At 34.5% G+C, this 126,295-nt stretch overlaps 7 protein-coding genes and 1 long non-coding RNA gene across 14 annotated transcripts; 5 read left to right on the top strand and 3 right to left on the bottom strand.

The window, feature by feature from the left end:
- The first annotated feature begins 6,591 nt into the window (after window positions 1-6,591).
- On the top strand, window positions 6,592-7,678 carry LOC146940523 (uncharacterized). The gene is made up of 2 exons (XR_015032046.1): window positions 6,592-6,920; window positions 7,248-7,678. It is a non-coding gene; the product is annotated as an uncharacterized LOC146940523 (long non-coding RNA).
- Window positions 7,679-16,642: 8,964 nt separating this feature from the next.
- On the bottom strand, window positions 16,643-24,004 carry CERK1 (chitin elicitor receptor kinase 1). The gene is made up of 13 exons (XM_085754224.1): window positions 23,768-24,004; window positions 23,163-23,645; window positions 22,024-22,057; window positions 21,854-21,909; window positions 21,629-21,790; window positions 21,305-21,489; window positions 20,393-20,482; window positions 18,786-18,879; window positions 18,547-18,698; window positions 18,372-18,466; window positions 17,380-17,518; window positions 17,184-17,282; window positions 16,643-17,096 (listed from the first exon to the last, which is right to left on the bottom strand). Exons 1-13 carry the CDS (start codon window positions 23,928-23,930, stop codon window positions 16,932-16,934), a joined length of 1,917 nt encoding a protein of 638 aa, XP_085610350.1. The 5' UTR covers window positions 23,931-24,004; the 3' UTR covers window positions 16,643-16,931.
- Window positions 24,005-52,093: 28,089 nt separating this feature from the next.
- Window positions 52,094-57,982, top strand: LOC146940521 (P-loop containing nucleoside triphosphate hydrolases superfamily protein). 2 transcript variants are annotated; one of them, XM_085754220.1, is made up of 10 exons: window positions 52,094-52,204; window positions 52,347-52,540; window positions 53,469-53,577; window positions 53,670-53,751; window positions 53,870-53,955; window positions 54,264-54,367; window positions 54,509-54,639; window positions 54,732-54,825; window positions 55,619-55,674; window positions 57,586-57,982. In XM_085754220.1, exons 2-10 carry the CDS (start codon window positions 52,496-52,498, stop codon window positions 57,680-57,682), a joined length of 804 nt encoding a protein of 267 aa, XP_085610346.1. In that variant the 5' UTR covers window positions 52,094-52,204; window positions 52,347-52,495; the 3' UTR covers window positions 57,683-57,982. The 2 variants fall into 2 exon arrangements, with proteins under 2 accessions (XP_085610346.1, XP_085610347.1); XM_085754221.1 differs by lacking the exon at window positions 52,094-52,204 and having other exon boundaries at window positions 52,345-52,540.
- Window positions 57,983-78,466: 20,484 nt separating this feature from the next.
- Window positions 78,467-83,254, top strand: RTL1 (RNAse II-like 1). Its single transcript, XM_085754218.1, has 3 exons — window positions 78,467-79,003; window positions 80,812-80,958; window positions 82,844-83,254. The coding sequence occupies exons 1-3, from the start codon at window positions 78,533-78,535 to the stop codon at window positions 83,132-83,134; spliced, it is 909 nt and encodes a 302-aa protein (XP_085610344.1). The 5' UTR covers window positions 78,467-78,532; the 3' UTR covers window positions 83,135-83,254.
- Window positions 83,255-84,872: 1,618 nt separating this feature from the next.
- LOC146940519 (glucomannan 4-beta-mannosyltransferase 9-like) lies at window positions 84,873-89,672 on the bottom strand. Of its 4 annotated transcripts, none has more exons than XR_015032042.1 (8): window positions 88,773-89,672; window positions 88,585-88,670; window positions 87,340-88,506; window positions 87,124-87,238; window positions 86,379-86,868; window positions 86,176-86,274; window positions 85,416-85,890; window positions 84,873-85,219 (listed from the first exon to the last, which is right to left on the bottom strand). XR_015032042.1 is itself a non-coding variant. In XM_085754219.1 (6 exons), exons 3-6 carry the CDS (start codon window positions 86,415-86,417, stop codon window positions 85,185-85,187), a joined length of 261 nt encoding a protein of 86 aa, XP_085610345.1. In that variant the 5' UTR covers window positions 86,418-86,868; window positions 87,124-87,238; window positions 87,340-87,678; the 3' UTR covers window positions 84,873-85,184. The 4 variants fall into 4 exon arrangements, 1 of the variants encoding a protein (XP_085610345.1); XR_015032043.1 differs by lacking the exon at window positions 84,873-85,219 and having other exon boundaries at window positions 85,227-85,890; window positions 88,773-88,898; window positions 89,027-89,672; XR_015032041.1 differs by lacking the exon at window positions 84,873-85,219 and having other exon boundaries at window positions 85,228-85,890; window positions 86,379-86,491.
- A 2,925-nt stretch (window positions 89,673-92,597) lies between these two features.
- On the top strand, window positions 92,598-96,879 carry LOC146940518 (uncharacterized). The gene is made up of 3 exons (XM_085754214.1): window positions 92,598-93,748; window positions 94,871-95,017; window positions 96,122-96,879. Exons 1-3 carry the CDS (start codon window positions 92,921-92,923, stop codon window positions 96,683-96,685), a joined length of 1,539 nt encoding a protein of 512 aa, XP_085610340.1. The 5' UTR covers window positions 92,598-92,920; the 3' UTR covers window positions 96,686-96,879.
- Window positions 96,880-99,568: 2,689 nt separating this feature from the next.
- LOC146940516 (ribonuclease 3-like protein 3) lies at window positions 99,569-125,370 on the top strand. 3 transcript variants are annotated; one of them, XM_085754216.1, is made up of 4 exons: window positions 99,569-100,261; window positions 119,375-119,521; window positions 124,562-124,925; window positions 125,013-125,370. In XM_085754216.1, exons 1-4 carry the CDS (start codon window positions 99,842-99,844, stop codon window positions 125,129-125,131), a joined length of 1,050 nt encoding a protein of 349 aa, XP_085610342.1. In that variant the 5' UTR covers window positions 99,569-99,841; the 3' UTR covers window positions 125,132-125,370. The 3 variants fall into 3 exon arrangements, with proteins under 3 accessions (XP_085610342.1, XP_085610343.1, XP_085610341.1); XM_085754215.1 differs by having other exon boundaries at window positions 99,578-100,261; window positions 124,562-125,370; XM_085754217.1 differs by lacking the exon at window positions 119,375-119,521 and having other exon boundaries at window positions 99,574-100,261; window positions 124,562-125,370.
- LOC146940517 (uncharacterized) lies at window positions 107,442-114,670 on the bottom strand. Its single transcript, XM_085754213.1, has one exon. The coding sequence runs from the start codon at window positions 112,894-112,896 to the stop codon at window positions 107,449-107,451; it is 5,448 nt and encodes a 1,815-aa protein (XP_085610339.1). The 5' UTR covers window positions 112,897-114,670; the 3' UTR covers window positions 107,442-107,448.
- Window positions 125,371-126,295: the final 925 nt, after the last annotated feature.

Here is a 126,295-nt window from a genome sequence, read left to right as displayed (position 1 = left end):
ATATATATAAAATCACTTACATTCATCTCAAAGTTCAAAACATCCTTCAAAAGCAATTAAGTTTTGATCAATAGAACATAAGCCAAATACCCATAAAACACCTCAACTAAATCCCTAACACTTGAGTTTGAAGTTGGGAAACCAACCATAAGTTTTTGGACTAACTTGGGATTAGTTATGCTAAGTTTTCTTAAAGTTTTCTGAAGACCCACCTGTACTATTTTTATCATAACTCAAAATCTACAAATCTTTTCCACTCCAAACCAATGCCATTATAAAGCTAACTTAATTGTCTACAACTTTCATGTTTACGTCAAAAGCCAATTCAAAATAGAAATGGGTGGAAAAGCACAAAAAACGCAGAAACAGAAATTTTGTCAGCACGAAGGAACAGAACGTTGGCACGGCCCGTGCCATGCACGGCACGGCCGTGCTCGACTGACAGCACAGCTTTTTCTTCGTCTTTTTCGTTTTCACCATTTTGCGCATAAAATTCAAACCGTTAAGCGGATTTCGGTGCCGTTTTCGACTACACGCTCCTGACATTTCCCTCTATCATAATCTACCGAAATATTCAATTTTCCACCCCTTAAAAAAATCGATTTCCCAAACCTCACAGAATCACTTGTCTGTAGAACATTCTGACACCGACGTTTCAATCGAAAGTCCCAATTTTTCAATCCCTGATTACCCAAAATACGTTTCAACAGAAGTTTTCAGGTTCAATTTGGCAGTATAGAAATCAAATAACATAGAAACGTGCATCAACAACACAATTCATCATATTATAGCAATTTAACCTAAAACCTTCTAACCCTAACACCAAAACACCACAATCATCAAAAATCAGAATTATACATATTATTAGTGAAAGGAATCCCACCCTTACCTTAGATTAGTTTTCTGAATTCCAACAGCCGCGTTCTTCGTCCAATTAAGGTTCTCTCTGACTTCTCTGCTTTCTCTCCTCTTTTCTCAGTTGTACGCGTTATGTTTTTCTTTCCCACTTACTGATTTTATTCTTTCCCTAATTGCTCTTCTCACCACAATCCTACTTTTTCCCTTAATAATTAATTATTTCTACTAATAATAATATTTCTCCCCCACTTAGAAAAATACCTATTTAATAACTATTAACATATATTTCACCAATATAACATATATTAATAATATTTCACATAATATTCTAATAAATCAATACAAATAACAATTATTAAAAAGTGGGCGTTACATTCACAGTCAACAAATCAAGCATATAATTCATCAAAATGCATTTAACAACGTAAGACATCTCTAACATATTAAACATTTATCACTTAGCATCTTAACAAATCATAATTAATTATTATTATCATATATCATCATTAGTTCGTAAACAAATATCATTCTTAATTCATAAGCAAAATCACCTTTAAATCATAACCAAGTATCGTCATATATTTAACAACTCAAGACATCATAACATCAGAATTAATATTCATTTAGTATCATATTATTATCATCATCAATCATAAACAACATCATCATCAAACATCATCATCAAAACATAATCAAACATCATCATCAAACATCATCATCAAAACATAAACAACTATCATCATCAAAACATAATCAAAACATAAACAACTATCATCATCAAACATCATCATCAAAACATAAACAACTATCATCATCAAAACATAATCAAAGCATAAACAACCATCATCATCAAATCGTTAGATCCTCATTAAATATAAGTTACGACGACTCTGCAATGCAACAACAACTTCAACAACAACTTAGACAACTTCGACAACAACTTAGACAACTTCGCAACAACTTAGACAAATTCGCAACAACTTAGACAACTTCAACATCAACTTAGACAATTTCAACAACAACTTAGACAATTTCAACAACAACTTAGACAACTTCGCAACAACTTAGACAACTTCAACATGCATGTGGTACCACCAGGGCATTAAGCCCCCTTCGCTAAGGTCATAATTGGACCTGCCGGGCATTAAGCCCCCTTCGCTAAGGTCATAATTGGACCTGCCGGGCACTAAGCCCCCATCACTAAGGTCATAAAGGACCTGTCAGACATTAAGCCCCCATCGCTGACTATGCAACAACACAACTCTAAATGCAACTTGAACAACAACATGAACATCTTATACAATTCCATTAAAATGGACAACTTCTTAAAGACTCCAACAAATTGGACGACATCTCAAGTAGACTCATGCAACATAATCAATTAACAGCAACATGATAACTCAGGAATAGCATAATAATGAACATCAATCAATAGGCAACAACGTCATAAACATCGCACATAAGTCACATAATAATCATATAGCATTAGCACACTAATCGTCTCATTAATCATCATAATTCAATAGTAATAGTAACATAGCAGCACATAATTAGCATCATAAAATAGCAATATCATTCAATGAGAAACAACATTATAAACATCTTTATAAATCACATATTAATCATATATTATTATCATTCATCATCTTCTACTAACATAAAATCATCTTAGCTTAAGCTCTCTGAATACTTTATAATCTCATGAACAACTTTCATCCCTATCCCAAGGTCATTTCAAGACTACGTGTGCGAAAGGATCGCAAGGAAGCTAATCAATGCAACTAAACATCACTTACTCGCAAGGTGGGTTACACTATGGCAAGGAACTACTCCTATAACCCTTAATTAAATCCCTCTCATTAAGCTTATTGATTTGGGGCCTTACTGTACATCTTAGGAACCCTTTAGAGGCATAAAAATGGGTCAAATATAGTTTAAGTCAACACTGCATCGTGGCACGTTGAGGTACCATCGTGGCACGTTTGGACAACCTAAAAATGGTTTCGGTTCTGGAAAAATCGTGGCACGTTGGGCTTCCATCGTGGCACGTTCATAGTTCGACAGACAACATCAGATTTTCTACCTTTCACGTTTTCGTGCGTAAAACCTAAACCGTTAATCTGTTTTCGATGCCGTTTTCGCCTACGCGCTACTGACACTAAGTTCTATCATATTCTACAGAAAAATTTAAGTTTAAACCACTCAAAAAAATCGTTTTCCCAAACCTCACAACCCTAATTCTTAACTCACCGACATCTCATCTAATCACATAGTTTTAGCTTCAAAATTACTTCTGATAATCATTATGGGGATTATCTAAGGTCTAATTACAGTCTCTTCATCAATCTAACAACTTTTCATCAATTAATCCTCAAACTCCCTCAAACCCTAATTCATCAATTCTCACAAAACTCAACCTAATCATGCTAAATCATTCTACAGAATTATAACCTTATTAATATTGAAAATTAGTCTCACCCTTACCTGGTTATAGATGAAAATCGATGGCCTCCCTCTTGTTCTCCTCTTTTCTGACTTTTCTCCCTTTTTCTCCAAAAACGTACGTTCTGCCTAAAAACTTTTCTCAACCTAACTCCTTCTATTTATAACCTCACTCTAATTTCTCTTTACACCTCTAAAAATACTCTTTTCACACCACAGCCCAAATTCTAATATTTTTATTTTATTTTTCATATCTTATTTTATTTATTAAATAAAATAAGTCACCCAACGTAACAACTTCACAAAATCATATACTCCTCATAATCTTATTTATTTCTAAATTAAATATATCTCTCACAAATAACAAATATATTCACATAAATACATTACGTAAATATCACGGCACATAAACCATATAAAATCACATAAATGTTCTCACCACATAAAATCATACGAAATCATATAATATTCACATCTCATCACATAATTCATATAAATATATATAAATATATTTCTAGGCTCAATAAGTAAACCAATAAATCAAGTAACAAGGAATAAATCAAGTAATTAAAAAGTGGGCGTTACAACGAGCGGGATGTTACAGGAACCAACCGCGGCATCGATGTGGGCAAAGTTGGAATCTTTGTATATGACAAAGTCTTTGGCTCGTCGGCAATTCCTAAAGCAACAACTCTACTCATTCAGGATGGTAGAGTCAAAGGCCATCATGGAGCTACTTACGGAGTTAAACAAAATCATTGGTGATTTGGAGAACATTGAGGTGCGTCTTGAGGATGCGGGTGCTCTGATGGTGTGGTGTTGTTTGGAGGATGAAGAAGGTGATGTTTCTCACCTTGGGAGTGATGCCTAGTGGAGCAGTGGTCGTCTGGAGAGACGTTAAACACTTAACATCAGTCTGGAGAGGCGGTGGTAAGAATACTCATGATCAGTCTGGAGAGGCGGAGGCAACAATACTCATGATCTACCTGTTGAGGTGGAGTTTCAAGGTTGAAGACATAGTGGGATGTACGCATTTGCTAGTTGAGGTAGAGTACGCTCAGCTTGAGGTGGAGTTGAACACACCGATAATGGTACGACTATGGAGGACCTTGGGTGCTATGCTCTATGGTGAGCAAGGGATTTCTTCATGAAGACGGAAGGCATTCCGGAGGTTGAAGAATGTATAGCACGGCTTGCGGGATTACCCTAAAAAAAGGCCAAGGGTGATTGGATGCAAGGAGACATTCAAGGAAGCGGTAGATGTCCTGTGTTGAAGATGTCATGGTGAATGCTGGAACTACCTAAAATTCCTAGTGTTGTTGGACTGCAAGGACTCTTCGAGAAGGCGGAAGACGTTCCGATGGCTGAAGAGGTTAAGGTGAATGCTTGTGGAACTACCTAAAATTCCTAGTGTAGTTGGACTGCAAGGACCTTTGAGAAGGCGGAAGACATTCCGATGGCTGAAGGGGTTAAGCTGTAAACTTGTGGAGCTACTTGGTGTAGTGGGAAGCAAGGGAAAGAGCAGCATGGTGGTTGATGGTTTGGCATCATCACTAATTTAGAGTCAAGGTGGAGATTGTTGTGAAAGTGCCTCAAAATTGAAGAAATTGGAGTTTTGGTAGCAGAAAATCGGTGGCCGATTTTCAGAGCACGGTGGCCGATTTTGGACTCTGTTTTTTTGTCTGTTGGTTCGGCAAAAATCAGTGGCTGATTTGGTGAGCACGGTGGCCGATTTTGATAGCAGAAAATAAAACAGAAACATATTTTCGGGCCTAGATTTGTTCTAGTTTTATTGAGGATTCTTTTACTATAAATATAGACATTGTATCAGTGTAAACCTTGAGATAGAGGGGGCTGAAACAAGGGTTTAGAATGGCAACAACAAAACTAGGGTTTGTGTAGAGTTTGTCTCTTTGGAACAAACACTAGGGTTTGAGGATTGATTCACCTTGGGAAACACTATTAGGATTGAGTCTCTTGGTTACGGGAAGAGATTGGGGCTTTGGTTAGAATTAGGCGGGAGACTTATTCTTGTAACTCATTGACATCTCTTTTGTAACGTTACTCATCATATAGTGTAACTAAGGGCTGCTCTCTCCCCCAGACTAGGTCAATTTGGACCGAACTGGGTCAACAAATTCTTTTGTGTTCTCTCTTCTTTTCTCTCTCGTTGTTTTCTACTTTTGGCTTGAGTTTATAATTGTTTCATACACTTTGATTTTGGTTGCTTAATTATTCCTTGATCCACACATCAAGTTTGTTATTGGTGTGTTTTCTTATCGAATTCACAACAAAGAGTATAATACGTGGTATGATATCTGATCAGTGTGTATGAAATAATATTTATTGAGAGATTCGTCGTTAGCGTTGGATATACACTTGTGTGTATTTTGGTTGAGTGTGAAAGCTTATTGGCCCTTTGATTGAGATCAAAATGGTCATTGATTGGTATGATAACAAAATGTGTAGGTAGGGACTGGCAGGGGCCTCTAGAATGACGGTTGTGGGGATGTTGTATTCAATAGGAGATAGTGACTTAGAAAATTGAATATATAAGGCTTATGGGAAATATAACTCCGTATATGTGAAAGCTTGAAAACAAGGAGCCAAAAATATGCCTTGCAATAACTTTTGATTGCATGGGAGGACTAAAATAACCTCCATTGAAGCCTTTGGATAGCCCCAAATTTTGTTTTATCCCCTCGTACACAAATTGAATCTATGTTCATATGTTTAAGGAATTAGAATGACCTTTTTTTTTTTCTTTTGGTTCATCGGAATTAGTTCTATTCAAGATATTACCAAAACGAAATGTGAAGACATCTTAAAAAAAATTGAAATCTTATTTTCTTAATGTCGGGGACTTACTTTTTCTATCACTTACTCTTAAAGCTTATTAGGTCTTGCTTATCACTAAACCTAATTTTTCCCTCTAATTCCATGCAATTAATGCTTCCTAAGCAACCCTAATTTTTTCCTCCTTCTAATTGTGAAATTTGAAATTCAAATTGTTTTGAAAGTTTGTTGCAACACTTCCAATACATGTGCAGTAAATGAGAGCTATGCGGCTTTCCACTTTTTTAGGCTCTATATTATTTTTCCAATATTATTTTCAACTTCAATTTCTTCATGTGCGGTAAATGAGTTACGACGTTGTTGATGACTTTCCACTTTTTTAGGCTCTATATTATTTTTCCAATATTATTTTCAATTTCAATTTATTTCTGATAGTTAACGCCAAATACATGCCAATTTCAATTTCAATTTTTTTTTGTTTGGAAGCATAAGTTATTAATTCAAATACAATAACCAATCTGTGTGGTAAAACGTGATGCATTAGCCCTTTTTTAAACTTTCTGTGCTTAATATGTGAAGCTTTGGAAATCTACCCTACTTACTAGCCTAAGTCAAATTCAGTTGCAATCTGCCCTATTTTCTAGCCTAATGAGTTGCATAGTAAATGGAAAACAATTAATTCCATCTATTTCCAAGAATTGCTCAACCGTGCTAAGTAGGCAGCGTTGCATATACTCTTCACCACACCTAAACTCTTTCACCTCACCCTTAAACCCAACAACTCCAATTTCTAAACCATCATCACCTCCATTTCCACCCACCAGGTATTCGATTTGTTCTTTCTTAATTTTCTATCCTATTTGTTCTTTCTCAATTCAATTCAATTTAATTTGGTAATTCTTCTCTTACCTTTCTACTATGTTGAACTCTCTAAGGCATTTTATCATTCAGGAAAAACTAATGATATAGATGTTTTTTTAGAAAAGGAAAAACTAACGTAATAGATGTTAAGTACTACTTGCACTTTATAAACCATTGTCATTAGTGAATCAAATTAACTTTATGTTTGTGTCTGTATTTCTAACAATGATATAATAAACAAGACTTTTACTATATATATCATGGCACTAACAACCTTTTTATTGCTACAGTTAAGAAGTACCGATGACTATAAACTATAGTCGAAACAACTTTTGGATAAATAATTCATGATTTGGAGAAAATGGACTTGGATTTTTTTGCTATGACAGGGAAGGCACTCCTATCATTGCAAACACGTGGTTCTGTTTCTTTCCATTGCTTACATTTTCTCCAACAAAGTCTTTGGGAACTCTCTACAACGAATCCTCAGCATGATGAAGAAAACAACTAATAAGTGATTACAAATGTCACTACTCCTTCTACAACAAAGTCCATTATGTCACTACTTTTTCTTTTTCGTTTTTTGTAGATTAGTTTTGATTAGATCTCTCTCTGCAATATCAAATCAACAAAGATTTTTTCATTCTTTTGTTTCTTTATGAAATTTATTTTGGCAAAAAACTAAGCGAAAAAGAAACGTAAATGGTGGTTTTGTTTGGATCGTCGTTTTCATTGTATTATTTTATCAGCGCATGTTATATAGATACAATTAAGTGTATAACTGGATAAAAGAAATGGACTTTTTGCCATATACTGCAGTTGTAGGTAATTTCAGTTTAAGTGTTTGTTCTTGAATCCTTAAAAAAAAAAAAGGCTCCATAGATGCTGAAACACAACTTACAATATATCGTCAAATGTTGTCTTTAGAGAATTCTTACGTAATGTATAAAACCTTATGCTTATGTATGATTTCGCTAAAACCTTATGCTTATGTATGATTTCGCAAAAGAATGACTCATCGTATTAATATTCATATGGATCAATGTTTATGAAGAAAATAAACTAGCTCACCCAAATTGTCATCGAAGAGTATCAAACATGAGACCTTTGAGAAGGAGTATACTCTAAGATACCAAGTCAACACAACCATTCAACCCAAGTAGGATCAATGTCCGTCATGTGACTTAGTTTAGAACAATCTTTTACTATGGTATATCATATTGCACTTAATTAATTTTGATATGACCCGTGCGATGCACGGGTCGGCGATCTAGTTAAACTAAACTTCCATTGGTAAAACTGCCATTTTATTGGATTACAAGAGATTCATAGGGTTTTTGCCTTTCTGGGATATTGGAAATATATTCTTTGGGTTAGAATTAGTACCAACATTGTCATCACTAAAAAAAACAAATACCACTAAGTATAAGTAGTTGGTACACTTTTATACACATTTAAAAGCAACGAAAAGCGCTTGAATAAGGTGATTCGGTTCTCTTCCAGTTTAATAAGAGATTCTGGATTCAAATTTAGTTTAGGGAGAATTTTACCGTTTGTTATGGTCGTATCCGGTTTGAGCGATTAATATGTACATTTTGCACAGAAGGGTACCTCACAACATAAGAACACACATTTAATAATGCAATTTTGAATCCACTTTTGAGTAATCGAATTTGCAAAATTGTGCACCGAACAAAATACACTCTTAATTAAACAGTTAAACTTACAAAATTTAAGTGAAACAAGTTTAAACAACGCAAGGAAAAGGGATCCAAAACATGACCGAGGCATTTTGGTCACTACAAATAAATACAGTTTTTTTTTTGAGAGACAAATAAATACAGTTGAAATACTCAATTGACCTAGTAGAAACAAAAAAAAATAAAAATAAATAACAAGTCGATTTGATAGTACGTAATGTAATTAATCAAATGGAGTTTTTTTTTTTTTTGTATAAAAAAACGGAGTATAACTTTGAGGGGATTGAGTAATGGTATTATTATTATAGGGTTATGATGTGGACAATGGGTCTAAGCAACCGCGTGGATTTCGAATATTGGCTAAATTTCATACGGAATAATACTATAGTTCCCAATACAATGCAGCATCTAGAATACATCTTATATTGTCACACCAATGGAAACCATTATTACCCATGATTGTTGTGAATTCCGACTCAAAATCACACCAATACAAACTATGATGTGTGGAGCAAAGGAAAGTGGTAACCAATAACAAAGTAAACACAAGCAATAACAACACCTAGATTTAATCTAGGAATCAAAGTGAAAAGCTCAAAAAACCACAAGCATATGAAAGCAAGAAAGAAAACAACAAACACACCAAGAGATGATTACCCAGTTCGGTCCAACTTGACCTACTCTGGGGGGAGATTGATCTCTCCAATCCACTATCAATGAGTTCTTACAAAGGGATACAAATGGGTTACAAGAAATTAGCTTCAACAAGCTCACAAAGAAAAACCCTAATTTCTACCCATTTTCTCAATCTCACAAATGAACAAGACACTCAATGATTTTCACTCATCCAAGGTGTTTACAATGTTTCCCAACCCAAGAGAACTATAATCAAAGACCCTCAACCCTAAAGTTACCTCCTTTGATTTCCCAAGTTTCTCTCTCTTCAAGCTCACCTTCAAAATCTGCAAAGAAACACTTATATAGCAGTCTTCAGTTGTCAAAATCGTGTCACGTTTGTCCAAATCGTGACACGTTTGATACGTACGATCCAAGGTACGACCAACCTTATCCTGAAAACTTGCCCAGCAAGCCGAAAATCGTGTCACGTTTTCCCAAAATCATGTCACGATTGAACACTCAGAAAACATGCTCACGGCATACCAAAATCGTGACACGCTTGCCAAACCGTGTCACGATTTCTCTGTTCCTCACAATCACAAATTGAAGGCATACACAACCATGATAATAGGTTAGTGGGTCATTCGTGTCATCTGAATTTTCATGTTGTTAAATGGTTGCGTGATAGTGTGATAGTATCATACATTTTTTTTTTTTTTTACATGAGTATCATCATACACACAATTAGTACCATATATCTATATACTATATTGTAATGTAAATTAAACATGAGTCATTCTAATGTTGCTATCTATGTGACCCCTTTACAAAAACTTTATTTCTACTCGCTTATTCTATCTATATCTAATCTAATAATAATTTAATCTTATAGTAAAGTAATAATTATGTAATTGAGTTTAAGTTTCTTTTTTACTAATTAAGTTTAAGTTATGAAAATTTCTCACATTTATTTTTTCACTTTAACAATAATTCAACCATACATTTCCTTAAACTACAATGAGTTATGAACCCGACAAAAAAATGAATAAAGCCGTTACATTTATTAATCATGTTAAACCTTAATTATAATTCATTTAGAATACACATGTGTTTGGTTGTAATTAGTCGATAGTTTAAACCGATAATGTATCATTATTATCGCTAATAAACCATTATATTTTTTGTTAAAGAATTTTTTTTTAAATGAGCCTAAATCTAAATCTAAAAATAAGAGGATACCGATCAACAGATATTGGTTTTAGGTCAAAATTACACCATCCCAATTTAGAAACCCTAGTTGCATGCTCAAAGCCACACAATCATGGTTGATGCAAAGACAATGAATCAAAGATCGTCAAAGCCTACTCTTCTCATGTCAAGTGACTTGAAAAGGTTAATCAATCCATAAAATATATTATCATGTTGTTGGTTTGTTTTGATTTAGGTTGAAAGATTAGTTTCTATCCGATGTAGATTCAACCGATAGATTTGAATCATCAACGTTCGACATAAATATTCCATACACTTGAATATAGTCATATTTGTAGGCTTATATATACTTTTTATTTTATGCTATTGACTTGTAAGTTGCAAGCCTGTCAACATTTGTAGGCTTATATATACTTTTTGTTTTATGCTATTGACTTGTAAGTTGCAAGCCTGTCAACAAAAGCATAATTTTTGTTTTTATCAACTTTAAATTTGTGTTATGTTTATAGAGTATATCAATTAGAATGAATAATTTGCTTAGTTTTAGTTAAAAAAAAATGTTCCATAAGATGTGAATAAAAAATAAGATGCGATACTCGTTTTCTTATTAATTTTTGTAACATAATATTAAAATTTTATTTATATATTACTTTCATTGGTGGTGGCTCTGAACATACTTGTGAACCTCCCATGACTTAATACTCATTACAATAACTCTGTGTTACTAATAAATATAATATGTATAAACATTTTGGATCGTCTGATCTATATCATTTGATGATGCATGGTGTTTTTGGTTGCAAATGCAATTATTGATCTAAGAAATTGAAGAACGCACAAGGAAAAAAAATTGAAGAAAGATAAAAATGAAACATGTTTGGGACAAAATCGTTTGAGGAATTGAAGAGTGATGTTGGAGAGGATGAGATAGGCAGAGCAGTTGCAGATTGTGGGATTCCAAGGAGGTAATTTAAAGTTTTTCAAAAAAAAAGGAAGTAATTTAAAGAATAGAAGATATGCGTGTAATAACTTTGTGCAATCAAGATAGGATAATTCTAACCCACCAAAAACTAAGATAAAAATAACAAAGATGAGTATGATAGGATTACAAATGAGTTTAAGTTATCCTTTCCAATTGGTGCACCAAACAACAAATTGAAAGAAATAAGAGACTACATAATTAACTAATGTTAATGATATTTCTCGTCTAAGTTCAATATGGTAATTTAGAGAATTTATTATATTTTTTAATAGTGAAATGTTCAAAAAATTATGCAATTATTTTAAAAACAATATTGATTTGAAAGCTAATAGATAAATAATGCATAGATGTAATAATAGTTAGAAATTACAATCACATTGTATTTCTAAAATATATAATATTCTTCATCATATGACTTATATGTCTCTAACAGTCATATTTAATACATAAAAATAGGGGGAAATGAATTTTTACTAGATATATTGGAGGTGTCATGTATTTAGTTTTTAGTTCATGGTGATCAATATCCATGACTCTAAAAGTCATATTTGATACATGACAATGAGGGTGAACAAATTGTGTGTGATTATTTAATATTCAATTTTTTTAATTTATACTTAATGATATATTAATTGTGTTTTTATAATTTTAGTAATTGAAATTCGTAACTTTAATTTTTAAATTAAAAGTAAAATTCATGATTTTAGATTAAATTCTCGATTGGAAGAATGTAAGTTTGATCTTTTATTTGAACAATAGTTGATAAATTATATTTACCTCGTGACTGGATTTCAAATTATAATTTCCCCTAAGAATTATAATTGGTATATACTAAATAAATTTTACTTACCAAAACATCCATCCCATGAGAAATTGAGAGATAAGACGAAGCCTTTATTTTTTATTCGATTTTAAAAATTTTAAATATGAACACCATAATATCCAAAAGAAATTAAAGAATTTAAAATAAATTTTAAATATTGTTTAATTTAAGAAAAAGTGAATGCACACACGTGTGTGAGAGCGAAGAGATCAAATTACATCAAAGTAATTGTACATTGTTCAATATCGTTTTACTCGATTTTTATTTTTCAGCTTTAATTGTTAGATTGTAAGTTTATATCTTATAGATCATCCATGTAAAATTTTACATAAATATAATCATTTGATATGTTATTGAGATGCATCAAAATTAACGGTTTATAAGTTTTTATTGAACCCAGTTAATCTTGGTTGGTCTCAATAACATATCAAACGATTTTAGATTTGTATAAAAAATTCATATATGATCTTATATGATATAGACTTACAATCCAACAGTCAAATTTAAAAATATATATATATATATATATATATATATATATATATATATATATATATATATATATATATATATATATATATATCGAGTGAAATGATATTAAAAAGTACAACATGTTGTAAGATGTAATTTGAAAGAGTATTCAAGCTTGATCTCTAATTTAAACAATGCATCCTACATGAATTTTAGATTACCATGTCATCCCAATACACACATTTAATTTCTATCCAACTTTCAAACTTTAAAATATCCGCACCATAAAAATGGTGTTTAACAAAAAATTCAAAAAGGTAATTTACATATTTCTTGATAAAAATATAGTAACAAAAAAAATTTAAAAAAAAAAAAAAACTTATGGACATGGACTGTCATTGAAAAATAATTTTATAATAAGACCTGAGAAGAGATCACCATGTTTCTATATCCAACTGCTTATTTTCTAACTACCCTTACAAGAGTGGGGTGATATGACAAAATAATGGATTTTGATTAGATGTTTGTATGGAAATGTTTTACACTAACAATGCATATCTTTTGAATACAAAAAAGTATCAATCATATAGAAAAATTGAAGATAAAAATATTTGAACTAAATCCTACTCATATAGTTTCTTGATGTCTTTAATATCTCTTAATCTTTTTAGTTGTTTCTAATCTGGTTGTGCTCACTGTAATGAATCATCAACCCCCCCCAAAAAAAAAAAAAAGTGCAAGGCTTACCAATCATATAGTTTTTTTTATTCCTTTTTGTTACTCTGTCTATTGTAACAATCATAATTTTTTTATTTTAATTTATTTTGCATAAACATTGAATTTTTTTGTGAGTCTTTTAACAAAAGTTTACGAAAAAAAAATACATGTATATTGATTTAACTATAGAACTTTTTAAACAATTGGCTCACTTAAAATAAAAATTAGAATAGTATAACATAAGAGAATATTTTTAAATTTTTATTTAGTATTGAAAACTTGATCATTCTATGACAATCACCAAGAATTACGTTTCAAATGGGGGTTACATGTATCTCGCTACATTGTTTTTAAAATGATCTCTATATAATTTCTTGAAAGGCTTGTAATATGGAGGTGACCGAGCATCAGAATGGTTACATTGATCGAGCTGAAACAACAATTTGTCGAGTTGAAGTTTGGGTGTTTGCAAGCACTACAATGCTCAAGTTAATAAGAGAATAAGTGTGAGAAGTTTTTAGATAGAAAGATTGTGTTTGAAAATAGACGTAAAGTCTAGATAGGATTGAGCTTTAACCCACTTCGAAATATGTGGATACTGAATAGGACCAAAATGATCTTCTCTTACTTTTGAAAACACATTTTAATTAGTTGGTTTTTGGTATTACACATAATAAGATGAACCTTGTGTGAAGTATTATCATATTATAAGGGCTATCGGTGACTTGTATGTTAATATTTGAACTTTAAATGTTTTAGCCGACGACAAATTCAAGTTCAACTTTAGATTTGTTATTGGTAAATGACGGTAAAATTGGTGGAAAACACAACTTGGTGGAATGTATAAATTATAATAGTGGCCCCTTTACAAGATTCTAGATTTAGCGTATAAATCTATCAAAGTCTTATCAGTTAAAGCTATACGTTAAATAGTAACCATAATATGTTGAAAAAAGCATCAATAATTTTCAATAAGTTTCAGCGACTTAATGAATAAACGTGGTTAAAGTATTCAAACAAAGGATAATTAGAAAGTACGTGCGTTGGATACAGAAAGTTGATATTATTATTGTTATTATCAACCTAAACATAATGCATGTTTAATTATGCTCAACATCCATATACTCATAATGTTAAATTCATATTCTCTCGGCTTCAAATATTGACGTTTTCTCTTTTATTTTCCCACCACACCAAGTAGTTGTTTGATTCCTTCAATAAAAGTAGTTGTTTGATTATGCGTCCAATTGAACGATATTGCGTTTGGATGTCGATTTCACCATATTTTTTAAGAAGCTACATATTTGAGCTTCATCCTCAAGGCACGTCTACATCTCGTGCCACCGCCAAAACAAACACGTACTAACCAAGTTTCTTTCTTATAACAATAAATAATAAATATTATTCCAGGTATAGTAACGATGAGTTTGTCATAGTGGTAAGAGACTCAGACAACTTAAACAAGTGATTATAGGTTTGGTCACTATTTTTGTCCATGGAGAAAACCCAGCTGAGATTAGAGAACTTATCGTGTATTATATTATGATCATATGGTTGGACTTCCTGCTTATGCCATTATAACTTAGGTTGAATTCTAAAATTTTGCAATTAGTAGGTTATAAGTAAATTAATCATCATTCTTAAAAAAAAAAAAGTAAATTAATCATCAATGAGGGTTGATAATTATTTGAAAAAGAGCGCAAAAGAACATTTAGATGAAAATGAGACAATAAATTGTGCCCAAAAAAATGAGATAGTAAATTCAATCATGCAATTTAATTAGCCATTTCGAGTTTAGTTAATACTTTACGTTATGAGATATAAATGTGGAAATGAGCTATTGTGGGGGAGCCAAAGCCACGTACGGAAGTAATTTTTTTTAGGAAAAATCAAATCGTATTAGCGTTACAACGTTGGGTGTGGCATCAAGTCATACTTGACTTGAAAAGCATCCCTCACTTGTTTTGTCTCATAAGCCACTTGAGTGAAGTTTTGAACCATGTATCAAAGTGTCTAATTTATTACACCATAACATAAAAATTAGTCAAACCACTCAATATATGTTGCTGTTCAGTTTGTAGGTTTGGTCGCTTGGTAGGGCTATGTTTATGTGATGCTGAATTTCCATTGGTCAATTCCACAAATGTTGTATGCTTGTAGTAGTTGAACATTCCTAAAATGAATAGTTCATTAATCCTTTATTTGATAATAGAAAAACGATAGATGATGTTGAGATTTAGCTTCTCTATATTTTCTTTATAATGGGTAGCTCCTCTATATTTAGGTTCACATTACCTGCCGCCGACACAACTCGAACATCTACCAACAGTAACACCGATTAAACCTTTAAAATAATAAACAAAAATAATAAACAATTTTACAAAATTTGAGGTGTGACATAGTCATTGACCTTAAGATTTATGCATCTCATAAATGTAAATCCCACAAATATTGTAGACTCTTCCCGGGTATGAATTATACCCGAGGTAACATATCAACATAAAATTATCTCAGAAATGACATAAAGATGTTACAATGAGAAAACAAATGGAGAGGAAAAAGAAGATGACGGGGGCTTGCACATTAGGTTCTCATCCTTATGAGTCCAGAAATAAAGAGAGAAAGAAGAGCAGCAAGACGAAATAACATGTGAACAAAATGACCAAGACCAAGTCAAATTTTATGATAAATCGTAAATAAAATAAATAAATAACAATAATCTACTAAAATATTTTTCCATATTTCTCAACTAAAGTTACGAGACTTTTGAAATATTTACTCAAAATTTACAACATTAACATCTTTTTTTTTTTGGTAAAGGCCGGGGTTTGAACCCTGGACCTTGCATATATTATGCATTGTCCAAACCAACTGAGCTAAGCTCACGAGGACTTACAACATTAACATCTACTACCAGGAGTAGGAGTGGGACTTTTGACATTTTATATTAAAAATAAAAAATCAAAACCTCCATTGAAATCAATCCATATGAGGTTCAATGTGTGCAATCACAATGCATGACTACACAGTACAAATCCCAAGACTCAGGTGCTATGTTTAAATTCAACTGCTCTTCAAATTGGTTTGTCAAATTGGGTTCAGATTTCTATACAACTGCAATCAAATTATGAAATATGCATATCTAATTAGCTATAATTACAAATATAACCAAAGAGGCCTCAAATAAGATTTTTATTATACAAACTTACAGGGATTAATGCACCTAGGCAGAAACAGATGCATGTCTCAATGGACTAATACAATGTGTGCATTGATGGTAAATAATGATAAAATTGTTGATCAATCCACTCTTTCTAATGAATACATAGTAAAATGTACAAATTCCTATTGGCTAAATCCATTTTATAAACATCATTTGCTTCAACAGTTGCTGAGATTGCAGAAACTGACTCCAAACGTGGTAAATGTACAAAATATATGCTTTGGTATAATCCTATCTTCCTGACATAAGATTCACAAGATTTTGATTTTCGTAAAAGGAACCAACATCCCAATCGTCTGTAGTTGAAGAAAGTGTCATAAGAGCAACTACAATGGATCTCATACTCGGACGCAGTTGAGGATTTTCCTGTGTACACGCTTTGGCTAGTTGAGCCATCTGCAAGCAAAAACAGTGAGAATGACAATAGGTTTAACATTATTGAAATCATAAATACAAAAGGGGTTTATTAATAAATGTTCTCACCTTGCGAACTGAATCAACAGGGTAGTTATCCCCAAGCCTTGGATCCACAATTTTACGAAGATCTTCTGTAGGATCAGGCTGACTAAGAACTCCTTCAAACTGCATTGCATAGTACAAATGAAAAGAAATTAATACCAAAATTTAGGCTGATGAGGAAAGGTTTTATAGTAAATTTAGTTGTGAAATCAAGACCGACCAAACCAACAAGTCCCTTTGAGTCTGCAACAGATTCGCTTGACTTGACAATTGCTTCCTTTGCCGAAATAAGTTCATAAAGAACAACTCCGAAGGCATAAACATCTACTTTGGGAGAAACGTCTCCATATTGAGCATACCTTCACATATAACCATCGCAATCACTAAACAAATCCATATGCACAAAAATGTGAACTTCTCATTAACCAGAATGCAATGCAAGCAAATCTTAGACATACAATTTATTCAGAGGAAAATAAAAAAACAAAACTATGAGCACTTTCTAGAGCCTAAAGTTTTATACCCCAATCAATAGAACAGGCCAAAAGATTTGATCAGTCACTAAACAATATGCACCAAAAATCAATTTTATGATTTTAATTCAATATATTCTACTTGAAAAGAGGATCTTCTAGAAAGTGCTTGTTGGAGGCTTGACATGCATTCATCAACTTCATCAAGGAAGGGAAGCAAAAAACGTATTACTATAAAATTTTGATCACTGTATAGGTATACACTATCCGGTAAAAGTTTTCAGAACAACTACTGCATTTCTAAACAAGTGTAGCAAACTTAGGGTCTGTGTTGGATTGGCTTATTTGAGCTTATCTAGTAAACAAAAAAGCACTTGTGAGAATGTTGGAGAGAGCTTTTGGAAACAACTTAAGACATGTCCATAAGCTGTTTTTAGCTTATTTCCATGAAATCTACAAGATAGCTTATAAGAAAACAATTTGAGTTTATTTTATCTTTGTTGCATAAATAGCTTATACATAAGAACTTAAATGATAAGCTCGTATGCTATAAGCGCTTATTTAAACTATTTATCCAAACAGACCTTAGTCACAAGTATGTAATTTTCTTTTCTTGTATAATAACCTGCTAAGAACATATTTTTTAATTGTAATGGCCACGTTCACTCTTATTAATAAAAGAAAAAGATATCATATGAACTTGGGAAAAAAAAAAGAGTAAATGTTCAGTAAACCGTACTCCGGTGGCATGTATCCAAATGTACCAACAAGACGACCAGTGGGAAGCGACGAGCTTCCAACTTCCGTCAGTTTGGTCAATCCAAAATCAGCAACCTACAAATATGAACATTTTATGAGCTTTCATAGTAATCCAAATAATAAATATTCAGATAGAATCTCAAAATACAATCAACCTTTCCCCGGAAGTTTTTGTCTATCAATATATTTGCTGGCTTTATGTCACGATGAATATATACAGGCACTGTATGCTCATGGATATATTCAAGACCTCTGGCAGAATCCAAAGCAATTTGCACACGTGTAGCCCATGGCAGTGGATCTCTACCTGGAAAAATCATCACTATACTATTTACCGCAAGACAACCAAAATACATCATAGGAAAATAAAATCTAAAGTATAATCTGATCTAACCTGAACCACGCAAATGCTGACTCAAGTTTCCATTCTCAATGTATTCATAGACAAGGAAAAGAGAGCCCTCAATACTATATCCAATCAACCGCACCTGCATGGTTGTTAAGAGTATAAGACATTATACAAAATAAGGTGTAAGAATTTATGTATCCTTCCTTTCATTTTCTTTTGCTGTTTAAGGTAGAACCCTTATCATAGAGGCTCATAGATTAAGATATCATTGAGGGTATGTTTAGGAGGGCCTAAGTCTATCTATAGCTTGATATATATTTGGAATTTTTAAAAAGTTGAAGGAATGGCATGATAAATGATCATATGATAACTGTTAAATAAGAATAGGTCTTCCCCTCCATTTTTCTCCAAAACCCAACACCCAAGCATAGCCTAACTGTTAAATATTTAGATTAAAATACCCAAATTTAATTCAAGGACAATTGAGGTGCTAGCTTAGTGGTAAGAGCTTAGCCTTGTAACCTCAAGGATCCCCTCAGGGACGGTTGTAAAATGACCATTAGTTAATAAAAGTTTCCACCTTTCCCAATTTATTTATTTTTAAATTCATGGACAATTGTGTATCATTAGTAGACAGTTATTAATTCTCTTTATTTTAATATTGTTAAACCAAATAGGGTATGTTTGAAAAATACCATTAAATGAGTCTTCGATTTCTAAAACATCAAAAAGTTTTTAAACAGCTTTTAAAATACTATAACATCAATAGATATGGAATGATTGCAGTATATGTTAAATGTCAAGCGTGTTTATATGCATTGTATTATAAACACAACATACAGTAGTAAACTAGTAATCACCAAGCACGTGACAAAAGATCTCCCATCAATATAAGTCAGAAGCTGATAACTTAAAAAGTTACTCTATGAAAAAAGAAAAGGATTAGCTAAATTTTTTATCCCTATAATTTCTGGAAAGGATAATTCTCCTTTCATGACTATAAATCCCTTATAATTTCTGGAAAGGATTAGATAAACACTTGTACAATACTAATTTTTCCTTCCAGAAATTGATGAATATAAATCCCTATGACTTAGATTAGCAACGGTTTCCATGCTTTTTTTTATAAATCTTGATCGGTTTGTTTGATAGGAGGCTGCACCTTTCGTGAAATCAAATTCTTGCAAATAAGGTAAGGCTGCTTGCAATAAATCCACAATGACTACCAACAACCCCACCGTGTTAGGAGCTTTATAGCACCAGGTTGTCTTTCTTTTACTCTAAAGTCTTGAGATTACTGAGTCTATACCCAAGCTAATGCTCCCATCATTGCAGCAACTAAAGCCTTTTCCCATTAAGTAAAGTCAACTATATGGATCAAACGTCGCCATAATATTGTTAATCATTTCTAATGAGAAATCGTTTAAATATAAATCCCACATATAGTTGTCTACTGTAACTACCAGAGCTTCTACAAATCTTCCTCACAAGTATTCAAATCACACAAAGCGAGATTTTACTATATTTACCCCAGCTAGATCCAATCAATGAAATTACCCAAAGTTCTCTTGGAATAAATCTTACCTGTATGGCTTAAATTCAACAGTGGACAAAATTAATACTAATAAATACTTGTATAAAAGGATTAGTACCAAGTTAAGATGATGAACACGTGTCAAGACTTTCAATTCAGCGAGAAATTCCTTCGTTGCTTGCATATCCATCTTCTTGATTGCAGCTTTCTGCATCAGCAAAATTATTGGGTTATATAATGTGAGTATGAGTTTTAAAAAGAACAGAATTTGAGTGGCTTTTTAGAACAAATATAGTGAGACTCATCAGTGTAGAATTATGTAAAACAATATTGTGGTGTGTATGTGTGTTTAACAACCAAACTGCATTCTGCAGCAATTCAAACAGCAGAAAATCATGGTAAATATTATGCAACAGTCTCAATTTTCAAGAAATCAAGGATACACTTTCACCGTAAAACGTAAAATGAAAGGAAAGTTATCAATCGAACTGTTCAAATATTGCCATCATTTCCTCTTATCTAGTTTGGTTGTTGAAGAATCCTAATTCTTCATTGGGAAACCATTTTGAAGCAACTCGCAATCCCTTCTCACAAGTACTTTTTAACTTGGTTTCCACAATAGTGTGTCGCAAACAAGTTAAAAATGATGTTAACATATTGATGTTTGGAAGGATGATATCATTTTCGCACATCCACTCATACATATCATAGAGCATATATCTTCATCTTCAATCCCAATATGGCAAAATTTACTGACCCCAATTGTGACGTGAATTATCAGGGTTTTCTGTGTCTCCTTTTTTTCCAGTCATATTTCAGTCGTGTTACATGATAATAGCTTATTAACTATATCTGATACACATCATACCCATACACTCTTACTATAATCTTCTATTTCAACTTGTTTTCGTTCAACTAATGATCCACCAAATACTAAACCTTGATGATTAAAACATTGATAAACTCCTAAAACAAGTATCAGAATGACATTTTTCCGAATAAAATACTTCTAATAAATGTCATTACTCACCTCTCCCCTCAGCTCTGCATAGTAGACAGAGCCAAAACCTCCTTGACCAATTTTATTAGCCATACTAAAGTTATCTGAGGCAGCTGCTAGTTCATCATATGAGAATTCAACTGATTTGTCGACTGTTATGCCGGTCATCACACCAGGCCTTTGTGTTACGTTTGCAGCACCATGAGAATTTTCATCTGAAAAGCGACAAATCATGAGTTATAATTTAATTTTTCAGAAGATGTAAGAGCTAGAGGTACTGAATATTTACTGCCAACTCCAGTAAAGGCAGGAGAAGGAAGGTTTTGGAAGGAATACAAGTAGAAATAACCATACCTTTCCCATCTTGAGAAAAGAGTGCAGTGGAATCTCGCGAAAAAAGTTCCTCCTTTTGTAACTTCTTCTTCCGGAAGTATCCAAAATATATAGCAGCTGCCACTAACAGAAGAACAACCACTATTCCAACAGCTATTCCACCAATAGCCCCACCACCAAGACCTGTTTATGTAGAAGCAAAATATGAGTTCAAAGTAGCATTTTTCTTCTACCTTTAGTAGATGCTGACCACGTGCATTAAAACCAATTTTTTGGTAAGAGAGAAAGCCAAATCACCTGAACTGCATAAGAGAATAAAAAACACAGTCACGAGTTTCAGTAAACTTATTAACAAGTGAAAATTAACGCAACCATATGAGCACAGATTGCATATGAAGTAGAGGAACAAAATTTACCTGGAACTCAAAAACACAAAGCTACCATTCTGATCTGGAAGAAAAAACAAGTGAAAGAACAAAATAAGATGCTTATATTGAATTTTGTAATACATAAGAAAATACTTAATGATGTAGCTAAAGATACACGTGATCTTTGTCAGTAAGCCATTGTTACAATTTTTCTTAACAATTCCTGTGAACTACAATTAATTGCGGTTTTCAGTTTTCCAAAAACAGACAAATGTTATGATCCAATTAATTGTGGACTTTAGACGCCTGATTCTAATCTAGGTCGACAACAGTGTAGGCCATAACCTTAGGCCCATGATGGGAGATGCTTAGGGTTACATTACTATATATACCAGACTAGGTCCCCATTTCTGTTGCAAAATGTAATCGCTTGCTCAATGGTTTACCCTGTCAAGAACCAATCGAGTCCCCTGGCCCTGAGTGTGTGATAATGCAAAGAAAGGACGGACCTTGTTCATTTTAGGTGATTCTCGACAACTTTTATCATGTCTTCTACAAGTAGCTATTTCTATTAGTGGTGAAAATTCATTAATAGATCATAACACTGTTTCTATTAGAGGTCAAAATTCATTATCATATAAGTGCATAAAATTAAATCAAATTGTTTTCATATAAACTATAAACTTCTTTCATAAGCTATCCTAAGAGTTAATAGAAATAAGCTGAAAACAATTTATGCACATGTCATGAATCGATGGACATTTCATAAGTCGTATCATAAGCTAGTTCTCCTAATCACACTAAAAAAAGTTTATGCCAGTAGATAAGCTGAAAACAATTTATGCACATGTCATGAACCGATGGACATTTCATCAGTCGTATGATCGTATCATAAGTGTTTATGTATAAGTTATTCTATAACAAAAGATAAAATAAAGTCTAATTGTTTTCACGTAAGCTATGAGTTGCTTTCATAAAATACTCTGTAGAGCATATAGATATAAGTTGAAAACAACTTATGCACGTGTCATAAGCTGATGGCCATGTCATAAGTTGTTTTTATAGGTTCTTGCAAACAGTATAAGCAATGCTTATGCCATTAGATAAGCTCAAATAAATCGATTCAACAGTATGAGTTACTATTTTCAGCAGCAAGTAGACAAATATACTTGATTAAAATAACAAACCTTTTCCTGGAACAAAAACAATGCCACTCCCTTGATTAAAATTGACACCAGGATTATACCTCTGCAACAACAACGAATCAACTTTACTCGAATTCGCCACAGACCCCAAAGTCTCACCTGGCCTAAGCGGATAAGTAACAAACAACGCATAATTCCCAACATCACTATCCCCACAAGAACAATTAACAGTAACATTCAACGTTCCAGTATCAGGAATATCATTCGGTGGATAAGTATTAAACCTCCTCAACCATTCAACATTTGTTAAGTTAGCATAATTATTTGTAGCAACAGTTTCGTAGGTGTCACGCGATTGAACATCGTAGCTAAACTTGTGACCGAGAAACTCGCCGTCAATACAATCACATGGGAATGGAACGTTGAGTCTTTGACCAGCTTGAACACTGTCTTTACTAGGTATTATTTCGCGGCTGTATTCAACTATGTCCTCTGGTCTTGTCTGAATATTCGATCTCATAATACCTGAAGAATTTAGAAAAATAAAAATATTATTAGATTTTATCCTAAACGAATCGAAGCGATAAGGGCTGAATCTCGGGCAACGAGAGTATTATTGTAAGTTTATAAGTAATAAGGGAGCTTACTTGAGATATAAGTGAGGTTGGAGCCTTGGGATACATAAAAGTTGGCTAAAGCAAGTGGACAGCCTTTTGTGCATTTGGAATCTGTTAGGAATGGAATTGAAGCCAGTAAGGTGAAGAATAAAGGGAGAGGAATGAAGGAGGTGAATCTGGGTTGATGTTCCATTGAAAAAAGTTTGGGAGATGAGAATTGGGTTTGGGTTTGATTTGTCAAAGTGGGGAATTATTGGCTAAAGAGATGGGAAGTTTGAATTGAAAAGTTGTTATTGATATGGAGGTGAGTTGAGTTGACTTGGTGAATGAAAATGAAAATTTATTACAGATATGGAATAAAATTTGAAGATTGCTTCAAACGCTTTTTTGAACAAGTCTGCAACCTTATTATGGTTAGTCTCGCCCATAAATAAATAAAAAAAAACAGAGATTCAATTCTATAATTTTGCATTTTTTTTCCTTCATGTTTTACATTCATTTCGTTAAAAAATATTTGTGCGAAAGTCGAAAATAGTTTTTGTAGAAGGTTAAAATGTCCAAAACCAACTTCAATATTTATATTCGTTGTTTATTTTTGGTACAATATATTCGTTATTTTTAATTGTTTAAATTTTTTATTTAATATAAATATCTCAATAAAATAAATTTATTACTTTGATCTTACCCACCAAATATTTCATGAGGTAAGTTGGAAGAAAGGAGACTAAGATGTCGCGGTCCTGGATATGAACAAGAGTGTTCTAGCTGATCCATGAAAGTTTGTTGATAGATTGTTGCGTCTTATTATGACTCTTCCAGTTTTTACCGTTACAACCTATGAAGGCCGGATACTTCAAAACGGAGTCGTACCCGAAGTATCATAATTAATTATTTTGGATACTCGGATACTTTTGGATACGCACCCACGAAGTATCAGAATTAATTATTTAAATTTTAAAAAAAAAAAAATTTAACGGATACATATATGATACTTCGCAAATACACAAGGATACTTACAAGATACTTCACAGATACGTATCCTAGAAAAAGATGAAGAGTAAAAAAGTGAGACAATGTTGTAAACGTTCAATAGAGATGTATATGATTCAATTTTAGATATGCTTCACTAGAATTGTTTCTCGATGAATCACTTAAAATTATACTTATTGTGGACGAAGGTAACAAGAGAGGTGATTAGTTAATCAACATTAGATAAAATTTGTGTTGAGTTCTTTTAATCAATGTTTATTTTCTTCAAGTATTTTACATACATATAAGTTTTAATATAAAATTTTTGTTAACGTATCTTAGCCGTAGTATCCTAAATTTTAAAAAATTCGCGTATCCGCGTACCCGTATCGTATCATACTCGCACCCGTATCCGTATCCAGGCTTCATAGGTTACAACTGAAAGATCTTTTTCAGTAATGAAAATTATCAAGTCTAAGTTGAGAAACAAGATGGGACTTAGCTTTCTAGCAGATAGCATGTCAGTTTATATTGAAAGGAAAATTACTGCATATATTAGTTCTAAGTCAATTATTGATGATTTCAAGTGTAACGCCTGTCTTAATTATTTAATTAATTCGATGAAGTTTAGAATATAATTATAAATATATGCTCATATGATTTATGATTTAAGTGATTTATATGATTGATATGTGTGAATAATATGATTTATAAATAAATTATGTGGAGTATATGATGTTGTGAAGTTGTTATGTTGGTGTGACTTATTTTATTATTAAATAAAATAAGATATGAGAGATAAAATAAAAATATTAGAAGTTGGGCTGTGAGGTGGAAAGAGTAAGTTTATAGGTGAGATGAGTAATAGGGTAAATAAATAGGACAGACATAAGTTGGAAACGTTTTACGTGAAACGCTTTTGGGGGAAAAAGGAGAAAAAGTCAGAAGAGGAGAACCAGAGGGAGAGGCTATCGATTCTGCAATTACAAGGTAAGGGTGAGACTAATTTTCATTACTATTAAGGGTATGATTCTATAGGATGAATTTAGCATGATTAGGTTAAGTTTTGGTGAGAATTGGGAATTAGGTTTAAGACCGAATTTGATGATTGAATCATGAAAAGATGTTAGGTTGATGCTAAATTAGTGTACAGAACTTAGTTATGCCATAAGATGATAATTAGATGTTAAATTGAGGTTAGAATTAGGAGATTAAGTGAAAAGTTGGAATTTTTAGGTTTCTGGCCGTACTGACATTCATCGCTCGCACCTGCGAGCAAGAACACTCGCATCTGCGAGCTAGAACCCAGAACTCGCAACTGCGAGCAACACAACTCGCAACTGCGAGTGACCTGTGAGCTCGCAACTGCGAGCAGAATAACTCGCCACTGCGAGTAAATACGTAGGCACCCAGAATGCACACTTTGCTCGCCATTGCGAGTGAAGTTACTCGCCACTGCGAGTTAGGCTGTTAGTTGCCCAAAATTGTCCCGATGCGATCCTTTCGCACGTGTAGTCTTGAGATGACTTTAGAAGTAAGTTAGAGAGCTGTTTAGGATGCTTTCATATGCTCCAGAAGTCTGTTATGGTGACTGAAACTAGAAGTGTTGCTGCATGAATGCTATAATGATGTTTTATGATATTTATATTGATGTAATTAATTCTTTATGTGAACGTTAACACATTCAAGCGTTGTTAATTGTTGTATGTTGCTGCTGTTTTCTGTTGTCGACTGTTAGTGTCTTGAGGTTGCATGAGTCGGTCTATGTTGTTGGAATTTAAGAAGTCGTCCATGATTATGAGTCGTATGAGTTGTACACTGTTATACCCTAATTTTGGACCTAAAAATACTTGTTCAATTCTTCTTTTCTTGCATTATAAGTTATTTGATATGTCTATGATCAATTGCATCTTTCTCTGCATTTTATTTCAATGTTATTTGCAAAATCCACATAAAAGGGTATTTTAGTCATTTCCTGCATTCGATTCATTTTTATCTTTGAAAATTGTTTGAGTCTTTTAAATTGGTTTGTATAAGCCCTTGTTTCAATCTCATGTCAAAATTCATTTCAAAAATATCAGTTAGGTCATTTTTTAGTCAGTATAGCCCCTAGGGGCATTTTAGTCATTTCATGTGTTAAAACTTCTTTTGATCTTTTTAGAAATTTGTTTGAGTCTTTTCATTTGATTTGAATAAGTCTTCATTTCAATTTTATGTCAAAATCCATTTTAAAAATTGCATTTGGAGTCATTTTGGGTCAGTTTTGCCCCTAGGGGCATTTTAGTCTTTTCATGTGTTAAACCCCGTTTAAAATTCTAAAAATTGTCTTTGAGTCTTTTAATTCGCTTGTATAAACTCTTGCTTTAATCCCTTGTTAAAAATACACTTTAAAATTTCATCTGAGTCATTTTTAGTCGTTTTAAGCCTCCAGGGGCATTTTGGTCATTTCACGTAAAATCTCTGATTCATGTTAATCTGCTTTGTCGCTTTTAATCGTCTCGCTTTACGTTAATTTTCAATTTACTTTTTCAATTCAATTTTAGTTTTAATTTTCATTTTGGTCCTCGTACTTTTGTTATTTGCATTTTAATCCCTTTTTAAGTCAAAAGTCAAGGTTTGTTACAAGTCAAGTGCCACATGTCCCACTCCCATTGGTCCAAGCATTTCCACATCACCTATAAATAGGTCAAGGTTCATTCAACTAATCATTTTTTTTTTTTGCATTAATTATTTCCACAAATACACAAAAAATCACAAAAATCAATTTTCTTTTTTTCCTCTTTTTTCCTCCACCATAACAACTTTCCTCCACCACTTCCTCCACCCTAACAAACTCTAACCACTTTCTCTCTCACCTCTAACTAACTTCCTCCACCCTAAACCACCCTAACTAACCTTCAACCACCCCAAAAAACTTCACAACCTTGAATCCTCCATAACTAAACCTTCATCATCGTCTTCAACCTCAAGAAAATTCACATCACTACTCTTCACCATCACTACTCTTCACTTATGCATTCTCACAAACACCTTGGTTCGATCACAACACCGCCGTAATCACCACCGTCACAGCCCATAAACTCCGTCATCGCTAACCTTCATCAAAATTTTCGCAAAACCGTTCGCGCGTTCGAACAACAACAACGGCTGTACCTTGCAAGCGTAGCACAAAGCCAGAACAACAGCAAGAACAAAGAGGAGAAGCTCGAATCCAGAACTGAAGCAGAGTTGAGGATAGCTCCGTCACAAAGGAAACCGAACAGAATCCGATTCAAGTTTCGAATACGTGAAGCACAAGACGGCAATCGCACCGAAAGGAGAAGAGCGAGCAGAATCGTAAGAGAGGGAAAAAGATCGTGAATCAAGCAAACGCAACCGTTCTTTTGAACTCAAATCCGCACCGATCAGAACTGAAACAGGTATTCAGGAGGTAAATTTCATCTCATTCTTGCGGTTAATCTTAGATCCATAATGTTTGCGATATGCCTTGATGTTTTTGAGTCCAAATTTGAGTTTAAGAGAGGAAAAGAGGCTGAAATATGCACGAATTTTTTTGAAATCGGAGTAAATTTTAACTCACCGGATTTTCCAACACCTTCTTCTCCGTTCATCTGGTGTTTTGCTACCTGATAGAAGGAAAATTGCTCCTGTAAGCTATCTCACGTTTTTTTCTACTACCTAAATAATTCTATACAAAAGCTTGGACCCATAACCCATGTAATTCAAACCATAACCCATGGATCCTGGGCTGATCCAGCAGAGCCCAGTTCCTTGGTTTCTGGCTTGTTTTCTGGTTACTTTTCATCACCCCCTACAATGCATACCGCACCCCCTGTTTGCCTCAAAATTGGTAATAAAATCCCAAAAAATTCGTGCAACTATCTTCGTGTTTTCTTGACGAATCTTGATATATTTTGCATATTAATCTTGATAAAATTGTGTGAGAAATATTTTGTGTTTTGGTAATTCAATGTGGTTTAATTCTTGTGCAAATTTTGTTAAAACTTCTAAGTCTTTTGTGAACTTTTTCTTGACTAATTTTGGTACTTGGGGCTCAACTTTTGGAATGTATGTGCTTGTTAATTTCCTTTCAAAAGATATGTGTTGTTTCTCGCACTCGATTTCCATTTTTTTTTTTCCTCTCTTGTTTTTTAGTATTCTAATGGACTTTAGGTATATATGAAACTTTATGTGTTTAATGCTTCTTGATCTTTTGTGTGTTAATTTTCACCCTTCAAAAATACTCCAAATATGTGCTTGATGCAATTTTCCTTCTTCTATATTTCTATGTGAATTGGCCTCTTGTATGTTCTATGTTTCTATGCTTTTTACCATTTCAAGTGCTTATAAGAACTCTCCAAAAAAGCTCTATGTGATTGTATATATTTCTAGTGCATTTTGTTAGTTTTTTTCCTACCATTTCTTTTATGCAACATTTCCATCATTTCATGCATTTTTGTTCACTAACCCCTTCATTTCCATCTTGTGTTTTTTTAGCTTTATTTTCCTCACAATTTAATTTCATGCAAAGACTTAGAATGTAACATTTAGGAATTCTTGTACTTTACCTTTTATGCAATTTTAATTTCTTGCAAGACCATAGAATGTATCTAGGCCAATGATGTAAAGGACAATGGACTCTAATAATGTACACCGACACAAGCACCGACACATGCACACACACCACTTTAGGTATATAGTTAGAATATGCATGTCTAGATGTATGTTTAGGATTGTATGTTTAGATGAATGTTTAGGCTTCACACTTAGAAAAATCATTTTCCAAAAAAATATGAACAATATCACTCAAACCATTTTCTAATAAACCTTGGGATCCAAAATCCCATTGTAATTTTCCTTTTCATTTTCTTAATCAAATTTCAATGAAAAATAATCATACTTGACTTCTTTTGCAAATCACTAATCAAACCCCACTTTTTCTTAAACCTCATGCCCTTGAGGCCTCTCAATCCCCATTCTTCAAAATTCCAATTTTCAAACTTAAAATCAACCAACAAAAACAAAAACATTTTTGGAAGAGAACTACGGTGGATTTGATCCCTTAATCGGGTACGTAGGCAAGGAACAAAATTCCTTCAATTCAAATAAAATAAAAATCCAAAAACATTCTTCTCCCTCCAATTCTCCACTTAGAAACTCTTAGGCTTAATATTTTCTTTCAAAATAGCATTTAAAAATAAAGCGCGCGCGTAGAAATTAAAGACGGTTCCTATAGGATACTATAGTCGTTATGGGTGCCTAACACCTTCCCGTAGCGAAAACAACTCCCGGACCTCGATTCTCAAGGGTTTTGCTTACTTTTTCCCTTCCCAAGAAAAAATAAGATATCACCGGTTTAAAAGGTTCAAACGTAATCAATGTTTGACACCCGAAAACCAAGATAAAACAGCTGGCGACTTCACTGGGGAGATTCGAGAGTTACGCCTAGTCTTTATTTCCACGCTTGCGCTTGTATTTTTACTTATTTCTTTTACTTGCTTTCCTATGTGAATAAATGTTTAATTTCTTGCAAACGTGTGAGGTGAGAATATCAAAAGTCCTGCACCCGGGCTGAGTGAACTTAGGATTTAGGAGGGATATAATCGACAATTCATTCCGGGGGTTGCCTCGTGTTTTGGATTATGCGATCAATCCCACATAGCTGAGGCATTTTGGGGGTGATGTTGTCGGCGCGTGTTGTCGCGTTTAGGCACTTTACTTCTAATTGTTCTATGACGCTATGAACCGTAGATAACCAAACCCATCCATGGCCATTTTCTAGGATGTAGTGCGGAGGCTAAACCGAGTGTTGTCTCGAGTTTTAGTCGTCACGCGATACTACACTCAGGTTAGACCTTCCACGTATAATCATGGAGCGAGTGTTGTCTCATGACACCGTGAGATACGTCGGAGAGGTTGCAACTTGGGAACCTTTTAGAACCCGGTTACTATATCCTAAAGCCCTAGATTCACCGGACACCGTGTCCACCCATGACTCCTCGACTTTGAACTTTAACCCACCATGTTTTCTCCGAACTTGAACATAATCATGCATACATGCATACATGCATAAACTTTTTCCCATGCATTTATCAGAGGACTTAGACAAGTCATCTTTTGAACATCACGGATGTGAACACCAAGTGATACCATCTCAACTAAACTTCTAGTTTTGCTGAAGATCTTCAAATAAAACCGTGTTTCTCCGTGATGTTCACAACCACTTTGACAAGTCTTCTGACAAAAAAAGAGTCTTTTTGCATTTGCATATCATGCATCATATGCATCATTCATCGGTCACAAATGGCTTCCCGTGCTCATTGTCTCCTGGTTCTTCCGCCGCAGTCTGAAAGGTGGCTCGTGCTCGTAAGGTTTACCAACCAGATAGAATTCATCAGACAAGATTTCACAAGAGAAGGATGATGGCTAATTTTGAAGAGGAAAATGCTCAGCTCCGTGCCGAATTGGCTGCTATGAAAGAAGACTTGGCTAAGGCTCATGACGCTATGTCCGCTATGATGGCTTCACAAGAACAGCCAGCCACTTCTATTCCAGTCGCTGCTGAGGTGATTCCCTCTATCCCACTATCTACTGTGGCTACTGATGCTCGTTTTGTTATGCCCAACGGCCGTCCTTATGGACTCCCACCTTTCTATTCTCCTAATACTGCTGCTGGTGTCTCTGGTTTTGCTGGTCAAGGACAGATTCCTGTGTCTACTGCTATGCCTCAAGTAACCACCGTTGTTACTGACCCTATTGTACACACTGTGCAACAAGTGATTGATGTTGACACTCCGCGCGGACAAGATCCCGCAATGGAATCTATGAAAAGACAGTTGAAGGAGTTGGCCGGGGAACTCCGTGAAGTCAAGGCTAACCGGGGAAACAATGGTGCTCCTGCTAAAGCTCGTGATCTATGCTTGGTATCCCGATTTGAGGTTCCTAAGAAATTCAAAGAGCCAAAATTTGACAAGTATAATGGGACTTCTTGCCCACACAACCATGTTATCCGGTATGTCCGAAAGATGGCTAACTACGCCGACAATGATGCACTGATGATCCACTGCTTTCAGAGTAGCTTGACAGATGATGCAGCAGATTGGTACACTAGTCTGAGCAAAGATAACATCCATACTTTTGAGGAGCTCGCTGCTGCTTTCGAAGGTCAATATGAGTTCAACACCCGTCTGAGGCCAAACAGAGACTCTCTCAAAGCCCTATCTCAGAAACCAGATGAGACCTTCCGTGAATACGCTCAGAGGTGGAGAGGGGCAGCTGCCCGTGTTTCTCCCCGACTCGATGAGGAAGAATTGACACAGACATTCCTGAAGACTCTGAAGAAGGAATATAAGGAGAGAATGATAGTCTCTGCTCCAAACAACTTCTCTGATATGGTCACAATGGGAACTCGTCTAGAGGAGGCTGTCTGAGATGGTATTATTGTCCTTGAGAAAGGTGAATCTTCAAACAGTGCACCGAAGAAGTACGGTAACGGGCATCATAAGAGGAAATAATCTGATGTAGGGATGGTGTCTAGTAACCCGTCTGCAGCTGCTACACAACTACCTCTGCCCTATCAATACATGCAGTACTCTCAACATCCTTTCTTCCCACCATTCTACCAGCAATATCCTCTGCCACCGGGTCAACCACCAATGCCCGTCAATGCCATCCCTCAGCAAGTACAACAACAGCCTCCTGCTCAACAGCAACGGCAGCAACAACAGGGTCCCCGTCCCAAACCTTCCTTTCCAACAATACCAATGCGGTATGGTGAGCTGCTCCCAACCCTACTAGCTAAGGGACACTGTGTCACCAGGCCAGGCAAGCCTCCGCCTAATCCGTTGCCTCCCAGGTTCCGTCAGGATCTAACATGTGAATTCCATCAGGGTGCTCAAGGCCATGATGTTGAAGGCTGCTTTGCTCTGAAGTATATTGTGAAGGATCTGATAGAAAAGGGACGGTTGACTTTTGAGAATAGTGTTCCTCATGTCCTTGACAACCCGCTTCCAAACCATGCTGCTGTTAATATGATTGAGGCCTTTGAAGGGGTTCCCGTTCCTCAAGAGGATCCCATGTTGGATGTCCGCAATGTCGTTACTCCCTTGGTGCCATTACATGTCAAACTTTGCCAGGCTTCTCTGTTCAAACATGATCATGCTTCTTGTCCGGAATGTCTTCGGAATCCTATGGGCTGTTGTGTTGTGCAAGGTGATATCCAGAGCCTGATGGATGACAAGCACTTGATTACCAGTGATGTATGTGTGATTGGCTTGACTGCTGAGGGTACAGAACCCCGGAGGGCTGGTACTAGCATGGCTTCACTAAAGGATGCCCAGAAGGCTGTTCAAGAAGGGCAAGCTGCTGGCTGGGGCAAAGTAATTCAGATTCTGGAAAACAAACGTAAAGAGGGCCTTGGATTCTCCCCAACATCTGCTGTTTCAAAGGGAACCTTCTACAGTGCTGGGTTCATCAATGCTATTACCAAAGATGCTGCTGAAGGTGGTTACATGCCTGCATTTGTTATACCAGGAGGCACTGTGAGAAATTGGGAGGCCATTGATGTTCCTTTAGTCATGCATGCTTCCATGTAATGTGTCTTGTTGCTCATGTTTTTTTGTTTTCAAAATAACAATCCTTTCGCTCTGCCCAAGGCGAGAGTGATATCATTGTAAGGGCGTGTTTGTTTCGGCATTGCCGTTATCAATAAAAGTTGTCGTCTTTCTCACGACTCTTTGTTTTTTACTTTTTAGTGCCTTTTTTCTTGGAAATAATGGTAATACCAGAAAAAACCAAAACATCTGTATTTTCTTATTAATTTTAAAAATCTGCATGAAAAAACTCTTTCTAAAATCATCCCAATCATATTATGCAGATTGAACCATAATAAACCCGTTGAACACAGTGACCCTATGGTTCCTCCAAATTTTGAATTCCCTGTATATGAAGCTGAAGATGAGGATGATGATGAAGAGATACCGTATGAGATCACTCGACTGCTTGAGCAGGAAAGAAGAGCCATTCAGCCTCACCAGGAAGAGATTGAGCTTATCAACCTGGGTACCGAAGAAAACAAGCGAGAGATCAAGATTGGTGCTGCACTTGAGCCAGAAGTGAAAAGGAAGATTACTCAGCTTCTCCACGACTATCCAGATGTCTTTGCATGGTCTTATGAAGATATGCCGGGTCTAGATCCCCAGATTGTGGAACATCGGATACCGACAAGACCTGAATGTCCTCCTGTCAAACAGAAATTGAGAAGGTCTCGTCCAGACATGGCTCTTAAGATCAAGGCTGAAGTACAAAAGCAAATTGATGCAGGTTTCCTCATGACAGCTGAATACCCTGAGTGGATTGCCAACATCGTACCAGTACCAAAGAAAGATGGGAAAGTTCGAATGTGTGTTGATTACAGAGATCTGAACAAAGCCAGTCCAAAAGATAACTTCCCATTGCCTCATATTGATGTGCTTGTTGACAGTACTGCTCAATCCAAGGTGTTCTCCTTTATGGATGGTTTCTCTGGTTATAATCAAATACGAATGTCTCCTGAAGATAGAGAAAAGACGTCCTTCATCACTCCGTGGGGAACGTTCTGTTATAAAGTGATGCCGTTTGGCTTGATAAATGCTGGTGCTACCTATCAAAGAGGTATGACAACTCTGTTTCATGATATGATTCACAAAGAGATTGAGGTATATGTCGATGATATGATTGTGAAGTCAAGTGATGAAGAGCAGCATGTTGTGTATTTGAAAAAGATGTTTGAAAGATTGAGAAAGTACAAGTTGCGATTGAATCCTAATAAATGCACATTTGGTGTAAGATCTGGAAAGTTGCTAGGCTTCATTGTCAGCCAAAGAGGCATCGAAGTTGATCCTGACAAAGTCCGAGCCATCAGAGAGATGCCGGCCCCTCAAACTGAAAAGCAAGTCAGAGGTTTCCTCGGGCGTCTGAATTACATTTCAAGATTCATATCTCACATGACTACTACTTGTGGTCCCATCTTCAAATTGCTCAGAAAGAATCAGCCTGTTGTATGGAATGATGAATGCCAGGAAGCTTTTGATAGCATTAAAGAATACCTGTTAGAACCACCCATCCTTGTCCCGCCAGTGGAAGGAAGGCCTTTGATTATGTATCTGTCAGTGTTGGATGATTCAGTGGGCTGTGTTCTCGGTCAACAAGATGAGACTGGTAAGAAAGAGCATGCCATCTACTATCTGAGCAAGAAGTTCATCGACTGTGAGACTCGATACACAATGCTTGAAAAGACTTGTTGTGCTTTAGCTTGGGCTGCCAAACGCCTGCGTCATTATATGGTGAATCATACAACTTGGTTGATATCCCGAATGGATCCAATCAAGTACATCTTTGAGAAGCCTGCTGTTACTGGAAAGATCGCACGTTGGCAAATGTTATTGTCCGAATATGATATTGTGTACAAAGCTCAGAAAGCAATCAAAGGAAGTGTCCTTGCTGAGCACCTTGCTTGTCAGCCTCTTGATGATTACCAGCCGATTAAGTTTGATTTCCCTGATGAAGAAGTTATGTATCTGAAAGCAAAAGACTGTGAAGAGCCACTGATTAATGAAGGTCCAGATCCCAATAGCAAATGGGGATTGGTGTTTGATGGTGCTGTTAATGTTTATGGTAAAGGAATTGGGGCCATCATTGTAACTCCGCAGGGGCACCACATTCCTTTCACCGCTCGAATAACCTTTGACTGCGCAAACAACATAGCTGAATATGAAGCATGCATCTTGGGCATTGAAGAAGCCCTCGATCTGAGAATTAAGCACCTTGACATCTATGGAGATTCTGCACTTGTTATCAATCAGATAAAGGGTGAATGGGAGACTCATCATGAGAAGCTGATCCCTTACCGTGACTATGCAAGACGTCTATTGACATACTTTACAAAGGTTGAACTGCACCACATCCCTCGGGATGAAAACCAGATGGCTGATGCTCTCGCTACTTTGTCTTCCATGTTTCGTGTGAATCACTGGAATGATGTGCCCGTAATCAAAGTGCAGCGTCTTGATAGACCCGCTCATGTGTTCACTATTGAAAATATGCCAGATCAAGCTGATAGAGATGTGAATGATAAAAAGCCTTGGTATTATAACATCAAACAATTCTTGCAGAATCGTGAATATCCACCTGGTGCTTCCAACAGGGATAAAAAGACTTTGAGACGATGGGCTAGCAAATTCCTTCTGGACGGAGAAATCCTATACAAGAGGAACTATGATATGGTCTTGTTGAGATGTGTTGACAAACAAGAAGCTGAGAAGTTGATGCATGATGGTACCTTTGGGACCCATGCCTCGGGCCACACCATGTCAAGGAAACTGTTAAGAGCCGGCTATTACTGGATAACCATGGAACGTGACTGCCACAAACATGTCAAGAGATGCCACAAATGTCAAATTTATGCTGACAAGATTCATGTGCCTCCACGCGCTCTCAAGGTTATCTCTTCCCCATGGCCGTTCTCTATGTGGGGCATTGACATGATCGGAAGAATTGAACCGAAAGCTTCCAATGGACATCGTTTCATCCTAGTGGCAATTGACTATTTCACCAAGTGGGTTGAAGCTGCCTCCTATGCCAATGTGACCAAGCAAGTGGTTGTCAAGTTTATCAAGAATAACATCATCTGTCGATACGGTGTTCCCAACAAGATCATCACTGACAATGGTTCCAATCTGAACAATAGTATGATGCAAGCTTTATGTGAAGAATTCAAAATTGAACATCACAACTCTTCTCCTTATAGACCTCAGATGAATGGTGCAGTTGAGGCCGCTAACAAGAACATCAAGAAGATTGTTCAGAAGATGGTCACTACTTACAAAGACTGGCATGAAATGTTACCTTTTGCCTTGCATGGTTACCGTACTACGGTACGCAGCTCAACCGGGGCAACTCCTTTCTCTCTGGTATATGGTATGGAAGCAGTTCTCCCTCTGGAAGTGGAGATTCCATCTCTTCGAGTGATCATGGAAGCAAAGTTAACTGAGGCTGAATGGTGTCAAAGTCGGTATGATCAATTGAATCTGATTGAAGAGAAACGTATGAATGCTATGACTCATGGACAGTTGTATCAAGTACGAATGAAGAATGCTTTTGACAAGAAAGTCCGACCTCGGGAATTCAAGGAGGGCGAACTTGTATTGAAAAGAAGGATAAGTCAGCAACCCGACCCAAGGGGCAAGTGGACACCTAACTATGAAGGTCCTTATGTTGTCAAGAAGGCTTTCTCTGGTGGTGCTTTGATTCTCACACACATGGATGGTGTTGAACTCCCAAATCCTGTTAATGCCGATATAGTCAAGAAATACTTTGTCTAAAAAGAAAAGAACAGCGTGGTAGGTCGAAAACCCGAAAGGGCGGCCTAGGCAAAAATGCGCTTCCCGGTGGATCGAAAACCCGAAAGGGCGATCCAGGCAAAAGTTAGGGACAAAAAAAATGAATATGAAAGAGCTCGCTGAGATTGTACGCAACTCAGGCAAGAATGAGCGCCTCGATGAGCCGAAAACCCGAAAGGGCGGTTCATGCAAAAATGAGGTTGATAAAAGACAAGTAACTATATCTGGCAAATCACCATCACCCCTTGGGGCACCTGCAACTGTCAATGATCTTCTTCATCAGAGGCTTCTGTACTTGTGAATTCAAAGTTTCTATGAAATGTAGCGGTCATCGTGTTCAATGTATCACCAACCAATAAAATTACCATTTTCCAAGCTTTGTAAATCCGTGAAGTTGTGCCCTTGGCTGACTTTCACTCTTCTACATCAATTTGAGCCTTTCTGTTGTTTGAAATTCTATTTTCTTTCTACTTTCAATGCTTCATATACAAAATATTTTCTGTCTATTTGATAATGGCAATGTCTGAAACAAACATTTTTTGAAAATTAAAAAAAAACATTTTTTCTGTCTATTTTGAAAGCAAACCTGAGCAACAGGGTACATTTCAATGAAACATACATGAATGAATGAATATCAATGTCTATTTCAATACATGTTACAAGCAGGTTACTCCCCAGGATGATCTGTGGTCAATGGCAAGAATGAAAAAACAGAATGAAAATGAAAATGATGAAAAAATACAAATAAAAAGCTCGCTAAGTTGAAAACCCGCAAGGGCGGCTTAGGCAAAAATGAGCACCCCGCTGATTGACAACCTATGAAGGCAAATCAGGCAAAAATGGGGCAATGAAAAGAATTTATTCCCCGGTGAATCGAAAACCCGAAAGGGCGGTTCAGGCAAAAGTGGGATTGAAAAATGAAAAGAATGAAAAGAATTTAAAAGCATTGACCACAGATGCGAACATCCAATGTTTACCCAGCGCTGACACGCCTAGCAACGGCGACCTGTATCCAAGAACCTTCCAAGGGTCCCCTCTACAAGTTTACTGCCCTCAGCCATGGTTTTGATATGTCTCCCAAACGACGGTCTCTCCGAAGAGGTTTTCCCCTGTGAATATGTCGCAGCACGAGCCACTACGTGCCCAATCTTCCAATGTCTTGTCTGCCTTTGTGAAATTTCTCTGCCAAATTGCCAACCAATCATGCATTTCAAGCATTCATACATGCATAATCATGCATTTTATGTGCTCATACATCCAATAATCTTGCTATATCATACATACATGTTGCATATCCAACTGTCAGCTGTCGAAATTCAATGTCAATACCCAATGTCAATATCAATGTTAATGTCAATGTCAAATGTCAAATGTTAATATCAATGTCAAATGTCAAATGTTAATGTCAATGTCAGCTGTCAAATGTCAATGTCAAATGTCAATGTTAATGTCAAATGTCAATATCCAATGTCAATGTCAAATGCCAATGTCAATGTCAATGTTAATGTCAAATGCCAATGTCAATGTCAATGTCAATGTTAATGTCAAATGCCAATGCCAATGTCAATGTCAATGTTAATGTCAAATGCCAATGTCAATGTCAATGTCAATGTTAATGTCAAATGCCAATGCCAATGTCAATGTCAATGTCAATGTTAATGTCAAATGCCAATGTCAATGTCAATGTCAATGTCAATGTTAATGTCAAATGCCAATGTCAATGTCAATGTCAATGTTAATGTCAAATGCCAATGTCAATGTCAATGTCAATGTCAATGTCAATATCCAATGCCAATGTCAATGTCAATGTCAATGTTAATGTCAAATGCCAATATCAATGTCAATGTCAATGTCAATATCCAATGCCAATGTCAATGCCAATGTCAATGTCTATGTCAATGTCAATGTCAATGCCAATGCCAATGTCAATGTCAATGCTGATGTCAATTTCAACTGTCAATTCAGTTCAAATCAATGTCAATTTACTTTTGGGCCAACAAAAATGGTCATGTCTATTTGCAAATCGGGTCAATGACAACTTACCCTCAATTGGTATCTTGTTAAACCAGACTCTCAATTTGTATCTTGTTACTGGTCAAGTGCCAGGTTCAATTCAAAAAGAACCACTTGTACCTGCTTATATGTCTATGTTTCCGGTCAAACGGCAAGTTCGATAGAACAGTTTGTACCCAGCTTATGCTTTGTTATCAGTCAGACGGCAAGTTCAATCTGAAGAACAGTTTGTACCCAGCTTATGCTTTGTTATCGGTCAAACGACAAGTTCGATCTAAGAGAACAGTCTGCACTCTCCCGTATGACGTGGTGATAATCCAACAAGCAAGTTCGATCCAAAGAACAGCTTGTATCAACCCTTTTTGTCTATAGCTCCAGCCAAACGGCCAGTTCGATCCGAAGAACAGTTTGTGTCTGTCTATCTGTTTGTATTTTCAATCAAGTGTCAAGTTCGATCCAAAGAACAGCTTGTATCTGCCTATATGTCTATGTTTCCGATCAAGTGTCAAGTTCGATCCAAAGAACAGCTTGTATCTGCCTATATGTCTATGTTTCCGGTCAAGTGGCAAGTTCGATCCAAAGAACAGCTTGTACCCATCTCTTGTTTGTATCTCTCGGTCAAGTGGCAAGTTCGATCCGAAGAACAGCTTGTACCTGTCTATTTGTTGCCCGTTCTTTCTACCTTGATGTCTATAAATCCCTTGGTGGTGTGACACAGCCCGTAGATTCCGGTTCGATTGTCTTGCATTCATAAATAAAATGTTGCATGGCATTCATGTTTTTGAAAATCTGAAAGCGTATTTTTATGCCCAAAAGCAGTGCAAATGTTAATATTTAAGTATCTTCGTCCCGTCAATTCTAAGACTTCGTCTCTTGACCCTCCGGACAAAGAAACTTAAATAGGGGCAGCTGTTATACCCTAATTTTGGACCTAAAAATACTTGTTCAATTCTTCTTTTCTTGCATTATAAGTCATTTGATATGTCTATGATCAATTGCATCTTTCTCTGCATTTTATTTCAATGTTATTTGCAAAATCCACATAAAAGGGTATTTTAGTCATTTCCTGCATTCGATTCATTTTTATCTTTGAAAATTGTTTGAGTCTTTTAAATTGGTTTGTATAAGCCCTTGTTTCAATCTCATGTCAAAATTCATTTCAAAAATATCAGTTAGGTCATTTTTTAGTCAGTATAGCCCCTAGGGGCATTTTAGTCATTTCATGTGTTAAAACTTCTTTTGATCTTTTTAGAAATTTGTTTGAGTCTTTTCATTTGATTTGAATAAGTCTTCATTTCAATTTTATGTCAAAATCCATTTTAAAAATTGCATTTGGAGTCATTTTGGGTCAGTTTTGCCCCTAGGGGCATTTTAGTCTTTTCATGTGTTAAACCCCGTTTAAAATTCTAAAAATTGTCTTTGAGTCTTTTAATTCGCTTGTATAAACTCTTGCTTTAATCCCTTGTTAAAAATACACTTTAAAATTTCATCTGAGTCATTTTTAGTCGTTTTAAGCCTCCAGGGGCATTTTGGTCATTTCACGTAAAATCTCTGATTCATGTTAATCTGCTTTGTCGCTTTTAATCGTCTCGCTTTACGTTAATTTTCAATTTACTTTTTCAATTCAATTTTAGTTTTAATTTTCATTTTGGTCCTCGTACTTTTGTTATTTGCATTTTAATCCCTTTTTAAGTCAAAAGTCAAGGTTTGTTACAAGTCAAGTGCCACATGTCCCACTCCCATTGGTCCAAGCATTTCCACATCACCTATAAATAGGTCAAGGTTCATTCAACTAATCATTTTTTTTTTTTGCATTAATTATTTCCACAAATACACAAAAAATCACAAAAATCAATTTTCTTTTTTTCCTCTTTTTTCCTCCACCATAACAACTTTCCTCCACCACTTCCTCCACCCTAACAAACTCTAACCACTTTCTCTCTCACCTCTAACTAACTTCCTCCACCCTAAACCACCCTAACTAACCTTCAACCACCCCAAAAAACTTCACAACCTTGAATCCTCCATAACTAAACCTTCATCATCGTCTTCAACCTCAAGAAAATTCACATCACTACTCTTCACCATCACTACTCTTCACTTATGCATTCTCACAAACACCTTGGTTCGATCACAACACCGCCGTAATCACCACCGTCACAGCCCATAAACTCCGTCATCGCTAACCTTCATCAAAATTTTCGCAAAACCGTTCGCGCGTTCGAACAACAACAACGGCTGTACCTTGCAAGCGTAGCACAAAGCCAGAACAACAGCAAGAACAAAGAGGAGAAGCTCGAATCCAGAACTGAAGCAGAGTTGAGGATAGCTCCGTCACAAAGGAAACCGAACAGAATCCGATTCAAGTTTCGAATACGTGAAGCACAAGACGGCAATCGCACCGAAAGGAGAAGAGCGAGCAGAATCGTAAGAGAGGGAAAAAGATCGTGAATCAAGCAAACGCAACCGTTCTTTTGAACTCAAATCCGCACCGATCAGAACTGAAACAGGTATTCAGGAGGTAAATTTCATCTCATTCTTGCGGTTAATCTTAGATCCATAATGTTTGCGATATGCCTTGATGTTTTTGAGTCCAAATTTGAGTTTAAGAGAGGAAAAGAGGCTGAAATATGCACGAATTTTTTTGAAATCGGAGTAAATTTTAACTCACCGGATTTTCCAACACCTTCTTCTCCGTTCATCTGGTGTTTTGCTACCTGATAGAAGGAAAATTGCTCCTGTAAGCTATCTCACGTTTTTTTCTACTACCTAAATAATTCTATACAAAAGCTTGGACCCATAACCCATGTAATTCAAACCATAACCCATGGATCCTGGGCTGATCCAGCAGAGCCCAGTTCCTTGGTTTCTGGCTTGTTTTCTGGTTACTTTTCATCACCCCCTACAATGCATACCGCACCCCCTGTTTGCCTCAAAATTGGTAATAAAATCCCAAAAAATTCGTGCAACTATCTTCGTGTTTTCTTGACGAATCTTGATATATTTTGCATATTAATCTTGATAAAATTGTGTGAGAAATATTTTGTGTTTTGGTAATTCAATGTGGTTTAATTCTTGTGCAAATTTTGTTAAAACTTCTAAGTCTTTTGTGAACTTTTTCTTGACTAATTTTGGTACTTGGGGCTCAACTTTTGGAATGTATGTGCTTGTTAATTTCCTTTCAAAAGATATGTGTTGTTTCTCGCACTCGATTTCCATTTTTTTTTTTCCTCTCTTGTTTTTTAGTATTCTAATGGACTTTAGGTATATATGAAACTTTATGTGTTTAATGCTTCTTGATCTTTTGTGTGTTAATTTTCACCCTTCAAAAATACTCCAAATATGTGCTTGATGCAATTTTCCTTCTTCTATATTTCTATGTGAATTGGCCTCTTGTATGTTCTATGTTTCTATGCTTTTTACCATTTCAAGTGCTTATAAGAACTCTCCAAAAAAGCTCTATGTGATTGTATATATTTCTAGTGCATTTTGTTAGTTTTTTTCCTACCATTTCTTTTATGCAACATTTCCATCATTTCATGCATTTTTGTTCACTAACCCCTTCATTTCCATCTTGTGTTTTTTTAGCTTTATTTTCCTCACAATTTAATTTCATGCAAAGACTTAGAATGTAACATTTAGGAATTCTTGTACTTTACCTTTTATGCAATTTTAATTTCTTGCAAGACCATAGAATGTATCTAGGCCAATGATGTAAAGGACAATGGACTCTAATAATGTACACCGACACAAGCACCGACACATGCACACACACCACTTTAGGTATATAGTTAGAATATGCATGTCTAGATGTATGTTTAGGATTGTATGTTTAGATGAATGTTTAGGCTTCACACTTAGAAAAATCATTTTCCAAAAAAATATGAACAATATCACTCAAACCATTTTCTAATAAACCTTGGGATCCAAAATCCCATTGTAATTTTCCTTTTCATTTTCTTAATCAAATTTCAATGAAAAATAATCATACTTGACTTCTTTTGCAAATCACTAATCAAACCCCACTTTTTCTTAAACCTCATGCCCTTGAGGCCTCTCAATCCCCATTCTTCAAAATTCCAATTTTCAAACTTAAAATCAACCAACAAAAACAAAAACATTTTTGGAAGAGAACTACGGTGGATTTGATCCCTTAATCGGGTACGTAGGCAAGGAACAAAATTCCTTCAATTCAAATAAAATAAAAATCCAAAAACATTCTTCTCCCTCCAATTCTCCACTTAGAAACTCTTAGGCTTAATATTTTCTTTCAAAATAGCATTTAAAAATAAAGCGCGCGCGTAGAAATTAAAGACGGTTCCTATAGGATACTATAGTCGTTATGGGTGCCTAACACCTTCCCGTAGCGAAAACAACTCCCGGACCTCGATTCTCAAGGGTTTTGCTTACTTTTTCCCTTCCCAAGAAAAAATAAGATATCACCGGTTTAAAAGGTTCAAACGTAATCAATGTTTGACACCCGAAAACCAAGATAAAACATACACGTCGTTGTCTAAGTTGTTGGAAGTTGAGTTCATTGCATGCTCATTAAAGTTGGGGGCTTTAGGCCCGGCAGCCTTTGTGCTCATTAAAGTTGGGGGCTTTAGGCCCGGCAGCCTTTGTGCTCATTAAAGTTGGGGGCTTTAGGCCCGGCAGCCTTTGTGCTCATTAAAGTTGGGGGCTTAGGCCCGGCAGCCTTTGTGCTCACACGTTGAAGAGCCTATTATGCTCATTTTGTTGCTAATTGGTACCACATGCATTTGCATATCAAGAAGTTCATGATGTTTAAGTTGTCGAGTTGTTGTCGAGTTGATAGAGTTGCATGGTCAAAGATGAGTCGTGTTGTTAGGTTGTTGTTGAGTTGATAGAGTTGCATGGTCAAGGATGAGTTGTGTCGTCAAGTTGAGTGTTAAGTTGATTATGATTTGTGATGAAAATTAGTAATGGTATTTGATGATTGTATTTGTTATGTAATGAAAAATATGCTAATTGTTAATTGTTGATATGTTATTAATGTTTAAGTTGTTAAATGCATTTTATTGGATTATATGCTTAATGTATTGATTATGAAATCTCACCCCTTCTGCGTATATGTTGCCTCGACCGTGGGTAATGTGCAGGTAATAAAGATTAGAGGCGTTCATGAGTGGACTCTCAGTTGGTGTCTAGGTGCTCTGATACGTAACGGGATGGGGGCTTGCATTTACTTCTATTCCTTACGTGTCTCTTTTATGAACTAATTTATGAGATTTTTTTCAATAAGGCCTGCGTGCCAAGACTTTTAAATGTTGAACTAATTTCCGCTGCAATAGTTTAAGATTTTTCATGATGTTGAATTTGAAGGATTATTATTATTATCCATTTTATGATTTAAATGAAGTATGTGACATTCCGTTGTGATCAAAATACTCTGATTTTAAATGAAATTTTTATGTTGGGAAAACGGGGTGTTACAATTGGTATCAGAGCAGGTCGGTCCGTCCGGCCAAGTAGTGAGTCGAGTTGTGTCTTTAGGAGTTGGAATACCACTATTATGATATTCTAAATGTTGTGTGTTGTGCAGAGAAGAGACCTGGAGGCTGCGAATCTTATTTGCTATAAGAGGACTAGAATGGCTGGAAGAAATGATGCTGCGATTGCTGCTGCTTTGGAAGCTGTAGCCCAAGCTGTGGGACAACATCCTAATGCTGGTGCTGGTGCGAATGCTGATGTGAGAATGTTGGAGACCTTTCTGAGAAATCATCCTCCTACCTTCAAAGGAAGGTACGACCCTGATGGAGCACAGACGTGGCTCAAGGAGGTTGAGAGAATTTTCAGAGTTATGCAATGTACTGATGATCAGAAGGTGCGTTTTGGAACGCATATGCTGGCTGAGGAAGCTGATGACTGGTGGGTGAGCCTCCAACCTACCCTAGAGCAGGATGATGCAGTTATTACTTGGGCCGTGTTTAAGAGAGAATTCCTAAACAGATATTTTCCTGAGGATGTTCGCGGGAGAAAAGAGATCGAGTTCCTTGAGCTAAAGCAAGGAAACATGTCGGTGACAGAGTATGCAGCAAAGTTTGTGGAGCTGGCTCAGTTCTATCCACACTACACGGGAGACAATGCTGAGTTCTCCAAGTGTATTAAGTTTGAGAATGGTTTGCGTGCTGATATTAAGCGAGCCATTGGTTACCAACAGATCCGTGACTTTTCTGCTTTGGTGAGCAGATGCAGAATCTATGAAGATGACAGCAAAGCTCATTATAAGATTATGAGTGAGAAGCGGGGTAAGGGCCAACAAAGTCGCCCAAAGCCTTACAGTGCTCCTGCTGACAAAGGAAGAGGAAGAGCTAATGATGAGAGGAGGTCAAATAAGAAGGATACTGGTGCTGAGGTTGTTTGTTACACTTGTGGCGAGAAAGGCCATAAGAGTAATGCTTGTACTAAGGATATTAAACGGTGCTTTCGTTGTGGCAGTAAAGGGCATACACTTGCAGAGTGTAAGCATGCAGACATTGTGTGTTTTAACTGCAAAGAAGAGGGTCATATTGGGTCTCAGTGTACGAATCCGAAGAAGACTCAGAGTAGAGGGAAAGTGTTTGCGTTGACTGGTACTCAGACTGAAAATGAGGATCGTTTGATCAGAGGTACTTGTTATATTAACAATACTCCTTTAGTTGCTATTATTGATACTGGTGCTACACATTGTTTTGTTGCTTTTGATTGTGCTTCTAAGTTGGGTCTTGCTGTGTCTGATATGAGTGGAGAAATGGTCGTCGAAACTCCAGCTAAGGGTTCGGTGACTACTTCTCTTGTTTGTTTACGATGTCCTTTGTCTATGTTTGATCGTGACTTTGAGATTGATTTAGTTTGTCTGCCTCTGAGTGGAATGGATGTAATTCTTGGTATGAACTGGTTAGAGTACAACCATGTTCTCATTAATTGTTTTAGTAAGTCGGTGCGTTTCTCTTCTGCCGAAGAGGAAAGTGGAGCAGAATTTTTGTCTACTAAGCAGCTGAAGCAATTAGAACGTGATGGGATCTTGATGTTTTCCTTGATGACATCCTTATCTTTGGAGAATCAAGCAGTGATTGATAAGCTGCAGGTGGTGTGTGATTTTCCTGAAGTTTTCCCTGATGAAATCCCTGATGTACCACCGGAGAGAGAAGTTGAATTTTCTATTGACCTTGTTCCGGGAACGAAGCCTGTGTCTATGACACCTTATCGTATGTCAGCTTCTGAGTTGGCTGAGTTGAAGAAACAGTTGGAGGAATTGCTAGATAAGAAGTTCATTAGACCGAGTGTTTCACCTTGGGGAGCGCCGGTATTGTTGGTTAAGAAGAAAGATGGAAGTATGAGGTTGTGCATTGATTATCGACAACTGAATAAAGTAACTATAAAGAATAGATATCCACTTCCTAGAATTGATGATTTGATGGACCAGCTGGTGGGTGCACGTGTGTTCAGCAAGATTGATTTAAGGTCGGGTTATCATCAGATTAAAGTAAAAGATGAAGATATGCAGAAGACGGCCTTTAGGACGCGATATGGTCATTATGAATATAAGGTGATGCCTTTTGGTGTGAGTAATGCGCCTGGCGTGTTTATGGAGTATATGAATCGCATTTTCCATGCATTTTTGGATCGCTTTGTGGTTGTGTTCATCGATGATATTTTGATTTACTCTAAGACAGAAGAAGAACATGCAGAACATTTGAAAGTCGTTTTGCAAGTGCTGAAAGAGAAGAAGTTGTATGCTAAATTGTCTAAGTGTGAATTATGGTTGAACGAGGTAAGTTTTCTGGGCCATGTTATTTCTGGTAGTGGTATTGCAGTCGATCCATCTAAAGTTGAAGCAGTATCACAATGGGAGACTCCTAAGTCAGTTACAGAGATTAGAAGCTTTTTGGGTTTGGCAGGATACTATCGAAGATTTATAGAAGGATTTTCTAAGTTGGCACTTCCGTTAACACAGTTGACGTGTAAAGGTAAAACCTTTGTGTGGGATGTTCATTGTGAGAATAGTTTTAATGAATTGAAGAAGCGTTTGACGACGGCTCCAGATTTGATTTTGCCAAAACCTGATGAACCTTTTGCGGTGTATTATGATGCGTCCAAATTGGGCTTAGGCGGAGTGCTTATGCAAGATGGTAAAGTTGTTGCTTATGCATCAAGACAGTTGAGAACTCATGAACGAAACTATCCTACTCATGACCTTGAATTAGCTGCAGTCGTATTTGTCCTTAAGATTTGGAGACACTACTTGTATGGTTCGAGATTCGAGGTGTTTAGTGATCACAAGAGCTTGAAGTATTTGTTTGATCAGAAAGAATTGAATATGCGACAGCGACGGTGGCTCGAATTGTTGAAGGATTATGACTTTAGTTTGAATTACCATCCGGGCAAAGCTAATGTTGTTGCGGATGCCTTAAGTAGGAAGAGTTTACATATGTCTGCTATGATGGTGAAGGAATTTGAGTTACTTGAACAGTTTAGAGATATGAGCTTAGTTTGTGAAATGTCGTCTCGGAGCGTTAAGTTAGGAATGCTGAAAATTGATAACGATTTCTTGAAAAGTATTAGAGATGCACAAAAGGTTGATGTTAAGTTTGTGGACTTGTTGGTTGCTAGTAATCAAACTGAAGATGGTGACTTTAAAGTCGATGATCAAGGTGTGTTGAGGTTCCGAGGTAGGATTTGTATTCCAGACAATGATGAGATAAAAAGGATGATTCTGGAAGAGAGTCATAGGAGTAGCTTGAGCATTCATCCGGGAGCTACAAAGATGTATCATGATTTAAAGAAGCTGTTTTGGTGGTCAGGATTGAAACGTGATGTGGCACAATTTGTGTACTCTTGTTTGATTTGTCAGAAGTCGAAGGTAGAGCATCAGAAACCTGCTGGGTTGATGACACCGTTAGATGTACCAGAATGGAAATGGGATAGTATATCCATGGATTTTGTGACGAGTTTGCCAAATACTCCTAAAGGGAATGACGCAATTTGGGTGATTGTTGACAGATTGACGAAGTCGGCACACTTCCTTCCGATTAATATTAGTTTTCCTGTGGCTCAGTTGGCAGATATTTATATTCGAGACATTGTGAAGCTGCATGGTGTTCCTTCGAGCATTGTGTCAGATAGAGACCCACGATTTACTTCTAGATTTTGGAAGAGTTTGCAAGAGGCTTTAGGTTCTAAGTTGAGATTGAGTTCGGCTTATCATCCTCAGACAGATGGTCAGTCGGAAAGAACGATTCAGTCACTTGAGGATTTGTTGAGAGTATGTGTGCTTGAGCAAGGTGGAACTTGGGATAGTCATCTTCCGTTGATAGAGTTCACTTATAATAACAGCTATCATTCAAGTATTGGGATGGCACCTTTCGAGGCTTTGTATGGTCGGAGGTGTAGGACTCCGTTGTGTTGGTTTGAGACAGATGAAAGTGTGGTTTTAGGACCAGAAATTGTTCAACAGACTACTGAGAAGGTGAAAATGATTCAAGAGAAGATGAAAGCGTCGCAGAGTCGACAGAAGAGTTACCATGATAAGCGTAAAAAGGACCTAGAGTTTCAAGAGGGAGACCATGTGTTCTTGAGAGTTACTCCAACGACCGGTGTTGGTCGTGCATTGAAGTCAAAGAAGTTGACTCCAAAGTTTATTGGTCCTTATCAGATATCTGAGAGAATTGGCACGGTGGCTTATAGAGTTGGCTTACCACCGCATTTATCGAATTTGCACGATGTGTTTCACGTGTCGCAGCTGAGGAAGTATGTTCCAGACCCGTCCCACGTGATACAGAGTGATGATGTGCAAGTTAGAGACAACCTTACGGTGGAAACTTTACCTTTGAGGATTGATGATCGCAAGGTAAAGATGTTGAGAGGCAAGGAGATACCTCTAGTGAGAGTGGTTTGGAGTGGAACGACTGGCGAAAGCTTGACGTGGGAGCTAGAGAATAAGATGCGGGAGTCTTATCCAGAGTTGTTTGCTTGAGGTAAATTTTCGAGGACGAAAATTCTATAAGTTGGGGAGAGTTGTAACGCCTGTCTTAATTATTTAATTAATTCGATGAAGTTTAGAATATAATTATAAATATATGCTCATATGATTTATGATTTAAGTGATTTATATGATTGATATGTGTGAATAATATGATTTATAAATAAATTATGTGGAGTATATGATGTTGTGAAGTTGTTATGTTGGTGTGACTTATTTTATTATTAAATAAAATAAGATATGAGAGATAAAATAAAAATATTAGAAGTTGGGCTGTGAGGTGGAAAGAGTAAGTTTATAGGTGAGATGAGTAATAGGGTAAATAAATAGGACAGACATAAGTTGGAAACGTTTTACGTGAAACGCTTTTGGGGGAAAAAGGAGAAAAAGTCAGAAGAGGAGAACCAGAGGGAGAGGCTATCGATTCTGCAATTACAAGGTAAGGGTGAGACTAATTTTCATTACTATTAAGGGTATGATTCTATAGGATGAATTTAGCATGATTAGGTTAAGTTTTGGTGAGAATTGGGAATTAGGTTTAAGACCGAATTTGATGATTGAATCATGAAAAGATGTTAGGTTGATGCTAAATTAGTGTACAGAACTTAGTTATGCCATAAGATGATAATTAGATGTTAAATTGAGGTTAGAATTAGGAGATTAAGTGAAAAGTTGGAATTTTTAGGTTTCTGGCCGTACTGACATTCATCGCTCGCACCTGCGAGCAAGAACACTCGCATCTGCGAGCTAGAACCCAGAACTCGCAACTGCGAGCAACACAACTCGCAACTGCGAGTGACCTGTGAGCTCGCAACTGCGAGCAGAATAACTCGCCACTGCGAGTAAATACGTAGGCACCCAGAATGCACACTTTGCTCGCCATTGCGAGTGAAGTTACTCGCCACTGCGAGTTAGGCTGTTAGTTGCCCAAAATTGTCCCGATGCGATCCTTTCGCACGTGTAGTCTTGAGATGACCTTAGAAGTAAGTTAGAGAGCTGTTTAGGATGCTTTCATAAGCTCCAGAAGTCTGTTATGGTGACTGAAACTAGAAGTGTTGCTGCATGAATGCTATAATGATGTTTTATGATATTTATATTGATGTAATTAATTCTTTATGTGAACGTTAACACATTCAAGCGTTGTTAATTGTTGTATGTTGCTGCTGTTTTCTGTTGTCGACTGTTAGTGTCTTGAGGTTGCATGAGTCGGTCTATGTTGTTGGAATTTAAGAAGTCGTCCATGATTATGAGTCGTATGAGTTGTACACGTCGTTGTCTAAGTTGTTGGAAGTTGAGTTCATTGCATGCTCATTAAAGTTGGGGGCTTTAGGCCCGGCAGCCTTTGTGCTCATTAAAGTTGGGGGCTTTAGGCCCGGCAGCCTTTGTGCTCATTAAAGTTGGGGGCTTTAGGCCCGGCAGCCTTTGTGCTCATTAAAGTTGGGGGCTTAGGCCCGGCAGCCTTTGTGCTCACACGTTGAAGAGCCTATTATGCTCATTTTGTTGCTGATTGGTACCACATGCATTTGCATATCAAGAAGTTCATGATGTTTAAGTTGTCGAGTTGTTGTCGAGTTGATAGAGTTGCATGGTCAAAGATGAGTCGTGTTGTTAGGTTGTTGTTGAGTTGATAGAGTTGCATGGTCAAGGATGAGTTGTGTCGTCAAGTTGAGTGTTAAGTTGATTATGATTTGTGATGAAAATTAGTAATGGTATTTGATGATTGTATTTGTTATGTAATGAAAAATATGCTAATTGTTAATTGTTGATATGTTATTAATGTTTAAGTTGTTAAATGCATTTTATTGGATTATATGCTTAATGTATTGATTATGAAATCTCACCCCTTCTGCGTATATGTTGCCTCGACCGTGGGTAATGTGCAGGTAATAAAGATTAGAGGCGTTCATGAGTGGACTCTCAGTTGGTGTCTAGGTGCTCTGATACGTAACGGGATGGGGGCTTGCATTTACTTCTATTCCTTACGTGTCTCTTTTATGAACTAATTTATGAGATTTTTTTCAATAAGGCCTGCGTGCCAAGACTTTTAAATGTTGAACTAATTTCCGCTGCAATAGTTTAAGATTTTTCATGATGTTGAATTTGAAGGATTATTATTATTATCCATTTTATGATTTAAATGAAGTATGTGACATTCCGTTGTGATCAAAATACTCTGATTTTAAATGAAATTTTTATGTTGGGAAAACGGGGTGTTACATCAAGTCACTCGGAAAGCGTAAAGTGTCACTTTAAATATTTAATGATCGACTTTATATATTATGTAGTTTAAATTTTGAATGATCGATTTTTGGTTTATTACAACTTAAATGTGTTGTATGCAATATGATTTATATATTTTAGGTTATTTTGATGGCGGCTTAGGTTATTTTGATGGTGGCCACCCCAAACTTTTTTGTCCGGCTCCGCCACTAGTTAAAGTTAAACTTCTTTCCTTAATATTATAAAATCAAACCCCGACAATTAAGTTGCATGTTATAACTGTGATTATTCACCAAAAGTAAATTAACAAAATTAAACAAATAATTTAAAAGTGTTTCTTTTTATAAAAAGTTTAGTTTTGTCTGGTTTCAAAGCTCGCCGAGGTAAAGATATCTCACAACTCAAGAGCAATAAATATCGTATGGACTTACAATCATCCATTAAAAAAGTCATCGAAGTAAAACTCACGACATTGCGTGTGAATCAACTCTAAACAACCGAGTCAACCTTCATTGACACACATCCAAATTTACATTGTACCCTAAAATCTGTACACATATAAAAGAGTGAAGATACACTTCCATCCTTATAATTATCTCCTAGTTCAATTTAGTCATCGACAAAAAGTAAACTCATACTAGTCCCAAATATTTTTATACGGAAGACAAATTAATTTTTTAATTTATTAAAACAAAAATGATTGGTTTATCTCTAATCTCTAATATAAAATTATCAAAACCTAATTTGAATCTATTTTTTTTTTTCAAAAAATAAATTGGGATGAAAGAAAATTGTGGCCAACACCATTCACAAAATATATTTTCAATAAATCATATTATTAAATGAGGTTTTCAATACATGATTATATATTATCATAGGGTATCTTTTGCTTCTCAGCTGCGGAAGGTAAAAGTTCCAACTTATTTGCTTCTCTTTCTCTTTCTTTCAAACCCTAATCATCCACGCTTAACCCTTTTGCTACTTCCAACTCCTCGATCATCTTTAGTTTTGTGCTTAATTTTGTTTTTGTTGATTGGTCTCTGTTTAGGGTTGGTGTGGTTTATGGGATACAGTGATTTCGTGACTTTATTTTTCGCCATCATCGTTTGGTGTACTGCTTACGTTACTGTTGCACTTCTTGCTTCTCTTCGTGCCGTCAATCATCTCTGCACTTCCTGAAACAAACAACTCATCACAATGGGTTATGCTCAGCTTGTTATTGGTCCTGCTGGTAGTGGCAAGGTAATTTCTTCTCTCCTTCGTTTGAATTGACTTATTTGAGCTTATTTACTAGCATAACCACTCTTGTCACTGTTTGGAGGAACTTATGGATTGAAAATGGCTTATGGGTCTGTTTGTATTATTGATTTATTCGAGCTTATCTACTCACATAAATTTTGTGAGACTCTATGAAGAACTTATGAAAACAACTTACCACAATTTTCAAAAGCTTTTATGGCGTATTTTCATAAGTTCTCCTATATAGCTTATGAAAATAGCTTATATCATATACAAAAACAATTTAACTTTATTTTATCTTTTTCTATAAAAATAGCTTATGTAAGCTTACGCATAAACGCTTATGATGATGAACACTTGTGCTGTAAACTGCAAATAAGTTGTTTATCCAAACATGACCTATAACATGTTAAATGTTTTCTGCCTTTTTTTTTTATGAACTCTCCAGGATAGCTTATGAAAACAACTTATAGCTGATATGAAAATAATTTGACTTTATTTTATCTTGTCAGAGAAATAGCTTATACATACGCACTTATATGATACTCCCTCCAGTCTGGAATACAAAAAAATTGATGGTCTTGAATATAAGCAAATGTCGACTACTTCTATCTTATTCAATGCTACTATTCCTAAACTATCCTTCAATTAATGTATTTTTTTTTTCTTCTAATGGAACAAGTGGGGTATTTCGAAATTATAATTGTATTCTTCATAACTTTGAGGGAAATAAATGACACCAACTAATTTTCTCAAAGGGTGTGAATTTTTTTCTGTTGCTTATATACAAGACTAGAGGGAGTAAGCGTTTATTCTAGTAGTGCTTACTTGAGATGTTTAGCCAAACAAGGCCTTGATGTGTTTGCAATACTATTCCCTTCCCTAAATTAAACGTTTAGATAGTTACTAATGTGTTTTTCTTGTTGATCAGTCTACATATTGCTCGAGTTTGTACCAACACTGTGAAACTGTGCGACGATCAATCCATGTCGTGAATCTTGATCCTGCTGCTGAAAATTTTGACTATCCTGTTGCGATGGGTAAGCAGAATGTGTATTGTCGTGTGGCTTCTTCTGTTCATTTGGGACTTTGTTTAATGGAGCTTAACTTTTTTCGGTTGGAATGTTTGCAGATGTAAGGGAACTCATTTCTTTGGATGATGTTATGGAGGAGCTTGGATTAGGTCCTAATGGTGGTCTTGTATACTGCATGGAGTATCCTTTTCATTTGTTTAATTAAAAAATTATGCTGTCTGTTTTTAGTGAAATTAACGGCAACATGATGTACTTCCATATGCTGTTGAAATTTTGTTGCCTTAATAATCATGTTTAGACACCTTGAAGACAGCCTAAATGGTTGGCTCGATGAGGAGCTGGACAATTATTTGGATGACGAGTACTTGGTTTTTGATTGCCCTGGTATTCATGTTTGTTTCTTTAGTTATTTGTAGTAAATATTTTTATGCATCAGTATCCAAAGATTGCAATTTTGAGAGTTGTGTTACTATAAGGTGATAATGTTGTATAAATTGCAGTCACGTGAGTGTGCAAGGCCACAAAAATAGAATCCGTAGCATAATAAAATTACCGCTTAGTCTAATATTTGTCCTTTTAGAACAAGATTGTTACAGGGCTAGTTTGTGTAGCCTAAGGTTAATTCTATTAAAATTGATTATTAAGTTTTTTTGGTTGCAACTGGCTTAACAAAATGTTGTAATGTTTTGCAGGGCAGATAGAACTTTATTCACATGTGCCGGTATTCCGGAATTTTGTTGAACATTTGAAACGAAGAAATTTTAATGTCTGTGTTGTGTACTTGCTTGATTCACAGGTTGGTGATAGTTTCCGCAGTTTTGCAACTTTTGTTTAAATCATGCTTCCCTTTAAGCTATTGACTCACTCACATTCCTTTAGACTTTCCATTATTGTTGTCTTGTTATCTTTGTTGACTAATAATTTTAAAATATTGCAGTTCATGGTAGATGTGACCAAATTTATAAGTGGATGCATGGCCTCCCTTTCTGCAATGGTTCAACTTGAACTCCCTCATGTCAATATTCTCTCAAAAATGGACCTTGTGACTAACAAAAAGGATCTTGAAGAGTAATTACTGTCACTTAATTTCTCTCACTCATTTGTTTCGACTACTTTATTTATCCGGATTCTAATATATGTATTATTTTTTTTGCTCCTAGATTCTTGGATCCAGAACCCACCTTTCTACTATCTGAATTGAATAAACGGATGGCTCCTCAGTATGCAAAGTTGAATAAATCTTTGATTGATGTGGTGGGTAACCTATGACTATTTTAAGAATAGACCCCCTTGTCAGTAATATTGTAAAGTATGCATTCATTTTGTTGGTTTTTATAGGCACACCATTGACAATCAATGAACAGTTTTGGACTGAAATGAAGTTGGTTTTTATAGAGAATGGTTTATTAAGTATTTGAATTGATGTCTAGTAAGCATGGATCTTGATTGCATTCCAAGCAAGATTCCAAGGGTGATTTTCCTTTTTTTGTTATGATATTTTGGCTGTGTGCATAGTGCATACCTAACCATGATTTTCACATAGCTCTAGTGGGCCATTTTTTTTAAAAAATAGAGTAATTTTCGATAGCCGATATATTTTTCCCTTTTTTATGACTGACACAAGTCGTGTATCCAGTACACTGACCTCGTTGTATAATCATGTCCGTGAAGCTTCTCATCTTTAGTCACTGCAGCACGCACATTCATCACTTTTTCAAGATATTTCTCTTTAATTTAACGATTTTCCTGCCATAATTATGTGGTACCGATCAACATGCATATTTTTGTTTATAAATCTATTGTTGGCAGCTTAAAATACATGTGTGGGTTATGAATGTCTTGGATGGTTTTTGGTTTCTGTTTGTTTTCTCTTAAAATACGTGGAAGGATTGGAAGTTCTAATTTCAACCCATTTGCATATGACTTCAATTTGGAACATACATTTCCGATTATTCCCTTACTGCTGATGCTTCGTAGACATTAGTTAAGTTAGGCAATGCTTTGTTTTCAATTCCATCAGCTTATTTATTTATTCCTTTTGCAACAGGTAAGTAGTTATAACATGGTGAGTTTTATACCACTGGACTTGAGGAAAGAAAAAAGGTACGCACTTCTATCTTTCTACTGCTTAAACTTTCTTCCTTTTCATATTTTTAATGATGTTGTATTGTTATTATATAAGGTATATGCTATCTCTTGCTCTAGTTAAATGTTCATTGTATTTTGAGTAAATATTGTTGATACTGAAATATTAAAATTGAATGGTATAAACTGTTGTAAATTGTTTTTAATGAAAAAGCATGGCATAAATTAAGTTGAACTCAAATTATGGTTCTTGTAGATCGTGTTTTTGATGCTACTGGAAACTCTTGTCAAAGGATTGAATTTGCAAAGGCCAATAAAATATGACTGATTTGATTGTTTTTGTCTTCATTCTTTCTATATATTTTGGTATATGAAATTAAGTATCATGATGTGCTCTGGAGTCAATAGTTCTCAAAGCTGCATTTCCTTGTAGTTTAGTACTTTGGCTGTCTGAGTAAAACATGTTACTCCATCGTTGCCTCGGTAGTATCTGTTGAGATCCCTCACAGGTTAGAGATACAGTTTTAGTTTGTCAGAGCCTAACCTAAATTTGTTAATGGGCCACCCATATTTGTTTTCTTGGCGCGTGAAGGGAGTGTTTAAAGTTCTGTGTTGTCGGGCTACTTGCATTTGTCCATGCTTTAAATGGCCAATCACGAGCATGAGAGGGCATGTAAAGATTTTTAGCAGTTCTTTTTACTTTTTAGGCCCCCCGATGTCTCTTTAAGTCCCCTAAAAATTCGGGAGATAACTCCCGGAGGCCATTTTTTTCTTTCAATTGTAACACCTCCGGTAGGTAACTCCCGGATGGCATTTTTCAGTCAAAAGAGATATTGAAGGGGCCTAAAAAGAAATCCTCAAAGATCTTTATTATTGGGCCACTAGTGTTTTCCACGCTTCAGATGAGTGTGACTGTGTTTGTTGTGATCCCACATAGCTTGTAGATATGGCTAAGTTGTACTTATAAGGTATATGGCTTGGGAAATTATATCTTTCAAACTTTTGTGGGTTGAGTTAGGCCCAAGTTTCAAATACTAAGGCTTTGTTTGGGAGTTTGGAGGGGAGGGCTTTGGGGGCAGGGGAGGAGAGGAAAAAAAGAGAAATCTTCCTTCCTTATTTGAGTGTTTTTGTAGAGAATGTGAAGAAAATCCTTATGATCAATATATTTTTAATTTTGAGAGTTATGAAAATATTGAAAGGATTTGGCCCTCCGATATCTTTCTCCAATGCTTTTTTTTTAGTTCCTCATACTAAGGAGATTTTGTATTGTGAAGAGTAAACCTCCTATTCAAGTTTGTAGGACTATCCTTTCCCTTTCTCCGTCCTTTTTCCTAACACCCCCTATTCAAGTTTGTGGGACTATCCTTTCCCTTTCTCCGTCCTTTTTCCTAACACCCCCGCCCCCCAAACTCCCAAACATAGCCTAAGAGTGCAATAGATTTTTTAACCATTTGCTAGTTTTTATTAGATAAACACGTTTTGGGTATATTGTTTTGATCATGGGATTCTTAACGGTCTGTTCAACCATGAATTCAGATATCCTCCTATCGAGGATGGCAGGTCAATTTTTTTATTTTATTTTTGAGAAAAGAGAATGGCAGGTCTTGAAACCACTTGTTCTTGATTTATTTTCAATACGCTTCAGAGTGGGTTTATGTTCGTTAATTTGGAAACTCACTGGATATTCAGTTAATTTTGATTAACAAAATCGAGCTCTTAAAAAGCCATAATGGCATTTTCATAAATTACTGAAATGAACTACTTCATCAATTGTCGTTAAAGCTCATGCTATTTTCGTGTCTATTTTGTATTTTAGATGTTCTGCCATTCTTTCCATGACCTTGGTTTCTGACTTTCTGTAGTTCTCCCTAGCTCCCAAACAAATTGGCTTTTGTTTTGCACTTATCGTTCAATTCTTCTCATTTACAGTATACAATATGTATTGGCTCAAATTGACAACTGCATTCAGTATGGAGAAGATGCAGATGTGAAGGTTAGGGATTTTGATGAAGATGGGGATGAGTAGCTTATTCCCTTCCGCAGCAATGTTTGGCATGATAGAAAGTTCAGCCTTCACAATGACTTAATGGTTATCAAACTCAAATTGTTAATAATCTACATAATAGTTTTTCGTTAGAATGTTCAGTGTGGATTGGGGACCTTGATGATTTAGAAAATTTAGCCTCCTAATGGGGAGATGATTTTGGGGAGGGTGCTTAGTCAATACTTCGCAGTCACTGCTTGCTTGGTTTCAACATGACCATATTTAGACATCGTTACTTTGGTTACTAATTCTGATGGCAAATTCTAAAACCTTTGGATCCAAGATTGATTTTTTTTTTTGAAAATTTGTTGAAGTGGGATATTGATTGTTTTTTATCCAAAGAGTTGGAGCGGAGTAAGGTAGTGTTAAATACATAAATCTGTTGAGGAGATTCACTTATGTCTATGGCTTTGCTGAAAGCCTGGAACTTAACATCACAACTTCACTATGGTTCTTAAATTTAACAGGCTATATCTTTGGTACACATTAACCAACTGAAACTTTTATATTGTCAGGATTTTCTTTCTGATTTTCATAAATTAATGCCGAGTATTATGGATATCCTTGAGAGTTGTGTTGAGTACATATATCTATTTTATGTTTCTTTTATACTCTGTTAATCCTTAGTCTTCACTTGTGACAAAAATTCAGTCAAGCTCTAAAATCATTATAGTCAGCAACAAAAAAGTAACATGGAATTTGATAAAACTGAGTTATTTCACATTTTGATTTTCAATTATATAGTAACTATTAAGAGAACTTTGTCGCCCTGCGTACGTGATTGTGCTATAAAAAAAGTATCATACAATCACTAAATTATCATACTTTGGAAAATATATTTGTTATTGTTTGACTATTTTCAAAGAGCTAAAAGGAGATATACTCTCTTTTTAAACTGACTAATTTTAAACATGCATCAATTTACAACATACTATTTTGATAAATTAGGCTACTCTATTTACAACATACTATTTTGATAAATTAGGCTACTCTTGCAACTGAATTTAAAATTTAATGATATGAAATAGCCAGATTGGTTATCAAGTTCAAAGCCAGATTGGTTGCAAAGGGTATCCATCAAAGCAGATGAGTTTGATTTCACAGAAAGACATTCTCACATGTTATTAAATTCACCACAATTCGAGTCATTCTAACTTTAGCTCTATCCTTCCATTGGGATATATTTAACAAATCGATGTCAGGAATGCTTTTCTAAATGACATTTTTCAAGAGGGAGTATATATAATGCAGCCACCAGGCTTTGGATCCACATATAAGTCACTTTGTGTGTCGTTTCCATAGAAATCTTTATGTCCTTAAGAAGGATTGCCAAGGCTTGATATGAAACACTTGCTCATGCTTTGCTAAAATTTAGTTTACGTTGATGATATTTTATTCATTCTATCATCAGACATACTTGTCCATGATTATCGTACTCAATTCAAATGTATCAAAGATCTTTTGCATCGAGTAAACATGGTTAATGCTTGGGGAATAGCTACTCTTGAGTAGTTCTGAACTTGGGGTCTGATTGGATATGCCTATTTTGAGCTTATGATAATAAATAATTATGCAAATAAATAAGCTTTTATGTTAATTTGTAAGTTCTCGTTAACGAAAATTGTTTTTTCATATACTACCTTGACTAGCTTATGAATAATACATAAAAATTTATTTATTTCTTTCACTCGGAAATCGAACTCAGATTCTCTAACAATTCGTTCTTAGTAGATCTCATTAACCACTTGAACTTATAGCAGTATAAACACGATTAATATGACTGGAATTAATAATATTAAAAAAAATTGAAGGATAATAATATTAAGTTATTAGTAGTACTAGTACATGAAAATCGATTGCGTAGGTTCATGAAAAAGTAAATGTACATGAAGTTCCTACCAATCAGGAGGATAGTGATGTGTGTAAGCCATATGGTCAGTTCACTAGTTGAATCCAATTTTGGTGTTGTTTATTTTTGTTTTCTTGTTTATCATATCATTCATCACTTTGTTACTATAATTTTGGTTTCTTTATTCTATACCTGCATACCATATATAGTTGCCTGCAGGATCAGTTATCTATTGGTAGGAATTGCTTGCTACAGATGATATGATTAGGAGTTAGGACTAGGAGGAGTGGCGTCTGCAACAAGATTGTGGTGTGGTATGGTGACTCACTAAAGCTGGATAGAGACAATCCAAAAAGGATATTATGGAATAAGTTTTAAATTTTAATTAATTAGATTTGAGTTAATTAGAATCTCATTACGAATAAGTTCATATTTAATTTATTACAAAACTGAATTTTGGACTTATTTTATCTTATTTTTTGCATATTAATTTATAGTTGATGCAAATTAATCTATTAAAAAGAGATACCAATTGCGAGTCATAAACTTCATAATGTGAGCACAATTAGGACATAGAGGCGAGTAAAATGTACTCTAACGTTAATAATATTTTGACACATTATTTTTCACATTTTTTTACTATGAGTTTTCTCAGTAAAATGTTATAAATAAATTTTGTTTTCTTGTCTCTTTTTATAACAAGTTCTGTTGCTTCTTGTTGTTCTTGTCCAACACTACATGTAAACTCATAGTCATAATGTCCAACACTACTCCACATGACTATTTGGTTTGGGTTTGATTCTGAAATATGGTTAGGTGCTACTAGTAGTACTATACCATATAGGTGCAGGGAATCTGCAGAACTGTCCCTGTTCTTTCCTTCACTAAAATGGAAGCAAAGGAGGCTGTAGAGTGGAGACACTCTAAAAGCAAATTTGACCCATCCTCAAAATGGGAGATTACTCTGTGTTTCTTTCTCTGCAAGTTTGCATTTCTATTTTACTAATGTTGGTTTAAAATTTTATTATAACAAGCAACTATATATCATTATCACTTCTATAATCCATATCTTTATTTTTAAAAAATGGTACATTTACTTGTTCAAAAAAAAAAAAAAATGGTACATTTACACACAAAAGTTGTCTCAGAACATGTGTTATATTCTTTCCAATTTAGTTTTATAATTACTTTTATTTCTCCAATTTTCTCTTTAATCAATAAGAGTTATAGTTATATCTATTTTAATCCCTAACTCCTAGAAAATATATATTTCAATCCATAAAAAAACTATAAGACCTTGTGCCAAAATAATAAAACCATAAGACCCATTTAGGCTCAGGAAAAAAATCAGAACAACCCACTATGGAAAAACCACAGTTAGATTCTTGATAAAAGAGGGCAATTTGGTCCTTGTCAATATTCAAAAAATGATAATTTTAGTCCATCAACGAAAAGAGTTTCTTAAATAATTTATCTTCTATAAACTCACTAATTTTTTCCTTTTTCTTTGGCATTCAACCCATCACTTTCAAAAAGAAAAAAAAACTTATATATATATATATATATATATATATATATATATACACAGTGGCGTATCCAAGACCCTGGACTAGGGGGTGCAATTTTTTTTTCATATAAAAATTTGAATTTTTTTACTCCAAAGAAAATGACACATTTTTAGTCCTCTAAAATATATCCGTTTTTACACAAATGCTCGCTCACGGTCTGTCTAAAGTTAAAACTATCGAATCCCTCACTTTAGATCCGTCAATAAAAAAATATTTTTATTAAATTTTATAAATGAAAAGGCAACACATGCAAATAAAAAATGCTCGTACATTCAAACTTTTTTAGGCCCCTTTTACTATTGAAATTCTAATTTTTTTTTTAAACAAAGGGTAAATTTTAAAGAAGAAAAAATACGAATAGACAATATTATTTATTTTTTACAAGACCAATATATATCATGATTATGTTACCATAAAAATACATATTTTTAGAGAACCATAAAAATACATATTTTGTTATAAATTAAATTGCCTCATGTAATGTTTATAAAGCACAAGCCCATATTGACATTTATAAACAACCCTAATTAGTTGTTGCATTGAATGTAGCCACACAGACCTTTTTCTCTGGTTTCAAAAACTACTGATTCAAAAGAAAAGTAGCCATTCTTCTGTTCCAGTTTGCATCACTTCGACTTCACTTCTATTTCTCTTTCGTTTTTTTACTTCTTTGTGAGAGGAAGAGTGAAGCAGAGTCCAGAGATGCAACAGAGAATTTTCAGGGTGTGCAAAGTGCAAAACTCACAGGATTATATGAGTAAATTCCAAAAGTTCAGGGTGTGCAGGTGCACACCCTCAACACTACCTGGATCCGCCCCTGTATATATATATGAGAAATGGTCCGTTGACACCAGACATAAAAAGTAATAATGTTAGAGATAAAGCAACACCAAATGTGATGAAGATTTTTTTATTGTTTTTTACAAAATGTGATGGAAATAAAAAAGGGGAAAACACCAAGCCTATATACTTTAGTCAGGGGTGTAACAGTTCGATTCGATTTAAAAAAGAAAAGGAAAAAACTAAAGAAAAAACCATTTAACTGCGATAGACAAGTCAAAGTACAAACAAAAATTTAAGATTTTATATATTCCCTTGAAATGTGAAATATAATAGTAATAAACTTAGTAAACTTGTACAAATGTTGTTAGTTGTTTTGGTGCGAGGTGGTAAGTAAAATGTTGGATTTAGACTAAGTCAAAATGAATTTAGTAAATCTATCTATCTGATTCATTGGTTCATTGAATTTCAAAATTAATAATCGAGAACCAAACCATATCTATATGTTGTTTATTTTTTTGTTGTTTGATTGATTTACATCAACATTTAATTACTCAATAGAGAGAATTTAACTTGGAACTCATGATGAATGTTCAATGCTTTTTTGGATATTATATTTGGAAAATTCTATGGTGAAGTCATGAAAATGACTTTTCTGGTGAAGTTAACACTATAGCATCAAAAATGCAGTGAGTAACACCCCACTGTTTGTACAGTGACATCAAAAGTTCAGTCCCCATAGTATCATCAATTCATCAAATTAACAAGACTACACTTAATCTAATTTTATCCTACTTTGTTTTAAGTGTAACACCCCACAAAGTGTAACATTTAAGACTATCACATAATATCATCAACTCTGTTTGCATGTTAAAGATGCCAACAATTAAATAGTACCTGAAGTCCAAGATGTTGCAAGCATTACTAGATGAATTACCATTGATCATTAATCAGTAATCAACAATTTAAAAATATGAATCAAACATTAATATAAAAATTAACTTTTTCAAAAAAGTCAGTTTACTGACTGCACCATAGAAGCTCCCATTATATTTATCATTGGACATGCCTTTATCTTTTTCATTGGATTCATCGTTAAAAACTTTAGCTAATTTAGGGTTTATAACTTTTACAAATTTCTTCTCTCAATGGAGATTCATCTGAATCCTTAGATTCTTCAAAAATCATCAACTTCATTGTTTGAAATTAAGTTCCTTTTATAGAGCTGGAGAGATATCCATTATAATATAGTTGTTGAGAGAGAATACATATTGATGATGTGATTGTACAAATATAATTTTTGTAATGGTACAATTAGCTCTTCAAATGAATCGATACGATTTCAGATTGTATGGTACTTTCCTTGAATTATGGTATTTGTGTTTTGAGGTCTGTTATTTGAACAACTACTCGTGTGACAGTTTTTAAGATAACCATAAATTTATAAAGAAAAGTATGTATTGACATGGAAATCAAAACAATTGAGAGAAAGTAAAGATATAATTTGAATATAAGAGAAAAAGTTGTCACAAAATGGTTGTACAAATATTGTTTTTCTTATATTTTATACGTAATTATATATCAACTAAACGATCATATGAGATGTCATGTGTTGATCTTGAGGACAATAGCGATGAAGTCTTGAATACCATATCCTCTTGTTCGTTCATATATTCAGAGGACCATATGATTTAAACTTCTAAGAGGAATGATTATCCAAATTAAGGCAATGAAAATTTAGTTTGTTCGTTTAAGGTTAACCTCTTGGTTGGGATTAAGGGCATTCGTGGCGTAGTTTAGATTGATTTTGAGACAAAAGTTGTTTGATCTAAAGATAAAACACACACGGTTTGGTTAGCATGATTCGATTAATTTTTTTTTTATCTAATCTAATTTAATACAGTTTAAGTTGGATCAGTTTTTGAAATTAAAAACTAGTTACAAACCCGTGCTTCGCACGGGGGTTCAGTAACGTATTTGACAAAATATTATATTGGAAGGATAGATTGTGAAATGACAGATAATTATAAACCATAATACAATATTTAGAGTACTCTTGCATTACGGATTACAAAATTAAATCTTTAAAATGGTTTGATCACAAGTAACAAATGAAAACATATTTTGTCAGCGGTAGAAACACTTTTCCAGTAATAATTGATATCTATCTATAAACCAATGAAAACCCTATTACCAAAGCTGCCTGATTTATATCATTTTGACTTTCAGCTTCAACATATATAAATCATTTCACATGATCTACAGCAAAGACAGTAACTGCAATTTAGTATCCAGTTCTTTCAGGCGAACAAACTTCTGCATCAGATAGATAGCTGAAAGCCTCTCTACCTAATTTATATCATTTTGTGTTTTAGCTTCAACGTATATAAATCTTTTCACATTATCTACAGCAAAGGCTAGGGATGTCAATGGATACCCATGGGTACGGATAATATGATACCCGTCCCCGCCCCGTTGGATAAGTATGATACACGTGCCCGCCCCGTATCCTCGTGGGTACTCACTATACCGGTACCCGTGGGTATTGAGGTATCCATGGGTACCCATGGAGTTTTGAATTTATTTATTTTTTGGTACAAATAATAACTTTTTTTAATTACCAAAAAACTTCAACTTTTAAACATCCATACATAATCCACTCAAATTTCATTAATCATACATAATTCATAGAAAATTCATGATTCTTATATAATCTATATGTTTTATGATGTGAATGAAGTAGAAATGGTGAACTTCATAAGATGAATTAAAAAAATTTAAAATAAAAATAGGTTATTATTGAGGATTTTTAGGTGGGGGGTAAAATTTTCTTCAATAAGGTACCAACTTTAAGTAATAAGATATGATATATAAAGATATATTAGTAATTTACTTAATTTATTATCGGGTATGGGTACCCATAGGTATGGATACAATCCAATCCGTGTCTATGTCCATATAATAATGGGTAGTCAAATACCCGTTTATTATACCCGTGGATACCAGTTTAGCTACCCGCTCCATACCCGTGACGGATTTTACCCACGGGTACCCATGGGCATGGGTATTTTTGCCACCCCTAGCAAAGGCAGATATTAACTGCAATTTAGTACCACGTATATAAATCCTTTCACATGATCTACAACAAAGGTAGATAGTAACTGCAATTTAGTATCCATTCCTTTCAGGTGAACAAACTTCTGAATCAGACAGATAGTTGAATGTCTCTCTACTTGATTTATATCATTTTGCCTTTCAGTTTCAACGTATATAAATCATTTCACATGATCTACAGCAAAGGCAGATATTAACTGCAATTTAGTATCGAGTCCTTTCATGTGAATTATACGCACTTTTAAAAACTTGTTTTAAAGGAGAGATGTTCAAATTACGGAATATTACCATTCTTAGTAAATTTGAGAATGTAGTTCGCATAATCCAAATATTTGTGATGCATGGTTTAATGGGGTTCAGTAACGTATTTTGTAAAAAAATTGTTCCGAAGGAAAAATGAACAAATTAATGAATATTGCACAAAAATTAAAAAACTTTATCAAAATATTTATGAAAGCTTTATCAAGAGCAGGAAAACAACATAAATTACATAATAGTTAAAATTATAAAAGTGAGCGCTACTGTCATAGAGTTACCAAAAAGGGATTAACACCAATATTTACATGACACAAAATGAACGAAAGAAATACATTAAACTCTTTAGCGTCTTGTGTAGGAACTTGGTTATTAATATTTTGACCGTTAAAAAATAAAAAATCTCTTTGACATCAAAAAAGTAATATCAACTGAGCAATATTCAGTCTCTTCACATATGCTTAGTAATATTCAGTCTGAAAGATTACATTGAAAGGATAGATGGTAAAATGACGGATAATTGTGAATCATTATAATATGTCAAAATATAAACCTTAAAAACCATGAACCATCAACTTAGTTTTAAATAGTTAAAAATAAAAAATTGTAAAATAGTTAAAAGTTTTTAAAAATATAAAAATTGGAATATAGTTAAAAAAATTGGTGAGGTAGCACTCAACCAAGCAACACTAAAAAAATTACATGCATTAGCGTAACAAAAAAAACAGACAGACGGACATAAAATATTACTCTAAACGTTAATGTGTGTATATATTCGCGAGGTTGAAGAAAGGAGATAAAAATATTTGGGATCATTAAATGACATCGTGAATAAAAATATTTGTGAGATTGTGATGATTAAACGATATTGAAATTAAATATATAAGTGATAAAAAGATAATAAAATTCCTTTGAAAAAAAGGTAATAAAATTAAATGGAATCTCCTTAAAAAATTAATGGAACGGTTAAAAAAAAAGTTAAATGGAAGAAAAAAAACATAATGAAATATAATATTAAAAAATAAAGAAAAAGTTCCCGGCGTGAGTTGAAAAGAGGTGCTTGTGAAATAAATTGTCGAGAAGTAGTTTTTTAAAGTAACATTCAACAGCTTCTGGTCAAAGCTCATTCCATTCAATTTTATGCGTTCAAAAAAAGTACTTTTTTTAGTAAGTAATTAATTGATATTGTATTCGGCCTAACTTCTCCTTAAAAATGTAGAGAAGTTTGAAAAAAGTCGGGTCAAACGATACCTTAATCTCCCACAAAGGCAATGTAGAAGCAATTGAATTTGGGTGAAAAAATTGAAAAATAGTTAAAAATATAAAAATTGGAAAATAATTAAATGTTATTAAAAATATAAAAATAAGAAAATAATTAAAAAAATTGGTTAGGGGCAAAAATGGAAATTCATAGGCCAAACCTTAAAAAAAAAAAACTTGTCGAGAAGTAGTTTTTTAAAGTAACATTCAACAGCTTCTGGTCAAAGCTCATTCCATTCAATTTTATGCGTTCAAAAAAAGTACTTTTTTTAGTAAGTACTTAATTGATATTGTATTCGGCCTAACTTCTCCTTAAAAATGTAGAGAAGTTTGAAAAAAGTCGGGTCAAACGATACCTTAATCTCCCACAACGGCAATGTAGAAGCAATTGAATTTGGGAGGAAAAATTGAAAAATAGTTAAAAATATAAAAATTGAAAAATAATTAAATGTTATTAATTAAAAATATAAAAATAAGAAAATAATTAAAAAAATTGGTTAGGGGCAAAAATGGAAATTCATAGGCCAAACCTTAAAAAAAAAAAAAACCACTTCCAATAATTGAATTACCAAAATGCCCCTCATAGGGGCAAATTGGTAATTTCAAGGGGCATTTCCTTTCTTATATATATAAGTAGATATAAAAAATTATATTAATATTAATACTATAAATACATAGTGTTTAATGGAACTCTCTCATGTGAACCATTGTAACGTCCTGGATTTTTCATCCAAGACATTACGTCTATTTCTTTCTTTTAGAAGATATCCTATATATTTTTTTTACAATAGTCATGCATAATAAATTCCTAACTAGAACCTAACAAAATAGTTAAACTAATTTAATTACAATTCAAAAACCCAAATTCGTTTCCCCGCGTACACGCTTCAAACAAAATATCAAGCACACATCATCTTCTTTGGTACCTAAAATGTTGGTTGTAAGGGTTAGTCTTCAACACCCATGAAATAAAATCAATAATAAATTACCACATCAAATAAGAATATACAACCATCATCAAGGAATTGTGCTAAACATTTCTTTTTAGTTTAAAATATTCATCACTCTAAAATATACTACAAGAACAAACACAAGACTCAAGACTCAATGTTGATGCAAATGCATGAAATGCAAATAGACAATGATCCGGATATCGCCCCAACTGGCATAACAGTTTTAATCGCCCCATTTGGCATATAATAAAGAATCGCCCCATTTGGCATATAATAATAATCGCCCCATTTGGCACTTAAAATCCATTGCAATAATAATAATCGCCCCATTTGGCACTTAAAATTCCATTGAATCGCCACATTTAGCACTTGATAAAATAATATAATAATCGCCCTTCTTGGCACTTAATATTCCATTGAATCACCCCATTTGGCACTTGTTAATCGCCCTTTTTGGCACTTAATATTCCATTGAATCGCCCCATTTGGCACTTGATAATCACCCTTTTTGGCACTTAATATTCCATTGAATGCAATGATATGCATGCTATGCACTCTTTCTTTATTTTTTTGACACTTAAACCACATAAAATAATAACTTACACACAACTTCTAAATCACATACACAACAGAGAATCATTCTAACTCAACAACATTTTTCATTTCACAAATAAGCAATCATCGATATTTACACATTCATCAGAACACATATTTTAACAAAATTGCAACTCATCAATTCTTATAACTATCAACTACAAGGAAATTAATAAAAACATAATAAATCTTTTCACTCAACCATCGAATCAAGAAGCATATCAAATTCAACATCATAACCTATCATTTTCATTTAGATCATGGTCAAGACTAGAGCCCTTACCTTGACTGCTTTACTTCCTAGCAAAACTCTTAATTCATCATCTACATCGATCCTTTGCTCCACTAATTTCATTATACCATTTGGCAGCCGCAACCCATCCACAACTTCTCTCTTTTGTTTTCTCCAAAAGTGTTAAAATGATGAGAGACAAATATAGGAATAGTTTCCACGCTAATTTATGGACTAGGATAGGATAGCTATTGTAACTAAGGTATATGACGTACTAGTTGAAAAGGAATCTGAAACCTAGTAAATGTAAAGGTGGGAAAGACTATGTTAAGGAATGGTATGAGTTAAGAAGAGAAGCAGAAAAATTCTTCTTAGTTCCAAAAATGAGAGGAATAATAGTGAACAAATTGTTTGGCTAAGTGAAGGTAAAATTGATGCCAGAAATTGGAGGAGTTGGCTCTTGTGTTTTAGAATATAATCAGAAGAACTATTTGTGAGGGAATTGGATAGGTAGTGGCTTGTTTTGTTGAACCAAATTAACTGATAACAAGTGAGAAAACTTAATTCTAAGAATTTCCGTTGTCCCACAGTTGAAGCCACGAAGTAGCACATAGAGGGGGAGATTATTCACGTTGGCATCAGACTTGTGTGTGCTCAACAAATTAAGCTAAAAATGAGGAGATTATTTTGACTTAATGACCACTAACCTACTTCACGTTTTTTTTTTTTTATTTTCCAACTCCTTAACATTGCTAACAATTTGTTTTTATTTTTCTTTTCTATTATTATTCTACAATCAAAATACCACACAAACTTTATTACTTCTATTAAATATTAAATTAATTTACCTAGCCATAGTAGTATAGATAAATATATACACTATCATCATATTATAGTCATATCAAATAGATTACTTAAAATAATTTAAATTAAATACAACTAAAGTTTCTAACAACTCAATTAAAAATTGAGGGTCTTACAATACTTACCCCCTTATAACAGTTTCGTCCTCGAAACTAGAAAGTCAACAAGATTAAGGTAGAATTCCCTTGTTAGATAAAATCATAGGCAGATAATACAATAATAACTTTTTAAAAGGTGAAGATAAAATATTCTAACACATAAAAAAAAATTTATCTACATATTAATATTTCGGGTCATACATTCTCCCCATCTAAAACAGTTTCGTGTGAAACTACACACAATAGCAAAAGATTAGTGTAAAGTTTGCAAAATTATCTTCCATTAAACAATTCAGCCGTTATTTAGTTTCAAAGTCTAAAACCATTTTTTTATATTAAACTATAAATACTTTTTGAAACAAAAGAGAGAATAATATAGAGTAATTCTTAAATTAAATACTAGGAAAATAAAATCTTAAGAGTGGAATAAATAAGACATCTCATGCCAAATAAATCATAATACTACGCTTCTGATGCGCACTCTGATGTCAATAGTTAGTGATCAAGCATAACGGTGGTACGTACTATCCTACCTCGACAATCTTATTGTTCACTATGACTTACACTCATAGTCCGTTGAGTTCTCATTAGTCTTCGACACTCTTTGTTTACTCTCCTCCAGAAAATAACAAGATTTATCACAACTAAGATCACGATTTTTACGAATTGATACCTAAAACAAACACTATTGGACAAGGGATAACAATAAGACAAGGTTCGAGTGGTTGTGGAATAAGCACACACCATCTCTTGAAGATGGGAGTTGGGTCATCTAAATCCTACAATTTATTTGAGTAAAAAAAAAAAAAAATTTACGATTTATTCTTAGATCTAAGAGCTTCCAAAAGTAACATCTAACTTGCAACCAACAATGTTTTTCTTTTTAATTAAACCAATAGTACACTAACCATAAAAGAATCAAACAACGTAACAACAAGTAGTATGCATGCAACATACACCACTTTGTGATTTTTTTTTTTTGAACATACAAGTTACACAATCATATCACTTTTGAGTTTGTCAACTCTTTCCTTTAAACCACACTCAAGATGATATCAATCCAAAACATACATTTACACAAAATCATCTTTTCATTCCAACTAATCGATGCAAAATTTAACTTAATAAATAATTTTTTTTTATCACTTTAACTTCGTAAAAAAAATTATCTCATCAACTTCATAAAACATAACTTTGAATGACATCATTAAGAATATAGAAAGAAAATTTTCAATAAGTAAATAACACAGCAAAGAATGCAACACTTATACGACAATTTCATACAATAACAGTTAAAGAAAACAAATTTATAAAATCTACAACAATATTATTATTTTGCAGCAACGGCAACATTTTTACGGCTTATAGCAACACTTCTACAACCTACATCAAGAGATCTTATAAAAACAACAATACAACAACAACTTAAATAACAAAAAAATAAAATATAGACCCTTAAGTAAAAAGATAACATATAGAAGATAGCGAGCCTTAGTAAAGACCAGAAGTAATTATATTAAACAAAATTCAAAATTCTCGTTTACGCCAAATTATAACTTCTTTGTTTTTTCTTCTCACAAATAAATCCATGCAAGATTCAAACTAATATAGAAAAGAATTCTTTCAGTTATTTTAACTTCGTAAAAATTATTTCATCATCATTTTTTTTTTCTCCCTCTAAAAGTAAATTTAGAAACATCATCATTGAAATATTAGATACTTTGACATATAGATAACAAAACAAAAATGCGACACATTTTAAACCGTAACTAGAAACAACAACAGTTTTATAAAAAGGCATTACAACAACAACAATAATTTCCTTACAGCTACAACAACAGTTTGCAAGACACGTAAATAACAAAAACAGAAAAAAATAGTTTTGGGGACAGTTAGCAGAAAAATAGAATTATACCCAGAAGGACTTTTAGTGACCGGAAAAGTGAGAATCCTGCTGACAACATTTTCTCACCTGAAGTTTCCCTATCACTAAATAGAACAAAGGTCGTGGAATATCTCTTTATTTATCCTTCATATACACAAAAACAAAACCATCCATTTTTTTTTTTTTTAGCAAGAAACCATCCATTTTTAATAATAATGAACATCTAACTGGTAAAAGAAAATCCAACTGGAGTGTTTATATATTCACCTTCACTAGCTAGGTGTTGTCAAGAAAGTTCCTAGTGTCCAGACCATGTAGTTCAAGGAGAAAGGCACAAGGTAACTAATAAGTGGTACACCCCTAATCTCTAAATTCTTGCTAACAAGCACACAATTTTTTTTGCACAATCCGAGACCAAAGACTAAGATAATAGTGCACTCTTAAACAAATTAAAAATCATGATCAACCTACTATCAAACAATCAACCAAATACCAAAAGCTCATTCACTTTTCAGAAACTCAGCATCAACCAAAACCAAACAATTATTTACTCTATACAAGAACAAGATTTTTTTTTTTTTCTTTCAGCACCAGTTTGCAGGAAATAGAAACAAGAGAAACAAAAATAATTTCAGTAACAGACATCAGAAAGCAAATTACACATAGAACTAGTTTAATCACCAACAACAAAAAAAATAGTTTATTCCTACTTCAGCTTCCAGTAACGGCAAAAGAAGGTAGGAGCCACTTTACAGCAACTCTAATATAGTTTTTTTTTTTCTGAAGGAATTCTAAGACAGTTTTTTATTTCTTTAGGTCATGTAGCCACTTGACATTTTTACCCACTAGCTAATAAACGCAACTAAACTAATAAGAGTTTCAAGAATATTCAGATTAACATTACTGCAACATAATTTCAAGAATAAGTCATTCATAAATTATCTATATAACACTCCATTACCTATATATGCTATATACGATAAACATATAATCTGTAAGAGTTAACTTAAAATCAGGTTCAGAAATCAGGAGGAACGTGCCACGATCAGAAGCAACATGCCACGATGGAGAGCAACGTGCCACGATGGGTTGAAAGCAGATCCTGATGCAAGCACTGGAAAAATCGTGCCACGATGGAATCGTAACGTGGCACGATGGTACGCTGAAGGAAATAAAGAAAACGTATTTTCAGTGCAGATTTGTTCCAAATTTTAAGCAAAACTTTTACTATAAATATAGGCCTTGTATCAGACTATTTTAAGAGAGATAGAAGGGCTGAAACAAGGGTTTAGAAAGGCAACAACAAAACTAGGGTTTGTATAGAGTTTGTCTCTTGGCAACAAAACTAGGGTTTGTGGGTTGATTCACCTTGGGAAACACTATTAGGATTGAGTCTCTTGGTTACAGGAAGACGCTGGGATTTGGGTAGAATTAGGCGGGAGACTTATTCTTGTAATCCATCTCTTGTAAGACTACTCATCATCATATAGTGGAACGGAGGGCTGCTCTCTCCCCCAGACTAGGTCAATTTGGACCGAACTGGGTCAACAAATTCTTTGTGTTCTCTCTTCCTTTTCTTTCGCTGTTGTTTTCAACTTTTGGCTTGTGTTAATTGTTCCATACACTTTGATTTTGGTTGCTTAATTATCCCTTGCTCCACACATCAAGTTGTTATTGGTGTGAGTTTTCTCATCGAATCCTCAACAATTGGCGCCCACCGTGGGGCAAGGGTCAAAGGATAATCAAGTACCATGGGTTCGAAGTGGGATATTGAGAAGTTTACCGGAGATAACGATTTTGGGTTATGGAAGGTAAAGATGGAAGCGGTGTTGATACAGCAAAAGTGTGAGAAAGCTTTGAAGGGTGAAGGTTCGTTACCGGTCACCATGACACGAGCGGAGAAGACCGAGATGGTGGACAAGGCCAGGAGTGCCATTGTCTTGTGCGTCGGGGATAAAGTCTTGAGAGAAGTAGCAAAGGAACCAACCGCGGCATCGATGTGGGCAAAGTTGGAATCTTTGTATATGACAAAGTCTTTGGCTCATCGGCAATTCCTAAAGCAACAACTCTACTCATTCAAGATGGTGGAGTCAAAGGCCATCATGGAGCAACTTACGGAGTTCAACAAAATCCTTGATGACTTGGAGAATATTGAGGTGAATCTTGAGGATGAAGATAAAGCTATACTCTTGTTGTGTGCTCTACCTAGATCTTTTGAATCGTTTAAAGATACCATGCTCTATGGAAAAGAAGGCACTGTTACCTTGGAAGAAGTTCAAGCAGCTTTGAGAACCAAGGAGTTGACTAAGTCGAAGGACTTGAGAGTTGATGAAAACGGGGAAGGCCTAAGTGTTTCAAGAGGGAATGGTGGAGGTAGAGGTAACCGGGGAAAGAGTAGTAACAAGACAAAGTTTAAGTGCTTTAAGTGTAACAAGATGGGTCACTTCAAGAAGGATTGTCCGGAGATTAATGATAATTCCGTATAAATTGTCTCTGAGGGTTATGAGGATGCAGGTGCTTTGATGGTGTGCTGTTTGGAGGATGAAGGTGATGTTTCTCACCTTGGGGGTGATGCCTGGTAGAGCGGTGGTCGTCTGGAGAGACGTTAAACACTTAACATCAGCCTGGAGAGGCAGTGGTAAGAATACTCATGATCAGTCTGGAGAGACGGAGGCAACAATACTCATGATCTACCTGTTGAGGTGGAGTTTCAAGGTTGAAGACATAGTGGGATGTACTCATTTGCTAGTTGAGAGGTTGGAAGCTCAACTTTAGGTGGAGTTGAACACACCGGGAGTGGTACGACTATGGAGGACCTTGGGTGCTATGCTCTAGTGGTGAGCAAGGGATTTCTTCATGAAGACGGAAGGCATTCCGGAGGTTGAAGAATGTATAGCACGACTTGTGGAATTACCCTAAAAGTCCAAGGGTGATTGGATGCAAGGTGATCTTCAAGGAAGCGGGAGGTGTCTCGTATTGAAGAGGTATGGTGTAGTCTTGTAGAACTACCTGAAATTCCTAGTGTAGTTTGGATACAAGGATCTTCGAGAAGGCGGAAGACATTCCGATGGCTGAAGAGGTTAAGGTGTGTACTTGTGGAACTACCTAAAATTCCTTGAGTAGTTTGGACACAAGGATCTTCAAAGGGGCGGAAGGCATTCCGATGATTGAAAAAGTTAGGGTGTAAACTTGTGGAGCTACTTGGTGTAGTGGGAACAAGGGAAAGAGCAGCAAGGTGGTTGATGGTTTGGTATCATCACTGATTTGAAGTCAAGGTGGAGAATTGTAAGAGTTAACTTAAAATCAGGTTCAGAAATCAGGAGGAACGTGCCACGATCAGAAGCAACATGCCACGATGGAGAGCAACGTGCCACGATGGGTTGAAAGCAGATCCTGATGCAAGCACTGGAAAAATCGTGCCACGATGGAATCGTAACGTGGCACGATGGTACGCTGAAGGAAATAAAGAAAACGTATTTTCAGTGCAGATTTGTTCCAAATTTTAAGCAAAACTTTTACTATAAATATAGGCCTTGTATCAGACTATTTTAAGAGAGATAGAAGGGCTGAAACAAGGGTTTAGAAAGGCAACAACAAAACTAGGGTTTGTATAGAGTTTGTCTCTTGGCAACAAAACTAGGGTTTGTGGGTTGATTCACCTTGGGAAACACTATTAGGATTGAGTCTCTTGGTTACAGGAAGACGCTGGGATTTGGGTAGAATTAGGCGGGAGACTTATTCTTGTAATCCATCTCTTGTAAGACTACTCATCATCATATAGTGGAACGGAGGGCTGCTCTCTCCCCCAGACTAGGTCAATTTGGACCGAACTGGGTCAACAAATTCTTTGTGTTCTCTCTTCCTTTTCTTTCGCTGTTGTTTTCAACTTTTGGCTTGTGTTAATTGTTCCATACACTTTGATTTTGGTTGCTTAATTATCCCTTGCTCCACACATCAAGTTGTTATTGGTGTGAGTTTTCTCATCGAATCCTCAACATAATCCAATTTTGATATTGTCAAGAAGCCACCAGGGGAAAAGCTCTAAATATATAGCAAATCAAAACTAAAGCCAGTGGGGAAGAAATCGAACAAACAATAAACACTAAACAATAATTTGCTCTTACACAAATAGAATGCATCAAAAAGAAAACCAACAATCTAAAAAGCTATAAATTTGCATCCTGACAATTCACAATTCCAACAGTGACCAAATATAGAAGCTATCTGCCAATTTCCTACTACTTATTTAACTACATTAAATCTCCTCTATAATTTTCTACACATAAAGGTACAAAGAAGAAAAAAACTGTTCATCTCCTATACGGCTATGCCTCTTAATATGAAAACCTAAACTAATACGTTTATAAAAAAAAATTTACTTTCCCAGCCTTTTACATTTCTAACAAATTCCATTCATACATTAAATTCTAAAATGATAACAAGAATCATCAGTTTAAATAACCAAACTTTCTAGCAATTAAAAACTACAACCAAACATCACAATTCATGCGTTGTACGAGATCGTCCCACCCAAAAGTAAGTCCGAGGATTATTGCTCTGATACCATAATGTAACGTCCTGGATTTTTCATCCAAGACATTACGTCTATTTCTTTCTTTTAGAAGATATCCTATATATTTTTTTTTATTTTCCAACTCCTTAACATTGCTAACAATTTGTTTTTATTTTTCTTTTCTATTATTATTCTACAATCAAAATACCACACAAACTTTATTACTTCTATTAAATATTAAATTAATTTACCTAGCCATAGTAGTATAGATAAATATATACACTATCATCATATTATAGTCATATCAAATAGATTACTTAAAATAATTTAAATTAAATACAACTAAAGTTTCTAACAACTCAATTAAAAATTGAGGGTCTTACAACCATCATCTAAAATCCTAGTTTATTCTCCTTCATCCACAAAAAGGGGTGATTTGGGGTCAGTAATTGACCCCAAACCACCCCTCTAAATCGTTTTTCTCCTTCCCTTTTATTTAAACTAGCGAAAAGACGGGCACTCACTTGTTCGTCTTTCCGCTCTTTTTATTGCGTCAACGTTTAAAAATTATTAACAATATTTTTTTTATAAAATTTTGATTAAAACTAAAAATATAAATGTTTGTTGTTTTCAAGTTATAAAAAACCAAACTACTGGTGATTATCAATTTCAATGACACCAATATAACAACAAAAAAAAAAATCTAGAATCATTTTTGAATGACACAAATAACAATCTTTATTATAGAAAAAGTTGTTTAAGTGCATAATTGGGATAATAAAAAGGTAAGTATAAACATACTCATCTAGTTTGTTACACTTTTTAAAAGATAAAGAAAAAAGTCATATATATATATATATATATATATATATATATATATTCATATTGTGTTTGTTACATTTTTTTAATATTTAAATTTATTCTTATCTATTTGTTACATATGTTATTTGTATTAAAATTTGAGGGCATTTTTGGATAGAGAAAAAGTCAGCACAAAATAGCTGAAAGGAGTTGTTTTCTTTATATATAGTATAGATTTCAATGACACCAACAATATAACAAAAAAAAAATCTAATTTTTTTTTTAATTTTATTGACACCAACAACAATCTTTATTATAGAAAAAATTGTTTAAGTGTATAATTGGAATAATGAAAAAGTAAGAATAAATATGCTCATATAGTTTGTTACACTTTTTAAATGATAAAGGAAAAAAATAAGACACACACACACACACACACACACACACACACACACACATATATATATATATATATATATATATATATATATATATGGGTTTGCTAGGATACACCCACTAGTTTTTATTAAGGTGTGTTTTAGCAAAAATATAACTAAAAAGTTGTTAAATACACCTTAAGGTGAATGTTGCTAAAACACACCTTCTAAAAAATAAGTGGGTGTATGTTAGCAACTCCTATAGGCATTTGCTAGAATACACCCACTTATTTTTTAGAAGGTGTGTTTTAGCAAGTTATAACTAAAAAGTAGTTAAATGCACCTTAAGGTGTAGCTTGCTAAAACACTCCCACATAAAAACTAGTGAGTGTGTTCTAGCAAACCCCATATATATATATATATATTTATATCATGTTTGTTACATTTTTTTTAATATTTAAATTTATTCTTATCTATTTGTTACATGTGTTATTTGTATTGAAAATTGAAGGCATTTTTGGACGTTTTTTTTTCTTCATATTTATTTAGTTTTTTCTTTAATGATTTCATCGTTTTAGTGGACGTTGTTTTATTTTTCGTCTTTTTGCGACATTGTTTGTCTTTTTTTTTTTTGTCTTGTGTTAGGTGTTTGTTTAGTTTGTTCTAGTGCAAACCAATCAATGATTTTAACGTTGTCAATGTTGCATATCCGAAGACTTGAATACTGTCATATTTAAAAAACAAATCTGAAATTCAAGTGGCATTCGCAAAATAAAATATAGACACATCAAATAATTTTGAATAATTTTTTATCAACTTGGAATTGAACACAAGTAAACTGAATTAGTTTAAGAGTCAATGATAAGGAGATTGATAGTTCAATTTTCATCGTCATTATAATACTATTTTTTTTGTCATTATAATACTATTAGTAATGACATTACTAATTTAAAAAATAAAAGCAATTTTTATTCAGCTCCATCATAAAATACCCAGACAACAATAAAATACCCAGCATTGCATTTAAACCGTTAAAATATAATGAGATATCAAAACATACCCAAAATACTATCCTTTAATTCCTTTTTTTTGTTGAGAAAATCCTTTAATTCCTTTTAAAAAAGAAAAAAAAAACGATCGGATTATTTTCTGCAATTGTCAAAACAAATTCCTTTTTTTTTTGGTAACAAAGAAACAACTTCCCTTTTGGTCAAAAAAACAAATTCCTTATAGTGCCTTATTAAATAATTTAGGAAAACCTCTTAAAAAAAGAATATAAGTAAAATATTCAAATAAAATCATATTAACTGCTGAGCATATCACGCCTATTAGCCCAATTACTTCTTGTGTATGTAGTATGTATTAATTAATATTAATAAATTAATAAATTTTCAACGATAACACATCATGCCACACAATCAAAATTGATCTCATCCATAATTTCTATCGATTTTTTTTTAAATAAACATGATTTTTATCGATTTAATTCCTTTTTTGTCGTACCTACCTAATATAGCACTTGTCTAGAACTTTCAAAAAAATAAAAGATATAGAAAATGCGTCATATATATAGTGCCAAATTCTATAACCAAAAATTCTATAACCAAGAAAAATTCTATAACCAAGCCGCTTCACCTACATTTTCTACTTCCCTATATTTCTCTCTCTCTCTCTCTCTCAAACATCACCATGGAAGCTCAAGCATACAAAGAGCAAGAAGAAGAAGAAGCACTTCTCATCCAAACACATGCACTCAGAATAGACAACAAAGAAGAACCAACTCCTAAACAACAAGAGAAAGAAGTCACCACCAACAACAACAACAATAACAACAACAAAGATTCTCCGCTACCGCCGCCGTTGTATGAAGTGGAAGCAATCCTAGGGTACGAGTTTAATAACAAGCACTTATTGGAAGAGGCTTTCACGCATACCACTTACGATGCTGAGAATGATTATGAGCGGTTGGAATATGTGGGTGATGCTGTTCTTAACTTGTTGATGGCAAGGGAACAGTTTGTTTCATATCCAAATTTGAAACCTGGTACTTTGACTCAATTACGATCCAAGAACGTGGACTCTGAAAAGCTAGCGCGTGTGGCTGTCAAGCATGGATTGGATCGTTATTTGCGTCACAAAAAGCCACAACTTGGAGAGCAAGTAAGTATATTCTTGTATTTTCCCTAAAAAAAAAGTATATTCTTGTATTTATTCGCTAATTAATTTTAGGGCATGGTATGGTAGATAGTCTAATATCAATGCTGCAATGGTTTTTCACTTTTTCGATTTTTTTTTTTTAGTTTTTCTCCTCTTTTTTTTTTTTTTTTTTTTTTTGAGGTGAGTTTTTCTACAACTATTTATCATAAAAGATAATTAACCTTTTAGATAATGCTCCCACCGAAATGATTTATAAACAAAATCGCATGTATTTTTTTGGAACATACTCCCTCCGGTCTCAAATATAAGAAAAAATTCTTTTTTTAGGTTCATTGAATAATTAATGTATTTGTTTTACAATGTAGACTAGATACATTAACTACTCAATGAACCTAAAAAAGGAATCTTTTCTTATATTTGAGACCGGAGGGAGTATATATTAAGGTAGTATATTAGCTAAGTTTTGACGGTATACAATCATATATTGGCAGTATGGTAAAATAAAACTTAGCTAATATGGACTAATTATCCAAACAATGTAGTTTAACCCAATCATTTTAAGCACTTCCTAAAAACACACCACTCACTAAAATTACTCTATCTAACCAGACATTGAGGTTTCTCTCTGTTTGCGACATTAAGGAATTCTAGCAATAGGAAAGTGAATCAATGAAAATTTGACTAGTTAAGGAATTCATAATCGAGGCTCCAACTTCTAACAACTTTAAGATAATACTAACTACCTACAAATATGATTAGAAAATGGTAGCTAAGAATGTATAGAATCCGGAAAATGGTAGCATATATTGCACCATCCTTTTGAACATTATTGTAGGGTTTACCAAATAATGTCAATTTGTTCTACCATACTGCCAATATATGGTTGTATATCATCAAAACTTAGCTAATATGCTCCACAATTCAGTGATATAAATTTTCAAGTTCAGGGGGCATTTTGAACATAAGTGCAAAACTTCAGGGGGGTATTTGCAAAACTTCATGTTGACTAATAGAAAAATTTGACGGAAGGGGTAAATTGATTAATGTTGTGCAATTTCAGGGGGTAATTGAAGTTTTGTTAATTTCAGGGGAGTAATTGACGAAACTTACAATTTCAGGGGGGTAATTGACTATTTACTCATTCTATATTTTGTTTGACAAATAAATGTACATATTAGTCATTTATATTAGTCCCAAAAATTTTGCATCTATTTTTTTAGAGGAAAATAAATTGTACTATAGTATAAGAAGTCGTATTGTTCCCTAAAAAAAGAGTTGTATATAGTAATACTCCCTCCGGTCCTTATTATAAGAAACAATTTACTTTTTTGGTTCATTGTATAAGTTATGTATCTAGTCTATATTTTCAATAAGATACATTAATTATTCTATGAACCTAAAAAGTCAACTTTTTCTTATAATAAGGACCGAAAGGAGTATATATTAAGGTAGTATATTAGCTAAGTTTTGACGGTATAAATTAATAATAACATAATGAAAACAATATTCCTATCACCACTATTCATTCCGGAGACATTACATCATAGCTAGCTGGCCAATAAGAAGTGAGAAGATTCATGCATTTAGTCATAATAATTAAAAAAAAAAAACATTCACAATGTAGTTGTGATTAATTAACTCGCAATAAATAAGAGAAACTTCCAACCCAACTTGAAGATATGTTTTGACTCAAAGAAAACAAAAAATAGTATGAAGAAGGTATTTTTGTGGTATATGGATTATTTTCAATTGAACTTTTAATTTAAACGACAATCTGTACCAACATTTTTTTTTTTGGCAATTTGATACAGATTGAAGCATTTACTAAAGCAATTGAAGAATATCCTATACATTCAAATGGGCACATACGTGTGCCTAAAGATCTAGCTGATATTGTTGAGTCAACCATTGGAGCTCTCTTCATTGATTGCGACTCATCCCTCGAAATTGTGTGGAAGGTACTCACTAATTTTTCACTTAATACAATATATTTAAAATCCATCAGTATATTTTTATGAAATTAAAAAAAAATGAAATTGTACAATTTCATGTTTATATGATTTTATATGGATACGAGATACCATCTATAAGTAAAACGTGATTGTTTTAAATATCTAGACCTCATATAATAAATTAGTACCATAATTTTATTGTAAAATCATTGCTCTCAAGAGTGCCAATCATTGCTCCAATTTATATTTAATAAAATCATTGCTCCAATTAGGTATACAATATATGATAGATAGATAGATACATTATATGGTAAAAGAAGTAGGAGAAATGCAATACTAGTATTCTTAAGAAATAGTAGTGATCGTACATGATCGAAGGTGGTTGTCGGTGCTTGGTCAAAGGTGGTGGCTCACGGTGGTGAGAGAACTTCAGTGAACGCTGGACTGAATGGGGGGTGTGTACCTGCAGACGCTCCGACGCTCAAGTCAGTAGTGGTTCAGAATGGGGGTTTTAGAGTGAAGAAGATTCTACCTTGGAGGCTGCGAGGAGCCTTAATTATAGAGGTGGGTGAATGCAGAGCCGTTGTAAGGCACACGTGTGACCGGCGGTTACGAAATCGTAAGAAGTGTAACCGCCGGTGAGATATTCGCGGGAACGTGGGTAGAGAGACGTTGCCGAACGTTGCACGACGTTTGAACTATTCTCCTTTGCTCCGTATACCTCCCTCGCAGGGAAGGAGTGTGTCGCGAGTAATTTTGTCAAATGCAGCATTTGAGCTTGATTTGTTATTGGGCCTAAGTGGCTTAAGCCCAGGTCTTTGATCGGTCCAGAACAAGTAGGATTATATATCATAGATATGTTGTTATAAGTTAATTGTTATATAAAATATTTGTCTAATACAGTAGAAACTCTTTAATTTAATACTCGGTAAATTAATAAACTCTCTAAAATAATAAATTTGTCCGGTCCCGACTTGGGCCAATGTAAAAAATTGAAAAACTCGATAAAATAATAAGATAATAATTTTTCGAGAGATCCCTTTATAATTTTCGGTCCCAAGAAAATCATAAATTAATAATTCATAGAAATTGAAAAAAATATATTAAGAATACATTGAACACATTTGTTCCTCTTGTTTACATTTACTGTACTTCAAAAGTCATTATTGATTTCCAATGCATATGAACACAGTAGTTACTAATTTACGTTGAGTCCCAAGGTTCGCTGCAACGTAATTCCAAGAGGCATAGACTAATTTGCCTTTTTGTTTGGTATGTACAGTATAATTACTTAAAAACTCTTTAAATTAATAATTATTAATTTATCGATAAATTAATAACTCTTTAAATTAATAAATTTCTCCGGTCCTGACATTATTAATTTATAGAGTTTTAACTGTATGTATCTAAAGCATATTTTCATGGGATACTCTATAAAATCACTGAATAGTAGTTCAAAGAATAGTTCAAATGGTTTAAATGGATACTCTTGGAGATGAGTTATTGCTAGAAAATTAGGGGGTACTTATTTATACAACCAATGGTTTTCAAACCCTACATGAACCCTACCAATAGTAGTACACTAATAGTGACTCATTTAATGGACCCTACATGTACACCTCATTTATTTATAATTTTTTAATAAAAGTTCCTATTAAGGACTCAATGACACTCTCATTAACTTCACATCATTATACAAAAGTAATATATTTATTAAATTATAAATTACCTCATATTTTTTTTAGAGGATTTTTGCATTTTCTCTTATGTTTTATAATTTTAGTACTTTACAGATATATAACATAGTATATATTTTTTAGATTTAACATTTTATTTTGTTATATTCATTAACTCAATTATTTTTTTACATTTTAAAAAATTTCTTGGCTAGGTTTTCAGAAAACTACTTGAACCTATAATTGAGCCAAAGGTATATGAGAAGCATCCCGTCACAGAGCTGACTGAAGTTTGTCAGAAGAAAAAATTTAATTTGCAATTTGTAGACTTTTGGGAAAAATCTATGAACATTGACGTCTTCATCAATGAGAAATTTGTTGGAAGAGGCACTTATGGCTCTAAGAAAGACATTGCACGTTATAGAGCTGCAAAAAATGCTTTGGATAATATAGAAAGGGTGCTAAGTGTAAGCACATCTACAGTTGAAGATGCTCTTGTAGATTGATATTTATGTTTCTTGGGGCGCACCTTTAGGGTGCGTTTGTTTCAGCTTTAGAAAAAATAGATTTTGTGTCAAAAAAATCTAGAGATTTTTTTTTTTTAGAGATTTTTAAAAAAATTTGAAGTTATTTGTGTTTGCCTACTATCCATAAAAATCCATTTTTTTTAAAACAATGAGTTCTAACATGCACATGTGTTATCTCCTTGTTGTTGAAAAAAATAGATTTTAAGAAAAGCTAATCCTAATAGCTTTTCATTTTAGGGTCAAAATAGATTTTTTTGATAAAATGATTTTTCTAAAAATCCTAAACAAACACTTAAAAATGAAAAAAGTGATTTTTTTAAGGGAAAAAATGGATTTTTTTTGGAAAAAATTTGAAACAAACGGACCCTTAGTCTCTCTTCTTGGGGTAGTTTTGTACTGTCTTTTGTTTGTTGCTTGGGTTTGAATTTGATGTCTGCCAGGGTGTCCTCTCTGGGAATTTTATGGTCTTTTGTTTCTTCCTTTTCTTGTTCTTTTTGGTTGTTTTGGTTTTTCTTGGACTTGGGTACTCATTGTATGTTTTTCTCTCATTGATTTATATGATAACTTTTTTGCCATTAAAAAAAAATTATGTTTACGTTTGTGGATGATTTTTTTTTTTTTTTTTGCCTTTTAGGGTGCACAAGTGGTTGAATTTGTGTCCCATACATGAATGCACATTTTATTATTGATTTAATAGTTTGAAAATAAATGTCTTAGATGTATAAAGAACAACCCATTAAAATCGTTAGTGGTCTTTTATAGGTATTTATATTTATAAAACGAGTCTTCCATAAAATGAAAATTATATTTATTATTCCCCAAAAAAAGAAATTAGGGTTGAGGAATGTCGATAACACGCTCTTTTATTAGTTGAAATTCAAATGGATCCTGCTAAATTAAACTTGCCGTTATGGCTTAAGATTTGGATGCTGGAGAAGGGGGTATAACCTGAAGTTTCCATGATAGAGGTTTAGGGATCAAGAAATATGTTGTTAAACTCAAGGCTATGTTGATACTATACCATATATAAATAATGTATCAATCGATTCCCTCTAAAAAAAAAGTATCAATTGATATATTTGATTTGATTTACAAAAGGTATATAGAACCAATAATGAATGCCACAATGATGTATTGTCTAACACCTTGACAAAGAAGTCATCTGCACCTATTGTTTTTGTAAAGCCTGAAGCTTCACCTTCTTCACATTTTCTCCACAAGTATGACATTTTTCAAGAACGTCCCAGTCCTGTTTTATGTTGCTGCACTAGATCGAATCAAGGCTCCTTAATACCAATTGTTAGAACAATGTCAGCTTGCACACACACACTCTCTTTACTACAAGAAAAAATGCGTTTTGCGACCTTTAAAATTGACGATTGCGACTGTTAGAAGGGTCGCAAATGTACATTTGCGACTGTTCCCCAACAGTCACATTTGTTGGGGTCGCAACAGTCATTTGCGACCCTTCGTAGAACAGCCACTCCAACTGCCGCAACAGGTGTTGCGACAGTTGCCAACCGTCGCAAAGGAGCGCTTTAATTTAATTTAAAAGGGCTTGCGACCCTTCAAAACAGTCGCAGATGTAAGTTTTTTTTTAAAAAAAATAAAGGCTTGCGACCCTTCAAAACAGTCGCAGATGTTAAGATTTTTAAAAAAAAAATAAAAAATGAATGGGGCAGTTTTTGTTGCCAATTTAAATAAATATATTAATAAATACATAAAATACAAAAATATATAACTAAAAATAGCAAGACCATCACATAAAATTTGTCTTAACTAACATCCTTAATAATGTTAATCTATTTGGTCATCACAATCTTCTTGACCAATGACATTATTCACAGCTTAAGCATTAGATAGCAGCCACACACTCACATGCGAACCTAACCTAGTGCCATCTGAATGTGACATGCCTCCTAAAGGAATTTTAGATGTAGATCTTCTGACGCGACTTGAGCTGCTCGGATAAGGTGATGTTCTGCTACACTCATGTGACAAAGACCCATCTTTTCTCTCCTTAGGCATTTTAAATGTTCTGAACTGAATTGAGTGAAGTAGAAGCTGCATACAGATAGCATCAACATCAGAAATTTAGCGAAACTGAATTTGCTTTAAAACTGATGCTTCACACATCAAACATCAATGCCAAAACAAATCCTATAATTAGACATCAAATGCAGACCATTAAACAATTAAAATGTGATGTACTCCAAAAAAAAAAAACAATTAACATGTGATGAAGGAATCAGTACAATACCTGATCTGTTTCTGGAATCAAAGGACAAAAGCATCAACTGGATGTATGGAAGGATCCAATATATTAGTTGCGGAAAGAGGAAACAAGCCTGCAACATAACAATGGGTTAATAACTTAAACAACGAACCACTGCATTACAAATTAGCTCAAACAATTATCTTTCATATGCATATTCGATTACAATGGCAAAGGGTTAACAACAATAACAGAGGACAAATAAAAAAAACAATAACCAACAACAACAATAACCAATATCAGGATTATTAACAAGGAAAGGGATGGTTCGCCAAAGAAAATCAGGTTCAGGTTGAAAATCAGCATCAAAGATAGCAACATAATCACATTGTTTCACATAGCTATGTTTCATTCCCTCCTTTAGTGCACCTGCTTTGTAACCATTTCTATTGTCCCTAACTTCATACTATATATTCACACCTTTGCTTCTCCATCTATGGCATTCTACTTGTACCAACTCCTGCATTTTTTGTTTGTTCACTTGCCACAATCATTCACAATCACCTTTTAATACAAACTTAACCCTATCATTAGTCCTGTTACTCGATTAGTCCTGTTACTCGATTATTCTCTATTTTAGAAATATTTGATGGACTGAAATGAAAAACCGATATAAATGACTATAGTGTCTAACAAGAGAACCAAAATGGAACCAAAGAAAAACTTAGGTGAAAAATAAAATTTACTAGACCAAAAGTGTAATTTAAGGTGACAAAAGTGCACATTAGTTTCGTAGCATGTATACCTTAATTGTTGGATCAGTTGAATCATCAAGAATTTGTATGATGATTCTATCAAAAGGCCAGCTGAGTCCACATGCAGCACCAATTGATAACTGATAAACCTGCATTTTGAACCATTTTTATGTCAATTTCAAAGACAGAAAGTTATGCTTTAAAAAGGTCACAAATTACATTAAAATGGAAAAAATCAATATTGAAAATTCACCTCTCTTTCATTATACATTGGAACTTGAACAAGAACCATAGGGTAATTAGAGTTTCCCAACTCAACATCATCCTTAATAGTCTCCCAATTTATCTAATCATCAAATGCCAATCCTGGAATAATTTCCATGTTTTGCGATTATCATTTCGGACAGTTTGCAAAGCACAAGACAGTGTGTGTATGACTGCCAGTTAAATTGACAACGTTAATATCAAATGCATCTTTAAGAATAATTATATGTCATACAAATTTCAATTTATCAGCGACCTACAGAAGACCAATAGCCTATCAATATATGGAATAGAATGTCTACATGGATAAGTACATTCCTGACTGCCTTTACAAAAAACACATGCTGATAGCCTCAATGTACAAAGTACATACATATGATCAATTGTAACTTAATAAGGAAATGTCATAGTCAACTGAAGCCACGGGATTAGGGAATATATGCATTGGTGAAACATTTCTATAATCCAGCAGCAGGCATCTGTAAAGTGTAGTCAATTATAAATCCTATGGCATTAAAAAGGATGTGCCATCATTCAGTTCACAAGTTTTATGAATAAAAGGTACATGTTAGATATTGGAAAAAGAAAATTACGATCAATATATCAAGATGTTATAAATGGCAAGCACATATAGTGACGATTAATGCTAACTACATATCTAACTCATGAGTTATGAAATTGACATAACAACCAGGTTAATGTAAAGAATAGAAAACACAAATTAGCAACAACACCTCTTCAATATGGTACCCTTTTCTGGATGCTTGAACTATCATCTCCATTTGAAAGACATATCCCTTACTAACACAACAACTAATAATATCTTCAAGCGCTGATTTCCTATAAAGTCTACAAATAACAACAATACATCAATCTCAAACCAATCAAGTGATCAACAGGGAGCAAAAACACTCACTAAACTTTTAGATATCCATTATCAATCTCTTTACCTGAAAGACCCTGTCAAATCTGAGACACCAGGCCATAAAAGTGTTTGTGCAAGAACATTTGCTCCCCTGCTTGTTAGTTTGCGCATAAGATTCCATCCATGCACACCACCACCTTTAACATAACGAGTCCCGGTAACTATATCAGCACCAGTTTCCAACTGTTTTCTGAAGAAAAAAAGGGAAGAGTTAAGTTGTGGCAGGTAAGAAGGAAAAAAAGAAAGACGTTATTAACAAATTATTGGCGGCGGCGTAACATGACGGAAAACCAATTGCACAGAACTGAGAAACTAACAAAATCAATAAATAAATTAACAAACTAAATCACTCTCTCTATATTAACAAACTAAATCAATAAACTAATTTAAAAGGGCCTGCATGAATATAATATATAAAGATCATGATGACATTCATATACATAGAAAAGAAACATCAAGCGTACTTGGAACCCAAACAAGCATGCACACATATTACATATCATTTTACACTATATAGTAGCCATTTTAGGTGAGAGCATGAGAACTTGAGAAGAAGTATAGATATTTTCTCTTCTCTTTTGGTTTGATTTAAATTTTGCCCCTGAAAGTATATTCATTTGTAGTAAAATTTCGACTCCATTATACTTTTACTTGGAAGACAACACAAATTGTAATATCATTTACCATCAACATTTTTTTTTTCTTCCTAAAATCAGATTTACATTCATCATCACGTTTACTCTCTATAGTGGAATTTAAACTAGAGTTCTTCGTAATACTTTTATATGCAATTAAAGACTATCAGAAGTTTGAAACTACAAAGGTATGTGTAAGTTTCAATATATTTTAAAAGCTTCTTTAACATGTGCATGTACAACCTACTTTGTTAGTTCATGCTCAAAAGTTCTCAACCGCCTAAATTCCCATAATATGTACATGTTTTCAATGAGTAACCTTAATGAAGAATGATAACAAAAATCATCATCAGTTTATCTTAAGGTTAATTTAAAAGACTTAAAATTTTTCCTAAAGTAAATTATGTTGAAGTTCCCCTAGCCCTACAGCGAAACCCATTTGCACAGAATAAGAACGCAAAATTAGAAACTAGAAATTACACAGATTCAATTAACTAGAAATTAACTCGGGCGGCAAGAGATTACCTGTGCTCTGCTTTTTCCAGAGCCAAAAGCCCCTGCCATATTATAACAGAGATTTTAGTCATTTTAAAACGTTTTTGGTACCGAAAAACGTAAAACGACAACAAGCTTACCAATGTAACCGAGGGTTAGCGGTAACACACTAAGCGTACAGGGAGAAAGGCTGGTTACAAGTCCTGCCCCATAAATTACAGCCAAACTGTAAAGTTGAATAAGAAGCATATAAAAAACCATATACACAAGTTTCAATTATTAGTGGAAATGAAAGAAATAAAATCATTCGGAGGAATTTATAGTGCACCTAGTAAAACTCAGGGACGATAGTTGGTCCTGCTTCATTGGCCTGTTGTCCGGCTGAAAATAGAATGCCTCCAAACCAGTCACCGATACCTCCATCAGCCAAAGTAAAAACAGTTGCAACCACTTCCTGATTAAAAAACACAATTCTTGTTCCTGAGACCAAACTTACCCCGGAAAATAAACAAATGAAAAGAAACATTGGAAAGAGACAAGAATTGTAGAAGACATTAATGCAACCGAGACATTTAAACTTACAGCTTTTGCAGTGACTGGAGCAACCAATTGTGCAGCTGAAAATGAAAAGTTGAAGATTATTAGGTTTGAAGGCTGACCGTAGCTTTGAGAAAGAAGGTGGGTCATGAGAAATGGAAGGAAAGAGAAGTGGGGACCGTAGATTGGAGAGACAAGTGCAGGATTTGTCAATGTGGTGATTGGTTGAACGAGATTGAGGCACGGCGGCGTGGTTGGCGTAGAAGCACGGCTGCGGCGATGGCAGAGAACAGAGGGTGAGAGAGATGGGAATTTTAGGGTTTATGAGATTAAGCATGAGAGGTGATGAAAGAGAATGAGGGTGAGATGAAGATTTCAGAGATTGAGTGAGATGAAGATTGGAGGCTTAGGGTTTGAATTTTGGGAGCGGGGAGAGTGAAATTTGGGAGCGGGGAGAGTGAATTTGGGAAAGCGATAGTCAGGAAATTGGGTGAAGAACACGTGATATAACCCAAAAAGCTCAAAGAAAAACTAAAAAAAAAACTCAAAAAACTGCGACAGTTGCTTAAGGGTCGCAATTACTAAAAAGTTTGCGGCTGTTGGGCTTAAGGGTCGTAGAAACTGTCGCAAAGGTGTAATCAGAGGCAGTTTTAAGCTAAGGGTCGCAAAGTAAGTGTCGCAAAATACAAAATTTCTTGTAGTGTTTATACACAGAAGAATATTATTGAAAATATCCCTTGTATATTGGCATGCATCTTGTTGAGTCCCACATCGATCTAATTATTAGGCTCATTCAATTAGTAACTAACTCAAGAACTAACTGATCAACCGCTTTTAACTACTAACTGACAATAATAGAGATTGTAATCATCTTTCAACATTCATGTTGTGTGTGGCTTTAGCCAACATATTTAGGTTTTCTTTTTTACTTTCTGTTTTTAAATCCATCACACTTATATTTTTGCCTTTTATCCAACTTCATAATTTTTATATATGCTTGCCTCGTAAAAAAAAAGTTGATTGCTGGAATTCATTTTTTTGCTAAAGACTTGAATTTTATCGACCTCATTTGTTACTTTGATTCTCTGTATTGCGTCAATCTCATTCAAGGTCCCTCCATGAAGTTCTATGTGGTTTTGATTCAAGAGATAAAGGAGTTAATAGCGCAGATAAATGTCATTATTTGTCACACTCTTCGCGAGGAAAATCAATGTGCAGATTTCATGGCTAAATTGGGAGCCTCTTCGAATATCGAACTGTTACTTCATGCTTCTCCTCCAGATGACCTGCTGCATCTCCTCGAGATTGATGCGGCTGAAAAATAAATTCGTGATTTATTAAAGAAAATATATTTAGGGATATTATTTTAGTGATCAAAGTATCATTTTTTAAGTAGATAAAATTGCCCTTTTAAATTTTGTTATGATTTAATTGTCCATTTTTCAACAGTGGTTTGTCCCAATTTTTTTTTTCATGGACTAAAAATTGATTTTATTTTTCTAAGGGATCAAATGGATCATCTCGTAGTTTCTCTCAAAGATTAAAATAAATATTCACTCTAATATAGCACAATTGGAGAAAAGAAAAGTAACACTTGTTTTGTGACAATTTTTTTTAAATGTAACAATTATATATTAATTTATGAGACAGAGTGATTACATAAAGGATAATGATAATTCCATGTACAAACAAAATTTGAACCAAAAACTAAAAAATCAATCCAAAATAGTAAAAAAGAAAATCATATTTACTGTCATAGAGAAAGAGAGGGAGTAATCTCCCATAACCATTTTGAGTATGGAGTCAAATTCCCTTCATGGAGTGTACCAGAGAGCTTTGGTTCCATTTTAGTGAAGGCAAGAAAACAAAAACAGTTAGCTTGACAGACACCATTGTCAGCTAGAGTCTCGTATAATCCTACCACTTGTTTGTCTTGTCCCCCACAATCTTGTTGCAGGCATGCTACTGTAACAATTCGTGCCAAGAGCCGTTTCTGCAGGCACTGCATTCATCTGTATGGTATGATATATGGTACGTAGTACTTATACCAGTTATACTAGTCCAACACTACAAACCAACAAGTGAATAATAAAGTGACAAAACAACATTCATATTTCAGAATCAAATCAAATAATCATTGGTCCAGTTTTCAGCATTATATATGATCAGTTAATTAACAGACAGTGTTGGACAATCAAGAAGTTATATACACATATAGGGCAAGGAAACAAGAAACAGTAGAATTTAATTTGTATAAAGAGACAAAATAGGAGAAGAAAAATAGATACAAACCAAACTTATAACATTTTCTCATGATAAATATGAAATGTGAAAAATAGGTGTTATTAACTTTGGACTACATTTTACTCACCTTGTTTCATAATTTTGTGCTCACATTAACAAGCTTATGACTTTCAATTGGCATCTCACCTTTACTGATAAGATAACACATTTTGCATGAATATCACGCTATAAGACTAGATCCAAGTATATATGTGACAATCAAGAATTTAATAATTATTTTAGTCTGGTTAAAAAGTTATTTATTGCTTTACTTTAGAGTAAAAAATATTTTGATAGAATTTTTCCTTTACTTTATTAACTGTGCCAATACTGATGAGCACCGGTGTATCTATCATATAGATACCATTTGATTAGTAAATTTAAATTTCCTTAATGTCATTGGGCTTCTGATTGTGACAAACTAATTGACCTCATAGTAAAAATAAGACTTTGTAAATTAACACTCTTCCGGTCACATTTATAAACAAAAATTTAGGTTGATTGAATAACTAATATATCTGATCACATTTATAAATCAGATACATTACTTATTTAATAAATCTAAAAAGTTATTTTTTGTTGATATATTTGACAAAGAGGGAGTAGAAAATAGTAAATTACAATAACCAACAATGAATTGATTCAAGTAGCAAGTTCAAAGAAAATTCTAGAGATGTGTTAAATGAACGGTTGTGAGACATAATGTTAAATGTAAGTAGTTGGAATAAACATATACCACTTCCTCCGTCTCAGATTATAACAAAAAATAATACTCCCTCCGATCCTATTTACAAGAAACAATTGATTTTTTAGATACATTGAGAAATTTACGTATCTAGTCAAGAATCTAAACCAGATACATGAATTATTAGGAAAAACCAAAACATAATAATTTGGAGTATAGTTATTTGCTTTTTCCTTGGAATAAGTTTTATGAGGAGATGTAAACATAATTTTCATTGATTATTGATTACGGAGAAAATGGGAAGAAGTAAATTAAATGCAAGTAAATGTTTTTGTTGGGAAAGATGATTTTCTAGAATAACTTTTTTTTTTTGAGAGATCTAAAATAACATTAATAAATAAGATTAAAGTTGGGTTTTTCTTTTTTATACTTTAGGACAAAGAAAATGTGATTTTTACTTATAATTTGGGATGGAGAGAATATGCTTTCTCTAACTTTAATTACAAGCAAAAGTAATTGATGTATTAAAGTTTATGGTACAATTTTTCTGATTGATGTATAGAAACTTGAAAGTTGGAACTTATAAACAGGAATGAAATAGTCATTTACTATAAATCAAACAGTAGTAAGATATTAAGCAAGTAGATACCAAACCAATCTTGTTAAGTAATAAAAATTGTTATTCTCCCAAATATTTTCTCCTCTTCAATCCATTTCAAAAGCTCACCCACCTTCTCATTTTCTAACAAAAAATGCCAAGAAATTGTTTTTGACAGTGGTTAATATATTTACTGAGATTGTGGTTAACTTTGTGCAATTTTAAAAACTCTCCATCGTGAACTCCATTACTTGTCTTGTCTATATATACACTACTCCCACACATCACAATTTGCCATCTCCTTTACTTTCTCTCTATTTCCCACTACCCTTTGTTCCTCTCTCGTTCAACCACACCACAACAACCACACACCATGGAAATTCAAGCCCACAAAGATCAAGAAGAAGAACTTCTTCACTTAACCACACCACAAAATCATACCATAGAAGCTCAAGTTCACAACAAAGAGCAAGAAGAAGTACCTCTCCTTTTAACTATACCACAACCGCAAACCATTGAAGTTCAAGCATGCAAAGACGAAGAAGAAGGACTTCTCCTCCAAACATGTGCACTCAAAATAGATGAGAAAGAAGGACACTTTCCTAAGCAAGAAAAAGAAGTGCACATGAAGGAATGTGATTCTCCACCTCCTTCACCACCACCACCACCGCCACCGCTGCATGACGTGGAAGTGATTCCTCACACCATGGAAGCCCAAGTTCACAAAGAAGGAGCACTCATCATCCAAACATGTGCACTGAAAATAGACGACAAAGAAGGACACTCTCCTAATCAAGGACAAGAAGTAGCACACGTGAAGGAAGATGAGACTGATGCAGAGACAAAAGAAAATGACTCTCCACCACCTCCTCCACCTCCACCACCACCACCACCGCTGCATGAAGTGGAAGCCATTCTAGAATATGAATTCAAGAACAAACTATTACTAGAAGAGGCTTTCACTCATGGTACTTACGGTGCTGAGAATGGCTTAACTTATGGCCGTTTGGAATACATAGGTGATTCAGTTCTTAACCTAATGATAACAAAGGAACAGTTTCATGCATATCCAACCCTAACACCAGGTCACTTGACCCGTTTACGTGCTGCAAATGTGGACTCTGAAAAACTGGCACGTGTGGCAATCAAACATGGTTTGCATCATTATTTGCGACACAAAAAACCTCTACTTGGAGACCAAGTAAGTTCTCTCTCTCATATTGGTTACTTTGTCAAACTATTTTTACTTGGAGAACTATTTTTAATTACACTGGCCAATGGTCACATCACCAAATGGTTAATGTAACTTTGCTTAGTTTCAAGATTTAATCAAGAGATTAAATATTAACGTGCTAATTATCAAAACTATTTTTTAATCTAATCATGGCTTACAATCTGAAACAGAAACTATTCTTACAATAAATATTAGAGAAATGTTCAAACATTTACACAAAAAGCTATTTATGGTAATTGTAGAGAAATAAGTAAAATGCGAGTCCTTCCTTAAAAAAAAAAGTTAAATGGGATGGTTAATATTTAGAATATATTATTGAAAAAACCTGTATTTCATCAAAAATAACTTTATCAGTTTTTTTCATGTGTGAATAACTATTTTTTTTCTCATTTTATGTTGTAAAAGAACTGAAAAAAAAAACAAAAGTGGGTATGATTAATTGATGAAAAAAAATTATTTAAGGATTGTTTTCTGTTGTAAGGGCCAAATTATTTTTTATTTATTGTTAAGGAGTATATCCATTTTTTGGAGACTAATAGTTGCTTTTATTTTTTCTCAATAAAAAAACTTTTATATTTTATTTATAAGAATGGTCACATGGTGTGTTCGTATACCATATATGACCATGTACCTTATTTTTCCTTAATGGTGACTTTAGCTAGCAGTTGGAGAAATATTATAGGCATGCCGCAGTAGTGCAAGGTTTTGCATGCTGCAGTAGATAGTATCAAACATATAAACTCAAAATAGACAGACAGAAGAAAGAGACATACAGTGACACATATATAGACATTAAGTTTGTTTTCATTCAATTTGTTATTCTTATTCAGTTATACATTTTGGGTCAGTGATTTCTTGTACTATAGTACTTAGTTGGTCATTCAGCATGCCTTCTCCAATTTTATTGTATTTTAACATAAAAATTGGGTTTCTGTTTTACAAAAAGAATTCCATATATTATTATAAGTTGTATTTAACTATGAAGAAAATGCCAAGGATGTGTGTGTCGAATTTTTTTATTGAACTGTGAAATTTAACCACGAATTGTAACAATGATTTTTTTTTCATTTTGGATATTTTTTTTTACAGATTCAAGAATTTACTAAAGGGATAGCTGAACATCCTTTACATTCCAATGGACTGATCGACGTTCCTAAAAGTTTAGCAGATATTGTCGAGTCAACCATTGGTGCAATCTTCGTTGATTGTGGCTCATCCATCGAAACTGTGTGGAAGGTACTCATTCATTTTTCACTTTTTTGAAAAACCATTCATTTTTCACTTTTATGAAATTATACAAATAGGAGTATATGTTTATATGATTTATTTTTATTTTTACGAAACCATATGGCACTTTTATGAAACCATATGGCATTTTTTATTTTTTTTTATATGACAATATATATTACGCTTTTTTTTTTGGAGAAAATATATATACTGCGCATGCTTATATGGTTTTATATGGATGCCATCTATAAGTGAGTGGGCTTGGAGTGCCTTGAAAGGGGTTTGCAGTACCTATAATACTCCCTTAATTTTAAAAAAAAAAAAATTGCTTATAAAAAAATTATCTATAAGTAAAACATTATTGTTTTAAATATATTCTACGTATTATCTTAAGAGTTAATTAAGACTTTGTATAAATTAGTACAATGTATTGTCTTAAGACCTCGTACAAATTAGTACAATAGTTAGTATTTCTTAAAGACTTAATTACACTTATTTTAGAACTTAGTTAGTTACACTTTTATAGTCTTTCATACATCTCAATTGTTTGTTTTCAATCACTGTTCCAGTTGAGTCTAGAATATATATGATAGGTATGTCGATGTCGATCATTCTATTAATGTACGGTAAAAAGTAAGAGAACTGGGATACTTTTTATAGTAATTGATATGTTATTATAGGTTAATGGTATAATAAATTTTTGAAATATGTGTAAAAAGTAGTATCTCTATATGGAATACTCTATAGAACCACTGAATAGCTCAAACATGTACGTGTATCTACATAAACTGCTTTTTTACTCATGTAACAAAAATTATCTAATTTTAATGATGTGATTTTTATGCCAATAATCATGTGATTTTATGTACATATATTTTAATCAAAATATATTACGGGTCGTAAAACTTAAGACTTGCATACACATAATAGTAGTATATAATATGACATTTTCTCCTGATATTTTCATTATGTATGTAGAAATATTGCATTTTCTCTTATATTTATTTTATTTACATTTATATAACAGTATAATATTTTGGAACTAACATTTTATTTTATTTGTTTATTATTCATTAATTCTATTTTTTATAATTTTTATATTCATTTGGTCAGGTTTTTAAAAAGTTACTTGAACCTATAATTGATCCCAACACTATTCAAAGGCATCCAGTCACAGAGCTTCATGAAGTTTGTCAAAAGAAAAGTCTCAAGTTACAATTCAGAGATTTGTGGAAAGAGTCTATGAGAGTTGAAGTCCTTATAAACGAGGAATTTGTTGGAAGTGGCGTTTATGGCTCTAAGAAAGAAATTGCACACAATAGAGCAGCAAAAAATGCTTTGGAAAATATGGAAAAAATTCTTGGTATAAGTACATCTACAAAAGAAGATGCTACCGAAGATTTAGATTCCTCTCCTAAGTGCAATGGAGGTCCAGATGCTACCGAAGATTTAAGTTCCCCACCTAAATGCAATGGAGGTCAAGATGCTACCGAAGATTTAGGTTCCCCTCCTAAGCGCAATGGAGATCCAGATGCTACCGAAGGTTCACCTAAGTGCAATGGAAGTCCAGATGCTACCGAAGATTTAGGTTTTCTTCCTAAGTGCAATGGAGGTTCAGATGCTATCAGAGATTCTGCAGCTAAGTGCAATGGAGGTCCAGATGCTAATGAAGATTGATGTTTATGTTAGTGGTTGATTTGGGTATTTATTTGTTTGCTTATCACTTTTTTTTTTTTTTTAAGGATTGTTTGCTTATCACTTAATAGTGAGTTTATGCAATATGAAAGATTCTTGGGTGCTCGCTCAATCAAGAATTTCTCATGCAGTATTCCTAACTAGAACAATCAATTATATATATTTCTAAGTTGTTACATGGCGCCTATCTTTTAATATATTTTCTTACATTATGTTTTAATTATGTATTCATTAATTTTATTTTTGCACGCATGTCTTTTAATATTTCCTTACATGTTTTTAAAAGCTTATTGGAACCTTATGATGACTGATCTAAAAACTACTATGTAAAAGCATCTTGGTATGGAACTCTATAAAGTTTTTCTTAAGAAAATTTAAAAGTAATCGTAGACTTATGGAAATAATCTATGAACTATGATTATGAATTTTTTGAGGTGATGAACGTTGATCTTCTAATAAATGAAAAATTTGTTGAAAGAGGCACTTGGGCTTTGAAAAAGAATTTGGCCACAAGAGGGCGACATTGAATGCCTTGGATAACCATAAAATGTTTTTTAGGCAGAAACAATAAAAATGTTAAGTGTAACTCGTATAAGAATTAATTTCAGCTTAGGGAGTGTTTGTTTCCACGTTGGAGTGAATCCAACAATGTGTTTAGTGAAAAAATTGGGTATACAACTTAAAATTGCGGAGAAATATATTTGCAACAAGAAATCAGAATCAAACAGGCTATTAATCTTTTGAATTTGTGATTGTAATAATCTCTTATTTTCAAACCATTTTTATAAAGTTAAGCTCTAACCATTGAACTGACATCTCTCGCACAAATTATGAGTTTTATTGTTTGTCAAAATCAATTTGTTTTCACAGACATTGCATGTCTCTATGTCTCTTTAACTCTCAGATATATCTTACTTTGGATATAGAAAAATCTCGGCAAAACATAGCACAAAAAGCTTCGGGGCTATCTTTTTTGGACACTTTTTTTAATACACATAATGTGACGGAGCCATAAATTAAAATTTGGGGATCAAATTTAAAAGTGTAATTTAGTAAAGAAAATATAAACTTTTAAATGCAGAACTTATAAAAAAAAAGTTAAGAAATTATAATATACGTCTGAAGTTTATATTGTCAAATAAATATTAAAAGAACTAATATTTTCTTCTAATAAATTAATCTTCAAGCTTGTTTTATATTTATATTTCGCTTAGTTAAAAGGTTTTTGTTAGACATTTACTATGGTCTTTTGATATGTAAATACCATGGATTTTATTAAGTCGTTGTGCAAAAGGATTCTCTCTCAGCCATTAAAATGGTTGAAGGTAATACGAGTGTTTTACATGTTTTTCATTATTTGTTATCTCATGCCAAGGTTGTATGTCATTTGTCGTCTTATTTTCGTTGTCAATATATTTCTCGTTATTTAATCAAATGGTTTGTCGTCAAATATGATTTTAGTCAATAGATTTTTTAAAGATGTTTTGGATTATAGAATCCAAACAGCAGGTAAGATAGAAATTTTGAAGGATGCAGAAGAGAAATGAAGGATGGATAAGAAATTCTCAAACAATTTTGATAGGATACTTTCATATCTAATTTATATATCACTATTTCTTAAAATATCCAAACTACCATTTTTATCATCAATTGATCTATTTACGGTGTATATTTTAAAAAATTACACATGATAATTTTTAGTGTATATTTTTAGGGGAGTGTGTACATGTTTTTTAATTTATAGACCGTAAATGACAATATTTATAAAGAATAGATTTTCTTGTAAAAGAAAATGAAGAATAAATTTTCAATTCAGGCAATATGCAGTTAGCTACGGTTGAGTTGAGGTTAAAATTAAATTCCAGAAATTTTCCGCCAAGCATTCCAATTTCAAATTTTAGCTGCAGGAAAACTTAACTCAAGTTTTTTGAAAATTTATTCCATTTCAAAAAAAAATTAAGTACCAAAAACATAGAGCGGGTGAAGTTAAACAACAAAAAATGTAAAATTAGAACTTTTATAGTTTATAAGGGTAAAGGTATAAATATAGGTGATTAGGGGTACAAGATAAATCTTTTTGTCAAGTTCATCCATGATCTTTTTTTTTAGGAAGTTCATCCATGATCTTGTTAACAAAAAAAAATATATATGTGTGTGTAGTTTTGTTTATTTTCAGCTTTACCAACGTTTATTTCATTTCAAATGCAATTTAAAGTTTAGTTTATGAAGTTGTGAAAATCTAACATCTTCTATTAAACTTATCCTCGTTGGTTGCACATGATATTCATTTGATGGCAAAATCAAATTTAAAAATAATATTTCATTAAAAAGTAAAGTATTATTTAATATTAGTAAAGTATTATTTAATATTAAATTGTTTAAAATACTACATATAGGAAAATGAATGCTTGATCTAATAGAAGAGTCAGATTCTCACAATTCTCACAATATAGTGAACTGAAGTTAGAATATATTAGAGAAAAACATCATAAATAAAAATACAACATAGCGAGTATGAGAAATAAAATAAATTGTCCGGTAAATATAACTCGGTTGTAAGTTTCATATATATTGAAATGCAGAGATTGAGATTTGAACTTCGACTAACCACTTCTCCACGTAGAAAAAAAGAAAAAAAATAAATTATAAAAGATAGATCTAAAAGAAACCTACGTATGTTGACAATGAGGTTCTCCACTTGCATAATTTATAAAATTATTCCTAATATTCTTATCATCACAAAAAAAAAAAAAAAAAAAACTCCTCATATATATTCTTAACTGATAAGAGAAGTTTATTAATAAATCTATGAAAAAATATATCTCATTTGAACTGTGTATCTTGTAAGGGCCGGGCCTGCTTGTTCTCATCCCTCGTGACACTTACGCCAATCATCACATTTTAAAGTTTTATTTGTATGAATCTTCTTTAAGATGTTTGAGAAGCCATGCCGGCCCCTATTAGTTTTTTTATTACTACTTACTTTGGAAGTTCAAGCTCACAAATTAGAGCACAAAGAAGAACTTCTCCACTTAACCACACCACCAAATCACACCACAACCGTACACCACTGAAGTTGAAGTTCACAACAAAGACAAAAAAGAACTTCTCCTCTTAATCACACCACAACTGCACACCATGGAAGCTCAAGCACACAAAGAGGAAGAACACTCTCATAAACAAGGACAAGAAGAAGTACACATGAAGGAAAGTGATTCTCCGCCTCCTTCTCCACCACCACCACCACCATCGCTGCATGAAGTGGAAGCAATTCTAGAATACAAATTTAAGAACATACTATTACTAGAAGAGGCTTTCACTCACTGTACTTACGGTGCTGAGAATGGCTTATCTTATGATCGTTTGGAATATGTAGGTGATTCAGTTCTTAACGTAATGATAACAAAGGAACAGTTTCATGCATATCCAACGCTATCACCAGGTCACTTGACCCGTTTACGTGCAGCAAATGTGGACACTGAAAAACTTGCACGTGTAGCCATCAAATATGGTTTACATCGTTATTTGCGACACAAAAAGCCACTGCTTGGAGACCAAGTAAGCTCTCTCTCTCTCATGTTATTTACTTGCAAAAAAATTTGTTACTTTTGGCAGAAAATATTCAAAGTAAAAAATAAATTGGCCAGTGGTGACACCAAATAATTAATATAACTTTGCTTAGTTTCAAGATTTAATCAAGAGCTCAAATATTAACGTTCTAATTATCTAAACTTTTTTTTAGTAATCTAATATATCATTGCTTACAAGAGAATTGAGAGAAGAAGGAAGAGATTATTGTTGTAAGCTATGTGTATTCATTGTATTATGAAAGTAGTTACAACATTGCCTTTATATAGGACTTATTCACTTGCTTAGTAAGAAATCTAATCATACTAACAAACTTAGCTAGATCGCCTAACTAACTTGTAACAAACTACTAACCATGTTTTAATAAAATAAAAACTTGAATTAAAACTAACAAATTCAAGTTTGCATTCCGCTCCAAAACATTAGGAATAGCAAGATTCGACCTCGTTGGAATACGATCTAATAGTAACCTCCAAGAAAACGCCACAACTTTTGATGGAGCCGGACTTCTTCAAATTATAGGAAAACCCTTTTCTCCAAACAATTCAAAATTCCTTCAATGACCATCAACTTCTCAATAACTTTATAAGTTGAGCTATCCGAAAAATCTCCACCTTCTCCCGGCCTCCAAATCCAAGCATCCTCCACCCCATTAAAACTCCCAATGGTCGCTAGTAGAGTATCAATTTTCTCACATTCCCACACAAATGTTGTTCTCATCCAAAGGAGCCTCCACGTGCCCCATCCATCCCATTCTCCCAAAGCTTGGCCACCTTAGCATTCTTTTGGGTTGAAACTGAAAAAAGCCTCGGGAACATTGCATAAAGAGGCAAATTTCCCACCCAAATATCCTTCCAAAAACTAGTCTAATATTCATTTCCTACTTTCCTTATAACCTCTTCATTAAACCAATTTGACCCCACTACCACCTCTAAAGACATCAAATCATTCTATCATCTTGACGCCCACCAAGGCCAATTAACCTCCCCCACCTCCACCAAATTCCCAATACTGTCCCCATATTTCTCTTTTAGCACCTTCTTCCATAAAGTCTCAAACCCAACGCTGGTAACTCCGATAATATTGGACAATCCGGTAGCACTACCTCAAGATTAAAACTTGTTTTGCTTTTCTTGAGTTTCTGCCACTACACTAACTTCCTTCTCCACTCCTTGGGTACCTCTCTTCTTTCGTCCTCCTTTTCCTTCTAGTTGTCTCCACTGTTTTCTTTCCTTCACCCATTGCATCTAGATTTAAACATTTTTTGTCAATGATTTCTTGTACTGTATGATGACATTATGTCATTACTATGTTTGTAGACACTTTCCATGTAATTTTTAGGGTTATTCATCAAGATTAGCAAGCTAAAAGCACTTAAAAATGAAGATTTCAGGCTGCCAGCAAAAGTCAAAATCGGGCCTCGATTTATTGAGTTCGGGCGCCGATTTCCAAGCAGCAGGAAGGCATCCACTTACTGGAAAAATCGGGCCCCGACCCTCCTGGTTCGGGCGCCGATTTGGCTGTTCCAGAACACGAATTTTCGGCCTTCGGGGGCCGATTTTTGGCACTCGGGGGCCGATTTTAAGCTTCTTATAAATAGAAAAGAGGTGTTTCTCACAAAGGAGTTCACGTTTTTGGAGATAAAAAGACATAGAAACTCAAGGAAAGGGATTTTTGGAGCACTATTGGAGGAGATTCATCAAGAAGAGTTCATGAATTGTTCTTGTAATCTCTCTTTCACTCTTTCTTTTTGTTTAGCTGCTATGTGTAACTAAATCCTAATCCTCCATTGTTGGAGATGAGTAACCCTAGATGAACATGATTGTTATTTGACCTAATTTTATTTATTGATGAATTTCATTGAATTGCTTCTTTTATCTCTGTTCTTAATGCTTTTATTGATTGGCCATCTATAAATTGAATTACGGTTTATATTGTGATACGGAAGTGGAATTTATAAACGCTTGAGATAAGAAATCTTTGCCTTTGTAATCTAGGAATAGATACAAACCCTTGGAACCAATTATGAATCCTTGTTCGTTCATGCTTGATTCTAATCTTAAAATTCACTAAGGAATTAGGTGTTTATTTTAGAGTCAACGTTTCTGTCACTAAGGAATTAGGGCACGAATTTTATAGAGGATTCGGTAGCAATTAAGTGAGTCAATTCAATGATGAGAATTAGGTTAATAACGTGAAATAAGTTATCTAGTAAAACTCATCTCCAACATTTTTCTCTTTATTAATTTGAACCATCTCTATATTGTTCAATTTCAATTATTGCACTAAAAACCAACTTCGTAACCTTTTGTTCGATTAAGTCTAAATACAATTCAATAGTATAACGCGATCCTCGAGTTCGACACTCGGTCTTACCGTTTTATTTTACTACTTGAACGATTTCGTACACTTGCGAAATACGCCATCAAGTTTTTGGCGCCGTTGCCGAGGACTGCCAAATCACTGTTGAATCAAAAACTTGATGGCGTATTTCGCAAGTGTACGAAATCGTTCAAGTAGTAAAATAAAACGGTAAGACCGAGTGTCGAACTCGAGGATCGCGTTATACTATTGAATTGTATTTAGACTTAATCGAACAAAAGGTTACGAAGTTGGTTTTTAGTGCAATAATTGAAATTGAACAATATAGAGATGGTTCAAATTAATAAAGAGAAAAGTGTTGGAGATGAGTTTTACTAGATGACTTATTTCACGTTATTAACCTAATTCTCATCATTGAATTGACTCACTTAATTGCTACCGAATCCTCTATAAAATTCGTGCCCTAATTCCTTAGTGACAGAAACGTTGACTCTAAAATAAACACCTAATTCCTTAGTGAATTTTAAGATTAGAATCAAGCATGAACGAACAAGGATTCATAATTGGTTCCAAGGGTTTGTATCTATTCCTAGATTACAAAGGCAAAGATTTCTTATCTCAAGCGTTTATAAATTCCACTTCCGTATCACAATATAAACCGTAATTCAATTTATAGATGGCCAATCAATAAAAGCATTAAGAACAGAGATAAGAGAAGCAATTCAATGAAATTCATCAATAAATAAAATTAGGTCAAATAACAATCATGTTCATCTAGGGTTACTCATCTCCAACAATGGAGGATTAGGATTTAGTTACACATAGCAGCTAAACAAAAAGAAAGAGTGAAAGAGAGATTACAAGAACAATTCATGAACTCTTCTTGATGAATCTCCTCCAATAGTGCTCCAAAAATCCCTTTCCTTGAGTTTCTATGTCTTTTTATCTCCAAAAACGTGAACTCCTTTGTGAGAAACACCTCTTTTCTATTTATAAGAAGCTTAAAATCGGCCCCCGAGTGCCTAAAATCGGCCCCCGAAGGCCGAAAATTCGTGTTCTGGAACAGCCAAATCGGCGCCCGAACCAGGAGGGTCGAGGCCCGATTTTTCCAGTAAGTGGATGCCTTCCTGCTGCTTGGAAATCGGCGCCCGAACTCAATAAATCGGGGCCCGATTTTGACTTTTGCTGGCAGCCTGAAATCTTCATTTTTAAGTGCTTTTAGCTTCCTAATCTTGATGAATAACCCTAAAAATTACATGGAAGGTGTCTACAAACATAGTAATGACATAATGTCATCACAACCCCAAACTTGCATCGTTGCTTGTCCTCAAGGAACACACCAAAAATGAAAAATAACAGTAAAATAACACTTACTCCACCAAGGGTCATGTCAAAAGTTCACTCCTTTGTTAGCAATTGATTAGCTATCTTGCTTGGCAACACATCCAATCCACAACTTCTCGCAACAATATTGAAACAAGGTTCACACAGTCGACATGCAAACTACTATATTACCAAGACTTGAAAAGTTTCTAAGCATCAATCAAAGTCAATATCATGCACACACTTTTAAGGACTTTTTCGGTTATAACGGGGCTTAGGTTTGAGGTGGGATAATTTGGAAAGTAGGCTTAAGAAAAATGACTTGGAGTTAAGCATCATCCTACGGTTCTAAAAATTAAAAACAATACCACAACAAAATTCAGGGACTAGAGATCATTAACATTGAATAATAAAAAAAAAACTGATCACTTGTTGTCTTTATGCATATTCTCTTTTTTTTTTGAGCTGAATTTTTAATGTTTCAGCTTATTTTTTTGACATGTTTTTTTTTTTATAGGACAACACAAGATGATCTTCAATTCTCTAGTACCCCTACCCCAAACTTAGAGTGTTGCTAGTTCCATGAGCAACCCCAAACTTAAATTTTTGTATCATTGAAACACAAATTATGCCTAACTCCAACCAAATTATTGGGACAATCCTATGGTCTCTAGGCTTGTAATGTGGTTCGTCACCGAAACAAGGGGTCTAATCCTAATGGCTCAACTTGGCTTAAACAAAGGAATAATTCAATATAAACTCAGGTTGGCTTCAAAGGCTCAAGGTACAAGCAATTTGCCTTCGTGTGCACACAATATAACCAATCAATAGCAGAGAAAAATCGAAAGCCCTAGAAATAGCATTCACATGGAAACACTCATATTTGTAAAAATTGAAAAATAAAATTTGGCTATGACCTTACAAGTTGAGGTTTCTGGAAGTTGTGGCTATCTAAGCATTTCGTCCGGCAGTACACTTCCCATTGAAAGATCCAATCAAGCAACCACCTCCTTTGAACTTTTGACAAACCATTGGCAGAATCTTTGTTACTAAACTGGTACATTTCAAGAAAAGTGAGTTCATCAATAATAAACAAACGCAGATGCATCACAAAATAGGGGACTAAACCATAAGTACCAAGACACTACTCAAGTTCTACTCCATACTACAGTTCATACTAATGAAAATAACAAAACAAAACAAAACAAAAACAAATACTGAAAACGATAAAAATAGTAAATATCTGGGCTAGACAAGGTGCCCAAATCACTGATGTGCTCCGGATGACCCTCCTGGTCCTGAAGGTGGAAATGGATAGTAGAGAGGCTGTGAGTCTGCACCCGGATTCCTCTCAGCTTGAATCCTGAAGTACTCCGTTCTAATTCGCTCCTCTGCTCTGAGTCCCCGCCGCCTCTCCTCAGCAAAATAGTTCTCCATCTCAAGTGGACTAGCAAACCTGTCATAAGCATTAGTCCTTGCATTAGCATCCTGACGGTAGAGCTCAGCTGCCTCATAGAAGGGCTGAGGGAATGCTGGTGGGGGCATCCTATCTCGAGAAGAAATGTCCTGAGCCCAGTTGGCCATGGCATATGTATACTCCATGAAATAGGGTGGAAGACTCTGCTGCTGTATCTGAGGTGGTGGCACCTGTGGTGGAGGCACCTGTGGGATGTGATCTTGTTCCATAGCCTGATGCTCGTCTGCCTCCCTAAGCTTCCGATCATAGTTCTCCTGCTCTCTCTCAAAACCTTCTAGCACAGAGTCTGATATAGGCCTCAAAGACTTCACATATACATCAGTGGGTTCAACTGGAACCTGAGCTTCCTGACACAATCTGTTAATCAAACAACAATGTCCCAGAGTATTTTTATCAGTACCAATTAGATTCCGCAAACTATCAATCATCAACTGAGCAACATCTATCTCTTCATCAGCTATCAATGCCAACAAAATAATCACTCGGTCTCTTAACATCTCAGCCGTCGACGAAGTTTGCTCAATGACCGTCAAAATAAATGACGCCCATGCCTTGTACTCCGGTAGCAAATCGACAGTGTTAATCCTCTGAGGTCTATCCAAACTTCCTATCCACCCCTTTCCATCTCTCATAAGCCCCTCAAGCAGACTATCCCAGCCGGTGCGACCTCGGAAAGTATCACATACCTGCTTCCGATACACAACATCACATTTCTCCACATCCCTCAGCCCAAGCACTCGCTTAATATCCCTCTTCTGATAACCAACCCTCTTCCCTCTCACATAAGTGTAACCATTTTTATGAACAAATGCATTTGCCAAGAATTCTAAGGCAATGCTCGAATTACTCTCCTCGGTCACCATGTTCACAATTCCTTCCCACTTTCTAGCTTCAATTTGCCACACAAAAACAGGGTGTTTTTCTAACTTATCCATAGCAATACCCCTTTCTTTGTTGAAACCCCTCTTCTTTATCAAATTATACCTTTCCTCTGCAATCTCCGAAACAAACCTTTGGTATGGTGGTTGAATGGGTGGTTGAGGTTGTGGTGGGCTAGGTGGTTGTTGAGAAGAGGTTCCGGTAGCTCTTTTACCTCTACTTCTCTTTTTGGTGGGTTCTTGGGTTTGGTTCTTATTTTTGGCCATGGTTGTTGTTGTGTTTGATAATGGGTATGTGAATTTGGGGGTAAAATGAGGGTTTGTTGAAATTGAAGAGTTTTGGGTTAAAATTGATGGTTAAGGTTTGTGGGTTGGATTGTTGATAATGATTTGTGATGGATTTGTGGTTTATGTATGATTTGTGAAGGTTATGGGTAGTGGGTTGTGGTGTGTTTGATGAGGGTTTATGAATTTGTGAGGTTAAAGATGAGGATGTGTGGGTTTGTGAATGGTTTATGAATGTTGGAGATGAAGTTTAGAGATGGTGGGTGAAGATTTTGATATAGATTTGTGGTTTTTGGGTTGTTGTTGATTATGAAGAAGAAGATGGAATGAAGATGTTGAGTTTCTAAAGAGATTTTGGCATGGTAACATTAAGTTTGGACTTTGAGAAGAAGAGTGTTGGAGTGTTGGTTTTATGGGACAAGAAGCAAAATCGGCCAGCAATGCATATGAGTCGGCCGCCGATTTGGTTGGGATCGGGCTGGCTTGGCTTTGAAGAGGAAAATCGGGCGCCGATTTTAAGGTATCGGGAGCCGATTTTTACAGAGGCTCCAAGCCTCCTTGCTTCGTGAAATCGGGCCCCGAGTTGGTTGAGGTCGGGCGCCGATTTGTTACTTTTTTTTTTTTATAAGACTGTACAAAAATTGATGAAAAATATATTTTTGGTGTCAAAAATTGGTCACAAGTTGTGAAAAACGACTACCGATTTTTGACATTTTCAAAAGGAAATTTCTGAATTTTTTTTGAGTGGGACTTAAAATCTGTAGTGCCCACATTTTTGCAAAGATAACGAAAAGAAAAATATACCTACGATGGGTTGCCTCCCATCAAGCGCTGGTTTAACGTCCTAAGCTTGACGGTCCACTTTTCTTTCTTCAAGTGGGTTGTAACGAGATGGACTCCCTTGAACGCTCTGACTCTCCCCCATAGTATGGTTTGAGTCTTTGTCCATTGACCTTGAAGGTCTTGTCAGAATCGAGGTGTTGTACCTCAATAGCACCGTACGGATAAACTTTCGCCACTTTGAATGGCCCGGACCACCTTGATTTCAGCTTTCCAGGGAACAACTTCAACCTGGAATTAAAAAGTAAAACAAGTTGCCCTTCTCTAAACTCCCTAGTTTGAATCTTTTTGTCATGCCATTTCTTTGTTTTTTCTTTATAAATTTTGGCATTCTCGTAGGCATAGTTCCGAAATTCATCCAACTCATGGAGTTGAAGAATTGTAGACTCACCTGCTTTAAAAAGATCAAAATTAAGGAGCTTAGTTGCCCACAAAGCCTTGTGTTCGAGCTCTAAGGGCAAATGACAGGATTTTCCATAAACAATTTGAAAAGGGGACATACCTATAGGTGTTTTGAAGGCAGTCCTATATGCCCATAAGGCGTCATCAAGCTTAAGAGACCAATCCTTTCGGGACGAGTTCACAGTTTTTTCTAAAATTTGCTTGATTTGCCTATTGGACACTTCTACTTGTCCACTAGTCTGAGGATGGTAGGGTGTGGCAATCCGATGATGCACATTGTACTTTTTCAACAACGCCTCCATCTTTCGATTGAGGAAGTGGGTGCCTTCATCACTAATTAGAGCTCTAGGAACCCCAAAGCGTGAAAAAATGTTTTTCTTGAGGAAGGCAACCACTACTTGAGCATCATTGGTTTGTGTGGCAATTGCTTCCACCCACTTAGAAACATAGTCCACTGCCACCAAAATGTACATCTTTGAGTATGAGGACGGGAATGGTCCCATGAAGTCAATTCCCCACACATCAAAGATTTCCACTTCTAACACAGGATTTTGTGGCATCTCGTTTCTTTTTGAAATATTTCCTGTGCGTTGGCAGCGGTCACATTTCTTAACATAGGTGAAAGCATCTTTAAAAAGAGTAGGCCAAAACAGGCCTGACTGAAGGACCTTTGCAGCAGTCCTATCCCCACTAAAGTGTCCCCCATAGCTGGAGTCATGGCAGTGCCATAACACCTTTTCTTGTTCATCTTCGGGGACACACCTTCTTAACAAACCATCAACCCCCCTTTTGTACAAAAATGGTTCATCCCACACATATGACTTGCAGTCATGTAGGAATTTCTTACGTTGTTGGGAGTTAAAGTCAAGAGGAATAATCTTACCCACCATGTAGTTCGCATAGTCCGCGAACCAAGGCATCATCGTAACAGCTAAGATGTGCTCATCAGCAAAGAGGTCTTTGATAGGCCTCTTCTCCTCCGTTTCATCCATCTTCTCCAGGCGAGAAAGATGGTCAGCCACCGTGTTCTCCGATCCTTTCTTGTCACGGATCTCTAAGTCAAATTCCTGCAATAACAGTATCCACCTAAGAAGCCTTGGCTTAGATTCCTGCTTAGAAAACAAATACCTCAGTGCAGCATGGTCAGTGTAAACGATAACTTTAGACCCTAACAAGTAAGATCTAAATTTATCAAAAGCATAAACAACAGCCAGAAGTTCTTTTTCAGTGGTGGCATAATTCAGTTGTGCCGGATTCAGAACATGACTTGCATAATAAATTACATGCAACAATTTATCTTTTCTCTGACCAAGCACTGCCCCAACAGCTATGTCACTTGCATCACACATAATTTCAAAAGGTAGTGACCAATCAGGTGCAATGACAATAGGGGCAGTGATCAATTTTTGCTTCAAAGTATTAAAAGCATTCAGACACTCATCATTGAATTGGAAAGGAATGTCTTTGACAAGCAGGTTAGTAAGGGGTTTTGCTATTTTTGAAAAATCTTTGATAAACCTCCTATAAAAACCTGCATGGCCTAAAAAGCTTCGAATGCCTTTCTCATTAGTGGGAGGAGGGAGTTTTTCAATTACTTCAATTTTTGCTTGGTCAACCTCTATCCCCTTGTGGGAGATTCGGTGACCCAAAACAATTCCCTCTCTCACCATGAAATGGCATTTTTCCCAGTTTAGGACTAAATTAGCTTTTTGACACCTTTCCAATACAAGAGATAAATTATGCAAACAATTATCAAAAGAAGAGCCAAAGACAGAGAAATCGTCCATAAAAACTTCGATATGTTTTTCAAGCATATCGGAGAATATGGACATAACACACCTTTGAAACGTGGCAGGGGCATTGCATAGCTCGAATGGCATCCTCCTGTAAGCAAATATCCCATAAGGACATGTGAAAGCAGTTTTCTCTTGATCTTCAGGTGCCACCGCAATCTGATTATACCCGGAGTAACCGTCCAAGAAGCAGTAGTACTCATGACCCGCTAACCTCTCAAGCATTTGATCAATGAAAGGTAGTGGGAAGTGATCCTTCCTGGTTGCAGTGTTCAGCCTTCTGTAGTCAATACAAACTCTCCACCCGGTGACTGTACGTGTTGGGATCAGCTCATTCTTCTCATTTGTAACCACGGTAGTCCCACCCTTTTTAGGAACAACTTGGACGGGACTCACCCACGAACTGTCAGAAATGGGATAAATGATACCAGCTTCAAGTAACTTCACCACCTCCTTTCTAATCACCTCTTTCATGGCTGGATTTAGTCTTCGTTGTGGCTGCACCACCGGCTTGAAGTTATCCTCCATCAATATTTTATGCATGCAGAAAGTAGGACTTATGCCTTTCAAATCCTCAATAGACCATCCCAAAGCACCCTTGTACATTCTAAGCACCCTCAACAATTTTTCTTCTTCAAGTTTGCTCAAGTTAGAACTAATGATGGCTGGGTACTTCTCTTTCTCACCAAGGAACACATACTTCAAGTGAGAAGGTAGTTGTTTGAGTTCAACTATTGGTGCTTCTTTTGATTTCTCCACAACTTCGTTTTGAGGATGAAGTTCCTCCCACCTAGTAGGGGTGCGACGGTTGTGGGATGGAGAGGCCTCCAACATAGCTAAGACTTCACCTTCTTTAGGATCCTCACTTTCTTGTGCAATTTCCGGTGGCAAGCTTAAGACTCTTTCAAGTGGTAGGGCTGGTATCTCTTTTTGGAGTTTTTCTTTCACAAAGGATTTGATCATGTCGACCCTATAGCATTTTTCTTTCTCTTCGGGGTGCTTCATAGCCTTAAGAACATTCAACTTCACCACCTCATCAAAAAATTTCAAAGTTAAAGTGCCATCTTCCATGTCAATTAAACACCTTCCGGTTTGCAAGAACGGTCTCCCTAGTATCAAAGGAATATCATCATCTTCTTCCATCTCAAGAACGACAAAATCTACCGGGAAGATGAATTTATCAACTTTCACAAGAACATCTTCAACTATGCCATAGGGAAATTTGTAAGACTTATCTGCAAACTGTAGAGTCATCCTTGTGTCTCTTACTCTTCCAATGCCCAACTTCTTATAAATAGACAAAGGCATCAAGCTCACACTAGCTCCAAGATCAATCAATGCCTTCTTAAAAGTTCTATCTCCAATGGTACAAGGAATCGTAACACTACCAGGATCTTTTAGCTTCCTTGGGATTTTTCTTTGTAAAACAGCACTACATTGCTCGGTGAGCATCACATCTTCATCATCAATTGTTCTCTTCCTTGAAAGGATGTCCTTCATGAATTTTGCATATGAAGGCATTTGTTGGAGAGCTTCAGCAAATGGGATGTTGATTTGTAGCTTTTTGAACATCTCGATGAATTTTGCAAAGCACTTCTCATCTTTTTCTCTCTTCAACCTTTGAGGATACGGCAGCTTGATTTGTGGCTTTGGAAGATCATCGTTCTTTTTCTTTTCTGGCTCTTCGACAACATGAGTATCAACAGTATCATGCACCTCAAGCTCCACTTCAATTAGTTCAGGAGATGAGTCACCTTCATCATGTTTAGCTTGAGATGATAGTGATTCATCCTTTTTCATGCTTCTTGTGGTAACCATGTTCACATTTTCATGATCCCTTGGATTGATTACAGTGTTGCTTGGAAGGGTTCCTGGAGCTCGTTGATTGAGTTGTTGAGCAATTTGACCAACTTGAGTTTCAAGATTTTTGATTGAAGCCCTTGTATTCTTTTGAGCCTCTCTGGTTTCTTGAGCCAAGGAATTCATGTTGGTAGCCATTGCTTCAATTGCTAACTCCCAATCCGCCTTCTTCGGTGCTTGGTTTGATGAACCTCCTTGATAACCCCCTTGTTGTTGATTTTGGGAACCACCTTGTTGATTTTTCCAAGAGAAATTTGGATGGTTCCTCCAGCCTGGATTATATGTATTTGCAAAAGGGTTATTTCTAACCTGGTTCCCTTGACTGCTGAGGTAGTTCACCATCTCCACTTGGGTTGCATCCATGGGCACATCACAATGCATAGTGAAATGAGGGCCAGCACACCAATCACATTTGACAGTGTTCATTTGATTCACCGGAGCAACTTGGGGTTGAATTAAGTTAAGTGCTGCCATTTTCTTTGACACTTCAGTAGCTACTGCATCTTGAATCTGCTTACCAGTTAGTATGCTTTGAGCATTTTTGAGCTCAAGTTGATTCAGATCTATGAGTCCTCCCCTTGTACCACCGGTTCTATCATACATCTCCATTTGTTCATTAAGTGCAACAGCTTCAATGATTTTGATTATTTGAGAGGCGGTTTTGAAATTGATGGAACCACCGGAAGCTGTGTCGAGAACTTGTCTAGTAGCCAGACGTAGACCATTACAAAACATCTGCATTTGAACCGTAGTATCAAAGTTGTGCTCGGGACATGCTGAGATTAACTTCTTGTACCTTTTATAAGCTTCTCCCAAGGACTCTCCCTCTTTCTGTTGGAAGCTGGAAATGTCTTGACGCCTCCTCACAAATAGAGCTGTAGGAAAGAATTGCTCCAAGAACTTATCTTCCATCTCATTCCAAGTTGTTATGCTACCAGCCGGTAAGGAGTCAAACCACTCATATGCATCATCAGTTAAAGTGAACGGGAACAGTCTCAATCTTTTTGCTTCCTCAGAGTGCCCTTGTACCTTAGCTGTCTCACAAAGTATCAAGAAACTCTTCAAGTGCTTGTTGGCATCTTCATTGTACTTCCCCGCATACTGATTCTCCTTCAACTCCCGCAACAGACCGGGATTGATCTCAAACTTGTTTACCGTCACAGGCTGATTAGTGATGGTCAGCCTGTTTCGGTTTCTGTCTCGGGCCCCATAGTCTCCTAGAAGTCTTTCTTCAGGTTGGGGCTGTGGCTGTGGCCCTGGTCCCTCCGCCATCTCTTCGTCTAACTGCTCGTCCGTGTCAACCTCTACTCCGCTGGTCCCTTCCTTTTCTCGAAGTTTTCGGAGTTTTGTTTCTTTCCGGATTGCTCGGCAGTACTTTTCAACTTCTGGAATAAAGGTAAGTTCAGCTGAGGGCTGGCCTCGCATACAAGGTTAGACAATGAGTGAGTACTAATTTTAAAAACAAAAATAAAAACAATAATTTTGTTGCAGAGCAAAAAATTTCAATTAAGAAAATAAAATTCAACAGTGATTTGGCAGTCCCCGGCAACGGCGCCAAAAACTTGATGGCGTATTTCGCAAGTGTACGAAATCGTTCAAGTAGTAAAATAAAACGGTAAGACCGAGTGTCGAACTCGAGGATCGCGTTATACTATTGAATTGTATTTAGACTTAATCGAACAAAAGGTTACGAAGTTGGTTTTTAGTGCAATAATTGAAATTGAACAATATAGAGATGGTTCAAATTAATAAAGAGAAAAGTGTTGGAGATGAGTTTTACTAGATGACTTATTTCACGTTATTAACCTAATTCTCATCATTGAATTGACTCACTTAATTGCTACCGAATCCTCTATAAAATTCGTGCCCTAATTCCTTAGTGACAGAAACGTTGACTCTAAAATAAACACCTAATTCCTTAGTGAATTTTAAGATTAGAATCAAGCATGAACGAACAAGGATTCATAATTGGTTCCAAGGGTTTGTATCTATTCCTAGATTACAAAGGCAAAGATTTCTTATCTCAAGCGTTTATAAATTCCACTTCCGTATCACAATATAAACCGTAATTCAATTTATAGATGGCCAATCAATAAAAGCATTAAGAACAGAGATAAGAGAAGCAATTCAATGAAATTCATCAATAAATAAAATTAGGTCAAATAACAATCATGTTCATCTAGGGTTACTCATCTCCAACAATGGAGGATTAGGATTTAGTTACACATAGCAGCTAAACAAAAAGAAAGAGTGAAAGAGAGATTACAAGAACAATTCATGAACTCTTCTTGATGAATCTCCTCCAATAGTGCTCCAAAAATCCCTTTCCTTGAGTTTCTATGTCTTTTTATCTCCAAAAACGTGAACTCCTTTGTGAGAAACACCTCTTTTCTATTTATAAGAAGCTTAAAATCGGCCCCCGAGTGCCTAAAATCGGCCCCCGAAGGCCGAAAATTCGTGTTCTGGAACAGCCAAATCGGCGCCCGAACCAGGAGGGTCGGGGCCCGATTTTTCCAGTAAGTGGATGCCTTCCTGCTGCTTGGAAATCGGCGCCCGAACTCAATAAATCGGGGCCCGATTTTGACTTTTGCTGGCAGCCTGAAATCTTCATTTTTAAGTGCTTTTAGCTTCCTAATCTTGATGAATAACCCTAAAAATTACATGGAAAGTGTCTACAAACATAGTAATGACATAATGTCATCACAACCCCAAACTTGCATCGTTGCTTGTCCTCAAGGAACACACCAAAAATGAAAAATAACAGTAAAATAACACTTACTCCACCAAGGGTCATGTCAAAAGTTCACTCCTTTGTTAGCAATTGATTAGCTATCTTGCTTGGCAACACATCCAATCCACAACTTCTCGCAACAATATTGAAACAAGGTTCACACAGTCGACATGCAAACTACTATATTACCAAGACTTGAAAAGTTTCTAAGCATCAATCAAAGTCAATATCATGCACACACTTTTAAGGACTTTTTTGGTTATAACGGGGCTTAGGTTTGAGGTGGGATAATTTGGAAAGTAGGCTTAAGAAAAATGACTTGGAGTTAAGCATCATCCTACGGTTCTAAAAATTAAAAACAATACCACAACAAAATTCAGGGACTAGAGATCATTAACATTGAATAATAAAAAAAACTGATCACTTGTTGTCTTTATGCATATTCTCTTTTTTTTTAGCTGAATTTTTAATGTTTCAGCTTATTTTTTTGACATGTTTTTTTTTTATAGGACAACACAAGATGATCTTCAATTCTCTAGTACCTCTAAGTAACAAATCGGCGCCCGACCTCAACCAACTCGGGGCCCGATTTCACGAAGCAAGGAGGCTTGGAGCCTCTGTAAAAATCGGCTCCCGATACCTTAAAATCGGCGCCCGATTTTCCTCTTCAAAGCCAAGCCAGCCCGATCCCAACCAAATCGGCGGCCGACTCATATGCATTGCTGGCCGATTTTGCTTCTTGTCCCATAAAACCAACACTCCAACACTCTTCTTCTCAAAGTCCAAACTTAATGTTACCATGCCAAAATCTCTTTAGAAACTCAACATCTTCATTCCATCTTCTTCTTCATAATCAACAACAACCCAAAAACCACAAATCTATATCAAAATCTTCACCCACCATCTCTAAACTTCATCTCCAACATTCATAAACCATTCACAAACCCACACATCCTCATCTTTAACCTCACAAATTCATAAACCCTCATCAAACACACCACAACCCACTACCCATAACCTTCACAAATCATACATAAACCACAAATCCATCACAAATCATTATCAACAATCCAACCCACAAACCTTAACCATCAATTTTAACCCAAAACTCTTCAATTTCAACAAACCCTCATTTTACCCCCAAATTCACATACCCATTATCAAACACAACAACAACCATGGCCAAAAATAAGAACCAAACCCAAGAACCCACCAAAAAGAGAAGTAGAGGTAAAAGAGCTACCGGAACCTCTTCTCAACAACCACCTAGCCCACCACAACCTCAACCACCCATTCAACCACCATACCAAAGGTTTGTTTCGGAGATTGCAGAGGAAAGGTATAATTTGATAAAGAAGAGGGGTTTCAACAAAGAAAGGGGTATTGCTATGGATAAGTTAGAAAAACACCCTGTTTTTGTGTGGCAAATTGAAGCTAGAAAGTGGGAAGGAATTGTGAACATGGTGACCGAGGAGAGTAATTCGAGCATTGCCTTAGAATTCTTGGCAAATGCATTTGTTCATAAAAATGGTTACACTTATGTGAGAGGGAAGAGGGTTGGTTATCAGAAGAGGGATATTAAGCGAGTGCTTGGGCTGAGGGATGTGGAGAAATGTGATGTTGTGTATCGGAAGCAGGTATGTGATACTTTCCGAGGTCGCACCGGCTGGGATAGTCTGCTTGAGGGGCTTATGAGAGATGGAAAGGGGTGGATAGGAAGTTTGGATAGACCTCAGAGGATTAACACTGTCGATTTGCTACCAGAGTACAAGGCATGGGCGTCATTTATTTTGACGGTCATTGAGCAAACTTCGTCGACGGCTGAGATGTTAAGAGACCGAGTGATTATTTTGTTGGCATTGATAGCTGATGAAGAGATAGATGTTGCTCAGTTGATGATTGATAGTTTGCGGAATCTAATTGGTACTGATAAAAATACTCTGGGACATTGTTGTTTGATTAACAGATTGTGTCAGGAAGCTCAGGTTCCAGTTGAACCCACTGATGTATATGTGAAGTCTTTGAGGCCTATATCAGACTCTGTGCTAGAAGGTTTTGAGAGAGAGCAGGAGAACTATGATCGGGAGATAGGATGCCCCCACCAGCATTCCCTCAGCCCTTCTATGAGGCAGCTGAGCTCTACCGTCAGGATGCTAATGCAAGGACTAATGCTTATGACAGGTTTGCTAGTCCACTTGAGATGGAGAACTATTTTGCTGAGGAGAGGCGGCGGGGACTCAGAGCAGAGGAGCGAATTAGAACGGAGTACTTCAGGATTCAAGCTGAGAGGAATCCGGGTGCAGACTCACAGCCTCTCTACTATCCATTTCCACCTTCAGGACCAGGAGGGTCATCCGGAGCACATCAGTGATTTGGGCACCTTGTCTAGCCCAGATATTTACTATTTTTATCGTTTTCAGTATTTGTTTTTGTTTTGTTTTGTTATTTTCATTAGTATGAACTGTAGTATGGAGTAGAACTTGAGTAGTGTCTTGGTACTTATGGTTTAGTCCCCTATTTTGTGATGCATCTGCGTTTGTTTATTATTGATGAACTCACTTTTCTTGAAATGTACCAGTTTAGTAACAAAGATTCTGCCAATGGTTTGTCAAAAGTTCAAAGGAGGTGGTTGCTTGATTGGATCTTTCAATGGGAAGTGTACTGCCGGACGAAATGCTTAGATAGCCACAACTTCCAGAAACCTCAACTTGTAAGGTCATAGCCAAATTTTATTTTTCAATTTTTACAAATATGAGTGTTTCCATGTGAATGCTATTTCTAGGGCTTTCGATTTTTCTCTGCTATTGATTGGTTATATTGTGTGCACACGAAGGCAAATTGCTTGTACCTTGAGCCTTTGAAGCCAACCTGAGTTTATATTGAATTATTCCTTTGTTTAAGCCAAGTTGAGCCATTAGGATTAGACCCCTTGTTTCGGTGACGAACCACATTACAAGCCTAGAGACCATAGGATTGTCCCAATAATTTGGTTGGAGTTAGGCATAATTTGTGTTTCAATGATACAAAAATTTAAGTTTGGGGTTGCTCATGGAACTAGCAACACTCTAAGTTTGGGGTAGGGGTACTAGAGAATTGAAGATCATCTTGTGTTGTCCTATAAAAAAAAACATGTCAAAAAAATAAGCTGAAACATTAAAAATTCAGCTCAAAAAAAAAGAGAATATGCATAAAGACAACAAGTGATCAGTTTTTTTTTATTATTCAATGTTAATGATCTCTAGTCCCTGAATTTTGTTGTGGTATTGTTTTTAATTTTTAGAACCGTAGGATGATGCTTAACTCCAAGTCATTTTTCTTAAGCCTACTTTCCAAATTATCCCACCTCAAACCTAAGCCCCGTTATAACCGAAAAAGTCCTTAAAAGTGTGTGCATGATATTGACTTTGATTGATGCTTAGAAACTTTTCAAGTCTTGGTAATATAGTAGTTTGCATGTCGACTGTGTGAACCTTGTTTCAATATTGTTGCGAGAAGTTGTGGATTGGATGTGTTGCCAAGCAAGATAGCTAATCAATTGCTAACAAAGGAGTGAACTTTTGACATGACCCTTGGTGGAGTAAGTGTTATTTTACTGTTATTTTTCATTTTTGGTGTGTTCCTTGAGGACAAGCAACGATGCAAGTTTGGGGTTGTGATGACATTATGTCATTACTATGTTTGTAGACACTTTCCATGTAATTTTTAGGGTTATTCATCAAGATTAGGAAGCTAAAAGCACTTAAAAATGAAGATTTGAGGCTGCCAGCAAAAGTCAAAATCGGGCCCCGATTTATTGAGTTCGGGCGCCGATTTCCAAGCAGCAGGAAGGCATCCACTTACTGGAAAAATCGGGCCCCGACCCTCCTGGTTCGGGCGCCGATTTGGCTGTTCCAGAACACGAATTTTCGGCCTTCGGGGGCCGATTTTAGGCACTCGGGGGCCGATTTTAAGCTTCTTATAAATAGAAAAGAGGTGTTTCTCACAAAGGAGTTCACGTTTTTGGAGATAAAAAGACATAGAAACTCAAGGAAAGGGATTTTTGGAGCACTATTGGAGGAGATTCATCAAGAAGAGTTCATGAATTGTTCTTGTAATCTCTCTTTCACTCTTTCTTTTTGTTTAGCTGCTATGTGTAACTAAATCCTAATCCTCCATTGTTGGAGATGAGTAACCCTAGATGAACATGATTGTTATTTGACCTAATTTTATTTATTGATGAATTTCATTGAATTGCTTCTCTTATCTCTGTTCTTAATGCTTTTATTGATTGGCCATCTATAAATTGAATTACGGTTTATATTGTGATACGGAAGTGGAATTTATAAACGCTTGAGATAAGAAATCTTTGCCTTTGTAATCTAGGAATAGATACAAACCCTTGGAACCAATTATGAATCCTTGTTCGTTCATGCTTGATTCTAATCTTAAAATTCACTAAGGAATTAGGTGTTTATTTTAGAGTCAACGTTTCTGTCACTAAGGAATTAGGGCACGAATTTTATAGAGGATTCGGTAGCAATTAAGTGAGTCAATTCAATGATGAGAATTAGGTTAATAACGTGAAATAAGTCATCTAGTAAAACTCATCTCCAACACTTTTCTCTTTATTAATTTGAACCATCTCTATATTGTTCAATTTCAATTATTGCACTAAAAACCAACTTCGTAACCTTTTGTTCGATTAAGTCTAAATACAATTCAATAGTATAACGCGATCCTCGAGTTCGACACTCGGTCTTACCGTTTTATTTTACTACTTGAACGATTTCGTACACTTGCGAAATACGCCATCACTGTAGTACTCTCTCCAATTACATTTATAAGCAAAAAAACAATTTTTAGGTTCATTGAATAATTCATGTATCTGATCAATAAATGTGACCAAATACATTAATTATTCAATAAACCTAAAAAGTTGTGTCTTACTTATAAATGTGATCGGAGAGAGTACTTAGTTTGTCATTTTGCATGCCCTCTCCCATATTTTTCAGCTAAAAATTGAGTTTTTGTTTCGCAAAAAGAATTGTATATATTATTGTAAGAAATTACATTTGACTATGAAGAAAATGACAAGGTTGCGTGTAGATTTTATTTTTTTGAATTGAACTGTGAAATTTAACAACGAATTGAAATAATGATTTCTTTTTTTTAATTTTGGATAATTTGATACAGATTCAAGAATTTATTAAAGAGGTAGCTGAATATCCTTTACATTCCAATGGACTAATCGACGTTCCTAAAATTTTAGCTGATATTGTCGAGGCAACCATCGGTGCAATCTTCGTTGATTGTGGCTCATCCATCGAAACTGTGTGGAAGGTACTCATTCATTTTTCACTTTTTTTGAAAAAATATTCATTTTTCATTTAAAAAAAGTCATCAAATGTATTTTCTTTTTTGACAAATCAAAAATATATTTTTATAAAATTATACAAACGCATGTTTACATGATTTTATATGGATACCATCTATAAGTGCCCTTGAAGTGCCTTAAAATGGGCTTGCAGTACCTCTAACACTCCCTTAATAAAAAATTATTTGCTTATAATGATAAAAGTTTAAGGATTTAGCCATGGATCATTAGATACAAATTATAGCATATCATCACTAACAAATAAGGAACAAGAAATTGTGTACCTTGTAGATTTAGGATTCATGAAGGATGGCTCTCAGAGGGATGACTACCCTCATTCCATTTAGCACCATAATGTTCAGAATAGAATTAACCGTCTGATGGGATGACGTTTAAATGGCTAAACGGCTGAGGGCAGGGACCTCTCATTGGGCTTAGCTAAATGGTCCAACCCATCACGGTCCATTTAGAAAGAATAGCTCAATCACACATATTCATCAACTAATTAGTGCTTAACACAATAGACCATAATTTATATTATGACATTAACTTATAATAATTGATTATTGTCAATCCATAATTAATTAATTAAATAATTAATCCAACAATCTCCCACTTGGATGACAATACTCAATTACTAAAAGAATAAAAAATTTCACTTGTCATAAAGAATTTAAATTTTAAAATTATATGTATGGTCAAAGCACTAATCATTCAAAAGAGAAGTAAGCTTTAATGCTGCAGAAATTGAATCCGATAGGGAAAACAAATCATACAGATCAAAGACTCACTTTACTAACAAATGATGAATTTATAGTGACACTTTGAATTAAAAGAATGTGTCATTAAAGAATGGCCCAAGCATTTTAAAAAATGCTTTAACAAACTCCCACTAACCCAAAATATCATAGACTTAATCAAATCATTATGAGTTACAATACTCGTACATACAAGTCTATGGTTAGTGGTTCTGCCAATAAGTTTTCAATTTTATAAAAGTCATATATCCACATAGGTATAATAATAGTAATTACTTATAGGGATAGCCTATTAAGAGAGTGTAATTACATTTAATCAAAATCGATAAATGTTCTACGACATTCAATTAATCCAAGTTTTAGCAAAAAAAATGTGACTATGAAAATCCATAAGAAAATAGGAAATTCAAGAATCTCCAAATTGGATCAACATAGACACTTAGTTTAAAGAAAATAAAATGTGGATTAATGTGGCCACTAGAATGTCAATAATGAATGAACATTTATGATTATCTCAGTTTATAAGTACTTCAAGAACACAATATCATACTCGATAGGAGTATTGATATTATATATTGTACTTATTATTTATGACCTCATAAAATGTGGAATGTTGGTAAAAGAGAAGCACAATATATATTTGCATGCTAAGAGGTTATTGTGCATATTCCAACAAAATTGACTTAAGCATCTAATTATGATGCTTATTGAGATTAAAAGAATTTTAATATATATCTTAATATATTAGAATGAGACTATGTTTAAAGTCTCTTAGGCTATGCCATATTTTATAGTGTGCACAAGAGTATATGGCAATGACGAGAATAATATTGTGTACACATTTCTCTTGATCTCACATATATATATAAACAAGAGTGAGATTTCTCATTTGAGCTCATAATATATAGTGTTGTGTACACACTCCCACTGATCCCACATATATATATAAAAAGAGTAAGTGGGATTCTCATTAGTGATCACTGATATATAGAAATATTTTAATAATGTAATATTCAATTCGACAGCGGGATACTTGAGTGCAAGATTACCAACATAAGTGGTTATATAATGTTAAATAATAGACTTTAATGAACTCAACCACATATTTTGCACATGTGTATAGCAGAATCATTAACACAAGTGGTAACTCAATGATAGTATGAAACCCTATGTATATATAATTTATTAATGGCAGATATTATTAAGAATTGGGTTTCGTAGTTAACCACATATTCTGCATTTAGAATTAAGGAGAATGTAAATTTTCATTTAAGAATTTTATAACACAACATCTCCTTTTTTCACAATTAAAATTCCAAAGAATTTTATAAATATAGTAACCTTTATATGACAGAGTATGATGATTATATAAAAAGTTTTATCATCATACGAGTGAGATTAAGTCTCTAGTATTATAAATAGGATATGAGACTCATATGAGTGAGATTTAGTCTCTAAAATTATAAAATAGGATATGAGACTCTATATACAATTTTAGTAACTCACTCAAAATTCAAGTGCTACAATTATAATTTCACACATTTGAGAAAAGATTAGGTTACAAGCAGCGGAAATGCATGAGACTTATATTTTATTATTATTGAGGATATAAGAGAAAATAGTCATAACCTTCCAATATTAAAGAATAGCTATAATATAAAATATGTCAAAATATAATAAAATTAAATATCTCAAATATACCATTTATAATTATTTAGAATAGTAGTTTAAATAAATTTTTATCAATTGAGTTGTTAAGAATTTTGGGATTTTGACATATTGCTTTTACAGAGTTTACATTGATATGAAATAATATGGAAGTGTATAATAATTTATGAGAAAATAATATAACTAATATCCTCAATATAAGTCTCTACATTAATTTTATATCTAAAGGTATAAAATAAATAAATATATTTGTTTATGAGATATAGTTAATTGACATGTAGAATTTTCCTCGCTTGTTAAAGAATTATATGTTCTCCACTTGGTGAGAATGATAGTTAAACTAAAAAGGTATTTTTCTTACCCGTAAAAGGATGATTATGTTAAGTAATGTCATACCGATCACGTTACACAATACATAGCAAGGTAGTAAGGATTCTCCCACTTGATAGAGAATAGATAATGATAGTTGAATTAAAAAGTTTGAAAGATACTTTAAATAAAATATTCAACTATTTCTCTATCACAAAATGATATGTTAAGTAACGTCACACCGATAGGGTATGTCCGTCACTCACATAACAAAGGGATAATAGCAATCCAAAATAATATTTATATATACAAAAATAACATTTAAGTAGAAATTTAATTCAAAATTAGAATAATATTGGATTGCAAAATTTATATAGTTTTCTACATGTCTTTTAATAGAGTAACTTACTTATTGTAATCTCATTCGAGATGTTAAGGATAATAAGTAAGAACTATATCATCACAATGTACAATTCTTATGTCTCAAAAAATTTAAATATTGATAGGGTACTCTAATTATATTTGACATAAGTATAAAAATTAAGGTACATTGAATAATAGCAATTATATTAATAACAACACACCGATAGGGTATGACTGTCACAAATATAATGCTAATCTATTTAACAAAATTTGCATAATTGTATCCACGATAGGTGAGATTACAGTTACACAAATCAATAAAGTTTATGCTTAAGAGAATATGATAAAATGATATCATGCATAAACAATTGTACTTAATTTACTCGACTTCGTCCATATTCAAATAATAGAATGACATGCTTAACAATATTTTAAATTAGCATATCATAAATATGACTTTAGAATTTCTTTTATATGAAGTAATAAAATAACAAAAGTTATTATTTGGAATACAAGTGTGTCAAATAGTTTTCTAATTTATCCAGAATAGAACTCTTAGAATAAAATTTTAAATACTCCCACTATAAACTAGAATTAGAATATAAATACAAAAGGAGTATTATAGTAAATTATTTGCTTATAATGATAAAAGTTTAAGGATTTAGCCATGGATCATTAGATACAAATTATAGCATATCATCACTAACAAATAAGGAACAAGAAATTGTGTACCTTGTAGATTTAGGATTCATGAAGGATGGCTCTCAGAAGGATGAGAGGGATGACTACCCTCATTCCGTTTAGCACCATAATGTTCAGAATAGAATTAACCGTTTGATGGGATGACGTTTAAATGGCTAAACGGCTGAGGGCATGGACCTTTCATTGGGCTTAGCTAAATGGTCCAACCCATCACGGTCCATTTAGAAAGAATAGCTCAATCACACATATTCATCAACTAATTAGTGCTTAACACAATAGACCATAATTTATATTATGACATTAACTTATAATAATTGATTATTGTCAATCCATAATTGATTAATTAAATAATTAATCCAACATATAAAACAACAATATATATGAGTAAAACATTATTGTTTTAAATATTTCTACGTATTATCTTAAGACCTCGTATAAATTAGTGTACAATTGTTATTTCGTAAAGACTTAATTGCACTTCTTTTTAGAACTTAGTTACACTTTTATAGTCTTTCATACATCTCAATTTGTTCGATTTGAGTCTAAAGAGTTACAATCAATGCAATCCGTTTTAATTATAGGTATTATAGGTTAACTGTTAATGGTATAAAATAATTTTTTTAAATATGTTTAAAAAGTAGTATATCTAGCTATATGGGATACTCTATTGAACCACTGAATAAACCATGACTACGATATATTGCAAAAATGATCAACTTGTGCGTGTATCTACATAAAATGATTTTTTACTCATGTAACCAAAACTATTTAATTCTAATGATGAGATTTTTTATGCCGTTCAAAAGAATAATATATAATGTGATTTTATGTACATATATATATATATATATATATATATATATATATATATATATATATATATATATATATATATATATATATATATCTTCTTCTTTCGAAAAAAAGAATGTACATATATTATAATCATAATATATGACAAATAGTAAAACTTAAGACTTGCATACACATAATAGTAGTAATAATATGACATTTTCTCCTGATATTTTCATTATTTTTTTGTTGCCATCCTGATATGTTCATTATGTATGTAGAAATATTGCACTTTCTCTTATTTTATTTACATTTATATAACATAATATAACTTTTTTGAAACAAACATTTTATTTTATTTGTTTATATTCATTAATTCTTTTTTTATTTTAATTTTTATATTTATCTGTACAGTTTTTTAAAAAGCTACTCGAACCTGTAATTGATCCACACACTATTCAAAGGCATCCCAGCGCAGAGCTTAATGAATTTTGTCAGAAGAAAGGTCTCAAGTTGCAATTCAGAGATTTGAGGAAAGTGTCTGAGATAGTTGAAGTCCTTATAGATGAGGAATTGGTTGGAAGTGGCAAATGTGGCTCTAAGAAAGAAATTGCACATAATAGGGCAGCAAAAAATGCTTTGGAAAATATGAAGAAAAAAATTGGTATAAGTACATCTACAAAAGATGATGCTACCGAAGATTTAGATTCTCCTCCTAGATGCAATGGAGGTCCAGATGCTATCGAAGATTTAAGTTCCCCATCTAAATGTAATGGAGGTCCAGATGCTACCGAAGATTTAGGTTCCCCTCCTAAGTGTAATGGAGGTACAGATGCTACTGAAGGTTCAAATAAGTGCAATGGAGGTCCAGATGCTCCCGAAGATTTAAGTTTCCTTCCTAAGTACAACATAGGTTCAGATGCTATCGAACATTTAGGTTCCTCAACTAAGTGCAATGGAGGTTCAGATTCTAATGAAGATTGATGTTTATGTTAATAGTTGATTAGGGTATTTATTTGTTTGGTTATCACTTAATAGTGAGTTTATGCAATATGAAAGATTCTTGGGTGCGCCCCAATCAAGAATTTCTCATGCAGTATTCATAACTAGAACAATCAATTATATATATTTCTTTTTTTTTTTTGGTCAGCAATTATATATATTTCTAAGTTGTTACATTGCGCCTATCTTTTAATATATTGTCCTTTTGATGTTTTTAGAAACGTTATATTTTAATTATTTTTTTATTTTTTTAACAAGTCAAAATGGAATATCACCAAGAGTGGTTCATCTCGCATAAGGTGTGCAAAAGAGAACCAATCGCCAAAATTACTGTTAATTATTTTCTTACATTATGTTTTAATTATGTGTTCATTTTATTTTATTTTTACACGCATGTCTTTTAATATTTCCTTGCATGTTTTTAAAAGCTTATTGGAACCTTATGATGACTGATCTTAAAACTGCTATGGAAATTTGGGCATACAGCTTCTTAAAATTGCGGAGAAATAGGCATTGCAACGCTAGTATATTGATAACTAGAAATCAGAACCAAACAGGCTATTACAAGATACGTCCGACGTTAATATTGTGAAACAAGTACAACTAACATTTTCTTCTAATATATTAATCTTCAAGTTTGTTTTTTGTGTTGCTTAGTTAAAAGCCTTTTGTGAGGCATTTACTATGGTCTTTTTATAGGCAAAAACCATGGATTTTATCAAGTCATTATACAAAGGATTACATCTATGTCATTAAAATGATTGAAGATAATGCGAGTGGTTTACGTGTATTTCATTATTTATTTAATGTCCCAGGTTAATGTGTTATGTCATACGTCGTCTAGTTTTCGTTGTCAACATGTTTCTCGTTAATTTAGTCAAGTGATTGGCCGTGTCAAGTATGGTCTCAGTCAATCAGTTCCTTTAAAAATGTTTAACTTAGTTTCGGATTTTCTTTAGTCAAGTGGTTGGTTGTGCCAAATATGATCTCAGTCAGTCAGCTTCTTTAAAGATGTTTAACTTAGTTACAGATTTTATGCCTTTGCACATTTCAGGAGATTAAGCTTGTATTTCTTTTCCTAAAGATTTCTAATTTGCTTTGATCATTTGACTCCTTTTGTTATAAAAAAAAAAAAAATAGTAGTGG

The sequence above is a fragment of the Medicago sativa genome, chromosome 3, assembly GCF_051527215.1.
Source record: "Medicago sativa cultivar Bolivia chromosome 3, Bolivia_mono, whole genome shotgun sequence".
NCBI classification, from domain to species: Eukaryota; Viridiplantae; Streptophyta; class Magnoliopsida; order Fabales; family Fabaceae; genus Medicago; species Medicago sativa.
The sequence above is the reverse complement of the archived record's forward strand: the minus strand, read 5'-3'. Positions and strand labels throughout refer to the sequence as shown.

Bases quoted from the DNA above. Each gene is read 5' to 3' on its own strand.
- CERK1 (XM_085754224.1), bottom strand. From the start codon at position 23,930: ATGGAACATCAACCCAGATTCACCTCCTTCATTCCTCTCCCTTTATTC. The intron at 22,058-23,162 runs GTTTGTTATTTT...TTTTTCTTCCAG, and splicing joins TGTTTTTGTTCCAGGAAAAG to ATCAGAATGGTAGCTTTGTG. The intron at 18,699-18,785 runs GTTAGATCAGAT...TGATTTTTCCAG, and splicing joins TCAGCATTTGCGTGGTTCAG to GTAGAGATCCACTGCCATGG.
- LOC146940521 (XM_085754220.1), top strand. From the start codon at position 52,496: ATGGGTTATGCTCAGCTTGTTATTGGTCCTGCTGGTAGTGGCAAG. The intron at 54,368-54,508 runs GTTGGTGATAGT...AAAATATTGCAG, and splicing joins TGTACTTGCTTGATTCACAG to TTCATGGTAGATGTGACCAA. The intron at 54,640-54,731 runs GTAATTACTGTC...TTTTGCTCCTAG, and splicing joins AACAAAAAGGATCTTGAAGA to ATTCTTGGATCCAGAACCCA.
- RTL1 (XM_085754218.1), top strand. From the start codon at position 78,533: ATGGAAGCTCAAGCATACAAAGAGCAAGAAGAAGAAGAAGCACTTCTC. The intron at 79,004-80,811 runs GTAAGTATATTC...AATTTGATACAG, and splicing joins AGCCACAACTTGGAGAGCAA to ATTGAAGCATTTACTAAAGC. The intron at 80,959-82,843 runs GTACTCACTAAT...TTTCTTGGCTAG, and splicing joins CCCTCGAAATTGTGTGGAAG to GTTTTCAGAAAACTACTTGA.
- LOC146940519 (XM_085754219.1), bottom strand. From the start codon at position 86,417: ATGGTTCTTGTTCAAGTTCCAATGTATAATGAAAGAGAG. The intron at 86,275-86,378 runs GTGAATTTTCAA...TTCAAAATGCAG, and splicing joins CAATGTATAATGAAAGAGAG to GTTTATCAGTTATCAATTGG. The intron at 85,220-85,415 runs GTATTGTACTGA...ATCTGTATGCAG, and splicing joins TGATTCCAGAAACAGATCAG to CTTCTACTTCACTCAATTCA.
- LOC146940518 (XM_085754214.1), top strand. From the start codon at position 92,921: ATGGAAATTCAAGCCCACAAAGATCAAGAAGAAGAACTTCTTCACTTA. The intron at 93,749-94,870 runs GTAAGTTCTCTC...TTTTTTTTACAG, and splicing joins AACCTCTACTTGGAGACCAA to ATTCAAGAATTTACTAAAGG. The intron at 95,018-96,121 runs GTACTCATTCAT...TCATTTGGTCAG, and splicing joins CCATCGAAACTGTGTGGAAG to GTTTTTAAAAAGTTACTTGA.
- LOC146940516 (XM_085754215.1), top strand. From the start codon at position 99,842: ATGGAAGCTCAAGCACACAAAGAGGAAGAACACTCTCATAAACAAGGA. The intron at 100,262-119,374 runs GTAAGCTCTCTC...AATTTGATACAG, and splicing joins AGCCACTGCTTGGAGACCAA to ATTCAAGAATTTATTAAAGA. The intron at 119,522-124,561 runs GTACTCATTCAT...TTATCTGTACAG, and splicing joins CCATCGAAACTGTGTGGAAG to TTTTTTAAAAAGCTACTCGA.
- LOC146940517 (XM_085754213.1), bottom strand. From the start codon at position 112,896: ATGCGAGGCCAGCCCTCAGCTGAACTTACCTTTATTCCAGAAGTTGAA.